Source organism: Bufo bufo, chromosome 5 (assembly GCF_905171765.1).
Source record: "Bufo bufo chromosome 5, aBufBuf1.1, whole genome shotgun sequence".
NCBI classification, from domain to species: domain Eukaryota; kingdom Metazoa; phylum Chordata; class Amphibia; order Anura; family Bufonidae; genus Bufo; species Bufo bufo.
Genome location: NC_053393.1, coordinates 161085020 through 161223197, shown reverse-complemented (window position 1 = coordinate 161223197; position 138178 = coordinate 161085020). Strand labels below are relative to the sequence as shown.

Below are 138178 nucleotides of genomic sequence, written 5' to 3'. Positions count from 1 at the left end.
ATGTGTGAAACTAGCCTTAGTAGACTACAATATTCCCTATGTTTAATGGATGCCATATTGGCCTAAGGGTGACGGATGGCGCTGGCATCTCGTACAAGCCTCTATTAGGCTACATTTACACGACAGTGAAAAACGGACATCCCATGTCCGTTTTAAGAAGAATGGTAATCTACGGGTTATTCACGCGGCAGTTTTCTTTTTTACGGCCGGTGAATAAAAGAGAAAATGTTCTTTTTTTGTCGATATTCATGGGCCGATAACCCCCATACAATTGAAGGGGACTGTTTTTAACATCCGTTTTTCAGAAAGGCATCACGTTTCGGGCTATAACGTGTATGTGAGGAAGCTCCTGTCTGGTCACTGTCCGTATACGTGGAAAGTTATAACTAGGGATGAGCGAACTTGTGTTTCAAGTTTAGTGTTCGGGTTATCTAAGAATTCTGTTATGGATTCCTCTACCACGGACCATAACTTATGGTCCGTGGTAGCGGAATCCATAACGGAATCCTTAGATAACCCGAACCTTGTACGCCAAACTTGAAACACACCTTCGCTCATCCCTAGTTATAACTAAGCTTGGGTCGAGAGGGAACAGCGATACAGGAAAATGCACTGTGACACCACTTACCTCTATCTGAACGGATCACTACTATGCCAAAACAGTACACGTGTGCCACACTGCCAGCATCGTGACAACTTTTGGCCAGTTAGCTGGTGAGCCTGGGAGTGTGCGCCAAAGGCTGAGGATGCAGCCTAGCAGTGTGCGCTGCTAGTTGTTTCTGACTTCACGGAATCCCTGTACTGGCTCCGGTGCTCGGGATGAAGCAGGTAACGGACAACAAGCTGCTCACCAGTGCCGTGATCCAGGCCCTTTCCTGGGGGCAGGGGATGGTGGGGGTTAATGCCAGAGCTGGTCTGTAAGGGAAGCTACTGCAGGTGAGCTCTTTGTGTGCCAAGCATGTAAGATGGTGGTGGTGCGGTGCCCTCACTGATCTCCTGTCCTTCAAGGTGTGGCACGTTAGTGTGAGATGGGAAACAGCTCTCATTGTTTGAACACTGTTTGTGTGGATTCAATTAAATGTTCTGGACTGACATTCTGCTGTTTGGCCACAAGATGCTGCTGTTCCTTAACCCCCTAGGGACTTAGGACGTACCGGTACGCCATGTTTGCCGAGTCCTTAAGGACCCAGGACGTACCGGTACGTCCTAACTTTAAAACTGCATTTTTAGCGGGCATCCTGTCACAACGCGGGGGGAAGGTCATGTGACCCCCCTCATTGGCGATCGCCCCAAACCGCAGGTCAATTCAGACCTGTGGTTTGCGGTTTTACCTTATCCAGCGGGCGGCGGTGCCATCGGGTCCCCATGCGGCTGTAGGGGGGACCCGATGGCATGGAAGGCAGCGCGATGCCTTCCTGTGACGTGCCTGTGAGATCCAGCCCCCTGTATGGGCAATGGACACATTATGCCTATACAGTGGAATATGTTGAAGCCTTGTGAGGTATATGTTGGGAGTCCTCTAGATATGTATGTTTCACATAGGAAAAAAAGCATAAACAGAGTCTTTTCCAACACTCCAAAAACATACTGAGAGTGATGGCAATATCTGTACAGTGCTGTGCATGTGTCAGACCAGGGATGGTGAACCTTTCACAGACCGAGTGCCCAAACTGCAACCCAAAACCCACATTTATCGCAAAGTGCCAAAACGGTAATTTAACCTGAAAACTACAATCCAATCTTCCATGTAGCTATAATATCCTGCCTACATTCAGTGCGCTGCCTGTGTCGTCCATAGTGCGCCCTGCGCTGATGAATGGCAAGAAACGTCTAAGGCATATTGGTACACCATAGACTTTTTCCCGGAGGTGGGTGCCCACAGAGTGCCGTAGGTTCGCCATCACTGTGTTAAACTATGTTCACATGATGCTTTCTGCTTATATTAATCATACGCTGTAGGAAAGTTTACAGCACATATGCCAAAAGTATCCATAGGCTCCATTCACCTAATGCAGGCCACAATAATGTCCTCATAGCCTCCATCGGGCTGATATGCATTGCCATACTCCCGACATACAGTCCTGATCAAAAGTTTAAGACCACTTGAAAAATGGCAAAACATCATATTTAGCATGGCTGGATCTTAACAAGGTTCCAAGTAGAGCTTCAACATGCAACAAGAAGAAATGGGAGTGAGACAAAACATTTTTTGAGCATTCAATTTAATGAAAACAACGAATAAACTGAAACAGGCTGTTTTTCAGCTAATCAAAAGTTTAGGACCACACCTCCAAAAAAAAAACTAAACCCGCCCCAAAACAGAAATCCAACTTCCAAACATGAACTCAGTAATCAGTAGCTCCGCCGTTATTGTTTATCACTTCAAAAATTCCTTTCGGCATGCTTGATGCAAGCGTTTCCATGAGGTGAGTGGGAACATTTCTCCAAGTGGTGAAGACGGCCGCACGAAGGCCATCTACTGTCTGGAACTGTTGTCCATTTTTGTAAACTTCCCTTGCCATCCATCCCCAAAGGTTCTCAATTGGATTTAGATCAGGGGAACATGCAGGATGGGCCAAAAGAGTGTTATTGTCCTGGAAGAAGTCCCTTGTCCTGCGGGCATTGTGTACTGTAGCGTTGTCCTGTTGAAAAACCCAGTCGTTACCACACAGACGAGGGCCCTCAGTCATGAGGAATGGACATAGCCAGCGGCCGTTTGACGCCCCTACACTTCCTGAAGCTCCATTGTTCCACTGAAGGAAAAAGCACCCCAGACCATTATGGCGCCCCCTCCACTGTGGCGCGTATAAAACATCTCAGGTGGGATCTGCTTGTCATGCCAGTAACGTTGGAAACCATCAGGACCATCAAGGTTAATTTTTTTATCCCATGTTTGGTGCTCTCTTGCAAAGTCCAAACGAGCAGTTCTGTGGCATTCAAGGAGACGAGGTCTTTGAAGACGTTTTTTGTTTTTGAAGCCCTTCAGTCTCAGATGCCGTCTGATGGTTATGGGGCTGCAGTCAGCACCAGTAAGGGCCTTAATTTGGGTCGAGGATCGTCCAGTGTCTTGACGGACAGCCAATTGGATCCTCCGGCTCAGTGCTGATGAAATTTTTTTGGGTCTTCCACTTGACTTTTTTGTTCCATAACCCTCAGGATCATTTAAGAAATTCCAAATGGCTGTCTTACTGCGTCCCACCTGAGCAGCGATGGCGCGCTGTGAGAGACCCTGCTTATGCAGTTCAACAACCCGACCATGTTCAAAAAGGGATAGTTTTTTTGCCTTTGCCATCACAACGTGTGACTACCTGACAGAAAATGACGATGAATCCACACTTTGCACAGATTTGGCCTTTTAAAGGCATGTGGTCCTAAAATTTGGATCAGCTGAAAAACAGCCTGTTTCAGTTTAATCGTTATTTTCAATTAATTGAATGCTCAAAAAATGTTTTGTCTCACTCCCATTTCTTCTTGTTGCATGTTGAAGCTCTACTTGGAACCTTGTTAAGATCCAACAATGTAAAATATGATTTTTTGTCATTTTTCAAGTGGTCTTAAACTTTTGATCAGGACTGTATATAATACTCCAGCATGTACAGTATGTCTGGAAGGATCAGATGTGAACAGAGCCCTCTTCCTGACAAAGGCCACCTTCACACGAGCGTATTTGCAATCCGTATATGGCCTGGATTTTATGTACCAGAATCTGCTGCTAATGTTAATAAATAGGGCTTATAATTTCCGTCAGTATTTGAAATCCGCAGCATGTCCAAGTTTTGTGCGCATTTGGTTCCAAATATGCACATTATAATCTATGGGAGTGCATCAAAAATGCAGGGAGGAAAGAATAAGCATGTAAATCCTGATAATATCCTGAAGAAAAACTGATGGTATTTCAACCATCATCTGAGCTGACATATCATCTGAATCCAAGCTGATGGTATATCAACCAGATTCCAAGCGTATTCTGGAGTCAGATTTCAATATACTCGTGGGAACGCGGCCAAAAAGTCTTTAAAGGGATTGTGTCAGCTAGTTTTAACCTATAGAACTGTTTACATGTGCTGCTAGATCGCCACTAGCACATCCACAATATACATTTTCCTTAGCTGTAATTGCTTTTATTCAGTAAAATAAAACGATTTAATATATATGCAAATGAGGTTAGTAAGAAGCCCAAGGGGTTGTTACGAAGGTTTCCGGAGCCCAGCCATGCCCACTGTGAAGAAGCCCAGCTCCGCCCCGCATTCTCCGAATCTCCTCCTTGCTCCCCCGATGTCACACAGTTGAAGCGCTGCAATCTCGCCCATGCCAGCTAGTGCATGCGCAGTTCGTTCCCTGAGGCTAATGCCAACACAGAGAAGGAACACCATGCTGGCACTGACATGCAGCGTACTCGTGCATGCGCGAGATTACGGTGCTTCAACTCGGGGGAGCAAGAAGGCGATTCAGAGGATGCTGGGCGGAGCTGTGCTCCTTCACAGTGGGTGTGGCTGGGCTCCTGAAATGTTCGTAACAGCCCCTTCTGCTCCTTAGTAGCCTAATTTGCATATATATAAAATAGTTTTATAGAAAATGTATATTGTGGACGTGTTAGTGGCGATCTAGCAGCACATGTAAACAGCTCTATAGGTTAAAGGGGTTCTACAGGTATTTTAAACTAATGATCTATCCTCTGTATAGATCATCAGCATCTGATCGGCGGGGGTCCGACACCCGGGACCCCCGCCGATCAGCTGTTTGAGAAGGCAGCGGTGCTGGCAGCAGAGCCGCAGCCTTCTCGGTGTTTACTGCAGGCCCAGTGACGTCACAACTAGTATCACTGCCCTGGGCGGAGCTAAGCTCTCTTCACTTGAATGGAGCTTAGCCCCACCCAGGCCAGTGATACTAGTCGTGACGTCACTGGGCCTGCGGTAAACAGTGAGAAAGTCACGGTGCTACTGCCAGCACCGCTGCCTTCTCAAATTGCTGATCTGCGGGGGTCCCGGGTGTCGGGCCCCCGCCGATTAGATGCTGATGATCTATCTAGAGGATAGATCATCAGTTTAATCATCAGTTTTTTTCTTTTAGTCCGGGTCACAACGCAGCCTCCTCCTCCATGTAGAGCTGTTGTGGCACCGGCTTCCCCCAGCATCAGTCTCCCGCACCCTCCTTGTCTCCTCCTTGTCTGTGGCCTTTACTAAACGATGCGGTTCGTCACACACAGGGGTAATGTCAAACAGTTTGAGCATATGCCACCTAAGGTAGGAAGGACAACCGCTTTTATAACCTCAGCGAATAGCTCCTAGGGGTCATGCACACATACAATTGTTTCCAGGATCTATGTGGTCTTTCCGCAAATTGGGGAACATTTCCTATTGTCCATATTGTGGACAAGAAAAGTCCTTTCTATTGATGGAAAGAAGAGAAATGCAGAATGCTGTATTTTGCGGATCCGTTGTTTGCAGATTATGGACACTGCTGTGTGCGTGAAGCTTTACTCACCTATTATGACTCCATAGTTGCCATATTAAAAAGAAAAAGTCACTTGCTGTCCATATATTGAGCCCCAGCAAACAACAGCGGACTAAATGACTGGGGACAGGTAATGAAGCTCCTTTCCAACTTTCGCTGTAGCATGGACCCATAGTTTGAGATAGAGACCGGGGGGGAGGAAAACTCCAGTTGGCTGAAGGTAGTGCTTAGTGAGTCACGTTGCCTGCCAGTTTGGACACAGTAATCTAGTATTATTTTGGCAAAGTTATGTACCTGATTTTCTTTGAGCCTCTTCATGTTTAAGAAGGCTGTTATTACATGAAATGACCTGAAGAGGGAGACAAACACTTACGATAATACTTGTCCAACCAACATAGGATTGTAGTGTACATGTTGCCCATACATAAACGCAGGATTAAATGCGCTACATGCCTACTTTCTGTGGTTGATGGGATGCACAATTTTACAGTTCACTATAGTACAGAGTACAGGGGTATTTCCTTTTAATAATGTTATGGCATTTCACTAGGACATGCCATAATGTTATGATCATGGTGGTTGGATTTCTGGCATAAGGGTGCATTCACATGATCGTATGTATTTTTCAATCTACAAAACGTGGATAAGCAAAAAATACGGATGACACCCGTGTTGCATCTGTTTTTTTTTTTTTTGCAGATTGCATGCGGACCAAAAATACGGTTGTGTGCAGGGGCAGACTGGGAACCTAAAGTGGCCCTGGAAAAATTGTAAAAGTGGCCCTGTTTTGTAGTCGGGTTGATGTGGCACATTATACCACCCCAACAGAGCCAAATATCACAGTCCATCACAAAATACTGCCGCCAACAGCACAAAATACATCCCCAAATGCTTTCACTGGCCGGCTGTGAGGAGGGTATCGGCCCACCTGGAAATTTCCCTGTAAGGTCTATGGCCAATCCGCCCCTGGTTGTGTGAATGGAGAATGAAGTAACTGGGTTCCTTTCCTGCTCGCAGGTTCTTCTGGTCATTCATGCAAATGGAGCTGTACTGTAGTTCCCTGCACAATGGGTGGCATGTAGCAGTAATGCCTAACTAGAGGAGCAACCAGAGGATTGCTAGGGGTCCCAGCAGTAATACCACCACTGATCAGTAAGTGATAGCATATCCTAGAGCAGGGGTCTCCAAACTTTTCAACAGGAGGGCCACATTGAAGATTTTACAAGTATTCGGGGGCCGGAAAAAAAAATCAGTTATGTATTAAATTAAATGTATATATTTTACATGGATCGTTTTTGTAATCAGCATGATATGACTGAGAACAAAAGAGAAAAAACTTTAGCAAAACAACGCAAAGACACCCGTGTCCCTATCAGCGGTGTCCCCATCAGCACAAAAATGTCCCCATCAGCACAGCAATGTCCCCATCAGCACAGCAATGTCCCCATCAGCACAGCAATGTCATAGGAAAAAATGCGTATAGCAGCACAACGAAAAATTAAAGTCTTATCTTGTGGTGGTGCCAGCCGTGTTGGGAGCCAGTCAGAAGTTCCCCCTTGGATGCGTCATATAGAAGAAACCGCAGCACTCTCCTGTCTTCAATTCAGTGGAATTTATTTCACCAGCAAAAAAATGCGACGTTTCGACCGTAAAGGTCTTTCTTGAGATTGCTTGAGAAAGACCTTTACGGTCGAAACGTCGCATTTTTTTGCTGGTGAAATAAATTCCACTGAATTGAAGACAGGAGAGTGCTGCGGTTTCTTCTATATATAGCACAGCAATGTCCCCATCAGCACAGCAATGTCCCCATCAGCACAGCAATGTCCCCATCAGCACAGCAATGTCAGCATCAGCACAGCAATGTCCCCATCAGCACAGCAATGTCAGCATCAGCACAGCAATGTCAGCATCAGCACAGCAATGTCAGCATCAGCACAGCAATGTCCCCATCAGCCGTGTCACCATTAAGCACAGCAATGTCCCATCAATGATGTCCCCATCAGAACAGCAATGTCCCCATCAGCGGAGTCCCCATTAGCAGCTGATAGGGGCCACCACTGATGGGGACACTGCTGTTGGGGACGCGGCTGATGGGGACACCATTGATGGGGACACCCGTGTCCCTATCAGCGTTGTCCCCATCAGCACAGCAATGTCCCCATCAGCGGTGTCCCCATCAGCACAGCAATGTCCCCATCAGCGGTGTCCCCATCAGCACAGCAATGTCCCCATCAGAACAGCAATGTCAGCATCAGCACAGCAATGTCCCCATTAATGATGTCCCCATCAGAACAGCAATGTCCCCATCAGCGGAGTCCCCATTAGCAGCTGATGGGGACACCACTGATGGGGACACTGCCTTTGGGGACGCGGTTGATGGGGACACCCGTGTCCCTATCAGTGGTGTCCCCATCAGAACAGCAATGTCCCCATCAGAATGGGGACGCTGATGGGGACATTGCTGTACTGATGGGGACACCATTGATGGGGACACCTTTGTCCCCATCAGCAGTGTGCCAATCAGCGGTGTCCTCAGCAATGTCCCCATCAGCACAGCAATGTTCACATCAGCAGTTTCCACATTAGCAGCGTCCCCATCATTGCTGATGGGGACGCCGCTGTGCTGATGTGGAAACCGATGATGGGTCACCGCTGATGGGGATACCCATGTCCCCATCAGCGGTGTCCCCAGCAATGTCCCATCAGAACAGCAATGTCCCCATCAGCAGTGTCCACCGCAACATCCCCATCAGCACAGCAATGTCCCTGTCAGCGGTGTCCCCAGCAGCATGTGTCCCCATCACCGCTGATGGGGACACCTCTGATGGGGACATTGCTGTGCTGATGGGGACATCGATTATGGGGTTACCGCTGATGGGGACATTGCTATCCTGATGGGGACACCATTGATGTGGACACCCATGTCCCCATCAGCAGTGTGCCAAACAGCGGTGTCCCCAGCAATGTCCCCATCAGAACAGAATTGTCCCCATCAGCAGTGTGCCCATCATCGCTGATGGGGACACCTCTGATGGGGACATTGCTGTGCTGATGGGGACACCATTGATGGGGACACCCGTGTCCTCATCAACGGTGTCCCCATCAGAACAGCAATGTCCCCATCAGCACAGCAAAGTCCCCATCAGCAGTGTCCCCAGCAGCACAGCAATATCCCCATCAGTATGTGTCCTCAGCAGCTTGTGTCCCCATCAGCGCAGCACAGCAATGTCAGCGTTCCCCATTGTGTCCCCATCAGCGTTGTGCAACACTTGCCTCCGCTGTAGCCGGCTTCTGCTCCTCTTCTTTTTTTTTTCTTCTTGGACTCCTGAGTCCCGACTCCCGCCCGCTGCTACACACGTGGATTTGTTATTTCAAACAGCGGGCGGGAAGAGGGGAGGTGCCGCACCTGTGACGTCACTGGTTGCCGGGACATCGGCGGTCCCAGCAGCCAATCAAAAAGCACAGCGTGACAGCATGGGCGGTTGTGCGGCTTTCGTTCCTGCAACCTGTCATCTGCGGGCGGGCGCGGAATCGAACACACAACACAAGCGTGACAGCATGGGCGGTTGTGCGGATTTGGTTCCTGCAACCTGCCAGCTGCGGGCGGGCCGGATCGAACGCACAAGCGGGCCGGTTGTGGCCCGCGGGCCGGGGTTTGGAGACCCCTGTCCTAGAGAAATGGCATCTCTCATTGTGTGAAAAAGTCTTCATGGCACGACTACACGTAAGAACTTCAGGTTTTCCTCAGGGGTTTATCCCACAATGCACATTTATTAACTATCCACATGGTAGGTGATAAATGTCTGACCCCTGGGAGCCTCAAAACTGAGCCACCTGTTTCTCCTCGCTGCATGAATCCAGTAAGGAGTTCAATTGGGGGATGGCTGAGCGTGGTGCCGCTCCATTCACAGCCTATTAGACTGAAGGAGACAGCCAAGTACAGTGATCAACGCATAGACAATGAATGGCCCATGTTCGACTCCTGCACCATTTAAATTCCTCCATTATGTGAATACTAAACCAAGTATTTATAGTGCTTTTATGATCTAGTACTTTTGAACTGTTAAAAAAATGTTTATGGAGAAAAGTCATTTTTGTGTCACCTGGTTAAAAGAGCCTTTTTTTTAAACTCATGTAGGCATCCGAGGCAGGGGCATAGCTAAAAGCTTGTGGGCCCTGGTGTTAGAGTTCAGCTTGGCCCCCCTACCCTCAGTGCTTTGTGACCAGGGGCAGGGAAGCACATTGCCTTCGTGCTGAGGCAAAAATTGAAACGGCACCCCCCCATGCCATTTTCTTGACCTAACCCCTTCCCTCCAGCCAGAGTTGTAACTTGACCAGCATGAACTTTCTATAATACCAGTGGCACAAGGATCTTTAGGTCCCCTCAGGCTTCTCCGCCCGGTAGCGACTGCTACCTCTGCACCCGCTATAGCTACGCCCCTGATCCGAGGGCTTGTTTTTTTTTGTTACAGGTTTAGTCAGGTCACTCCTCACTGTAGCTAAAGACCTGGCCATTGTCAGTTACAGTGGACATAGGCCACAAACTAGTACCGAGCCATGGACCATCTGGTACTGGTCCGCAGGGAGAACTGTTGTTGAGCGGCGGGGACAGGAACTATTGATTCCTGTGCCCCGCTGTTTAGCCTCATAGGCTGAAGACTACTATCTACTGGGACCTAAACGGAGGATGATTACAAAGTAGGTGCATAAAAGGAGGCCTTAATGCTAAATACATACAGTTTTTCCACCTGCAAAGAATGGAGAGGTCTGTAATTTTTATCATAGGTACACTTCAACTGTGAGATACAGAATCTAAAAATAAAATCCATCTAATTAATTTGCATTTTATTGCATGAAATAAGTATTTGATCACCTACCAACCAGCAAGAATTCTGGCTCTCACAGACCTGTTAGTTTTTCTTTTAGAAGCCCTCCTACTCTGCTCTGTACTCATTATCTGTATTAATTGCACCTGTTTAAAATTGTTACCTGTATAAAAGACACCTATTCACACACTCAATCAATCACACTTCAACCTCTCCACCATGGCCAAGACCAAAGAGCTGTCTAAGGACACCAGGGACAAAAAGGCTGGGATGGGCTATAGGACAATAGGCAAGCATCTTGGTGAGAAGGCAACAACTGTTGGCACAATTATTAGAAAATGGAAGAAACAAAGATGACTGTCAATCTTCCTCGGTCTGGGGCTCCATGCAAGATCTCGCCTCGTGGGGTAAGGATGATTCTGAGAAAGGTCAGGAATCAGCCCAAAACTACATGGGAGTACCTGGTCATTGACCTCAAGAGAACTGGGACCACAGTCTCAAAGATTACCCTTAGTAACACACTACGCCGTCATGGATTAAAATCCTGCAGGGCATGCAATGTCCCCCTGCTCACACCAGCACATGTCCAGGCCCGTTTGAAGTTTGTCAGAATTCCTATGTTGACCAGGTATACTTATTCCTTAAAATATATCTTTTACTAGATATGCCATAAAATGATTCAAGAGTTAAAAAACACCAAAAGACAGTGAGCAGATCGACTGAACCTCTACCAACACATCCAACTTAGTTTTATACCATCTAATTGCCTGAGGATAGAAGAAAGGTAAAATACAGTCCTACCGCCTCCAGACGTGTAGATTGCAGATGGATGTACGGTGTGTACTAGAGAGGTATCCTTCAATGCAGTGGCCAAGGATATTGATAGGCAGCACATATAATAGGCAGCAATTACTAGTGACCCTGATCAAAGGTTCCCTGACAGTGATACCAAGGAGGGGGACTAGTCCATTAACTGCCTAGCAGACACAGAGCACCCGCCCCGACAGGGGCGACCCCATATGAAACCTGTCCCTAGTTAGGGGCCTATTCCCTATGCTTGCCCTCACTAGATCCCTACATGCCACGTTTCGTCCTCATCACAGGACTCATCAGGGGAATATAATAATGAAGTTCAATAATGAAGTAACACATCAGCTCCTAATTCATAGGCGGCACAGTCCGACAGTGGTCCCGCTGTGTTCAGATGCAGAGAAGTGTTCTGTTTTTCTATTGTATCAAATACTTATTTCATGCAATAAAATGCAAATTATTTATTAAAAATCATACAATGTGATTTTCTGGATTTTATTTTTAGATTCTGTCCTCTCACAGTGGAAGTGTACCTATGATAAAAATTACAGACCTCTCCATTCTTTGTAGGTGGGAAAACTTGCAAAATCGCCAGTGTATCAAATTCTTATTTTCCCCACTGTAGCATACTAGACTGCAAAATCTCTTGTTTCAAATTTGTCTGCGTCCTTAGGAAGCATTTACAGTAGGATATAATGGTGAAGCATGGAGCAATCAGTTCCCTGCTTTACCATTCCCCTCCTGTCTGTAGCTCAGCACAAGCAGACGTGATGTGTTGAGATAAAGAGTATAGAGCAGATCTGAATGGCTCCACTTTGTTCTTCAGGGGAACATGTACAGGTTGGTTACTATTAAAAGCGGTAATACTTTAATAGGTGTAACCCTGTGGCATTGGGCAATCCAAGTGCAATAAAAATGTGTTTTTGGTGGGCCATCTAAGGGTCCATAAGTGTTCTGGCAATGTGCATTCCGCACATCGCCGGCACTATAATAGAAAATGTCTAATCTTGTCCGCAATTGCGGACAAGAATAGGACATGTTCTATTTTTTTGCGGAAACGGAAACACGGATGCGGAAGTGCGGATCCGCAAATGCGGATGCGCACAGCACATTCCGGCCCCATTGAAAATAAATGGGTCTGCACCCGTTCCGCAAAATTGCGGAACGGATGCAGACCCATTTTGCGTACGTGTGAATGGACCCTAAGGTGGTATAACCCAGTAAGAGGTGGCATAACTGTGTGGGGGCCATCTATGCAGGCATAACCCAGTGAGGGTGGGCTATCTAGGTGGGCGAACATCAAATAAGATGACAACTTTTTTTTTTAAGGTATGCTTCACATTTCGAAGAAAAGAAACAGGCATGCGTGCTATTACTTAGATTTTCCTGTCAGACAAGGGAATGACGCAAGTAAGTCATAAGCTGATGTAAAAGTTGTAATTTATATGGTTGAATTCGCACAATAACAAATCAAGTTCTTTTGTGTCAAAAGTCGCAAAACAGGCACGAAAATTTGCATTTAATACATGCCGTTCTCCTAATGATAATTAAGGCGAGATGAAGCACCACTTTTGATTGTTGGTGTAATGTTTTTTGGGAAGCTAGTAATAAAATTATTGACAAATCTCCCTCATTGTGTCTTCATTTATTTCCTCTGTTGGTCCTTACATTTAAAAAGATTGTCCCACAATGAACATATGAAATATCTGATCACTGGGACCTCCATCGATAACTAGAACTAGAGTCCCAAACCTCAAACTGCATTGAGGAGGAGTTTGAATGAAGCAGTAGTAGAACATGTGCCCTGCCATGCAATGTCTATACGTTGACAAAGCCAATCACTGCACTCAGCTCTATCCTTCAGTCTAATAGGTTGTAAATGGCATGGCGCCTTCACCCCATTGAACTTGACGGATTTGTGCAGTGAGGAAAAAAAAAGGGGGGGGGGTGTTCAATACACCCATTCCCCGTGTTTTAGGGGATCCCTGCGATTAGACATTTGGATAGGTGATCAATGTCCATTTTGGTTCCCTATAAGATGTTACAATACTGTGTGTGTTTGTAGATGTTTTCTGGTTCGGTGATGGCTCAATGGCTTCATTTATAATCTCTGTTCTATTTGATAATGTGATATTTAATGTGATATATTTTATTGGTGTATTTGTATTGCAATTTTGATCTAGAAGGAATTTCTGATGCTTATTAACACAAGAATATTTGCATAGTTTGATTACCCTACAAATACCTTACACTGCCATTTGAATTCCTTTGTTAAGTTTTGCGACCATGCTACATAAATTAATGGGCTGCTGAGTTGGTCCTTATGCATGCAGTACATTAATTTACGTGATGAACTTGGTGGCAATGGTTGCTTCTGCAGGCAGCGTCATTTGCAGGATCGGGCTGTCACACTGACCGTTCAGTTCCGTATTGTGACAGGATACAGAAAAAATCAGTCACAGAAAACGCCTCATATTCCACATTGCCAGGGAACCCCATTATGTCAGTGATAACATCAAAGGGATTCCCTCTGCAGAGGGGACTTGGAGGCATACAGAGAAGATGTGATCTGTCTTTACTGCATGTATAGTACTATAGATCACTAGTAACAGTAATCTATGGCTTGTTACCATTAAGTGTTCGCTGCTAACCTTTAGCTCCATAGTAAAAATAATTATAATAATATTAAATAATCATGAATAAATGCAGTAAAGTGTAAAAATTAAATGCAATAAATATATTAAAGTAAATAAATCAGAAAAAAATAAAAAACAAAAAATGCATAAAAGCACCTCAAAGAGTGCATGACTCAAACCCACACACAAAGTCAGACATTTTGTGTGGCACAAACAGGTTTTGCATGGGCTTCAGATGCCCAGGCATTAAAGGGAACCTGTCATATTTAATATGGTGTGTGAGCAGAAGTAATCATGTTATAGAGCAGGAGGAGCTGAGCTGATTAATATATACTGTAATAGGAAAACATTCAGCATTATTTTATTAATTAAAATTCCTGCTCATTCTGGGCTTTGAAGTCCAGTGACTGACAACCTTCCCTCTATGACTGTGTATAAGATAGAACCGCCTCCTGCACTTCAAAGTCCAGAATGAGCAGGAATTTTAATTAATAAAATACAAGTCTTACTGAATCTTTTCCCATAAAACTATATATCCATTTGCTCAACTCCTCTTGCTCTATAACATGGTTCTTGTAGCTTAAATAGCATTTCCATGGTGATAGGTTTCCTTTAACATGTTCCTGTTTGGAAGAATATATTACGTCAAAGGTACACTGCGTGCAGAATTATTAGGCAAATGAGTATTTTGACCACATCATCCTCTTTATGCATGTTGTCTTACTCCAAGCTGTATAGGCTCGAAAGCCTACTACCAATTAAGCATATTAGGTGATGTGCATCTCTGTAATGAGAAGGGGTGTGGTCTAATGACATCAACACCCTATATCAGGTGTGCATAATTATTAGCCAACTTCCTTTCCTTTGGCAAAATGGGTCAAAAGAAGGACTTGACAGGCTCAGAAAAGTCAAAAATAGTGAGATATCTTGCAGAGGGATGCAGCACTCTTAAAATTGCAAAGCTTCTGAAGCGTGATCATCGAACAATCAAGCGTTTCATTCAAAATAGTCAACAGGGTCGCAAGAAGCGTGTGGAAAAACCAAGGCGCAAAATAACTGCCCATGAACTGAGAAAAGTCAAGCGTGCAGCTGGCAAGATGCCACTTGCCACCAGTTTGGCCATATTTCAGAGCTGCAACATCACTGGAGTGCCCAAAAGCACAAGGTGTGCAATACTCAGAGACATGGCCAAGGTAAGAAAGGCTGAAAGACGACCATTACTGAACAAGACACACAAGCTGAAACGTCAAGACTGGGCAAAGAAATATCTCAAGACTGATTTTTCTAAGGTTTTATGGACTGATGAAATGAGAGTGAGTCTTGATGGGCCAGATGGATGGGCCCGTGGCTGGATTGGTAAAGGGCAGACAGAGAGCTACAGTCCGACTCAGACGCCAGCAAGGTGGAGGTGGAGTACTGGTTTGGGCTGGTATCATCAAAGATGAGCTTGTGGGGCCTTTTCGGGTTGAGGATGGAGTCAAGCTCAACTCCCAGTCCTACTGCCAGTTTCTGGAAGACACCTTCTTCAAGCAGTGGTACAGGAAGAAGTCTGCATCCTTCAAGAAAAACATGATTTTCATGCAGGACAATGCTCCATCACACGCGTCCAAGTACTCCACAGCGTGGCTGGCAAGAAAGGGTATAAAAGAAGAAAATCTAATGACATGGCCTCCTTGTTCACCTGATCTGAACCCCATTGAGAACCTGTGGTCCATCATCAAATGTGAGATTTACAAGGAGGGAAAACAGTACACCTCTCTGAACAGTGTCTGGGAGGCTGTGGTTGCTGCTGCACGCAATGTTGATGGTGAACAGATCAAAACACTTCCAGAATCCATGGATGGCAGGCTTTTGAGTGTCCTTGCAAAGAAAGGTGGCTATATTGGTCACTGATTTGTTTTTGTTTTGTTTTTAAATGTCAGAAATGTATATTTGTGAATGTTGAGATGTTATATTGGTTTCACTGGTAAAAATAAATAATTGAAATGGGTATATATTTGTTTTTTGTTAAGTTGCCTAATAATTATGCACAGTAATAGTCACCTGCACACACAGATATCCCCCTAAAATAGCTAAAACTAAAAACAAACTAAAAACTACTTCCAAAAATATTCAGCTTTGATATTAATGAGTTTTTTGGGTTCATTGAGAACATGGTTATTGTTCAATAATAAAATTAATCCTCAAAAATACAACTTGCCTAATAATTCTGCACTCCCTGTATAATAATTGCCAAAGGCCACTAAGTTTTGCTTATTCTACCATGGCCGTACCTGCTTTTGCACCCGTAATGAAAAATGAATGTACAGGATGATTATTATCTATGTCCAGAGGCTGTGTCTGAAGCTAAGGGAGAGTGATACATGTAAAGTTAAAATGTTTTTTGTTTTTGACACTATAGTGATATCATATTTGACATAATGTACACATTATTGACATAGCTATGCATAGGAGAATTACGGATTAATTTTTGGGCTACATTTTGTTTATTAGACAAATTAGTTTAAAGGTGTTGTCCAGGAATATATCCATACATCTGCTCCATGCCACTCTGGTCTTCCGTGCTGGCTCCCACATCTCCATCTTCCAGTCTGGGGTTTGTTCTCTTACTCCCCAGCATGTGCATGGTCACCTAATCCTCTTCAGTCAACCATTGGCTTCAGCGATGATGTCTCCACAAGAGACACATTTATAGTATGTCAGTTAAAGGGAACTACTGTTTTCCCGGCGCCTCCCCAACAGCACTCAACAGGAGGGTGTCCCCGCCCCCTGGACAGGAAACAACACGGAAGCTGAAGTTTAAAAGGCCTCCTCTCCTTACTTAAGTCAGTGTTGTTTCCTGTCCCCGGGTCGCACGGAAGCTCCTCCTGTTGTGTTCCAGGAACTTTTCGTTGGTGCACGGTCTGGTCTCTTCCCCAGAGTCTAGGAGGGCCGTGCACAGGATAGGGGGCCTCGGGGACGCGGTGCCTCCCTTCTCCATACTCCAGCTTAAGTCCTTCATTGCAAGGCAGCCCTGGGCTCCAGTCTCTTGCTCCCTGAAGCCAGAGCAAGCAGTAATCTTAGTAGGCGTTCTGTGGGCGGAGACTCCCCGTGTCCAGATCGGGGAGAATCTCCTTATTGGCTAAAATGGCAGCGCTTGCATGATGAGGTCTTCACAGCGTTACGTGCGGACGTGCGCCGTGACGTCACGCCAAATGCTGGCATTTGAAAGAGCCGGGAATGCTGGCGTTTCCTGCGGTGTGTCCGGCTCTGGTGATGTCGGCTCCTATCGATTTGGATGCTGCCCGCAAGCCAATGGATCCAGCCTCAGTCGCCCTTAGACCGGTAAGCCTCCTCTCTGTATCTAGTTTATACACTTTTCACCCTGGGTGCCTGGTGCTGGGGGAATCTCTTATATTAAACCTAGTTCCATTTAATCCCTTCTTGTGATTACTCTTAGGGCAGAGAAACCTCCATTGCCAAGGCACCAGGGGCTGAATCAAGCCGCAAAAAATTAGCTATTTGCCGGAAATCCTTTGTCCCTAAGGGCAAGAAATCATTATGCACAAAGTGTACGGAAAAGATTGTGTCCGAAGAATCCCCCTCTATTCTGGATTCTATACGCAATATTATTAAAGAAAAAGTGAATGCAGTAGTGGAATCCAGGCTGCCGCCTTCATCTCCTCAGCCCTCTACTTCCCATAGATCTCTTGGCTCCCTGTATATGGGCTGGAGTTAGATGAAGGAGAGATTACCTCCAGTAACAATTCTGACTCCTCAGAAGATGAGTCGGGCAGACCATTATTTCTCCCAGAAGACACCCAGGGTCTCTTGAAAACTATAAGAGCCACTATGAACCTGGAAGATACCAAAGAAAGTGTATCCTTACAAGACCAGATGTTCCAGGGTCTGGGGGAGAGGAAAAGGCGGGTATTTCCAATCCATAATATAAAATCATTTATATCCAGAGAGTGGAAGGATCCTGAAAAACGTACGCCTATTTCTGGTTCTTTTAAAAGAAAATACCCGTTTGCAGAGTCTAATTCCGGCCTTTGGGACAAGACCCCAAAAATGGATGCACCAGTGGCTCGGATTTCAAAGAAGTCATCACTCCCGTTTGAAGACATGGGTCTACTCCGGGAACCGATGGATAAGAAATGAGAGAGCCTGCTGAAAAGAGCCTGGGAGACGAACACAGCCATGTTCAGGCCTAGTATTTCAGCTACTTGCACCGCAAGGTCCTTATCTGTGTGGTTATCTCAACTAGAAGGTCATTTGGCGGCAGGTACTCCCAGAGAAGAGATCCTGGCATCCCTGTCAGTACTTAAACAAGCTTCAAATTTTTTAGCGGATGCCTCAGCAGACTTGGTAAAGCTTTCTGCAAGATCTGCAGCTATATCGAATGCCACCCGCAGAGCTGTGTGGCTTCGATCCTGGTCAGGGGATACAGGTTCGAAGAACCGCCTTTGCTCGATCCCTTGCGAGGGGGATAGACTTTTGGCCTAGTCTTGGACGACATATAGAAAAAGCGTCCAATAAGAAAAAAGATTTCCCATCGGAGCCAAAATATTTTCACCAGAGACAGTCCTTTCGTTTCCAAAACAAATCCAAGGGGAACAGAAAAGGAGAGAATCCTCAGGAAGATGACAGGCTTTGAAAGGTAGAGGCAAAGGTTTCCTTTTCAATCCAGATAAGTAATCAAAATCCGGTCAGGTGGGGGCAAGACTAAAAAATTTCGCTCCAAGCTGGGGAAAAATAGGATCCTCTCCTTGGATACTTGCCACCATTCAAGAAGGATTCAAGCTAGAATTCGATTCTTACCCACCACATCATTTTGTTGTAAACAATCCATTACCCAGGAAGGAAGAACAACTGTGTCTGGAATCCGAAATAATGAGCCTGATCCAAAAAGAAGACCTGCTTCCTGTTCCGAAGCACCAACATCAACAGGGATTTTATTCCCCAGTATTTTTGGTCCAGAAACCAGGAGGCTCTTTTAGACTAATCATAAACCTAAAAAATCTAAACAGATCCTTGACCTACAAGAGGTTAAAAATGGAATCAGATCGACAGAAAATCTTCTGCCTCAGTTTTGTTACATGCTAACTATGGACTTGCAAGATGCCTACTATCATGTGCCCATATCCAGAGACCATCAGAAATTCCTCAGAATTGCAGTCTTTTTAAGAGGCCACCTCAGTCACTTCCAATTTCAGGCTCTCCCCTTTGGCTTAGCATCGGCCTCAAGAATTTTTACAAAAATTATCGCAGATGTAACAGCTCATTTACATCTACAGGGTATCCTTAAAGTCCCATACCTGGATGATTTTTTGATTGCAGCAGACTCAGAAGACCGTCTCATCTCCCATCTAAGCATTGTTCAATCTACCTTCTCAGAACTAGGATGGGTAATAAATTTCAGAAAATCCGATTTTGCTAGTTCTCAGCGAAAGGTCTTTTTAGGAGTCCTCCTCGACTCCCGCTCATTAATGTCCTTTCTCCCCGAAGAAAAGCAGATAACCCTGTATCAAAAAGTATGTCGTTTCTGCGAGTTAAGAACCACGACCATCAGGAATGTCATGACCATATTGGGATCGCTAACAGCAACAATTCCCGCAGTCAGGTGGGCACAAAGCCACACCAGAATTCTACAGGCTTTTCTTCTGGATTCCTGGGACGGCAACAAAAAAATCGTTGTTCCACCTCAAGTGAAGTACTCTCTGGCCTGGTGGAAGGTAAAGAAGAATCTACAATTGGGAGTCTTTTGGTGTCAGGAAGATCAGCTCGTGGTTACTACAGACGCCAGCAGTCGAGGCTGGGGAGGTCATACCAAAGACTTGGTGGTTTAAGGTATCTGGGACCAATCCATGTCAAACACCTCTTCAAATTTAAGAGAGCTCAAGGCGGTTCACAAGGTCCTTCTAGCACTTCAAGCAAAAAGGCCTCTGGGTCACATAAGGGTCCTCTCGGACAATACTACCTCAGTGACCTACCTAAACAGACAGGGTGGTACTCGAAACAAAGCCCTGGCATCAGTGGCAAAAGGAATATTTCTGTGGGCAGAAAACCACCTGCTGTCTCTTACGACGGTTCACCTGAAAGGGAGCAACAATTTAATAGCAGACTTCCTCAGCAGACAAACTCTGAAGGCGGGCGAGTGGTCTTTAAAAACCAAGGTATTTCATCAAACATCAAATTACGGAGAAATGGAGCATGCCTATCATGGATCTGTTTGCAAACAAAGCCAACCGAAAAGTGGCACGGTTTTGTTCCCTATCTCCTCAGGATCATCCGAATATCTTAGACGCCCTGTCTTGCCCTTGGCCTCAGGGACTCTTGTACGCATTTGCCCCCTTCAGCCTGATTCCTAGGACCTTGATGAAGGTGGCAGAAGAGAAAGCACAAATAATTATGATTGCTCCCTACTGGCCCAGAAGGGCCTGGTTTCCGCTGCTTCTAAATCTGTCGTCCGGAATATCCTGGACTCTTTCTGTGAGTCCAGGTCTCTTACATCAGGGTCCGATCCCTCATCCAGAGGTCTCTCATCTGAGATTGAAAGCCTGGAAATTGAGCAGCTAAGTCTGAAGAAGAAAGGACTCTCTGACGCTGTAATATCCACCTTACTGAAAAGCAGGAAGAAAATAACCTCCAGAATATACCTCAGGGCTTGGAAGGCTTTTTTGCTATTTGTTGGATATGAAGTTCACCAGGAAGCCTTAGAGAATATCCCCAAAATTCTAGATTTTCTACAGACTGGCCTGGAAAAAGGTCTCAAGCCTTCCACCCTTAAGGTCCAGATTACGGCTCTAGGGGTCTTCTTGGATACTAAACTGTCAGAACACCCCTTAATCAAATGTTTTATTAAAGGGGCAGTCAGAGACTCCCCTACCATCCGTACTTCTGTCCCTCCCTGGGACTTAAATTTAGTCCTCTCGGTCTTGATGAATCCTCCTTTTGGGTCCATTGAGGAAATCTCTCTGAAACTTCAAACTCTGAAGACCACTTTCCTTCTCGCCATCACTACAGCCAGAAGAATTGGAGAAATCCAGGCTTTCTCCTGCCGTTCTCTTTATCTCCAGATTTTTGATGTTCGCATCATACTGAAGCACTGCCCGTCATTTCTCCCGAAGGTGGTATCTAGTTTCCACTGTAACCTACAAATTGCCTTACCATCGCTTTGCCCCAATCCTTCATCAGATCAAGAGGAGAAGTTTCATAACTTAGATGTAAGGCGGTGCGTACTGGCCTATCTAAAATATTCGGAGAAGTTCAGGATTTCAGACCATCTCCTTGTCCAGTTCCAGGGGCCTAATAAAGGTAAAGCAGCCAGTAAAGCTTCAATCGCCAGATGGATCAGAGACACTATCACTTTATGTTATACTCAGCGGAATCAAGATCCCAGCAGGCCTTAAAGCCCACTCAACAAGAGCCGTGTCAGCTTCCTGGGCTGAATCTGCCTCCGTCTCTATTGAACAGATCTGTTTAGCAGCAGCATGGGCAAATCCGATGACTTTTTTCAAACATTATAGATTAGACGTGGACCATAACTGGGACCTCTCTTTTGGACGCAGAATCCATTCTGCAGTAGTAGTCCCCCTAGTTTATTTCTCTGTAAATCCTCCTGTTGAGTGCTGTTGGGGAGGCACTGGGAAAAGGGTTAATTACTCTTACCGGTAATTGGATTTTCCAATAGCCTCCCCAACGGCACTGGGATTTCCCTCCCTTATACAAAACTTTCTCTGAAGTTTCAGTCTCTTTGTTTTTTCGTATATGAATTAATATATTAATTTTTGTTTGGCATCTCTACCGTGTACTTTGTTATTTACTGACTTAGGTAAGGAGAGGAGGCCTTTTAAACTTCAGCTTCCGTGTTGTTTCCTGTCCAGGGGGCGGAGACACCCTCCTGTTGAGTGCCGTTGGGGAGGCTATTGGAAAATCCAATTACCGGTAAGAGTAATTAACCCTTTTCAGTGACCAGAGGTTAAAATTATGCAGTCTGTAGGAAAATATGAAGTTGTCAACACATTTTGTTTTGTTTACTTTTTTTGCCTTTTTTAATTTTTAACCAGGGGGTTATAGGGGGGGGGGGGGGTAGCATTTTTGGGGATATCAATTGTAACAATAACAGTTCCAAAAAGGCTACCTATGCAACTTTTGAGCATGTTTCATGATGTTCGAAGGTTTATTTGAAGAGGTTATCCACTTTTTTGTAGAATAGGTCGTCAATATCCCCGTCGATCAGCTGTTTGAAGAGAACGCAGCTCTTGTACGAGTGCTGTGTTCTCTTCTCTGTTTACCTGCTCTTCGTCGGCATTACAGCTGCGAGCAGGTTTAATTAGAACTAAGCCGTCCCCATTCAATTCAATGGGATGGCTCCAGATTTAAGTTAATAGGATGGAGCTGTCTCATTAAAGTGAATGGGGACAGTGAAGTAGTATTTACATAGGTAAACAGTGAAGAGAAGGCAGCACTCGTACATGCTCTACGTTCTCTTCAAACAGCTGATCGTGGGGGTGCCAGGTGTCGGCCCCCCACAATCTGATATTAATGACATATTGTGAGGAAAGGTCATCAATATAAAAAGCAGGCAACCCCATTAAGGCATGTGGTACAAAGTCCACATCAGAACTACATCCTAATGCCATTTTCATACTGTGTACTTTTGCACAGTATGCAAAATGGCAGTATGCATTTTTAAAGAAAAGATATCCTCAGATTTAATACAGATGAAAAACTGCATTAAAACTGTATGGTGTGAGTAGACCTGACCTTAAAGTGAATGTCCTTTTAACATTGTGTCATTCTTACGCTAATTCAGGGGCGGATTGGTCATAGACCTTATAGGGAAACTTCCCGGTGGGCCGATGGCTAGGGGGCCGTCTGAGCCCTCTTCACGGCTAGCCAGTGGAAGTTTTTGGGGACAAATTTTGTGCTGCTGGCTAGAGATGGCCTTGCGGTTCGCCCTGCGGTTGTTTCGCGGCGAACTTTGCGTGTTCGCGATTCGCCGAACATGCGAACATATGAAGAAATTTGCGCCCGCCATATTCTTTTACATTATGAAGAACTTTGACACATGACACATCCATCAGGTCGTACAGGACAGCCAATTGAGACATTTCAGCACATGGACACACCCTCTACCTTATAAATAAACCTGATCTTGCCGCCATTTTACATTCAGTGTTTTGCCAATGTAGGGAGTGGTTGCTGTGTGGAGCAGGGACAGGCTGTTAGGGACACCAAACGCTAGCTAGTAGGGCCACAAAAGTCTTTTTAAGGACTGGTATAGGTGTGCTATCGATATGTGTGATACACAGAGGGGTTCGATATACTTATAATATACTTTTATAATGAGTCAAAAATACATAGATCTATATAGATCACCTGGAAGTCAGGGGCCTAGGGGCCATTTTTATATAGAGTAAGGTTCCGGACGGGGTCGCTCTTATCAGGGCGGGTGGTCTGTGGTTAGGCTATCAGGGCCAGAATAGCACCCCCTTGTGGGGCAATATCAGGGACAGTTCTTTGCTCACCCTGTCCTTCAATACCACATCATCATCTAGCCCAGGGATAGATGGTTTTTGCTTTCCCTCCGGGATTCATGGATGTGCACTGGAACCCCCCAGATTGTGGTAGGACATATGGTTGCTGATTTGGTGCCGCCGAGCACCTGATTTAGTGCAGCCGAGCACTTGTTATTGCCTACCACATCTATGCTTTTTTCTTAAAGGGGTTCTGCACTTTGTTTTAACTGATGATCTATCTTCTGGATAGATCATTAGCATGTGATCGGCGGGGGTCCGACACCCGGGACCCCCACCGATCAGCTGTGGGACTATTTGTGCACTTCTAGTAATTATTTCTTGGCTGCAAATATGAGCTGAAGGTTTTTCAGGTTCGCTTGCCATTAAAATGAATGGGACCCGCCGCGAACTTGCGGTTCGCGAACATTTGATCGCGTTCGCGAACCGTCCCGGCAGATATTTGTCCATCACTACTGCTAGCAGTATTTTGTGATGGACTGTGGTATTTGGCTCTGTTGGGGTGGTATAATGTGCCACAATATGACATTGCTGGCCCAGCCTTCCATCAGTTTGGACCCGACTACAAAACAGAGCCACTTTTAGTATTTTTTCCAGGGCCACTTTAAGTTCCCAGTCCGCCCATGCGCTCATTTCACACGAGCATGTTCAGTCTGGGAAACATGCTCCATGAGATTACCAGACCATGCATTTCTCCTCTACCTCAAACTCACAGCATTATATTGACTTGTGATGCTGCGAGTTCCTGCCTGACATAATGCAGTGAGTACAGAACTGAAGATCCGCGGTCAAGAAGGAGCTCACAGCAGTTTTCGGTCTGGAAAATACAGCCATCACACGGAGCATGTTTCCAGGACTGAACACACCTGCGTGATATTAGTGATATTAGCCTTAGGGATCAAGCACATGTGCACTCATGTACACATGTGCTGGCCGGGCCTGTTCTGCGGACCGCATATTGCAGTCTGCAATGCACGGGCACCGGCCATAGGGCCGTCTTATGCAGACGCAGGACGCATTCACTTGAATGGGGTCCGCATCTGACGGTCCACACTGCAAAAAAGTAGTGCATGCACTACTTTTTTATGGTGCGGAGGCACGGAGAGAAACCCCACGGAAGCACTTCGTAGTGCCTAGAACAGCTGATCGGGACGGGTCGCGTTGGGTGTCGGACTCACACCAATCTGATATTAATGATCTATCCTGAGAATAGGTCATATATATCTGTAGCCAAGACAACCCCTTTAATTAAAAACAGTGGGAATACAGAGATAGCTGTCAGATAGAAATGCCCACTTGACAAAAAACAGAATCAGCAGGATATAAAATTATAAATTACAAGTTTTACTGAATCTTTTTACACAAAACTATATATCAATCTCCTCAGCTCCTCCTGCTATATAACATGCATCTGATTGCATATAAAACATGCCAGATTAGCTTTATGTACTGCATTGACATAAATGATTAAAGGTGCTCTGCAGTCAATACATTTTGATGACCTACTGTCAGGATAGCTCGACAATATCTGATCGGTGGTGATTGGTGGAGGTCTGACTCCCAGCACTCTCGCTGATCAGCTGTTTGAAGAGGAGACGGTGCTCCTACGATCACTACATCCTCTTCAGGATTACACTGTGCGTTGTCTTGCTTGCAGTGGCTGCGCAGTGTAATTACAAGTGTTTGCTCCATTCAAGTGAATTGAACAAGTACTTGTAATTACACTGTGCCACTAAGACTTCCGAAACGATGTGCAGTGTAATTGTGAAGAGGAAGTAGCGCTCGTACGAGCACCACCTCCTCTTCAAACAGCTGATCGCCAGGGGTGCTGGTGGGCCCCACCGATCAGATATTGATGAACTATCCTGAGGGTAGATCATCAATATGCACTTGGCTGTACATCCCCTTTAAATTAAATTGGACAATTGCCTGTGTTACACAATTTACTAATTCCAATCACTTAGAGTTCTTTCGACGCATCTGTAATTATTTCGGCATAATTGAATTTCTCATACAGTAACCAAGTTCTGTTGTTGCTTTCAAAAGTTGTTTTTATGATGTTCTAATGATTTAGCCACAATATATTGTATAAACTGAGGACTATCAACTTCAATATTGGCTGGGACCATGATAATAAAATTGTTGGATGAGAATATTCTTGCTTCCACAACTGTATCTGTGTTTGGGTTGAGCAACACCTAAAAAAAGAGAAGAAAAGAGCACGTCTGAGTATCAACAGGTTCTCTAGCAACCAATAACAGAGCAAAGATCTGCAAGATGGAGGCCAACAAGGAGAGGCTAACGGTATAATATTTTAAGCATAGGCTTCTTTGAGAGATACATGAAGGGGAGGGATTTTCCGCAGCAGATGTTTTTTTATGATTCTGGAGTCACAGTCTCAGCAACTTGCAAGTTGTGCTGCGGCTCCATTCAGCTCAATGGTTGAACTACTACACAGAGATCTTTGTGAAGGGTGGCACTGGCAAGATCGCCATGTAGTCCCAGCTTAACACATATTGTGCGTGAAATTTGAAAATGCTGCTACTATAAAACGCAGCAGATTTTCCAAATGCCGTTACGCTGGAGAAAGTATGCAGCCTTGCACCACATGTGGCTATACCCTTAGACTAAATGGACCCTTTACTGGTAGTTTCTGAGTTTATTTTGAGGAGTCCGTTTATTGTTCATTGCTATCCTAAACAGGATAGATGGGCAATATGGGCATTTCTTTCTTTATATTCTTCCCATGCAGGCCCTCAGGATAGGTTCACGACATGATGAATTTAAGTGAGTATTGCCATCTTCAACATTTATGGTATACCCACATAACCCATTGAAGAAGAGGTAGCAGCAGGGAGCGGTTATAAAGAAAAATATAAAATTTATAAATTTAACAATTCAGGCAATGAATGGAATTATAGAGATTTCAGAGATTTCAGAAATCTCTATAATTCCATTCATTGCCTGAATTGTTAAATTTATAAGTGACAGCCCTTGTCTATCGATATTGAATAAACATACTTTTGACAGAATTTATATATGCCAAGTATTATTTTAACTATATACCAGGATCTTGTATAATAAGATCAAGGATTGGAATATTAATATATACATGAGTACCTATTTAGGCATATTCAGCCATCACCCTTAAACTATCTTTATAGAAAGGATATTTCAGATGGTTACAACATTAATGTTTTTAGTCTGTTAGAATGATTATAATTTACTAATAACTATTTTCATTTATCTTATAATGGTTTTTATGAAATGTATGTTCTTATGGGGATATAATTACTCAAATGATCCAACAGAAGGGAAGCTCGCAATGGAATAGACCCATATCCCAAATAACGCAGCTATACGAAAAAAACGCAACTCTATCGCATGAAAAACGCAATAGAAAGTTGGGCCTTTATAATCCAGTGACCGGATTTTAGGGCAGACTGAATGGAGTATAAAAGGTGGAGGGAGGATGGGATACGCTTGACCACTGAGGAAGGGGTGTAGAACGCCCCGAAACGCGTCTGGTGTAAAGGAGAAGCGCCCATCAAACAAACAAGACCTCCACTGACATCTTCGTTTTATGATTGCATGGCCATGCAAAAGCAACTTTAAGTCAAGTTATCGGAATATCCGAACCTGCCTAAAGAAGTACCCGCCTCTGACAAGGTTCAACACCTGACCGCGTAATCCCGGGATACTGTGACGCTGCTAGTCCGAGGTGTGCGACGCGAGACGCTTGATTGTCTTCCTGCACCGCTCGCCCCTCGTGTTACAAGACCGTGAACGTCCTAACAGGAGTCAGGTAGGAACTTGAACATTATTACAGCTAACAACTTAGCATTTAGTGACCAACAGTCACCGACAAATGTGGATATAAGGATGAAACTATTTGTCCCGGAGAACTGACTCTTGATGCGGCTGCGGTAGTAAAACAGAGGCTGCAATTGATTATCTCATTCTATATATATATATCAATTACCATCTACCGCCGAGTACTTATAATAGTCACTGGTGGAACAGCCAATCGTGACCTGCATAAGAAACAGAGAATCGATTTTCAAATTTTACCTTGTATACTGAGGCATTTCCACATAAAGCCTGGTGGACTGAGACACTATTGACTCACTAATACGAACTTCCTATTTTAAGACAGGGAGCAAGTTCCCTAAAGAGATATTTGCAGCTACATCAGTGATTCTTGGTCTACACACTGTGGGGAGCAGAGCGTCCCATATTACGCTATATTAATTGAATTTACTCCTCGGGATCATTTGAATAGTTTTACAATGTTAGGTGATTTTTGTATATATATTGTATGTATTTTATGCGTATTATTTTATTTTATTTGTAACCTTCTAATAAATTTTTTTGGTGCCAATGTTGTGAGTGCTCACTCACTTTCTATCCAATTCCATATTACGCTACTTTGGGGTGGGGCACCCCTGCCGTGAGTTAGTAGCACCCTACATGGTTATAAAGAAATACCTATTGTATAATACCGAATTGCTTCCTTAGATGATATCATGTCTACAGGCCATTCTTAGTTAGTCGAGCATTGCTATCTGTTAATATATATTTTGCATGCATTACCTTTTCTATACTGAAGATAGTGTTGGTGCCAGAGCTTGTGTTAGTGTGTTCTGTGACCCATCCAAACTGGTCTTTCATTTGACTCACTAAGTTAAGCGTTTCATCAGTGTGCTGCTGCACAAGCTGTACAACATCTTCATACTGCTGTCTGGATACGTTTACCAGCCTGAAGGCCGCTTCAGAATTCCAACGTAGCTCTACCACATCAGGACAGTCTTGTAGATATCCAAGAAAGTGCATGTAAGGTAAGAGGAAGGATTTGTTACCAGCTGCATTTCTAAATCTTCCAGTGCAATGCTTTTTTATGCTGCAAATTATGATAAAATAAATGCCTGTGCCATATCTAGGCGAGGCGTTTCCAAAAGTTCAGTTGTTTCCAGTGGAAATGTAGCCAAAAGTGCGTGAAATGATGCTAAAGGATCTATTAATCACCATCATCAGTAGTGGTGTCAGCTCCCAGACCCTTACAGAAGAGAAGGGTGACATATAGAAAGAATTCTACCACAATACCGTGCCAATGGATTATGTCCAGTGATTGAACAATCCTTGTAGACATCAATCACTGAGCTTCTTTTAAGTGGTGAATTGTTCTTTCAGTTTCCAGCATGGTTTCGTAATGCAGCTCCCTAGCTTTTGAGCTCCAATTCCTCCTTGTACACATATTTGGCAAAATAATTGCATTGAAAACATGAATAAATGACTATACCTTTAATCACAGATTCATAGCATAGCTGACATCTCTTCTGAAAGAGCAGGCATTCTGAGGCATTTTGAAGCTGGTTGCACAATGTTATGGTTGGCATGGATCTGGGGTGGACTGGAGACTCTGTGACACATGTTTATAGTATTTAGAGAACAATTTAAAGTCACTATTTAAAACTCACACAATTTCTTTGCAAAAATGAATTGTTAGCTTCCTGATCTGAATTGTCTCAGTGATAATTGTATGTCCATGGATGCAGTGTTTAGAGTGGTTTCAGACACCAGCTGTAACTTTGCAAGATATATTCTATACATTATATATAATTTAGGTTCTTGTGTTGTAACATCTATTTTTTTTCTAGGTTTTATTATCAAGAAGAGGTCATATTCGAAAATCAGAACTCATAACAATATGACAGAATGGGCAAATCATTGGCTTCATATTAGAAGTGGTTTTCTTTCTTTTTTCAACATTTGATGGAAATAATATGTTGTCATGCAATTTAATTAAATAAGAAACCTACCTTGAGACTGGATGTATGGATCTTTGAGATCACCATTGAACTTTTTGTACATCATGACAAAAACATCAGTCACAATTTCAAAAACAGACTGTCCAAATTCATATAAGCTTTTAAGCATATGTGAAAAATCCCAATTCTCAAAATAATGTGAGACAATTACAGGATCCCTGTCAGGCATCATAGTCGAGGTGCTGATGTCTAACTGAACCAAACTGGAGAGAAAATAATTCTGAAACGATTCATTATGAAAGTTTTTAAAAAAGGCAATGCTTTGATTAAAGAGGGCACTGACGTCAGACATCAGCTGGCTGAACAAGTTCTCTTTCTGGCTGAGCTGGGCAGCAATGTAATGTTCACTTTTATATTTTTCTTCAATGTTTCCAGAAATGAGACTCATTGGTGGTGACTCTTTAAAAAATTGTTGATCCTGTTTTAAGTAAAAATATGATTAGAAATGAAGAAAGCAAGAAGCACTTTTCTTATTTTACAGAATTTTAAATTACATAATTTGAAATTTGGTAATTTCACTGGGTTGATGGAGGAAAGTGGTGTTACTTTTTTTCCTTCTCTGCCTCCCCCCCCCCCCCCCCCCCCAGCACCACTGATAATCCGTGCTATTGTGGGCTTTTGGGCGGTATCATATGACCAAGTTGTCAGTTTTCTACTTTAAACTGACAACACTCCTTGCATGTACACTATTTGTTTTTTACCCCCGCTCCACTTCACATCACTGCCAGTCTGTCCCCTTCTCCCTCTGGCAGCTGTAAGTTCCTCAGTCACGCTCCTTCCCCTTCTGGCAGATATAAATATAGGGGGTCATTTATTAAGACTGGCGTTTTAGACACCGGCCTTAATAACCCCTATAGTTGGTGGTGGATCCGCCGAAGTTATGTAGAGACGCAGGTCTCTACATAATTTAGGCGCATCCAGCGCCAGTATAAATGTAAGCCAGCAAGGAAGTTGGCTTGCATTAAGAACATTTTCTACACCTAAAATAGGCGCAGAAAATGATGAGATGGGCCTGCCAGCCTGTCCCTCTCCCCTCCACGCCCACCTGGCATAAGCCGGGAAAAGTCGCAGATTGTGGCACAGATAACCTGTGCGCCACAATCTACGCCAGAAGTACGCCTAATATAGGCATATTTATGGATAATAAATTACTCCATGGCAGCAATGAATATAGTTCCCAGCTAGTTCCTTAGTCAGTCTCCTTCACCCTCTGGCAGCTGTAAATATTGTTCCACGTTTCCTAGTTAGTCTTCTCTGGTAGCTGTAATTATACTCTCCAGTAAATTCCCCATAAGATAATAATTGTACTGTCTGCAGCAGTGAAGTGAAATAGTATTTGCTAGTCCCCAATCCCATATTGGCACAGATAAAATCCCACATTTATTTCACATTTGAAATATATCCAAACAAGGCAATCACCAGAAGCAGTCTTCTCAGTATATTGCTGTGCTACTGCACAGGCTCTGACCTGTCCATAACAAGCAGAAAAGAAAGTAATTTGTATTAGCCGCTGTTCAGTCAAAAGAAGAATAGGAAGATCAAGCAGTGGGGAGAGTGATTGACCATGTGTGTCCACCAACACTCAACTCAGTAGGTGGATGTAAACATTAATATTCACTTTGAACTCCAGGTGGTGCTAACTTATGTAAATAAATGTATTAAGTCTTCAGTCAATCATTTCTAATGCATATAAATGGCAAATTCTTTTTTTTATTTTTATTTTATTAACAGAAAAGAAATAACATTATTATTGTACATTCCTGTTACATATTATCATACAAACAGATACACTGAGTCTTTTGTCTAGTTACTTCAATCACCCACTGCGCCTTTGTGGACACTTATCTCTGTGACTGCTTTTGCAGTGCAAAATACATTATACATTAGGGGACCCCATCCACCGACTAGACCATGGATCCTCGAGCTGCTGATAAAGCTTGCCGCAGTCTCGAGGTGGAGTACATCGTGTGTGACTCTCACCATAGGCCCCAGGCCTTGTCAATTTTTTTAGGTTTATTGCAGTGTTTAAACACCAGCACTTTATATGGTAGAATTTGGTATATATGTAATTTCCACATGGACAAGTTCGGTGTATTGGGGTTGTTCCATCTCAAAGCAATACATTTACGAGCTATAAATAACGACTCCCTCAGAAATGTTGTCATATAGTGATCCCAATTATCCTCTTCCAGTATTCCCAGCAGGCAGACTTCGGGGGTACATGCCACCCAAGGCGGTAGCAGATTAGAGAGAAAAGCTGTCACCTCCCCCCAAAATGTAGCAATCGGACTGCATCTCCACATCATGTGCCAGAAGTCTGCCTCCAGTTACCCACATTGTGGACATGCCGTGGATGACGCTCTACCCATTCTATGTAGTCTAGTTGGTGTGAGATATGTTTGATGGATAAAGTATAGTTGAATTACTTTATTATTGACTGCTGGTGAGACATGTAAGTGCGATTCTAATAAATCTGATATATATTCCTCTGTAAGTGTGGGTATCAGTCTTTTCCATTTATCTATGACCATGAGGGGATTGGCTCTAACCTTTTCTTGTATTAGATATGAGTAGATTATCGAAACTAGTCCTCTAGGTCCCTGGGTTTTAACAATTCCTATGAGTGGGTACTTTGATACCATGGTATTGACGTTTGGTAATTTACTCTGTAAAGCTGATCTAAGTTCTAAGTACGAAAAAAAAATGGGTACGGGGAATGTTGTATGTACTTCTGAGATAGCGCCTCAAACGTCATTAACACTCTCTGGTCATATATATATCTCCAAGGGTTTTGACCTTTGCCGATTGCCATCGGTCTGCCCCCATAACTACCTGCATTTGTGGCAACGATTGATTAGCCCACAAGGGTATTTCAACAATTTAGCTTCCCTACAGACTTTCTGTGCCAATTTATGCAGCGGCAGTAGTAGTTTCTGGAATTTCGGGGGCAGTTCCAGGATGGACCATAGTGTGTAGCAATTCAGGTAGTCTTTTAAAAAATACCCGAGATGGGTAGGTCTCCAGATGTATACCAGGTATTGATAAGCTTCAACTGGCCTGCCAGGTAATAAATATAATAATCTTGTAGAGCCATACCTCCCTCCATTTTGGGGCGTTTTAGCTTATCCAGGCTTAGTTTGGTGCGAGATCTGCCCAATAAAAATGTTCTAGAGCAAGAGTCTATTTCTCTAAATACCGATTTGGGTACAGCTTTGGGGAGAAGAATCATTTTGATTAAGTGAATGCATCCTGCTACTGAAATGGGCAATGTCTTCCAGTTTTGGATCTTGCTCTTAATATGCTCAGTTAAGGGATGAATATTAAGTGACAGGGCTTGAGAGTATTTTTTGGGGATATGTACTCCCAGATACTTGAATGTATCCACCACTTTTAGTCGTTCTATATGAGAGGGACCTGTCCAATCTGCCCTGCCCAATGGCATGTATACTAATTTCTCCCAATTGATTCTCAGTCCCGAGAACTCCCCAAACTCGTCTATCAGGGCCACTGCATTGCCAAGAGATGTGTCTGGCAATGATAACTACAAAATCATATCATCTGCATATAATCCTAAATGAACTTCTCTCTCACCCAGGGTTACTCCAGTTATATTGTTACTGCCTCTTATCCTAATTGCCAAAGTCTCGACCGCCAGGGCAAACAGGAGCAGCGACAGGGGGCAGCCCTGTCTCGTTCCTCTGTAAAGAGGGAAGCTTTCTGATAATTCCCCATTTATCAATTGCCTGCTCACCGGGTTACTATATAGAATAGTAATCCATCTAAGGAACTGTGGACCAAACCCAAATCCTATCAAGCAGTTAATCAAATAGGCCCACTCTATAGAATCAAATGCCTTGGCTGCGTCTAGTGAAGCCAAAGCCCAATCCTTATTCAGAGAGTATCCCACCTGTGTAACTACCCGGAACCCGTCTGATGTTCTCAGTAGTGGACTTCCCTGGCATAAAGCCCGTCTGGTCTTGATGGACCAAAGACAGAATTACCCGATTTAAGCGGGTGGCCAATACTCTGGTCAGGATTTTGTAGTCTACATTCAGCAATGCTATTAGGCTATAGGAGCCACACTCTAGAGGATTTTTGAGTAGGAGTATAATAGTGGCTTCCATAAATGAATCCGGCAGGTGGCCCAGTTCCATGGCTGAGTGGAGGGTAGTTAACAACTGAGGGGCTAGTACTTCTGCATATTTGGCATATACTTCCTTTGGGAGCCCATCTGGGCCAGGGGATTTCCCATTATTTAAGTCTGTTATGGCTTGCTGTATAAAACGGATGTATATTCATTCTATACATTACTGAGGGGGTGCCACATATCTGGGTACCCAGCACCGGTGAGTGGTCTGATATCCCCCTAGGCAAGTAAAATATAGAGCGAAAGTTCAACATCGCAGTCTCATTACCTAGCATATAATCAATTCTGATTAGAGAGTTGTGACCGCCACTATGACAGGAGTATGTCCTAGCTCTGGGGTATTTAGCCCTCTATAAATCTAGCCATCTAAATTCAGTTAAGAACCTGTTGAGTGGTGAGGGACTTGTCGGATCCGCCATATCCAAAAGCGATCTAGAGAGGAGTCCAACATCATTTTTAGATCTCCCATACAAAGTACCCTGGCACGTGGGTAAGTAGCCGCAAAAGGATTATAAATGCCTAATAATACATATTGTACATTGTCAATAAGAGAGTGGACAAAGACATATCTGCCTTCTGAATCAGTGACTAGTTCTTTCACCTCCCAACGTAGTTGTTTGTGAATTAATAGGGACACCCCTCGTGAAGAGGAAGTGTGGTAAGAGTGTGCTGCCCATTGAACCCAAGGTTTCTGTAAAACCTGAGATGTGTTAAATGTAAGATGTTTCTCTTGGAGACATAGGATCTGTGGGCTTCAGCTTCTGACAAATGCAAGTACCATGAATCTCTTTTGCGGTGTGCCTAGTCCCCTGACATTCCATGATAAGATTTTTAGCTCAGCCATAACCTTCTAGGTACACGTGTATCACCAGGAGTGGGACATGTATTAATATGCAACAGTGCTACATACATAACAGTAATTAACCAAAGAAAACTTAATTGTTATAAAACCGGAAAACAATCTAAATCCCTGACGTTATGTTTCTGCAAGTGTAGTGTTAGGTCTGGGGTGATCTCTTACTCCAGACTATAGGCTAGTAAAACCGGGATGCCTCTGCCTACGATGATGATTGGCAGAAGCGTGCGTGCGGCATCTACAGCATTAGTGTATCCTTTTGGGTAGTTGTATATACTGTAGGTATCGAGGCCCTATATCTTTAGCTAATGTACAGTCCTGGCCAAAAGTTTTGAGAATTACATAAATATTGGAAATTGGAAAAGTTGCTGCTTAAGTTTTTATAATAGCAATTTGCATATACTCCAGAATGTTATGAAGAGTGATCAGATGAATTGCATAGTCCTTCTTTGCCATTAAAATTAACTTAATCCCAAAAAAAACTTTCCACTGCATTTCATTGCTGTCATTAAAGGACCTGCTGAAATCATTTCAGTAATCGTCTTGTTAACTCAGGTGAGAATGTTGACGAGCACAAGGCTGGAGATCATTATGTCAGGCTGATTGGGTTAAAATGGCAGACTTGACATGTTAAAAGGAGGGTGATGCTTGAAATCATTGTTCTTCCATTGTTAACCATGGTGACCTGCAAAGAAACGCGTGCAGCCATCATTGCGTTGCATAAAAATGGCTTCACAGGCAAGGATATTGTGACTACTAAGATTGCACCTCAATCAACAATTTATAGGATCATCAAGAACTTCAAGGAAAGAGGTTCAATTCTTATTAAGAAGGCTTCAGGGCGTCCAAGAAAGTCCAGCAAGCGCCAGGATCGTCTCCTACAGAGGATTCAGCTGCGGGATCGGAGTGCCACCAGTGCAGAGCTTGCTCAGGAATGGCAGCAGGCAGGTGTGAGCGCATCTGCACGCACAGTGAGGCGAAGACTTTTGGAAGATGGCCTGGTGTCAAGAAGGGCAGCAAAGAAGCCACTTCTCTCAGAAAAAAAACATCAGGGACAGATTGATCTTCTGCAGAAAGTATGGTGAATGGACTGCTGAGGACTGGGGCAAAGTCATATTCTCCGATGAAGCCTCTTTCCGATTGTTTGGGGCATCTGGAAAAAGGCTTGTCCGGAAAAGAAAAGGTGAGTGCTACCATCAGTCCTGTGTCATGCCAACAGTAAACCATCCTGAGACCATTCATGTGTGGGGTTGCTGCTCATCCAAGGGAGTGGGCTCACTCACAATTTTGCCCAAAAACACAGCCATGAATAAAGAATGGTACCAAAACACCCTCCAACAGCAACTTCTTCCAACAATCCAACAACAGTTTAGTGAAGAACAATGCATTTTCCAGCACGATGGAGCACCGTGCCATAAGGCAAAAGTGATAACTAAGTGGCTCGGGGACCAAAACGTTGACATTTTGGGTCCATGGCCTGGAAACTCCCCAGATCTTAATCCCATTGAGAACTTGTGGTCAATCCTGAAGAGGCGGGTGGACAAACAAAAACCCACTAATTCTGACAAACTCCAAGAAGTGATTATGAAAGAATGGGTTGCTATCAGTCAGGAATTGGCCCAGAAGTTGATTGAGAGCATGCCCAGTCGAATTGCAGAGGTGCTGAAAAAGAAGGGCCAACACTGCAAATACTGACTCTTTGCATAAATGTCATGTAATTGTCGATAAAAGCCTTTGAAACGTATGAAGTGCGTGTAATTATATTTCACTACATCACAGAAACAACTGAAACAAAGATCTAAAAGCAGTTTAGCAGCAAACTTTGTGAAAACTAATATTTGTGTCATTCTCAAAACTTTTGGCCACGACTGTACACTAAATGTGATCAAATACTGCAATAAAATATATCCGAACATGTTACATAGACCAAACCAGTTTGTTGACGTCTTCTGGTGACCAGTCCCTAGGTATACCGAGATTCTCAGCATCTTGGGGATCTTCGCCTTGAGGCCAGCCATTCAGAGACTTGTCCAGGAGATGTAAAGAAGACAGCTCTGTCGCGGTCCACCACTCTGAGTTTTGCAGGATAGCCCATGGAATATGGGATGTTGGCTTCTCTCCGGTGCCTCTTGACATCCATAAAGGTGGCACGTTGTTTCTGCAGTTCCATGGAAAAATCTGGAAAGATGGACACCCTGGCATTGTCATATTTAATTTCTTGCCGTCTTCTGGCTAAGGCTAGTATCCTGTCTCTATCTTTGCAGTTGAGAAACCTTGCAAGCATGGGCCTGGGTGGGGCCCCTGGTGGAGGAGGTTTCGCTGGTACTCTGTGGGCCCTTTCTAGTAACATAGTACATAAGGCCAAAAAAAGACATCTGTCCATCCAGTTCGGCCTGTTATCCTGCAAGTTGATCCAGAGGAAGGCAAAAAAAAAAAATAAAACCTGTGAGGTAGAAGCCAATTTTCCCCACTTTAGGGGAATAAAAAATTCCTTCCCGACTCCAATCAGGCAATCAGACTAACTCCCTGGATCAACGACCCCTCTCTAGTAGCTATAGCCTGTAATATTATTACGCTCCAGAAATACATCCAGGCCCCTCTTGAATTCCTTTATTGTACTCACCATCACCACCTCCTCAGGCAGAGAGTTCCATAGTCTCACTGCTCTTACCGTAAAGAATCCTTTTCTATGTTTGTGTACAAACCTTCTTTCCTCCAGACGCAGAGGATGTCCCCTCGTCACAGTCACAGTCCTGGGGATAAATAGATGATGGGATAGATCTCTGTACTGACCCCTGATATATTTATACATATTAATTAAGTCTCCCCTCAGTCGTCTTTTATCTAAAGTGAATAACCCTAATTTTTATAATCTTTCAGGGTACTGTAGTTGCCCCATTCCAGTTATTACTTTAGTTGCCCTCCTCTGGACCCTCTCCAGCTCTGCTATGTCTGCCTTGTTTACAGGAGCCCAGAACTGTGCACAGTACTCCATGTGTGGTCTGACTAGCGATTTGTAAAGTGGTAGGACTATGTTCTTATCACGGGCATCTATGCCCCTTTTGATGAAACCCATTATCTTATTGGCCTTGGCAGCAGCTGCCTGACACTGTTTTTTGCAGCTTAGTTTGCTCTTTATTAAAATTCCTAGATCCTTTTCCATGTCAGTGTTACCGAGTGTTTCACCATTTAGTATGTACGGGTGACTTGCATTATTCCTTCCCATGTCCATAACTTTACATTTGTCAGTGTTAAACCTCATCTGCCACTTGAGGAAAATCTTCTCTGTGTATAAAGTTCGTTTTTTGAATCTTCAACTAGTAGGATCACATGCCACCTCACGGTCCAACATTAGTGTGCAAACCTGTAGATGATGAGAAAACGCACTATGGTGTAGCAGGTTCCAAGCATCTAACGCTCCATGTGAACAGGTTATACTCACAGGATTCCTGATAAGTGAAGGCGTGTAGAAATCTCGATGGTATCAAGGTAGAACTCTGCTAAAAGAGAGGACTATAGCGTAGTATGTCACAACACTTAGTCTGCCTGCAAACAGATTATACTCACAGGGCTTCACTTGTCAGGTGCGTATATAAAATCTTTTATAGACAGCTCAGATCCCGGATTACAGCCAACATCGATGTCCAAAAACTCTCAGGGAAAAGGTCGCAAGAGAAGTATGTGCGCACCAAAGGTCAGATAAAAACAATTTAATATTGGCAAAAAGTACAACTATAAAACATATAAAAATCTGGAGTATTGCCCGACCCGGGTTTCGCGATGATGCTTCGTCTGGGGCTTGATTGGTAATTGCATACCACTGTGTTTTAAATAGACAGGGAACCTCCCCTGGATCACATCATAGGCTCTTCCAAAAATACAAGTTAAAACAAATCATACACACAGAGTAAAACTAATACAATAAAAAGGACTGGAACCGAACCGGACAGCTAACGGCGAATATGTTAAAATAAGCAAGTATTAATGTCACATTCAATATTAAGCCCTTGTGGTTGAATGGTGCCCATACGAAACATCCACTCAACCTCTTTTTTGTTTATTATGGCAATAAAATCCCCCCCTCGAATAGGGGTATGTACTAGTTCTAAACCAGTAAAAAGGAGACCCTTCGGATTTTTGTCATGGTGAATCTTAAAATGTAACGAAACACTATGGGTCTCAAGACCTTTTTTAATATTACGAATGTGTTCCTGCACCCGAGTCTTAAGGCTCCGTGTAGTCCTGCCCACATATTGGAGGCCACAAGGGCACTCCAAAAGATAAATCACTCCAACATTATTGCAGGAAAATTGCCCCTTGATTTTGAATGTGGTCTCTTTTGTTTTTTTAGATATAATTTGATCTACACACTTTTCTCGTTGTTTCGGGATACGGTTTTTGCAGGGTAGGCAAAAACCGCACCATGTGAACCTGCCCTTAATAGTACTGGTGCGTTTTTTGTTGGTAGCAAGACTAGCACTACGGACCAATTTGTTGGAGAGATTGTCTGCTCTTTTGAATACTACAGGAGGCCTGACCGGTAAATCTTTACTAAGTACAGGGTCATTCTGAAGAATATGCCAATTTTTTTGGATCATATTTTTAATACAGCCTATTTTACTATTATACTGGGTCAGAAAAGTATACCTGAAATCTTTTTTTGTTGCCTTTTTATCATCATTGATCTGGGGCTTATTCTCAAAACGTTTCCGTTCAATTTCATCTTTACAATGGTCTAAAAAACCTTTTTCATAGCCCTTTTCCAAAAATCTATGTTTGACCATCTGCCCCTGTTCTCTGTAATCATCTAGTTTGGTACAATTTTTTGAAATACGTTGGAATTGGCTTTTGGGTATGTTTTTAAGCCAAGATGGATGATGGCAACTATTGAGTTCAATATATGTATTGACATCTACTGCTTTAAAAAAAGTCTTGGTTTTGAGTCTATCATCCTCTACAAAAATGACCAAATCAAGAAAATCTACAGAGATAGCACTAATATGATGAGTAAATTTAAGGTTAAAACTATTGACATTAATAGCCGCTAGAAAGCTATCTAGACCCTCCCTCTCACCTAACCAGATGAGAAGGCAGTCGTCTATGTACCTTCGCCATACAAAAAGCTGCCCCTTTCCTAAATCTTTTTTAAGGATCTGATCAATATTTTCCCTCTCCCACATCGTCATAAAAAGATTGGCGAGGCTTGGGGCGAACTTCGCCCCCATCGCCACACCAGAATGCTGAAGATAAAAAGTGTCTTTATATAAAAAATAGTTGTGGGTGAGGCAAAAATCTACACATTCCATAATAAAATTATTTTGATCTGCTCCCATTTCTGGATCATTATTGAGGGCTTCTCTAACCCCTTTCATCCCCAAAAGGTGGGGAATGCAGGTGTATAGAGACGATACATCAACCGTGGCTAACCACAGGGATCCATGCACTTCACCAATTTCTTCAATGAGGTCAATCACACTAGAGGAGTTTTTTAAGTAAGAGGGGGCCACAGTCACATATTTCTGTAAAAAGGAATCGATGTATTCGGAGACTCTACTGTTCAGGGAATCAATCCCCGACACAATAGGTCTCCCTGGTGGATTAACGGGATCCTTGTGGATCTTTGGTAAGAAATATATAACCGGGGTGACTGGGCACTTCAAAAAGAGGTAATCATATTCTTTTTTATCTAACACCTCCTTCTCCAAACCTCTTTTTAAAATACTCTCCAGCTGCCCTTTGAACAAAATAAGTGGGTTGTTTTTCAAAACCAAATAGGTATCTCTGTCCGAAAGCAGTCTATCCATTTCCCTAGAATATTGTTCCACATCCATAATAACAACTCCCCCCCCCTTATCAGCCGGTTTAATCACTATCCTGTCATTTTTTTCCAACTGCTTCAGTGCCTCCTTCTCCCCCCTAGAGAGATTCTGCTTTTTTGGTTTATAATCCATCTTTTCTAGTTCATTTAGGAGGCTCCTTTTAAAGGCGTCAATGCACTCATTATTTTTGTTTTTGGGGCAAAATTTGGATCTATTGCGAAGGTCCGTATGTAAGACCCCCTTAGTATTCACAATATTGACAGGTGGGGATGGTGTGTTATTCATATAATATTTTGCTATATTAAGTTTTCTAATATACCTATGGATGTCGAGGAATAGGCTGAATTTGTTGATACCATTGCTAGGTGCATATTTCAATCCTTTTTGTAGGACCAATTTTTCTTCTTTGGACAGTAGATACCCACTCAAGTTAAAAATACCTATTTGTTCCCCTTGCTTTTCTTCCCCCCCGGGATTGGGTTTCCGTCCCCCACCTCTATGACCTCGGTGTAACTTCTTTTTTGGGGCGTTCTTATTGTCTCTTTGAATGTTTGGGGGGGTCCCTCTGTACCCCCCGCATACCCTGATGGGGAAAATTTTGGCTCAGATCGCTCACAGATGTGTCCGTTATGGCCAAAACTCTATCTTGATCGGTTCCTGTCCTTGTCTGTTCAATAGTCGTCTGCTGCACACTTTTATCTTCCCTAATAGATTTAAGAGGAATGACAGAGTCTGTTTTGATAATGTTTCCTCCACTATTCTTCTTAATGTTTAAAGGACTCCTACAATTGTTCAACCTTAATTGATCCCTAGTGGGATATGTAGGGACATACTCAGATCTCGATGAATGGTGTTGTTCTGTATTATAATATGGACGTTGTCTATATCTTTTATTATTATAATTATTAAAATTATTGCCCTGATTATAATATGGTATAAAATTCTCTCTACGTCCATTGGGTATATAATGTTGGTTGTCCCTATAACCATAAGGAATATAATGTTGATCAGGATATTCCTCAAAGCTTCTTCTATCATTGTAGAAGAAGCTTTGAGGAATATCCTGATCAACATTATATTCCTTATGGTTATAGGGACAACCAACATTATATACCCAATGGACGTAGAGAGAATTTTATACCATATTATAATCAGGGCAATAATTTTAATAATTATAATAATAAAAGATATAGACAACGTCCATATTATAATACAGAACAACACCATTCATCGAGATCTGAGTATGTCCCTACATATCCCACTAGGGATCAATTAAGGTTGAACAATTGTAGGAGTCCTTTAAACATTAAGAAGAATAGTGGAGGAAACATTATCAAAACAGACTCTGCCATTCCTCTTAAATCTATTAGGGAAGATAAAAGTGTGCAGCAGACGACTATTGAACAGACAAGGACAGGAACCGATCAAGATAGAGTTTTGGCCATAACGGACACATCTGTGAGCGATCTGAGCCAAAATTTTCCCCATCAGGGTATGCGGGGGGTACAGAGGGACCCCCCCAAACATTCAAAGAGACAATAAGAACGCCCCAAAAAAGAAGTTACACCGAGGTCATAGAGATGGGGGACGGAAACCCAATCCCGGGGGGGAAGAAAAGCAAGGGGAACAAATAGGTATTTTTAACTTGAGTGGGTATCTACTGTCCAAAGAAGAAAAATTGGTCCTACAAAAAGGATTGAAATATGCACCTAGCAATGGTATCAACAAATTCAGCCTATTCCTCGACATCCATAGGTATATTAGAAAACTTAATATAGCAAAATATTATATGAATAACACACCATCCCCACCTGTCAATATTGTGAATACTAAGGGGGTCTTACATACGGACCTTCGCAATAGATCCAAATTTTGCCCCAAAAACAAAAATAATGAGTGCATTGACGCCTTTAAAAGGAGCCTCCTAAATGAACTAGAAAAGATGGATTATAAACCAAAAAAGCAGAATCTCTCTAGGGGGGAGAAGGAGGCACTGAAGCAGTTGGAAAAAAATGACAGGATAGTGATTAAACCGGCTGATAAGGGGGGGGGAGTTGTTATTATGGATGTGGAACAATATTCTAGGGAAATGGATAGACTGCTTTCGGACAGAGATACCTATTTGGTTTTGAAAAACAACCCACTTATTTTGTTCAAAGGGCAGCTGGAGAGTATTTTAAAAAGAGGTTTGGAGAAGGAGGTGTTAGATAAAAAAGAATATGATTACCTCTTTTTGAAGTGCCCAGTCACCCCGGTTATATATTTCTTACCAAAGATCCACAAGGATCCCGTTAATCCACCAGGGAGACCTATTGTGTCGGGGATTGATTCCCTGAACAGTAGAGTCTCCGAATACATCGATTCCTTTTTACAGAAATATGTGACTGTGGCCCCCTCTTACTTAAAAAACTCCTCTAGTGTGATTGACCTCATTGAAGAAATTGGTGAAGTGCATGGATCCCTGTGGTTAGCCACGGTTGATGTATCGTCTCTATACACCTGCATTCCCCACCTTTTGGGGATGAAAGGGGTTAGAGAAGCCCTCAATAATGATCCAGAAATGGGAGCAGATCAAAATAATTTTATTATGGAATGTGTAGATTTTTGCCTCACCCACAACTATTTTTTATATAAAGACACTTTTTATCTTCAGCATTCTGGTGTGGCGATGGGGGCGAAGTTCGCCCCAAGCCTCGCCAATCTTTTTATGACGATGTGGGAGAGGGAAAATATTGATCAGATCCTTAAAAAAGATTTAGGAAAGGGGCAGCTTTTTGTATGGCGAAGGTACATAGACGACTGCCTTCTCATCTGGTTAGGTGAGAGGGAGGGTCTAGATAGCTTTCTAGCGGCTATTAATGTCAATAGTTTTAACCTTAAATTTACTCATCATATTAGTGCTATCTCTGTAGATTTTCTTGATTTGGTCATTTTTGTAGAGGATGATAGACTCAAAACCAAGACTTTTTTTAAAGCAGTAGATGTCAATACATATATTGAACTCAATAGTTGCCATCATCCATCTTGGCTTAAAAACATACCCAAAAGCCAATTCCAACGTATTTCAAAAAATTGTACCAAACTAGATGATTACAGAGAACAGGGGCAGATGGTCAAACATAGATTTTTGGAAAAGGGCTATGAAAAAGGTTTTTTAGACCATTGTAAAGATGAAATTGAACAGAAACGTTTTGAGAATAAGCCCCAGATCAATGATGATAAAAAGGCAACAAAAAAAGATTTCAGGTATACTTTTCTGACCCAGTATAATAGTAAAATAGGCTGTATTAAAAATATGATCCAAAAAAATTGGCATATTCTTCAGAATGACCCTGTACTTAGTAAAGATTTACCGGTCAGGCCTCCTGTAGTATTCAAAAGAGCAGACAATCTCTCCAACAAATTGGTCCGTAGTGCTAGTCTTGCTACCAACAAAAAACGCACCAGTACTATTAAGGGCAGGTTCACATGGTGCGGTTTTTGCCTACCCTGCAAAAACCGTATCCCGAAACAACGAGAAAAGTGTGTAGATCAAATTATATCTAAAAAAACAAAAGAGACCACATTCAAAATCAAGGGGCAATTTTCCTGCAATAATGTTGGAGTGATTTATCTTTTGGAGTGCCCTTGTGGCCTCCAATATGTGGGCAGGACTACACGGAGCCTTAAGACTCGGGTGCAGGAACACATTCGTAATATTAAAAAAAGTCTTGAGACCCATAGTGTTTCGTTACATTTTAAGATTCACCATGACAAAAATCCGAAGGGTCTCCTTTTTACTGGTTTAGAACTAGTACATACCCCTATTCGAGGGGGGGATTTTATTGCCATAATAAACAAAAAAGAGGTTGAGTGGATGTTTCGTATGGGCACCATTCAACCACAAGGGCTTAATATTGAATGTGACATTAATACTTGCTTATTTTAACATATTCGCCGTTAGCTGTCCGGTTCGGTTCCAGTCCTTTTTATTGTATTAGTTTTACTCTGTGTGTATGATTTGTTTTAACTTGTATTTTTGGAAGAGCCTATGATGTGATCCAGGGGAGGTTCCCTGTCTATTTAAAACACAGTGGTATGCAATTACCAATCAAGCCCCAGACGAAGCATCATCGCGAAACCCGGGTCGGGCAATACTCCAGATTTTTATATGTTTTATAGTTGTACTTTTTGCCAATATTAAATTGTTTTTATCTGACCTTTGGTGCGCACATACTTCTCTTGCGACCTTTTCCCTGAGAGTTTTTGGACATCGATGTTGGCTGTAATCCGGGATCTGAGCTGTCTATAAAAGATTTTATATACGCACCTGACAAGTGAAGCCCTGTGAGTATAATCTGTTTGCAGGCAGACTAAGTGTTGTGACATACTACGCTATAGTCCTCTCTTTTAGCAGAGTTCTACCTTGATACCATCGAGATTTCTACACGCCTTCACTTATCAGGAATCCTGTGAGTATAACCTGTTCACATGGAGCGTTAGATGCTTGGAACCTGCTACACCATAGTGCATTTTCTCATCATCTACAGGTTTGCACACTAATGTTGGACCGTGAGGTGGCATGTGATCCTACTAGTTGAAGATTCAAAAAACGAACTTTATACACAGAGAAGATTTTCCTCTTGCAGCGCAGTCTTTTTCTATACATTTTCGTCAAGTAATAGACTTTTCCCACATTGTCTTTGGATTTGCATCGCTAGAGGAGACTAGTATATTTTTCAGAGACTCTATCTTTTTATTGTCTCATCTGCCACTTATCTGCCCAAGCCTCCAATCTATCCAGATCCATCTGTAGCAGTATACTGTCCTCTTCAGTGTTAATTACTTTACACAGTTTAGTGTCATCTGCGAAAATTTATACTTTACTATGCAAGCCTTCTACGAGATCATTAATAAATATATTGAAGAGAATAGGGCCCAATACTGACCCCTGTGGTACCCCACTAGTGACAGTGACCCAATCTGAGTATGTATCGTTAATAACCACCCTCTGTTTTCTATCATTGAGCCAGTTACTTGCCCACATACAGACGTTTTCTCCCAGTCCGAGCATTCTCATTTTATATACTAACCTTTTATGTGGTACAGTGTCAAATGCTTTGGAGAAGTCCAGATATACGACATCCATTGACTCGCCGCTGTCAAGTCTAGAACTTACCTCCTCATATTCTACTGCATATGCTGAAGAGAATTCCGCATCCGGAAAAAGTTATTTTATGCATTTTTCTATAGACTCATCTGGTGCACGACCTTCCGCTCTTTCAGGGAGACCAATGATTCTTATATTGTTTCTGCGGGGCCTATTTTCTAGATCATCAGCTTTCTGTTTCCAGAGCTCCACTTTGGTGTTAAGGTCAGATATTGATCTTGGAACAGTAGCTGTGGCATCTTCAATGTGTGAAATTCGCTCCTCTGTATGTTGGACTCCTTTCTGCTAGTTATGCAGATCTTGGCGTAACAGTCCCAGGTCAATCTTGACTTCATCTAGTTTCCCTGTAAGGGATGTCTTACATGCTGTAATGGCTTCCAGGACTTAAGCGTATACTTGTTTAAGCGTGGGCTCCTCATTGTCTTCCTCAGAGGAGGTTATAGGGGTCAGTAATTCTGATGCTGTGCTTGCCCTGGTATGCACATTTAGCTGCGGTAATGGTGACCGTGCACCTTCATCTGGTTGTCTAGCAAATTCACTCAATTTTTCTGCTGTGTTTTTTTGTTTCCCCATTGTTATTTCAGGTTAGCAGCCAGTATGCACTAGTGGAGGCCAATTCTGGTAATCTAGGAGACTACCTAATAATATACCCAGACCACTGGGTTGCAAATAACAGCACAAAACGTCTATATGGAGGAAATCCTGAACTTGCCAGCAGACTTACTGTATAAAATACCAGTGTATTTTATACAGTAAGTCTGCTGGCAAGTTCAGGATTTCCTCCATATAGACGTTTTGTGCTGTTATTTACAACCCAGTGGTCTGGGTATATTATTAGGTAGTCTATAGTCTCCACTTTGGTCTTATAATGTCAGAGATATTGTGTTTATACTATATAAAACAGGGGGTACTGTGCCCTTGTATTGAAGAAGGAGCCTGCGTCTATCTAATCTCCTTCCCCCTTCCCCCAGCGCTGTGGGGATGTTGCTAAGATGGCCGCCTGGCGGGAAACCGACAGAGGCGCGCGCGCGTGGTTGGTTCCCGCTCCTCCGCCTCAGGGATCGTGCCTGCCACTTCCCGATCTCTTCCCTTTACTCCTCACCAGGTCTGATGTGTCGGAGTGCGCGGCAGGTCTTCTGTCCCGATCACTAGCGCAGATCTTAGGTTCAGGTCTAGTGCGCCCAGGTGCTCCGCAGGTCCTCCGACTCAGCCTCCGGCGTGGTTCACAAACCTTGGCTCCGTGCGGTCCGCCGGGTAAGTCTGTGTAGCGCTGGGTCCCATTTATTGCAGGGCTCAATCAGGGGTCAATGTAGCTGTAAATGGCTGTGAGTTGTCAACGATTTGTCCGGGTCTGCAGTGCCTGCCACGGAGCTCCTTCTACATGCGTCCAGCCATTTTTCATTATCTCTACAGGAAATATCATATTTAGACCTCATGCACACGACCGTTGTTGTGTTCCGTGTCTGTTGTTCCGTTTTCCGTGATTTTCTGCGGATAATGCACCGTTTGTCATCCGCGTCCGTGATCCATGTTTCCAGTCCGTCAAAAAAATATGACCTGTCCTATTTTTTTCACGGACAACGCTTCGCGGACCCATTCAAGTCAATAGGTCCATGAAAAAACACGGAGGCACACAAGATTGTCATCCGCGTCCGTGATCCGTGTCAGTTTTTTTCCTATCATTTGCAAGGCAAACTTGACTTACATTTTTTTTTCACTTTTCATGTCTGGTGATCCTCCAAAAATCAAGAAAGACACACGGAAACGGATCACGGAACAACGGAACCCCGTTTTGCGGACCGTGAAAAAATACTGTCGTGTGCATGAGGCCTTAAACGGAGTCTGTCAGCAGGAAATTCACTGATAAACCAGGCGTATTGCCTTATAGGATTAGCTCAGCTGAATGTAATGATACCTTTCACTTAATGATCCATTGCTTCATTCTGGAGAAAAAGTATCTTTAATCCATATGCAAATGAGCAGTTATGTGCACAGAGGGTGGGCACAGGCCACTCTGTGCACCCGTACTCCTCTTGCGTCCTTTGACTTTCTTGTGCTTCATGATTGACAAGACCAGGTTCATGCATAGTCATTTTTACGTGGCCCTGTCAATCGAGAAGAAAAGGGAGAGGCTGGCAGCGGACCCAGAAACGCCAGTGTTAAAGTAGCCTAACAGTGAATTTCCTGATGACAAAATCCCTTTAATTGTACTAATGAAGATACGAGTGATGCAGATTATACACTGAACAAAAATATAAAAGCAGCAGTTTCGGTTTTGCTCCCATTTTGCATGAGCTGAACTCAAAGATCTGAAACATTTTCTACATACACAAAAGACCCATTACTCTCAAATATTGTTCACAAATCTGTCTAAATCTGTGTTAGTGAGCACTTCTCCTTTGCCGAGATAGTACATCCCACCTCGCAGGTGTGGTATATCAAGGTGCTGATTAGACAGCATGAATATTGCACAGGTGTGCCTTAGACTGCCCACAATAAAAGACCACTCTGAAATGTGCATAGTTTTGCCTTACTGGGGGGGGTCAGAAAACCAGTCAGTATCTGGTGTGGCCACCAGGCCACCATTTGCCTCACGCAGCGCAACACATCTCCGTCGCATAGAGTTGATCAGGTTGTTGATTGTGGCCTGTGGAATGTTGGTCCACTCCTCTTCAATAGCTGTGCGAAGTTGCAGAATATTGGCAGCAACTGGAACACGCTGTAGTATACGCCGATCCAGAGCATCCCAAACATGCTCAATGAGTGACATGTCCGGTGAGTATGCTGGCCATGCAAGAACTGGGATGTTTTCAGCTTCCAGGAATTGTGTACAGATCCTTGCAATATAGGGCCGTGCATTATTATGCTGCAACATGAGGTGATGTTCGTAGATAAATGGCACAACAATGGGCCTCAGGATCTCGTCACGGTATCTCTGTGCATTTAAAATGCCATCAATAAAATGCACCTGTGTTCATTGTCCATAACATATGCCTGCCCATACAATAACCCCACCGCCACCATGGGCTACTCGATCCACAACATTGACGTCAGCAAACACAACGCCTCTCCAGCGTGCCAGACGCCTTCGAATGTGAGGATTTGCCCACTCAAGTTGGTTACGACGACTAACTGCAGTCAGGTCCAGACCCCGATGAGGATGACGAGCATGCAGATGAGCTTCCCTGAGACGGTTTCTGACAGTTTGTGCAGAGATTCTTTCGTTATGCAAACCGATAGTTGCTGCAGCTGTCCGGGTGGCTGGTCTCAGACGGTTATGGAGGAGAACATGCTGGATGTGGAGGTCCTGGGCTGGTGTGGTTACACGTGGTCTGCGGTTGTGAGGCTGGTTGGATGTACTGCCAAATTCTCTGAAACTCCTTTGGAGACAGCTTACGGTAGAGAAATGAACATTAATTGCACGGGCAACAGCTCTGGTAGACATTCCTGCAGTCACCATGCCAATTGCACGCTCCAGCAAATGTTGGGACATCTGTGGCATTGTGCTGTGTGCTCTGTGCACATTTCAGAGTGACCTTTTATTGTGGGCAGTCTAAGGCACACCTGTGCAATATTCCTGCTGTCTAATCAGCACCTTGATATGCCACACCTGTGAGGTGGGATGGATTATCTTGGTAAAGGAGAAGTGCTCACTAACACAGATTTAGACAGATTTGTTAACAATATTTGTGTATGTAGAGAATGTTGCAGATCTTTGAGTTCAGCTCATGCAAAATGGGAGCAAAACCATAAGTGTTGCGTTTATATTTTTGTTCAGTGTATATTGGTCTTACCTTAACAAAGTTCTTCAAATCCTGCTGGGAACAGCTGTTTGTGTAGAATTGAATGCAAGACCATTCAAGGCAAGCTTCACATCCCTCCCACTGAGTTTTTAGTGATTGTTTGCATTGTGTTTCTGCTTCATCCATCTTTTGATTAATGTCCTCAAAGAGCCTCACAGCCTCCTGTTAATAACACATTGTATTATTAGTGATTCAGCTTTACTATTGATGGACACAGAGATGGCTCATCATACTTTTCTACTGAAATGTAACAACTGCAAGGCACTCATATTAGGTACAATTTCCTTTCAATGACCAAAAGGAAAAACAGGCTTAGACTATATTCACACCATATTCTGTGGTCAGGGATATACAGATCTCATAGAACCCTATTGTCAAACAAACTGGGATTTTTTTGGGGCCCATTAGAGGAAATTATCTCAAGGCCTAGCCCCTATATCATCAATAAAATTTTAAAGGGTTTGAATCAAACAAATAGACCCTAGTAGCAATTGATAATCTCCAAAGGAAACCTAATATTTTTTTCTCCTGTATCTTTCAGGCTTATTATGGTATCAGGGCCTTAGCCCACCGGAGGATCCTTTGGTACTTTGTTGGACCAGTCTGACCCTAAGCAAAACTTAGTATGGGCCACCCAGCCCCACCCAGTTATGCAGGAGGCGGAAAACTTCAAGCATCTAGGGAGGTCACTCAGACACACAGGTATTTCTCAAAAAATTTGACAGGGTTCTATTGCCTGTAAATCTCTCTTCTCAAGGAGATCTGTTTCTGGCTTAGATTTTGTGGATTCGGGGGTTCCAGCCGGCTTTGTTAATTTTTAATTTGTGATTGCATTGGGTCTCAAATTACTTGGGCTACCTGAACCGATTCTGGTATCTGGGGTGGATACTACTTCTTTTGGCCAGAGGATTTTTTTTGAGTATAAGATTCCAGATTTGGTAATGAAGGTTGGTTCCATTCATTCTGAGAGGTGTGCCTTATATGTCAGTGGCCCCTAGTAAGAGGGGGGTAATGTAAAAAACGTACCTGTCTGGGCTCCAGAGGAGCGATCCTCAGCCTCTGCAAGGAGGTGATCCTATCAATGATTGACAGCCTTCACTCTGTGACTGTGCATACAGAGATATCTGTCAATCAATGATAGGACCACCTCCTTGACTTCAAAGCCCAGAATGAGCAGGAATTTATATGAATTAAATACAATGTAGGCCTCATATACACAAACGTTGTTTTGGCCGCATCCGAGCCGCAGTTTTTGCGGCTTGGATGCGGACCCATTCACTTCAATGGGGCCGCAAACGATGCAGACAGCACTCCGTGTGCTGTCCGCATCCGTTGCTCCGTTCCGTGGTCCGCAAAAAAAAAATAACCTGTCCTATTCTTGTCTGTTTTGCGGAAAAGAATAGGCAGTTATATTAATGGCTGTCCGTGCCGTTCTGCAAATTGCGGAACGCACACGGACGCCATCCGTGTTTTGCGGATCCACAATTTGCGGACCGCAAAACACACAACGGTCGTGTGCATGAGGCCTGCTCAGCTCCTCCTGCTCTATAACATGCTACCTTGTAGCTCGCATTGAATTTTAATAGTGACGGGTTCCCTTTAATCCCTTTCCAACCACCAACAGTAAATTTACATCAGCGTACATCAGAATTTAAAAATGGCGCCTACTTGAACGGGCACCGTGGCCGCCAGATTCTAAACAGCAGACACCTGGCACTAATCCCTGCGTCTACCAGTCTCAGTAATGCCAGTTGCCAACCTTAAACTCTGCAGATGCCGTGGTCAGATGTGATCTGGCTGCCCTAAAGACCAGAAGCACGAGCTTCTGGGTGTGCTCCCCCGGCTCCCCCCAGTGGGGACCGGGAGAGTCGGAGCGTGTATGCGGCAGCCACTGTCCTCCTGTGTGACAGGAGGCTGCTGCATATTAGTTTCTCTGGAGCCCCTGCCTGTGCCAGAGCTCCCTAGGAACATAGCAAATTTCTCATTTACTCCAATGCTAATGCATTGGAGTGAATGAGAGATGCAATGCAAAATAATAAATACGTTAAATAAGCATATAATAATTCAAATCACTCCCCTTTCCCCAAAATGTAAATTAAAATATGTAAACAATTTAAAAAAATTACGCATCATGGGCATCACCCCGTGCGAAAACACCCATTAAAATCTAAAAATATTTTTCCCATACGACAAGCGGCGAAACGGAACAAACAAGTCAAAATAACCGATTTGCTGTTTTTGGTCGCTTCACCTGCTCCAAAAAATTTTTGCAAAAATTAGCAAAAAATCATACACACCCCAAAATATAGCTTCGTGCACATACTTACAAAAAAGGTTAGAGGAGTCAGAATATGGCTATAAAAAGAACGCAAGAAAAACTATACATATGTATTGCCGTAATCGGACTGACCTGGAGAATAAACATTACAGGTTAGTGTTTAGAAAGTGCATCTTGTCCCGCAAAAAACAAGCCCTCATACGGCTATGTGAATGAAAAAATAAAAAACTTATGGCTTTGGGAGGGCTGGGAGTAAAAAACAAAAACTCAAAAATGGAAAATTTCCTGGTTATTAAAGGGTTAATGTCTGGACTGAGCTCACATAATTCAGTGACATCATAATAATTTTCAATTGCTTACATATTGTTTCATATGCGCTGTCGTAATATTCAATTAAAAATTCACTCTCTTTCTGACCATAATCATCATCAGCTGCTTACATACTGTAAGGATATGTTCACCCCAACTTTGTGGTTTCAGTTATAAGAGAAAACCACGAAAGTAGTGCCGAATCCACTGTATAACTAACTGTATAGCAGCTGAAAGACTCCCACTGACTTCCATTGGGTCCTAGCCAAAAATATCTCCAAAACGCTTAGCATTCTGTCTATCTAAAAACATCTAAAAAACACAAACATGGGTACTTACAGAACTTGAGCGCATGCAGCATGTAATGTTTATTACATTATGTCGTTCTTTAGATTTTCCCTGTCCAAGGCTAGGCCTGCACGGCAGCTGTTTTAGAGCAGTGATTTGGCCAAGTCTCAGGCAAATTCAAGTGCGACTTAGGACTCATGCACAAGACCGTATGTATTTTTCGGTCTGCAAAAAACGGATACGCAAAAATTACTGATAACATCAGTGTGCATTCCGTATTTTGCAGAACGGAACAGCTGGCCCTTCATAGAACAGTACTATCCTTGTCCGTAATGCGGACAATAATAGGACATGTTCTATTTTTTTGCGGAATGGAAATACGGACATACGGAAATGGAATGCACACAGAGTAACTTCCGTTTTTTTTGCGGACCCATTGAAGTGAATGGTTCCGCATACGGTCCGCAAAAAAAACTGAACGGTCACGGAAAGAAAATACGTTCATGTGCATGAGCCCTTATATTGAAGTCAATGTAGTGAATGACGCGCACGACATGTAAGACGAAATCCAGCATGTCGATGTCGCATGTTGCATGACACATTGCGACACCATAGACCTGAATTACATGCAATGTCGCCATGTAGCCCTAGCCTATATATACACTCACCTAAAGAATTATTAGGAACACTTGTTCTATTTCTCATTAATGCAATTATCTAGTCAACCAATCACATGGCAGTTGCTTCAATGCATTTAGGGGTGTGGTCCTGGTCAAGACAATCTCCTGAACTCCAAACTGAATGTCAGAATGGGAAAGAAAGGTGATTTAAGCAATTTTGAGCGTGGCATGGTTGTTGGTGCCAGACGGGCCGGTCTGAGTATTTCACAATCTGCTCAGTTACTGGGATTTCCACGCACAACCATTTCTAGGGTTTACAAAGAATGGTGTGAAAAGGGAAAAACATCCAGTATGCGGCAGTCCTGTGGGCAAAAATGCCTTGTGGATGCTAGAGGTCAGAGGAGAATGGGCCGACTGATTCAAGCTGATAGAAGAGCAACGTTGACTGAAATAACCACTCGTTACAACCGAGGTATGCAGCAAAGCATTTGTGAAGCCACAACACGCACAACCTTGAGGCGGATGGGCTACAACAGCAGAAGACCCCACCGGGTACCACTCATCTCTACTACAAATAGGAAAAAGAGGCTACAATTTGCACGAGCTCACCAAAATTGGACTGTTGAAGACTGGAAAAATGTTGCCTGGTCTGATGAGTCTCGATTTCTGTTGAGACATTCAAATGGTAGAGTCCAAATTTGGCGTAAACAGAATGAGACCATGTATCCATCCTCTGATGGCTACTTCCAGCAGGATAATGCAACATGTCACAAAGCTCGAATCATTTCAAATTGGTTTCTTGAACATGACAATGAGTTCACTGTACTAAAATGGCCCCCACAGTCACCAGATCTCAACCCAATAGAGCATCTTTGGGATGTGGTGGAACGGGAGCTTCGTGCCCTGGATGTGCATCCCTCAAATCTCCATCAACTGCAAGATGCTATCCTATCAATATGGGCCAACATTTCTAAAGAATGCTATCAGCACCTTGTTGAATCAATGCCACGTAGAATTAATGCAGTTCTGAAGGCAAAAGGGGGTCCAACACCGTATTAGTATGGTGTTTCCTAATAATTCTTTAGGTGAGTGTATATGCACATACACAGTGTGTTCTATAAGTCTTCAGACCCTTTCACTTTATTACATTTTGTTATGTTGCGTCCTTGAAAAAAAGTTTTCAATCTGCGCTCAACACCCCATAATGGGGTATGGGTTAATGGGGTAACCACAAATAAAATGGTATTACTACAGGTGCATGCACTTCACCTGTGCCTATATTAGTTACGTGGACAAACTTGAAGTAAATCCTTTATATGGCGTGTCTCCTGCTCATTAGTCCACCACTGAATGCCAGCATAATCTGGCACTAAATGACCTAATCCACCCATGTTTTGTCTTTATTTTGAAGTAAATTGTGACTTTTCTGCCATATTACTTGTAAGGCCCCTTTCACACGAGGGAGTTTTCTGCGTGGGTGCAAAGCCTGACGTGAACGCATAGCACCCGCACTGAATCCTGACCCATCCATTTCAATGGGTCTGTGTACATGAGCGTTTTTTTTCCACGCATCAGTTCGGCGTTCCGTGAAAAACACAACGTGTTCTATATTCTGCGTTTTTCACGCAGCCCTGGCCCCATAGAAGTGAATGGGGCTTCAGTGAAAAACACATTGCATCCGGAAGCAAGTGCGGATGCAATGCGTTTTTCCCTGATGATTGCTAAGAGATGTTGTTTGTAAACCTTCCGTTTTTTTATCGCGCGTATGAAAAACGCATCAAAACACATTGCACCCGCGCGGAAAAAACTGAACAACTGAACGCAATCGCAGACAAAACTGACTGAACCTGCTGCAAAATGGTGCGAGTTTCACTGAACGCATCCGGACCTAATCCTTTTACGCTCATGTGAAAGAGGCCTAAGACACATTTATCAATAGACTGCGACAGACCAAAGTTATTTTGCTCCTGCTGAAATCCAGCTGTTTATGAGCCTTCCTTTGGTTTTTGGCCTTATGATAAATAGGGATTATCTCAAAAAAGTGTCTCAACTGCTCCCCTCTCCTGATCTGCCGTAACTGTGGCAGGTAAAAATATGTCAGAATGGGATCGTTTGCCTGTGTTAAATTTAAGTGCTGTGTGCTGCTTTCATAAATTTGGCTTATAGACTGTTACCTTTATACAAATTTGAAATTGCCCCTTGTTGATAAATCAGGACGATAGTATCCAGAGAAAAGTCCCATTCTAGGACACCATGACTGCTATCAGCTGCTTATGTGAACTTGATGACATAATAACCAGGGAAATTTCAATGACCACATTGCGGAGGAGTTTAAATGAAGCAGTGACTGATCATCCACCCTGTTGCTCCATGTCCATATGGACTGATGGAAACAGCCGACCACTATACTCCGTTGTTTTCATCAACCGCCATTGACCTCCACTCCATTAACGCCAGTCCCCTTTTTATTTATATACTTCCTCCAATATTGTATTCCTCCAGATTGTACTGTATATTGCACTTTCTTTAAAGTGTCTTAAGTTTGTTCCACACTTGCGTGAAACACATCTAGTAGGCTGCTCCGACCTGTTGGATCCTTCCCTGCTGGGTGCAGCCGTGCTTGCCAGCATTCAGTCCGGCCCCATTCACTATAATGGGGGCCGTGGAGATCCTGCCGCAACCCGGCAAATATGCCGAGGAGTGGCCAGAAGAAAATTTCTGCGTGCAGCAGTATATTTGCTGGGTTGTGACTGGATCTCCACCAACCCTCATTATAACGAATGGGGCCGGACGGAATGCCGGCAAGGACGTATCCGACAGGCTGTTCTCTGCCCGGAACAGCCTACCGGATGCAAGATTCACGCAAGTGTGAAACAAGCCTTTAGGCTATGTTCACATCAGTGAGATTGTTCCCATTTTTCTTTTCCATTCTAGGAGCATAAAACCCCCCCAGAAGTGCTGGATTATCATATGATGGAAAGAAACTTTACCTGATGGATGCCATTGACTATAATGTGTGTGGGGGTGGGGGGGGGGGGGGGCACCTGGTTTCCTTGAGGCAGCTCGGCATTTTACCAGACAAAATAGCGCATAATGCAGCACTGCTTTTCTAACGGAATCTGCGACAGAGTCTCCTCATCTCCTCCATCCCAGATATGAACATAACCCTAGTTGACATCTTGTCTTTGCTATTACAAGCTATCAGTATGAAATATGAGCTAATAATGGTGATATACACTGCACATATTTCTCATTCCAGATTGCACATGTAAATAGAGTAGATGTGCAGGGGGTCAGCCATCCCTGTGGTGAGCAGCTGTACGGGAAGCATAAAAAGTGAAGAGGATATTTAGGACGATGAAGTTAATTTAATGTTTTTATTTCAAACTACATCCCAGTGGGAATGTTCTCCTACAATGGATGTTTACTCTAATCGTCTACACTGGAAGTGTAATCAAACTGTGATAGTTTAAAGCAGTCGACTTTGTTACCTATTAAAAGACAATCTCTTCCAAGAAAGCCACGAGCCGCCTGGTGAAAGAGCACTCCAGATCGTAATGTCAGCTAGTGAATAAGCATTCCATTTCCTTTGACATTTACACACAAATAAGTTAATATCTAGCCAGGAACATCGCTGAGCAGGTACTGAATGGGACATCTCAGCAGAATAACAGTTGTTTTCTTCATTTAGCCACTGATAAGCAGATCTCCTACTGTAAATGTGTAATTATATCCAATCCTGCTGTTCATACTCATTATGATCTGAACAATGTAATAACTGAACCGTTGAAATGATTTTATAAATATTAAATTTATATCTCTTTTACGCTATTTGCTTACTAAAAGGGGTTTTCCGAGACTTTTTAACTGATGACGTATCCTCTGGATAGGACATCAGTATCTGATCAGTTGAGGTCCAACACCCAGGACCCCCAGCCATCAGCTGTTTGAGAAGGCACTGATGCTCTTGTAAGTGCCACGGCCTGCTCGCAGCTTTCCTAAGGCCAGTGACATCACATTCATCGGTCCTATGGCCTAGGCACTGGTCAGCCCCATTGAAGTGTATTGGGCTGAGGAGCGATACCTAGCATAGCTGCTATACAATGTACTGTGCTTGGTAATGTGCGAGAGGGCAGCTGCACTTACAGAAGCACCGGGTCCTTCTCAAACAGCTGAATTCCTGTGTGTCGGACCCCCACAGATCAGATACTGATGACAAATCCAGAGGATAGGTCATCGGTTAAAAAGTCTCAGAAAACCCCTTTAAAGGGTTTTTCCAGTTTTCATCAATATTTTTTACAATCATCTTTTATGAAGGTTGCTGTCATTTTGAGATGTATTTCTTTTACCTTTATTGCTCCTATCTTCCCCTCTGGGCTGTGGTCACATGACCATATCCATACAGCTCTTTTTTATTTCCTGTGATGTTATTTCCTTGAGTATGTCAAAGTAGCAACAGGGGCGGTGATAAGGGAGTGTCAACTAGCTGTATTGACAGGGCTATAAACTCTCTGGGCATTATTAGGGGCGGTGCTGGAGCTGTGGCAGAGAAAGGAGAAGTGCGTCATGGGTTTGGTTGAATACATATAAAGGAGGTGTTACATACAGGATGTAAAGAAACCAGAATTATTTGTTTACATGGTGAAGATGAGTCAGGGGAGTCCAAATTGAAAAAGAAAAAGCATGTTCCTGAGGTAAGCATCTACATAAACATAGTATCATGGCTGTGTCTCGGTCCCGGTGTAGTTTGTCGTGACACATCTGCCGTGCATGCAGTTGCCATGGGCAACAGGTTGTTTCTGCATGTGTGTGCACTGCTCCTGTTTCCTGGCCTAGTCTCTATTCCCGCTTCCCATCGGTGTTCGGTGTGGAGTTCCTTCACACCGCACTGTGACAGTATGTCAAACTAAGGCCTCTACCCAGTTTGGTGGTTATTGGGTTCAGGTGTGGGTCTGGTGTGGTCTCATGGCTCTACTTATCCTGTTGCTGTGAGAATGAGGTGAGTTGTACTCCAGCCTTGGTGTGTGCTGGAGTTATGCTCCTGTGCTGGAGATTCCTTCTGTCCAGAGTGAGGGCCACCTCGTTTGATATCAATGTCTCTCCAATTTCTTCCCTTTGTTTCTATGTCCTTTACCCATCATCACCTGTTGTTTTGTTTGGTGTGGTTTATGTTCAGGGTGTGTTAGGTGAGAGGGCTCCTGGGTTCCCCGGAGAGGGAACTATGAGTCAGTGAGCAGCTCTGCCTGGTACCGCCATGCATCCTGTCCGCATGGGGGTCCAGGTAGTTATTGGTGTTGGTGTTCCACCCTGTTGCTCCGGCAGGTAAGTGCTTGTTGTTTCGGTGTGTTGTATCACTGGGTTCTTACCTGCCGACGAATTGTTTTTCACTGTCTTCCCCTTTCCTTGCAGCTAGGCCAGTGGGAGACTTCTGGTTCATCCTTCTGGTGGAGGAACCGGTCATCTCTGGTCCTGACTCTATTCCAGGGATCTTTAGGGTTAGTAGGGCCCGAGGTTTCTGTGTATCAGCCCTCCTACGATCTGGGTTTGCTCATACGGTTAGTACTCAGGGCGAGGTTTAGGGATGCATTAAGAGGTTCCCTGCTTCCATTCCCTGGTGTCCTGGCCTAGTCTCTATTCCCGCTTCCCATCAGTGTTCGGTGTGGAGGAACTCCACACCGCACCGTGACACATATCTGTAAGCCCCTTAGGACTACCAATATGACTTTTTTACAGCAGTCACTAAGGGGCCTAAAAGATTGCCTAATAAGGTCCCCTTTTGGAACTAGTGAATAGTTAAAAAAAAAAAAATTGTTTTCCATTGAAAAAAGCTTTTCAATGGAAAAATTACTAAAATAAAATCCCCTCCACATATTTGATATCGCCACATCCGTAATGATTTGTACTACACAATTATAATGTCATTTATCCAGTATGGTGAACTCCATTAAAATAAATGCCACAATTGACTTTTTTTTCCGCTTATTTGCCACCAAAAAAACTAAATAAAAGGCGATCAAAAATGTTATTTACCCAAAATTGATACCAATGAAAAGTACAAATCGTCCCACAGTGAAGTAGAATTAAAAATAAAAAAGTTATGGGTTTTGGATGCAAAAATTGTTTCTTTTTTTTATTTCTTTTTCTAAAAAACTTTCTTATGGTGCATAAGTAGTAAAACATAAACAAAATGTATTTGGTATCATTGTAATCGTACTGACCCAGAGAATAAATTTAGAATTTCATTTATGCCAAAAAGTGAACACCACAAAATTTATAATGTAAAAACTCAATGGCGGCATTTCTGTTTTTCCCATTCCCCCAGGAAGAGTTAATAAAAGTTAATCAGTCTGTGTGTACCCCCACAATGCCATTAAAACTACAACTTGTCCCTAAAAACAAGCCCTCATATGGCTATATCAATGGAAAAATATACAAGTTACAGCTATTGGAAGGCAACATAATAAAAAAAAATAAAAAATCAAGGCCAAAAACAGGTTGGTCACTAGGGGGTTAAAAACCATAGTAGTCCCGGAAAACCCCTTTTATGATCAGTGCTGTTTTAACACATTGATGTACCCAGTGAAAAGGTTTCATGAGTGCTCCACCCTCCATCTCAATCTGGACCAGTGTACATAATTTTACCTAAAATAAATACAGAATGGAATAGCATGGTAGGACTACACTATCCCATGTAATGGTTTACCCCTAAATACGGTAAATACAGACCCAGAACAGAAGCCTTAAAGGAGTTGTCGCATTTCAGCAATTGGCATTTACAGTATAATGTAGACAAATAGGTATTTATCATTTAGAGAAAGTTAATACAAGCCACTTACTAATGTATTGTCCATATTGCCTCCTTTGCTGGCTAGATAAATTTTTCCATCACATTATACATTGCTCATTTCCATATTTTGACTTCTATAGTCGAGGGCTCCACAAAGATGAGGGTCCAATTCCAAAATGTATGGATAGATATTTGTCCATCAGCTGATGTGCGGGTCCACTGAGGAAGGGGCCAGGAAAAGACCCCGAAACGCGTCTGGTTGTTCTAAGACCCGCACATCAGCTGATGGACACATATCTATCCATACATTTTGGAATTGGACCCTCATCTTTGTGGAGCCCTCGACTATAGAAGTTCGATTTTTACCTGACATAGAAGGAACGTCTCGATTCAAATATTCGGTCCTGATAATTGTGAGATTCCACCTGAATACTCTCCACGGTTGGAGACAGTTCGGAAGGTAACTGGAGATCGCGAATATAAGGGACCGCAGAATCACTCGAGCCATTCCAGCTGACAATCTGCAACCAGGTACCGCCATATTCGACGTTGCCAGCCACGTGGGATGCCACTGTGTGAGCAAGTCGTACGGCAATTGAACTATACCATATTAGGAGGTGTAATCACAGTATCTAAGTCAGCGAATATATGCCGAACTTTCTATAATATCGAACTGAGACCAATACATGTGACTTTGTTTAGATAGTCATCCGAATATTCACTGGGCACTTTAACCACCTCAGCCCCCAGTGCTTAAACACCCTGAAAGACCAGGCCACTTTTTACACTTCTGACCTACACTACTTTCACCGTTTATTGCTCGGTCATGCAACTTACCACCCAAATGAATTTTACCTCCTTTTCTTCTCACTAATAGAGCTTTCATTTGGTGGTATTTCATTGCTGCTGACATTTTTACTTTTTTTGTTATTAATCGAAATTTAACGATTTTTTTGCAAAAAAATGACATTTTTCACTTTCAGTAGTAAAATTTTGCAAAAAAAACGACATCCATATAGAAATTTTGCTCTAAATTTATAGTTCTACATGTCTTTGATAAAAAAAAAATGTTTGGGTAAAAAAAAAATGGTTTGGGTAAAAGTTATAGCGTTTACAAACTATGGTACAAAAATGTGAATTTCCGCTTTTTGAAGCAGCTCTGACTTTCTGAGCACCTGTCATGTTTCCTGAGGTTCTACAATGCCCAGACAGTACAAACACCCCACAAATGACCCCATTTCTGAAAGTACACACCCTAAGGTATTCGCTGATGGGCATAGTGAGTTCATAGAACTTTTTATTTTTTGTCACAAGTTAGCGGAAAATTATGATTTTTTTTTTTTTTTTTTTTTTCTTACAAAGTCTCATATTCCACTAACTTGTGACAAAAAATAAAAAGTTTTATGAACTCACTATGCCCATCAGCGAATACCTTGGGGTCTCTTCTTTCCAAAATGGGGTCACTTGTGGGGTAGTTATACTGCCCTGGCATTCTAGGGGCCCAAATGTGTGGTAAGGAGTTTGAAATCAAATTCTGTAAAAAATGACCTGTGAAATCCGAAAGGTGCTCTTTGGAATATGGGCCCCTTTGCCCACCTAGGCTGCAAAAAAGTGTCACACATCTGGTATCTCCGTACTCAGGAGAAGGTGGGGAATGTGTTTTGGGGTGTCATTTTATATATACCCATGCTGGGTGAGAGAAATATCTTGGCAAAAGACAACTTTTCCCATTTTTTTATACAAAGTTGTCATTTGACCAAGATATTTATCTCACCCAGCATGGGTATATGTAAAAAGACACCCCAAAACACATTCCTCAACTTCTCCTGAGTACGGGGATACCAGATGTGTGACACTTTTTTGCAGCCTAGGTGGGCAAAGGGGCCCATATTCCAAAGAGCACCTTTCGGATTTCACTCCTCATTTTTTCCTGAATTTGATTTCAAACTCCTTACCACACATTTGGGCCCCTAGAATACCAGGGCAGTATAACTACCCCACAAGTGACCCCATTTTGGAAAGAAGACACCCCAAGGTATTCCGTGAGGGGCATGGCGAGTTCCTAGAATTTTTTATTTTTTGTCACAAGTTAGTGGAAAATGATGATTTGTTTTTTAATTTTTTTTTTCATACAAAGTCTCATATTCCACAAACTTGTGACAAAAAATAAAAACTTCCATGAACTCACTATGCCCATCAGCGAATACCTTGGGGTCTCTTCTTTCCAAAATGGGGTCACTTGTGGGGTAGTTATACTGCCCTGGCATTCTAGGGGCCCAAATGTATGGTAAGTAGGTAAATGACCTGTGAAATCCGAAAGGTGCTCTTTGGAATGTGGGCCCCTTTGCCCACCTAGGCTGCAAAAAAGTGTCACACATCTGGTATCTCTGTATTCAGGAGAAGTTGAGGAATGTGTTTTGGGGTGTCTTTTTACATATACCCATGCTGGGTGAGATAAATATCTTGGTCAAATGCCAACTTTGTATAAAAAAAATGGGAAAAGTTGTCTTTTGCCAAGATATTTCTCTCACCCAGCATGGGTATATGTAAAATGACACCCCAAAACACATTCCCCAACTTCTCCCGATTACGGAGATACCAGATGTGTGACACTTTTTTGCAGCCTAGGTGGGCAAAGGGGCCCATATTCAAAAGAGCACCTTTCGGATTTCACAGGTCATTTTTTACAGAATTTGATTTCAAACTCCTTACCACACATTTGGGCCCCTAGAATGCCAGGGCAGTATAACTACCCCACAAGTGACCCCATTTTGGAAAGAAGAGACCCCAAGGTATTCGCTGATGGGCATAGTGAGTTCATGGAACTTTTTATTTTTTGTCACAAGTTAGTGGAATATGAGACTTTGTATGAAAAAAAAAATAAAAAAAAAAATAAGCATTTTCCACTAACTTGTGACAAAAAATAAAAAATTCTAGGAACTCGCCATGCCCCTCACGGAATACCTTGGGGTGTCTTCTTTCCAAAATGGGGTCACTTGTGGGGTAGTTATACTGCCCTGGCATTTTCCAGGGGCCCTAATGTGTGGTAAGTAGGTAAATGACCTGTGAAATCCTAAAGGTGCTCTTTGGAATATGGGCCCCTTTGCCCACCTAGGCTGCAAAAAAGTGTCACACATGTGGTATCGCCGTATTCAGGAGAAGTTGGGGAATGTGTTTTGGGGTGTCATTTTACATATACCCATGCTGGGTGAGAGAAATATCTTGGCAAAAGACAACTTTTCCCATTTTTTTATACAAAGTTGGCATTTGACCAAGATATTTCTCTCACCCAGCATGGGTATATGTAAAATGACACCCCAAAACACATTCCCCAACTTCTCCTGAGTACGGCGATACCAGATGTGTGACACTTTTTTGCAGCCTAGATGCGCAAAGGTGCCCAAATTCCTTTTAGGAGGGCATTTTTAGACATTTGGATACCAGACTTCTTCTCACGCTTTGGGGCCCCTAGAATGCCAGAGCAGTATAAATACCCCACATGTGACCCCATTTTGGAAAGAAGACACCCCAAGGTATTCAATGAGGGGCATGGCGAGTTCATAGAAATTTTTTTTTTTTGGCACAAGTTAGCGGAAATTGATATTTTTAATTTTTTTCTCACAAAGTCTCCCGTTCCGCTAACTTGGGACAAAAAATTCAATCTTTCATGGACTCAATATGCCCCTCACGGAATACCTGGGGGTGTCTTCTTTCCGAAATGGGGTCACATGTGGGGTATTTATACTGCCCTGGCATTCTAGGGGCCCTAAAGCGTGAGAAGAAGTCTGAAATATAAATGTCTAAAAAATTTTACGCATTTGGATTCCGTGAGGGGTATGGTGAGTTCATGTGAGATTTTATTTTTTGACACAAGTTAGTGGAATATGAGACTTTGTAAGAAAAAAAAAAAAAAATTCTGCTAACTTGGGCCAAAAAAATATCTGAATGGAGCCTTACAGAGGGGGGGATCAATGACAGGGGGGTGATCAATGACAGGGGGGGTGATCAATGACAGGGGGGTTGATCAATGACAGGGGGGTTGATCAATGACAGGGGGGTGATCAGGGAGTCTATATGGGGTGATCACCACAGTCATTGATCATGCCCCTGTAAGGCTTCATTCAGACGTCCGGATGCGTTTTGCGGATCCGATCCATCTATCAGTGCATCCGTAAAAATCATGCGGACATCTGAATGGAGCTTTACAGGGGGGTAATCAATGACAGGGGGGTGATCAGGGAGTCTATATGGGGTGATCACCACAGTCATTGATCATGCCCCTGTAAGGCTTCATTCAGACGTCCGGATGCGTTTTGCGGATCGGATCCATCTATCAGTGCATCCGTAAAAATCATGCGGACATCTGAATGGAGCTTTACAGGGGGGTGATCAATGACAGGGGGGTGATCAGGGAGTCTATATGGGGTGATCACCACAGTCATTGATCATGCCCCTGTAAGGCTTCATTCAGACGTCCGGATGCGTTTTGCGGATCGGATCCATCTATCAGTGCATCCGTAAAAATCATGCGGACATCTGAATGGAGCTTTACAGGGGGGTGATCAATGACAGGGGGGTGATCAGGGAGTCTATATGGGGTGATCACCACAGTCATTGATCATGCCCCTGTAAGGCTTCATTCAGACGTCCGGATGCGTTTTGCGGATCGGATCCATCTATCAGTGCATCCGTAAAAATCATGCGGACATCTGAATGGAGCTTTACAGGGGGGTGATCAGGGAGTCTATATGGGGTGATCACCACAGTCATTGATCATGCCCCTGTAAGGCTTCATTCAGACGTCCGGATGCGTTTTGAGGATCGGATCCATCTATCAGTGCATCCGTAAAAATCATGCGGACATCTGAATGGAGCTTTACAGGGGGGTGATCAGGGAGTCTATATGGGGTGATCACCACAGTCATTGATCATGCCCCTGTAAGGCTTCATTCAGACGTCCGGATGCGTTTTGCGGATCGGATCCATCTATCAGTGCATCCGTAAAAATCATGCGGACATCTGAATGGAGCTTTACAGGGGGGTGATCAGGGAGTCTATATGGGGTGATCACCACAGTCATTGATCATGCCCCTGTAAGGCTTCATTCAGACGTCCGGATGCGTTTTGAGGATCGGATCCATCTATCAGTGCATCCGTAAAAATCATGCGGACATCTGAATGGAGCTTTACAGGGGGGTGATCAGGGAGTCTATATGGGGTGATCACCACAGTCATTGATCATGCCCCTGTAAGGCTTCATTCAGACGTCCGGATGCGTTTTGAGGATCGGATCCATCTATCAGTGCATCCGTAAAAATCATGCGGACGTCTGAATGGAGCTTTACAGGGGGTTGATCAATGACAGGGGTGTAATCAATGACAGGGGGGGTGATCAGGGAGTCTATATGGGGTGATAACCACAGTCATTGATCACGCCCCTGTAAGGCTTCATTCAGACGTCCGGATGCGTTTTGCGGATCTGATCCATCTATCAGTGGATCCGTAAAAATCATGCGGACATCTGAATGGAGCTTTACAGGGGGGTAATCAATGACAGGGGGGTGATCAATGACAGGGGGGTGATCAGGGAGTCTATATGGGGTGATCAGGGGTGATCAGGGGCTAATAAGGGGTTAATAAGTGACGGGGGGGGGTGTAGTGTAGTGTAGTGGTGCTTGGTGGGACTTTACTGAGCTACCTGTGTCCTCTGGTGGTCGATCCAAACAAAGGGGACCACCAGAGGACCAGGTAGCAGGTATATTAGACGCTGTTATCAAAACAGCGTCTAATATACCTGTTAGGGGTTAAAAAAAACACATCTCCAGCCTGCCAGCGAACGATCGCCGCTGGCAGGCTGGAGATCAACTCTCTTACCTTCCGTTCCTGTGAGCGCGCGCGCCTGTGTGCGCGCGTTCACAGGAAATCTCGCCCATCGCGAGATGACGCATATATGCGTGACTCTGCGCAGGGCTGCCACCTCCGGAACGCGATCCTGCGTTAGGCGGTCCGGAGGTGGTTAATCGGCGAAAGTTTATCGAACTTTTCATTACTAATTTATCGATACTATATAATCGAATGGGTAATATTACATGCCATAGAAGATAAGAACATCATTCCTATCTAATATTGACGTTACATTATGTTATATATATTTGAATGATGATTTTATCACCTCAGCCACTATTCTAGATTTAATGTATTGGAGTTAATGATATATATTGATTTGATTTTACTATTATTGTTTTTTAATGATTATATATTTTAAGTTGTCATATCTGCATTTTGTGTAATAATAAATTATTCAATTGTTACCACTGCCCACATTTGTACGTTTCTCTGTGCGGTCCAGGTGGTGAGTGCTCAGCCTTTCTAGCTATTTGTATTCAATTATTCTCATGACTAGGTGAGTCTTTAAGCTTAGCAGCACCCAACCCACAGCTATAGACAGAGTGAGCCACCATATCTTTGTATTTATAAAAGGTGAATTGTGTTATGGATTTCGGTACCACGGACCATAACGCAATTCTATTACAGAATACATACCAAAATGACTTTAGAGGCATTCCGTTATTCATTCCGTCATAATAGAAGTCTGTGGGCTGCAAAACGGATCCGTCCCGTTTCCATTATGCAGGGGAGTCCTCTCCATCCGTGGTGGCCGTGCTTGCACAATATAGGAAAAAGCACTGGCCTTTCTGGTGGCCGGGACCACAGGAGTGCTCATAGTCCAGCACTTTTTTCTATAGTGTGTAAGCACAACCCGCACTAATGGATTGTAGGGTGGTCGTAACCATGGAAACGAAATGGAATAAAAGTGTTCAAACTGTTATATGTGCCCGAGACAGGTACCAATGAAATATTACAGCCTATTCAGCAGAAAAATAAAAGTTATAAAAAGTTTGATTTCCATACATTGAATGCCTTCAAAAATGCCATCAAATCCAAAGAAACAATCCCAAAAATGGCAGAATTGCAGACCAGACCCCAGAACACAGACTGTCGAATGAATACAGATGCCACATCAACCCCTCTGAATAAATATAGACCTAAACCACCTAAATAAATACAAACCCAGACCTAAACAAGTACAGACCCCCAAACCTCTTAAATATAGACTGTAATGGCAGAAGATGACAGACTTCACCTATAGCAGCCCCTTTTCCCATGTAATAACAGTGTGTCCTATTACTCAGTTGTCCCCACGACTTACATCCAGATGGTCTAATAAAGAAGAAATATGAAGCATGCATCACAACACTAGCAGACAACAAGAAAGCTAAGCTAAAGAAATAGGAACTCACCAACAGCTGACTGGTACAGGATGGTGAAGGTAATCAGATTATGGAACAAACAGATGGTAGGAAGCAGTGGCGTACATAGAGAAATAAGGGCCCCATAGCAAGCATCAAACAAGGCCCCCCCACACAGAACTGAAGGGTTTCCGCCTAAACCCCTTTCAATGACCTTTGGGCCATTTTTTCCACTGCCTCGTTTGCTAAAACTTGTTTCTTTAGAGCAGGGGTGGAGAACCTTTTTGCTGCCAAGGGCCATTTGGATATTTGTAACGTCATTCACGGGCCATACAAAATTCTCAACCTAAAAACTTGACTGCTATATTTGGTCAAACATATAAGTGACTTAGGGGTAAGTTACAGAAATTGCGCCTCATTAAAAAAAATCTAGAGCGTTGTATTTTTGGAGCACAAAATGGCGCCTGCACTATATATTACAATTAGTACAGGCGCCATTTTGACCACATATAGCTGTCTATGTAATATATTTAGTTCTGTATTTGGCATTAATGGCAGCCAAGCTAAACCCAAAGGGGTCCAGAGAGGAGTTCACCCAGCTTTCACTCTCCCTGCTACTGTCCCTGCCTCTTTCTTTGCAACTGTCCCTGCCTTTTTCCTTTTCTCAGCCTCAGATCTGCCCCCCACTTCCATCAGCCTCAAATCTGCCTCCAATCAGACCCCCCAGCCTACATCAGCCTCAAATAAGACCCTCATCAGCCTTAGATCAGACCCCCAGCCTCAGATCACACCACCATCAGACCTCCCAACCTCAGATTAGACCCACATAAGACCCTCCCTAGCCTCAGATCAGCCCCTATCAGACCCTCCAGCCTCAGAACTCCCAGCCTCAGATCAGGCCCACCAGCCTCATATCAAGCCCCCCAGCCTCAGATCAGACCCCTCCAGCCTCAGACCAGACCCCCAATAGGCCCCCTAGCCTCAGATCAGACCCCCAGCCTCAGATCAGAACCCCCAGCCTCAGATCAGAACCCCCTAGCCTCAGATCAGAACCCCCTAGCCTCAGATCAGAACCCCCTAGCCTCAGATCAGACCCCCCTAGCCTCAGATCAGACCCCACTAGCCACAGATCAGACCCCACTAGCCTCAGATCAGACCCCACTAGCCTCAGATCAGACCACCCTAGCCTCAGATCAGACCCCCCAGCCTCAGTTCAACCCCCCCATCCTCAGATCAGCCCCCCAATAGGCCCCCCAGCCTCAGATCATCCCCCAGCCTCAAATCAGACCCCACCCCCAGCCTCAGATCAGCCCCAATCAGACCACCCCAGCCTCATGTCAGACCCCCATCCTCAGATCAGACCCCCCAGCCTCATATCATACCTCCAATAGGCCCCCAGCCTCAGATCAGCCCCCCCAGCCTCAAATCAGACCCCAGCCTCAGATCAACCCCCCATCAGACCAGCCCCCATCAGACTCCAGCCTTAGATCAGCCCTCAGATGATCCCAACTGGGCCCCCTCTTGCCCTGGGCCCCATAGCAGTCCCATGGTCTGCCGCTATGGTAGTTACGCCCCTGGTAGGAAGGTAGTCAGATGATGAAACAAACGGATGTTGGGAATAATTGAGTAATACGGTGAAAAGATTGGGCAAGCAGACAATAAACTGACTCTAGCTTTCCCTGAATCTTTTGCTAAATGCTGACCCTAACACCAGACACAATTGACCTTCAATGTCCCTAAACATATCCCTAATTGAAACCCTGATCTGCAATACTGACCCCAATAAGAACAACAAGTGGACAACAGACCCACAGACTAGAATACTGAGCAGCCAAGCAGACCTGGAGACCAGCAGCCAGATAAGGAACAGATTTCAACAGGAAAACTGGAAACAACACAATAAACGTGAATTGAAACTGGAGCAAACCAGTGGAATGAAACACAAGAGAACAAGAGAGTGGAAGCCATAGAGGATTACTGAATGAAACACACATACTATATACTAGTATCAGCAACATCCTGCTAAAAAGCCAAAGAGAGCTAACCAATCATGCACGTCAGAGGCTCCCATCTGTGTTCATTTGACCTCACCGATGACTCTGTTATGAGGCAGTTGCACAGCAACTACACCAACAACAAATTAATGGGTAGAAGATGACGAAGCAGGAGGAGAACTTCCGCTATTCAAAACACAGATCCCAGACACTTAGCATAGCGGCTCACCCTTTTCATCTGTGTGGATCTTTGCAGCTCTGTTCTGTGGCTTGAGGACCTGCAGATCTTTCACCAGTAGCCCTTTGAGAATCCATTAACTATATGGTCCTCATCTATCAAGCTGGTGCAAAGGAAAACTGGCTTAGTTGCCCATAGCAACCAATCGCATTTCACCTTTCATTTTTCAGATTTTCATTTTCTGAAAAATGTAAGGTGGAATCTGATTGATTGCTATGGGCAACTAAGCCAGTTTTCTTTTGCACTAGTTTTGATAAATTTAGTCCTATGGATTCTTCTAGGAACCGTACCATAAAAAACAAAAACACAACCAAGGGTGTCAATAGCCTAGTATGTATACACACAGTGGTGCGGCTTCATACAAAAGAAAAGAGACTACCCAATATCCCGGTGTAACTGGACAAGCTTATACGTACAAGAAAAAACAGAGAACTAAAAGCTCCTAGACGTCCAATGGTGAAAAAATTTTGTACTTTATTGAAGACTCAGTCAGGGAATAATAAAATGCCATAAAAACAAGGGGAGTAGGGAGCACAGACGCCATCCCAGCTCTACAGTGTCAACATAGAAAATAACAAATCCATTAAACATTGATGTAGTTACATATGAGTCCACATATAAGGTATGGCTAAATTACTAAGATGATATGGGTAGTGTAATGATCGGCGTCACGCAGAGGGAGGGAAATGGGAAGGCCCTGTCCAAGGGAGAGGGAAAGGTGGTGACCCCTGACTCACCTTGCGGCTGGCACCTGACTGCCCTGACGTCCCTAGACGGGTTCCTCACCCGTACGCCGATCACGTGCCTAAACCCTGGCTTTCCCTAAGATGAGCCCTATGTAGTGAATGGGGCGGTGGGATCACTAGTCCGCACCACTGACACTAAGAGGAAAACACCAAGGAGAGGACAGACAATACAGACAAACATATAATCCCAGGTGGGCGACAACAGCAGACCACCAAGGCCCAACAGGGATCCGGAGGGTAACGTTCTGGAACAACAACCAGGGAACACAGCTACACAGCTCCAGTGGGTCAGTATAGAAGTCCAGGCAGGTAGCTCTATATCTGACAACCAGAGAAGTGGGAGAGGGGAATATAAGGAGGTTGGGAGTGCTGGACAAGAAACAGCTGAGGAAAAAGAGCTACGGATCCCTGAGTGAGCCAAAAAGGGTTGCAAGGCAAACCCAGAAAGCTACCATAAAGAAACAGCTCTATCTTTCTACATAGAGCGCGCAGCCACCCGCTGCGACTTTCTGACCCCGGGTATAACGGAGTCAGGCGTGGCTCTTGACACCCTCGTGACAGGTAGTGACCAGAGGGTAATCCACACACAAGCATAACCCGTGCAACAGGCGATGGTGTGACCAAACTGGACCTGTGTCCCTCCTATGTAACACTAAGCCAGACCAAAAGATGCAAAGTAAATAAATAAATAAAGGGACTCACTAAGGGTGGATGCGACCTGGTTGTCTGGGATGGCGTTACCCCGACGCGTGTTTCGGCGTACCTTCGTCAGGGGGTAATGCCATCACTGTGGGAGTAGCTATTTAACAGCCCCTAGGCCAATCATATCCGCATGTTAATTCTGACCAGCTGAGCACACACTGGCGCACAGTGCGCGGCGGTCAGGGCTCCGTGATCCCGCCCATGGGCGTCAGGCCGTGACGCGGCAGACCACATGACCAAGTCACATGATGCGCCGAGCCGGCATAGAGACGCCCAGGGGTAGGACACAGGGCGCGGACCAACTGTCTATGGACCAACTGTCTAGGAACCGTACCAACTGTCTATGCTTCCTGGTTTTACTAGTAAATCTAGCCTGAGGCAGGAAAGAGGGTTGCTGGGGCGGTTTTCAACACAGTTGACAATGGCACCTCTGCTAGGGGGCAGAGAAGATCACTGTTCAGACAAAGCCTTCCATGGCCAAATAAGGCTGGAAGTCTACCCAAGGACAATCAGCTGGGAAAGCTCGGACTTTGTTGGAAGAGATGCAACAGGAGTCAATTAAATCGATGATTGTTTATTTGGCAATTTTCTTGCTGAACCTCAGTGACTGATGGTGATGGGGTTTCTTCTGAATTCGCAACAAAAGGGAATAAAGTTGTCCTTTGAGGGTGAGAACGGTGCAGGCCGCACCTCTCCCCAAGGTACTGCTAGAAAGCGTAATAGGAAAATCAAAGGGGCAGTAACGTTTAAAACATGGTATTTATTGATATGACTAAAACATATATAGTCCCCTTACAAACAAAACAAAAACAGACAGACACAGTCGGGACCTGGGTACATGTGAGCCGCTAAGATGCGGGTCGCGGTACACAGAGTCCCTAGGGCGAGCCCTTTATTAAGGCTGTGTGGACCCCAAGGGTCAAGAGGAGCCACAATTGGTGCTGAGAAACACCCCAGCGTGGACGTCCTGAATCCCACTTGGAGAACAGGTAAATGCCCAATCAGGGTAAAAATAAGGGTAGATCTTACTGGTATTAAGTCAAACCATGCGTGTATCCAGCGGACACAGGAGACAACCGGAAATAAGTTATTTTCCCAGCACGTGGATAAGGTGTTCCTATGCGGGGGAGGGGTTCTTCATAGGTTAGGTCATACCTAATCAAGGTCCGCAGGGAAATGAGCTGTCCCTGTTGTACCCTGCTTGACCTACTATGACCCTAATACCCTAACACGGGATCCGTGCCCCGCAAGGGGTGGTCCCGTCCGGAACCTTACCCTGGTATAAGGTCCCTATGAGACCCTGCCAGGGTGATGAATAGGACACCTAATCTAGTGAAACTAGAATAAATGATGGCAGAACCGTAGATATAAAGGAGGTATGTTCATGTGTCCCTACGCGTTTCTTCAATAGAACATACACGGAAAAGAAATAGTACTACAAACAACCCCTAGAATCGTCAGGGGACGGGGGTAAGTACTAGTAGCTGCTGCCTAAACAACTTAGTGTCAGTGATGTGCTACTGAGCACGGGTGGAGAAGGGCAGACTGAAGTGCATCACTCAGAAGGCTTAGTCTATTTGCACTAAGAAAAACCTCATAACCACATAAGAAACTATGCTTATGTTAGGCAGTTGGGAGGGAGGTGCTGGCTACCTCTAACCACTTAGTGATAAGTAACATGGTTAATTTGTATCTAGAGTGCGTATGGCAGAGTCCAGGTACATCTGAAACACACAAAAAGAGGTACAAGACTCCCTATAAACTACTGTAAGGTAGTAGATATATCTGGTAGAAAAAACACAGGCAAGCACAATGACCCCCTAATGCCGATGTGTAGATGAACACTGTCCAGGCATATATATAGGGACTCAGACATCAACCAGTAATTCTACTTACAATCAGGCCTAGGTGCGTGTGGCGTCCATCTGGCCGGACCGGCATCAATCGGTTTGTGTGAGGCCGGGTGTATGGCGTCTGGCAGCGCTGTAATGTGCGCCGCTTCTGTTTTTAAATGGTAAGGGGGCGGGGGTCAGGCTGCGCATGCGTGCGCCGATCTCTGGTGGAGGGCGCAGTCTGATGACAGAACTAGTCGCAGTCAGATGACCGCATGATCACAGTCTGACGATGCGGCCAGCGGCGTGTATCACGTGGGCACGCGTCATCAGTCCGGAGTGCTGGAGCCGTCCTCCCACTATCGGCATCTGTCTGCCATCGCATCTCCTAATGCACAGGTCAGAGCCGATGGATGGGCAGGGCTGGCAGATGTTGGGTGGACAGACGTATCAACACTTCGAGAGGGCTGAGTGGGTGGAGCTGAGCACGTCAGTGTCACAGCCAGACAGCTGAGAAGCGCTCACAGGAGCTTCTCAGATCCTCCTCCTTGAATTTCTTTGTTTTGGTTTAGTTCCTCATCTCGTTAGTCTATCTCAGCTGTCATGCAGTTGGACTGATTGCTACCCTTTAAGTTCCTCCCCATAATGCAGTAGTGTGCGGCTGATACTACTTCCTGGAGTGTGTGTGCATGCTGTTCCCAGTTCCCAGTCCTCAGTCGTCAGTCCTCTGCAAGATAAGTGCTGTTTATGTATTTATGATTTTGTCTTTTCTGGATCCAGGTGACCCTGACTCCCTCCTTTGTCAGTGTAGGGAGCCGGTGGTCGTGTCCCTTCACTATTGTAGGGTCTTCAGGTAATAGATAGCCGAGGAACGTGGATATGCGGCCATCCACCTTTGGGGTGTTCGCATAGGCTGAGCAGTGAGGGAGAGCGGCAGGTCTATTGCAGGGGTCTCCCTTTGTTCCTTAGTTGTGGATCCAGAGAGACATTGTTTATATGGTATTGTCTTGTTTCCTGTACACCATCCGTGACATTATCAGCCGCCAAAACCGTCTCAAGCATGGATCCGGTTTCACTTTTGGCTGAACGCCTCCAGGGTCTTTCATTGGAGGTAGCTGATCTCCGTAGGATTTTTTCTCAGTTTCAAGTGACCGGTTCAGCTTGCGTTCATGGAGTTTGTGCTGAGCCCAAGATCTCGCTCCCGGATACGTTCTCTGGGGGTAGTGAGAATTTTGTGCGTTTTAAAGAGGCTTGCAATCTCCATTTTCGCCTTCTTCCCCATTCTTCTGGTGATGAAGAACGGAGGGTGGGGATCATTGTATCGCTGCTCAGGGGTAACGCTCAGTCTTGGGCCTTTTCGCTACCGGAGGGGGCACGGCCCCTCCGCTCAGTGGATGAATTCTTTTTAGCCCTGGGTCAGATATATGATGATCCGGATCGTATTGCTCTGGCTGAGTCTAGACTACGTCTGTTATGCCAGGGTAAACAATCCGCAGAGATATACTGCTCAGAATTTCGGAGATGGGCAGCTGATACTGGTTGGAATGATGCTGCACTCCGAAGTCAATTTTGCCATGGTCTTTCAGAGGAATTGAAAGATGCATTTTCCTTTCATGAGAGGCCTATCTCCTTGGACTCTGCTATGTCTCAGGCCGTTCGTATTGACAGGCGTCTTAGAGAGAGACGAGAGATCTCTCCTTCCTGTCCTACTCAGTCCCGGAACAGTGCAGCGGTCTCATTCTGTGCGCAGGAATCTCAGTCGCTGTCAGCCCCTTCTGAGCAGGAGCCCATGCAGCTGTGGTTGATTGCCTCTGACAATAGAAGATTCAGCCCGCATGGGAGGGTTTGTTTTTGTTGTGGAGGTATAAATCATTTGGCAAATGTTTGTCCCTCTAGGAGATTCAGGCAGTTTTCTGGGAGTAATAAAGAGACAAAAAGGAAAAAATCTTTTAAAAATGTTCCGTCTGTTACTATTGGCAGGATTGAGGCGGAAATTGAAGGTTTTCCGTTTGCTTGTAGTTCCCGTTTTGTCCTGCCTGCTAGGGTGGCGCTAGAGAGCAAGAGCATTTTTTGTGAGATTTTTGTGGATAGTGGAGCAGCTGTCAACCTCATTGATAATCAATTTGCAATAACTCATGGTTTCCAGGTATGCACTTTGGGAAAGGATATTCCTGTTTTTGCTATTGATTCAGCTCCACTTTCTCAGAAATCATTAAAGGGCATAGTTCGCAATATCCGTTTAATTGTGAGTGATGCTCATGTTGAGGATGTGTCATGTTTCGTCCTTAGCGGTTTGCCTACTCCTCTAGTGTTGGGGCTACCCTGGCTCACTAAACATAACCCCACCATTGATTGGCAAGCGAGGCAAATAAATGGTTGGAGTAACTTTTGCAGAGAGAATTGCCTCATAACATCTGTTTCTGAGGTTTCTACTAAGACTGTACCACCTTTCCTCTCTGAATTTTTGGATGTCTTCTCTGAGAGTGGAGTTCAGGGTTTACCTCCGCACAGGGAGTATGATTGCCCTATTAATCTCATCCCAGGCGCCAAGCTGCCTAAATCTCGTTTATACAATCTCTCCCAACCTGAGAGGGTCGCTATGCGGGCTTATATCTCTGAGAGTCTGAGAAAAGGACAAATACGACCCTCGAAGTCACCTGTTGCCTCTGGTTTTTTCTTTGTTAAGAAAAAAGATAGTTCTTTAAGACCTTGTCTGGATTTCAGGGAGCTGAACAGTATCACTATTCGTGATCCTTATGCGCTTCCTCTGATCCCGGACCTGTTTAACCAGGTTGTTGGGGCTAAAGTCTTTTCCAAATTAGACCTAAGAGGGGCATACAACCTGGTTAGGGTCAGAGAAGGAGACGAATGGAAGACGGCTTTCAATACCCCTGAGGGCCATTTTGAGAATTTGGTTATGCCTTTTGGTTTGATGAATGCCCCAGCCGTTTTTCAGCATTTCGTCAACAGCATTTTTTATCATTTAATGGGAAAATTTGTATTAGTGTATTTGGATGACATTTTGATTTTTTCTCCTGATTTCAAGACTCATAAGGATCACTTACGTCAGGTCTTGCTCATCCTGCGGGAGAATAAATTATACGCGAAACTGGAAAAATGTGTGTTTGCGGTTCCAGAAATCTAATTTCTGGGGTTTCTTGTCTCTGCTTCTGGTTTTCGCATGGACCCCGAAAAGATCCGCGCTGTGCTTGAGTGGGAGCTTCCTGAGAATCAGAAGGCGCTGATGCGTTTTTTGGGCTTTGCCAATTATTACAGGAAATTTATTTTGAATTATTCCTCTGTTGATAAACCACTCACTGATATGACCAGAAAGGGGGTAGATTTTTCTTCCTGGTCGGTAGAGGCGCGTAAGGCCTTTTCTAATATCAAGGAGAGTTTTGCTTCCGCTCCCATCCTAGTACAACCTGATATTTTGTTACCCTTCATAGTTGAGGTTGATGCTTCTGAGGTAGGGGTGGGTGCGGTCTTGTCTCAGGGTTCCTCTCCTGCCAAATGGCAACCGTGTGCCTTTTTCTCAAAGAAACTCTCCTCCGCAGAGAGAAATTATGATGTGGGAGATAGGGAATTGTTGGCCATCAAGTTGGCTTTTGAGGAATGGCGCCATTGGCTAGAGGGAGCCAGACACCCTATTACCGTGTTTACTGACCATAAAAATCTGGCCTACTTGGAGTCAGCCAAGCGTCTGAACCCGAGACAGGCCAGATGGTCTTTGTTCTTTTCAAGGTTTAATTTTGTTGTTACGTTCCGCCCTGGGGTTAAGAATGTGAAGGCAGATGCCCTGTCACGTTGTTTTCCGGGAGGTGGGAATTTTGAAGACCCGGGTCCCATTTTGGCTGAAGGTGTGGTGGTCTCTGCTCTTTTTCCTGAATTGGAGGCAGAGGTGCAGGCAGCCCAGTCAGAAGCTCCTGATCTTTGTCCTCCTGGGAGGTTGTTTGTGCCTCTCGCTTTGAGACACAAGATTTTTAAAGAACACCACGACACGGTCCTTGCTGGGCACCCGGGGGCAAGAGCCACACTGGATCTCATCGCTCGGAGATTCTGGTGGCCTGCGCTTCGTAAGTCGGTTGAGGGTTTTGTGGCAGCTTGCGAGACTTGCGCTCGTGCCAAGGTCCCTCATTCACGGCCATCAGGTCCTCTCCTTCCTTTGCCCATTCCTTCCTGTCCTTGGACACATCTGTCCATGGACTTCATAACGGACTTGCCTCGTTCCTCGGGGAAGTCTGTGATTCTGGTGGTGGTGGACCGTTTTAGCAAAATGGTGCATTTTATCCCTTTTCCTGGTTTGCCCAATGCTAAGACGCTGGCGCAGGCATTTATTGACCACATTGTCAAATTGCATGGAATTCCTTCAGACATAGTCTCTGATAGGGGCACGCAGTTTGTTTCCAGATTCTGGAAGGCTTTCTGTTCTCGCTTGGGGGTTCGGTTGTCATTCTCTTCTCCTTTCCATCCGCAGTCGAATGGCCAGACAGAGCGCGTCAATCAGAATCTGGAGACATATCTGCGCTGTTTTGTGGCGGAGAATCAGGAGGATTGGTGTTCTTTTTTGTCCCTTGCTGAGTTTGCTTTAAATAACCGTCGTCAGGAGTCCTCTGATAAGTCACCATTTTTTGGTGCATATGGGTTCCATCCGCAGTTTGGGACTTTCTCGGGAGAGGGCTCTTCTGGTTTGCCTGATGAGGACAGATTCTCCTCGTCTTTGTCATCTATTTGGCAAAAGATTCAGGATAATCTAAAGAGCATGAGTGAGAGATATAAGCGTGTGGCGGATAAGAGACGTGTGCCTGGTCCGGACCTGAATGTTGGTGATCTGGTGTGGTTGTCTACCAAGAATATCAAATTGAAGGTTCCCTCCTGGAAGTTGGGTCCTAGGTTTATTGGGCCTTACAAGATCCTGTCTGTCATCAATCCTGTTGCCTACCGTCTTGATCTTCCTCAGACTTGGAAGATCCATAATGTTTTTCATAAGTCCTTATTGAAACCTTATGTTCAACCTATTGTACCCTCGCCTTTGCCTCCTCCTCCGATTATGGTTGATGGAAATCTTGAATTTCAGGTCTCTAGGATTGTGGATTCTCGTCTTGTCCGCGGTTCCCTCCAGTACCTCGTTCATTGGGAGGGTTATGGTCCTGAGGAGAGGATGTGGGTCCCAGTGACGGACATTAAGGCCTCTCGTCTCATCAGGGCTTTCCATAGGTCCCATCCTGAGAAGGTGGGCTCTGAGTGTCCGGAGTCCACTCCTAGAGGGAGGAGTACTGTCACAGCCAGACAGCTGAGAAGCGCTCACAGGAGCTTCTCAGATCCTCCTCCTTGAATTTCTTTGTTTTGGTTTAGTTTCTCATCTCGTTAGTCTATCTCAGCTGTCATGCAGTTGGACTGATTGCTACCCTTTAAGTTCCTCCCCATAATGCAGTAGTGTGCGGCTGATACTACTTCCTGGAGTGTGTGTGCATGCTGTTCCCAGTTCCCAGTCCTCAGTCGTCAGTCCTCTGCAAGATAAGTGCTGTTTATGTATTTATGATTTTGTCTTTTCTGGATCCAGGTGACCCTGGACCCGGTGGTCGTGTCCCTTCACTATTGTAGGGTCTTCAGGTAATAGATAGCCGAGGAACGTGGATATGCGGCCACCCACCTTTGGGGTGTTCGCATAGGCTGAGCAGTGAGGGAGAGCGGCAGGTCTATTGCAGGGGTCTCCCTTTGTTCCTTAGTTGTGGATCCAGAGAGACATTGTTTATATGGTATTGTCTTGTTTCCTGTACACCATCCGTGACAGTCAGTTATGCTCAGCTTCAGCAAGCCACTCGCATATAATTAATCCGTGGGGGGTCATGGTCCCAGACCCTCCACTCCGGACAACAAAGTGAATATTTAACGGCAGGGGTAACCACAGTAGCTAAGAATAGAGCCCCTTTTATAAACAGTATGAAAGCAAGCTAGTATGCAAGACTGCATGATGTGATCAATGCATACTCGGTCAGACACAGTTAAGTTATGACAACACAGTCCCACTCCCCAACCCACGCCCCCCAAAGAGGGAAGAGGGTGTCCACAGATGGTCCTGTCAGAGGAAGCACCCAAACTGAGCCCTAGGGGGTTAGTGGTTTTTAATTTAAAAATCCACCAGCACTCACGTTGGAGTATGCGCTTTCTTCTGAATTCACTGCCGAGGGCACTTACAAAGCTTCTCCGGTCTATCACACAACACACCTGAGGAATTGTAAGATGACTAAACCCCAATTAGTAAGGTAAGACCAATAGATTACCCATCATAAAGCCAAACTGTATGGGCATAAAAAGGTGCTGAACCAGTCACACCATATCCACATACTGATAACCCAAGTTCTAAAAACAAATAGTTAAATATAGCCACTTTCTAATGTGTAAAACTTAGGGTGGTTTTAACCTCCTCTAACAGACTATGCTAAAAGGGATTGTAGCTACCTTCCATAATTACCCCTTTGCTTCTTCACAATATATACACTGACATTTATGACAACTTCAATACATTTTCCAGTGTAACTGCAGGATACTTAGGTCATGTTCTTTACCTGGTTTTCTTCTTTAGTTTTCTTGAGAGATTTCAAAATACTTTCATGTTTCTCCTCATTTCTTTCCATGATCTTCTTCATTTGTTTTACACCCATCAAGGCTTTCTTTATCTCTTGTTCCACATATTCTTCTCCAAGTTTGGAAAGTGCTACACATGAAGAATAATTTACAGGGGTATTGTGTTTTCAGAAAATAATTCATTCTGCTAAGTATCATGACATCTTATACAATTTTGCAATATACTGTACTTTTTGTATTGATTCCTAAAGGATTTTAAGCCATAGGAGCCTTCATTGTTTACTTTGAGAGGATAAAAAACTGTCCTTGTTATCTAGTCCTGTGATACTCACACAGGTATATGGTTTGATACAATATAGAGCTCTATGCTGGCCAAAATGGTAGTATCCATTGGGGTAAAGCTTTTATTTGGAGAAGCTAAAAGCACACGTTTGAGCCATAACTCCCAACTTTTTGGACGATTAAAGAGTGACACTTATGGTACATTGTGTGAAAGATCAATTTTCCTATACATAGATCTATATACCGTACTTTAATAGTTTTCTGAATATAGAAATTACTAAAATTTCAACTGCATCAAATAATGGAAAAATATACAAAATAGGCTCAAATATACAGAGAGGAACCAGAGAAACACTTTATGGGTCAATATTATTAATGTAATAATGCAAATCTATTCCTCAGATGAAAAAGAGGGACATTTAAGGCGCAAAGAGGGACTGAGGGACTTGGGTTAAAAACAGGGACTATCCCTCCAAAAGAGGGACACTTTGGAGGTCTGGTTTGAGCACAGATTACACCTTCTTTTACTGTACTCAGTATGGTTATTTATTTATCTAGGTATTCATTTTATTACATGGAGCATATTTGAATTTCAGAGGATATAACATGCTTTAGACCAGGCATCCTCAAACAATGCCCCTCCAGCTGTTGTAAAACTACAACTCCCACAATGCCCTGCTGTAGGCTAATACCTGTAGGCTGTTCGGCATGCTGGGAGTTGTAGTTTTGCAACAGCTGGAGTGCCGCAGTTTGAGGATGCCTGCTTTAGACATTTATGTGAAGACACTCGCCATCATCTGCTCCCCCTTTTACTCTGTAGCGGTGAGCATGAAATTATAATATGAACAAATACTGATGGCTATGGATTTAGAACAGTACTATTACCTTTAATTTTCTTGCTGAGAGAAATATCCTCTAAATCAGTTGATGTTGGTGCACTTTGCTGGTATTTTAAACACAATAGATATATCATCAATGCAAGTAAGTATTTCATATTGGCCTCTGGAAAACAGACAAAATGATGATGCCCTTTACTTGTTGGTCTACATTACAGACATTCTGCATGCTTCTTTGCTTACTATAAAGTACCGTATGTATTACACATGCTACAGTCAGGTCCTTAACAAGTGGGAGGCACATATGCAAACTGTTGTAATTCCTACACCGTTCACCTGATTTGGATGTAAATACCCTCAAATTAAAGCTGACAGTCTGCAGTTAAAGCACAATCCATTGTGGTGTTGTATAGAGTCAAAAATTTTAGAATTGTGTCAATGTCCCAATATTTATGGACCTTACTGTATATATTGTCAGCCATATATTAAACGGACATTCAGTTCTACAAATTATTATTTTGCAACGTAGCAGTCTAAATATCTCATGTTTAAAGTTACAGTCTTAGTTAATACAACCATTCTCTCTCATTTAGAAATTTAAATATAGACTAATACTTGGGCTCAGTACAAGTAATACTATGGGCAAATGTACTAATTCTTCATGTTAACCATTGAGCAGTCTATCAGTATGTCTTACTGCATACCTCCAGTGAAAACCAAGCTCATGTACAAAGCTCCATTTTTGTATTTGTGCTGCAGACCTCCTCATTCAGAAACAGTAAATTATTATTGTCTGCCATGTTACAGGCTTTTAATGTCTAAAGTCTGTCTGTTTCCAAGGATGAGGCATGTTGAATTTCAATTGTCAATGTTTTTGCCTTGAGGGGAGATAAGCCACCACCAAAGATGTCTGGAAGAGGCTTATTCCCCTTTCCTAATTGCCAGTATACGCACAGTCTAAATGAATTGCTGTCAGTCAAGCAATTATAGAAGGTTTAGGGCGCCTTAAAGGGGTTGTCAAGTTTTTTTTATGCTGTTCTGTCTCGGTGGGTCCTTGCCTGTCTTCACTGCACCTCTGGTTCCTGTCGCCTGTCAACTTCTGCACAGATGGGGTCATATTCTCCACTGCAGCCAATGACTGACCTCAGCTGTTCTTAAACAGCTACTGCAGCCAGTGATTGACCTCAGTTGATCTTAAGCAGCTTGCGACCCAGCAGTGACATGCCGCTTGGGGATACAACACTGCTGAGGCCAGTTATTGGCTGCAACAGTGCGTGTGACTCTGACCATACGGAAGTTTAGAAGCTGAAGCCAGAAGTGCAGTAGAGACAACTGGAGAGCAGGTATGTATAGATCCCTTCACAGTTACTGCTGGGTGGAGGAAGGGGTTATTACCGGTAAAAGAAATCCTGGACAGCCTGGATGCAGCCAGGTGCATATCCTCAGAAGTCTCTCAGCAGATCACAGGAGGTGCACTGTAAGGCCTCATGCACACGACCGTTGTGTGTTTTGGGGTCCACAAATTGCGGATCCGCAAAACACGGATGGCTTCCGTGTGCGTTCCGCAATTTGCAGAACGGCACGGACAGCCATTGATATAACTGCCTATTCTTGTCCACGAAACGGACAAGAATAGGACAGGTTATATATTTTTTGCGGGGCCACAGAATGGAGAAACGGATGCGGATAGTACACGGAGTGCTGTCCGCATATTTTGCGGCCCCATTGAAGTGAATGGGTCCGCATCCGAGCCGCAAAAACTGTGGCTCGGATGCAGACCAAAACAACGGTCGTGTGCATGAAGCCTATCAGTGTAGTGTGTTATTTTCTTCAAGGTCGTGCAGGTCTGTCAATTTATACTCCATAGTTACAGAACTACATCAGGTTATAACTGTATATTTCACGTCTGCATTAAAAGTATTAATGTTTTTGTAAAACATTGCACACAATACAACATAAAAAACCTGTCAACTTTTAAACTCACATTTATTAATCAGTCTACAACAGTTTGTGATGCAAACTGAGCCCCCAAATTTGCAGAAATTCTGAATTCTAGACACACCCTTTTAGCAGGTGTAATTTATAGAAACTTGACTTCCAATGTGTGAAAGTATTAATTGGGAGGGAGGCTGCATTATTTGGTGGAGGAAACATATTCTGTCATCATTTTGAAATCTGCCATAATGAATTCAGCTCAGGTTTTTCCAATATGAAGGGGTTCATGTGATCTATCAATCTTGGGGGCAATGTACTCAAAAACACATGCCAGATCTAAAAAAGTGGGTGTGGTGTGGGTGGAGAAGGGGACAGGCCGGCAGACCCGCCTCATTTACCATTTTCTACATCTATTTCAGGCGTAGAAAGTGGTCTAAATGTAAGACAGCTTGGAAGCTGTCTTACATTTAGACCTGGCGGAGGATCTGTCGAAGTTATGGAGAGTCCGGCGCCTCTTCATAATTTCAGCGGAACCACCGCCAGGTTAGGGGTTAATAAATGTGCCCCAATGTGTTTGGAAATGGTCATGGTTTGGTGTGGTATTTGGGGGACTTGTATCATAGAGCTTTCTTCTCATTGATGGATCACTGTCAATGAAAAAAGTGTGAAGTACCTCCAGATGTTATAGGATACAATATTCCCATCTGTGCTTAATGACAACAGTGAGTTCCCACATTACTTTCAACAGGATGGCACACCTCTGCACTTTACTGTGGCTCTTCACAGATGGCTGGATGTGCAATCCCCTAAGTATGGATTGGACATAGAGGTCCAATAAAATGGCCCCCAAAGTCACTGGGGTTACCACTAGAGATGAGCGAATTTCTCAAAAATTCGAGTCGGTCAGTTCGCCGAATTTTCCAAAAAGATTCAATTCGATCCAAATTTATTTGTGGCGAATCGTGTTAAAAAATAGCTATTTCCTGGCTGCAGAGAGCCTGTATAGTGGTGTAGAACATTGTGCCTTGCAGTAACACGCATAAGGAGTCTGCTGTGGTAGTGAAACAATACTGTGATTCAGTATGAGACGCACATGACAGGCGTCGCTCTTAGAATCACTGCACACTTCTCTTATTTGGGCAGTTATGGTGCCAAAACTGACCAAATAACTCAAGTGTGAACTCAGCCTTACAAGTCGATGTTAGCGTCAAAAAGAAGCGCACTCCTTTTACACCCTTGTTCAGCTGATTCCTCATAGATGTCTGCAGAACCTGTTCTAATAAATGCTTATACAAGACATAGTGTTGAGGTGGCAGCATTATGAGGAGACCACAGAGTGGTAAAGTGGCAGCTGCATGAGACCACAGAGTGGTGAAATGGCAACAGCATGAGAAGACCACAGAGTGGTGAAGTGGCAGCAGCATGAGGAGACCATAGAGTGGCCCAGTGACATAGTGGAGTTGTGGCAGCAGCATGAAGAGACCACAAAGTGTAGAGGTGGCAGCAGCATGAGGAGATCACAGAGTGGCCCAGTGACATAGTGGTGAGGTGGCAGCAGCATGAGGAGACCACAGAGTGGCGAAGTGGCAGCAGCATGAGGAGACCACAGAGTGGTGATGTGGCAGCAGCATGAGAAGACCACAGAGTGGCCCAGAGACATAGTGTTGAGGTGGCAGCAACATGAGGAGACCACAGAGTGGTGAAGTGGCAGCAGCATGAGGAGACCATAGAGTGGCCCAGTGACATAGTGGAGATGTGGCAGCAGCATGAAGAGACCACAGAGTGGTGAAGTGGCAGCAGCATGAGGAGATCAAAGAGTGGCACAGTGACATAGTGGTGAGGTGGCAGCAGCATGAGGAGACCACAGAGTGGTGAAGTGGCAGCAGTATGAGGAGACCACAGAGTGGCCCAGTGACATAGTGGTGAGGTGGCATCAGCATGGAGAGACCACAGAGTGGCCTAGTGACATAGTGTTAATGTGGCAGCAGCATGAGGAGACCACAGAGTGGCCCAGAGACATAGTGTTGAGGTGGCAGCAGCATGAGGAGACCACAGAGTGGTGAGGTGGCAGCAAATGAGGAGACCACAGAGTGGCCCAGGGACAGAGTGGGTAGGTGGGGGGGCAATACCAGTATCATCTGAAGATTGTGGCTGACAGAAGGAGCACCTGGCAGCAGGTGTGGCATCAGGCGGGTGGCAGCATCCGAATAGTAGCTTGAGCAGGTAGCCAGAACAAACAGGTCTCTTTTGTCAAAGTGTTGGTGTGGCACCATGGATGATCTAGTCTGATGCATCAGGCATTGGTGTTTGAAACTCCTGGCTGATCCACACCTGATTTTCAAAAAGGTCAGTTTCTCTAGGCGAGTTCTCCTCGGGGTAACTCTGGCGCTCGCCACACTAAACACCCGCTCTAAACATACCACACTACTGGCCGGGCAGGAAAGCTTGTCCAGGGCAAACTCGGCCAGTTGCAGACACAAATCAAGTTTGGCTGCCCAGTAGTCCAGGGGATCTTCGATGTGGGATGGCAGGATGCATTCCAAGTATGCCACAACCTGCTGGTTCAGGTTCTGCCCTATGTCTACCTGCTGCTGCTGGTGAGTACTTTCTTCAGTAGGCGGGTGAAAAAAACTGCTCATCAGCGATTCTAGACTTAAGTTGCTGCTGATGGAGCTGGTACTGGTCCTGCCCCCCCCCCCCCAGCAGCCATGGCAGTGGAACGTGAGTGCAGAGGGCCCCCCCTGGTCAGACCTGCATGAGGATGGGAGATGGCGCACATAGGAAGCAGCCGACTGACTACAGTACATAGGATGTCTCGATAGTAGTTCAGTTTGTCCTTCCTCTCAGCGGGTGTGAAAAAGCCCCCCATTTGTACCTCGAGTTGCTTCGCACATCTGTTTTACCGGCTATTCGTGTGCTTTATGCAGACAAGCAATTTTACTTCCAGGAAGATGTCACACCACTCCACTATCACCAAGACATGAGAGCCTAGCACAATGATATTCTGCCAGGACTTTGGATAAGGCGAAGAGGTGGAATTCCCACCTCATTCCCCTGACTTGACAACCAAACAACCTCTTCCTGTGGGGAACTTTAAAGGATGTGGTATACTGTAGAAAACCAGTTCCACTGGCCGCACTACTGGAAGAAATTGAAATGGAGTGCAGAGCAATCCTTGTAGACACGGTAAGTAAAGTTGCAATATTTTGCTAAAATCTGAAAATTAGAAGTGTCTGAATGTCCGAAGTGGATTTGTTAAAAAAATTGTTGGTAATGCCGAAGTTGTGCGAGACTTCGTTAAATGCCTTCGATTTTCCTATCTGATTATTTAAAAACATTTAAAAATAGGAATCTGAAGTTGGCTTTGGTACTGGCTGGTACCTCTGTACTGGAGCCAACTTCGGATTTCTATTTTTAAATGTTTTTAAATACTCAGATAGGAATACCGTAGTCATTCAACCAAGTCTCGCGCAACTTCGGCCGAGATGAAGTTTGCCTACACGGAGCCCATACATTTTAATGCTCTACGGAAACAGCATTACCAACAAAGTTTTTAATGAATCAACTTCAGATCTATGGTCCAAAGCACGATTCGCTCAAGCCTACTTAAAGCTAGTTCTGCCAGGAATACAGATATTCTAAATTTCCTACTGGGATTATCTCTACAGCAAGTAGTTGAGGAGCCAACCCAGAAGGAGGCCATTTTAGGTTTAGTATTCTCAAATGGGAATTTGTAATCTGATATTACTGTAGGGGAAAGCTTGGGATCTAGTGATCACCAGTCAGTGGGGTTTACTATAAGTACAGTGACTGATTTACACCACACAAAAACAAAAGTTTTAGATTTTAGAAAAACTGACTTTTCTAAAATTAGATTAGTGGTATACGAGTCCCTATCAGATTGGAACATTTTCAATGGAGTCCAGGAGAAATGGGACTACTTAAAAGTGGCACTATTGAAGGCAACAGATAATTGCATTAGGCTTGTCAGTAAAAGCAAAAAAAGGAAGAGACCACTGTGGTACTCAACAGAAGTGGCCAAAATTATTAAAAACAAAAAGATAGCATTTAGTAATTATAAAAATAAAAAAAAAGATGAGGATGACAGCCAAATTTATAAGATTAGGCAGAGAGAGGCCAAACAAGTTATAAGAGCTTCTAAAGCACAGGCAGAAGAGAAATTAGCTCAGTCAGTGAAAAAAGGCGATAAGACATTCTTCAGATACATAAATGAAAAAAGGAAACTAAAACAAGGAATTAACAAATTAAAAACAAAAGAAGGAAGGTATATGGAAGAAGATAAAGAACTAGCTGACTGCCTCAATGAATACTTCTGTTCAGTTTTTACAAAGGAAAATGAAGGAAAAGGACCTGAGTTAGGAAGGAAGACTAATGAATATTTTGATGCATGTGTCTTTACAGAGGAAGAGGTTCTAAGTCAGCTGTCTAAAATTAATACAAATAAATCACAGGGGCCTGATGGGATACACCCAAAGCTATTAAAAGAGCTTAGCGGTGAACTAGCAAAACCATTAACAGATTTATTTAACCAATCACTGGTAACAGGAGTCGTCCCAGAAGATTGGAAATGAGCAAATGTGCCCATTCACAAGAAAGGTAGTAGAGAGGAATCGGGCAACCATAGGCCAGTAAGCCTGACATCAATAGTGGGGAAATTAATGGAAACCATACTTAAGGAGAGGATTGTGGAACATCTAAAATCCAATAGATTGAAAGATGAAAAACAGCATGGGTTTACTTCAGGGAGATCATGTCAAACTAATTTTATAGATTTTTTTGATTGGGTGACTAAAATAATAGATGGCGGAGGTGCAGTAGACATCGCTTATCTAGACTTTAGTAAGGCTTTTGATACTGCCCCACATAGAAGGCTTAGCAAAAAATTGCAGTCTTTGTGCTTGGACTCCCATATTGTTGATTGGATTAGGCAGTGGCTGAGGGACAGACAACAGAGGGTTGTAGTCAATGGAGTATATTCAGACCATGGTCTTGTTACCAGTGGGGTACCTCAGGGATCTGTTCTGGGACCCATATTGTTTAATATCTTTATCAGCGAAATTGCAGAAGGCCTCGATGGTAAGGTGTGACTTTTTGCTGATGACACAAAGATTTGTAACATGGTTGATGTTCCTGGAGGAATACACCAAATGTAAAAGGATTTAGGAAAACTAGAGGAATGGTCAAAAATCTGGCAACTAAAATGTAATGTTGATAAGTGCAAGATAATGCACCTGGGGCGTAAAAACCCAAGAGCAGAATATAAAATCAGTGATACAGTCCTAACCTCAGTATCTGAGGAAAGGGATTTAGGGGTCATTATTTCAGAAGACTTAAAGGTAGGCAGACAATGTCATAGAGCAGCAGGAAATGCTAGCAGAATGCTTGGGTGTATAGGGAGAGGCATTACCAGTAGAAAGAGGGAGGTGCTCATGCCGCTCTACAGAGCACTAGTGAGACCTCATTTGGAGTATTGTGCTCAGTACTGGAGACCATATCTCCAGAAGGATATTGATACTTTGGAGAGAGTTCAGAAAAAAGCTACTAAACTAGTACATGGATTGCAGGATAAAACTTACCAGGAAAGATTAAAGGACCTTAACATGTATAGCTTGGAAGAAAGATGAGACAGAGAGGATATGATAGAAACTTTTAAATACATAAAGGGAATCAACAAGATAAAAGAGGAGAGAATATTTAAAAGAAGAAAAACTGCTACAATAGGTCATAGTTTTAAATTAGAGGGGCAAAGGTTTAAAAGTAATATCAGGAAGTATTACTTTACTGAGAGAGTAGTGGATGCATGGAATAGCCTTCCTGCAGAAGTGGTAGCTGCAAATACAGTGAAGGAGTTTAAGCATGCATGGGATAGGCATAAGGCCATCCTTCATATAAGATAGGGCCAGGGGCTATCCATAGTACTCAGTATATTGGGCAAACTAGATGGGCCAAATGGTTCTTATCTGCCGAAACATTCTATGTTTCTATCTTTTATTGTCTATATAAATCTAGTAAGCTTTTAGGGCTCTTTCACACAAGCAAGTTTTCTGACCGGATGTGATGTATGTGAACGCATAGCATCTGAACTGTATCCTGACCAATTCATTTCAAAGGGTCTGTGTACATGCGTTTTTCACGCATCATCTTTGCGTTCAGGAAAAATCACAGCCTGTTCTATATTGTGCGTTTTTTACAAATCTCTCGTCCCATAGAAATGAATGGTGCTTGTGTGAAAAATGGAAGGCATCCGGATACAATATGTTTTTCACTTATGGTTGCAAGGGGATGTAGATTATTACTCTATCTTTACTTTAACCCTTTCCCGACCAGCGCCGTAATACTACAGCTCTGGCCGGGTCTTTAAAGATGGCGCCCGCTCCTGAGCGGAGCGGGTGCCATAGCCGCAGGTGGCTTGCTGTTTCTTATAGCAGACACCCGCAGCTAATGTCCACAACCGGCAGTAATGCCGATCGCGGACATTTAACCCCTCAGATGCCATGGTCAATCCTGACTACAACTTCTGCAGCAGCCCCTGTCTTTGTGAATGACAGGAGGCTGCTGCATAGTATTTCCTATGGAGCCCTTATAGGGCTCCATAGGAAACTAGCAATTTTTTTCATAGACTCTAATGCTAGTGCATTGGGGTCTATGAGAATAGCAATCTAATGATTGCTTGTTATAGTTCCCTATGGAAACTATAAAAAAGTAAAAAAAAATCAAATAAATTCAAACCACCCCCCTTTTACCAAAATACAAATAAAAGAACAAAAAAAATTAAAAAAATACACATCATGGGTGTCGCGATGTGCGAAAACACCCATAGTATGAAAATATATTCCCCATACGGCAAACAGCAAAACGGAAAAAAAACTTCAATATGGCCGATTCGCCCTTTTTGGTTGCTTCATTTTCTACAAAAATCTGATCAAAAAGTCATACACACCCCAGAATGGTATCAATGAAAAGGTAAGATCGCCCTGCAAAAAATGAGCCCCCACACAGCTCGGTACACATAAATACAAAAATTTTATAGGGGTCAAAATATGGCGATGAAAAAATAAAACTGATTTTTTTTTACCACTTTTTTAATTATTTTATCACTAGCAAAATGGAAGAAGAACTATACATGTAAGCTATCACCGGATTTGTACTGACCTGTAGAATAAAAGTAACTGCTCAGTTTTATCGTACATCGAACGTTGTAAATAAAAAAACCGTAAAATTGTGGTGGAATTGCTTTTTTTTTGCAATTTCACCCCATTTGGAATTTTTTTACACTTACCACTACAACATATGCAATTTTAAATGGTGGCGTTGGAAAGTACAACTTGTCCTGCAAAAGAACAAGCCCTCATATGTCTATGTGAACACACAAATAAAAAAGGTATGGCTCTGGGAAGGCAGGGAGCGCAAAACAAAAACGCAAAAACAAAAAAGAATCCGGGGAAGAAAGGGCTATGTCCGGGAAAAACGCATGCAATCTAGATAAGATTCAGACGGAACAAAAAACACACCTAATGCAATCAAAGACAAAACTGGGCAGCACGGTGGGTCAGTGATTAGTCCTGGGGTCCAAGGTTTGAATCTGACCAAGGACAATATTTACATGGAGTTTGTTTGCGTGGGTTTCCTCTTAGTACTCTGGGAATTTCGACTGGGGGCCTAGTTGGCAACAGGGTGAAGCTGTCTGTAAAGTGCCATGGAATATGTCAGCACCATATAAGTGAGCAACATAAATACCGTAAATACATTGAAATCGCCGGCAAAACCTTCAGTTTTTTTGAAAAAGGTCTTATACAGATATTTGTCATGTATATTTCATTACAAACAGTAATAATTTCAGTAATGTGAAAAAACACTCCTGTTGGTCCTGTTATAGGCTATGGCTGTATATCACATTTACACACATTGGGAGCATTTCTTGTGTTATGTGTTAACATGCACCACAAAGCAGGTATGAACAGAGTCTAACATAAACTGTTCAGTAATAAACTAAGAAGAAACATAATTCATAAAACTACAAATAAGTCACTTCCTGATTCCTCTATTGTGAGTTGTATTAAAATATTATTTTATGTATTAAGTAGAGAGAGTTTACATATGAGTCAGAACACAGAAATAATAACATGTAACAGCGTACAATACAATCACTGTCAATAAAAGCGCATACTGCAGTTATTCTAAAGAAAAATCAGTCCTATAGACATAAGATATAAAACCTTTTGTTCTTTAGCAATGGTGCAGATGTCCTCTTCACTGATCTTCAGTGCCTAATGTCTTGCAGAACAATTTATGTGATGACTTGGCTGTTAATCCAATTAACATAATCTCAAATGGACATCCATTCTGCCCTAGACTTTTAATCCCTCAGTTTATTTTAAAGAGAAAAGACTGTATACTGTATAAGCAGCATGTGTTTCCTCTAAACTGAACGCGGCACAGATTTATCCTACTGTTAACGAACATTTTGTTCTCAACTATCACCACCACCATTGTGAATTCACACAAACAAAAAATCCACAGTAGCTGAATGTGACATGTACTGTATTTTCCGCTTTATAATACACATTTTTTGGCCATGCATCATATAAAGCGAAAAGAACAATATTACATGGTCGGCACATCGCAGGCTGTGCTGCATAGGTATAGCGGCCTGCAATGTACCAGTGACGGGCGCTATCAGGGCAGTACTGACGGTACTGCACCTCAAGTGCCTGGTCAGAAGCTCTATCTCGGTGGAGTGGGGGCCTGGAGGCTGGTAACGGATGCTGCACTGGTGGCGGGGCCAGGTGCAGTCACTGAACTTTATTAAGTTGGGCAGCCATCACATGTAAAGTGTATTCAGTTCAGCCCTATGTAACGAGGGGCCGGAGACGCGTGCTTCCTTCGCAGCTCCGCCGGCGCCCTGCGCAAGGAGAGGGTCAAGAACGCAGCCTGCGTTCTCATCTCCATGGCAGCAGGCGAGCAGCACAGGAGCTGAGCGCCGATAATGATGATCGGTGCTCAGCTGTGTTGGGCTATATACTGTGAGTCACATGACGCTGGCCACGTCATGTGACTCACCAGCCAAGGCTATTTAAACAGGCAGCCTGCTGGCCACAGGTTGCCTGTGATTGGTCTTATTTCATTCACCAGCATATTGTCTGTTAGTGTTTGTTGTTTTTTTACCTCGGCTCTGTATTTTGACCTCGATCTTGCTACCTCCTGCTCTTGAAATGACCTCTTGGCATTGACCAGTGGCATACACACAATCCATGGGGCCCCGGTGCAAAACTGATCCATGGGGCACCCTCCCCGTCGCCCCCAACAAAGAAGCAGCAGATTCCGTGCGGCTAATCCGCTGTGTGAATGAGTGCCAAGCCCCATTCTGAACAGCAGAGACACGGAGCATGACATGATTGACCGTGATCCTTTTAGTACAAAATCACGGTGACATCTGTATCTCACTGTGATTTTGTAGTAAAAAGATCACAGAGAGGCACGGAGCATTATCAATCATGTTAATGCTCCGTGTCTCTGCTGTCCGGAATGGGGCTTGGCACTCTTTCACGCAGCGGATAACCCGCACAAGATCCGCTCGTGTTAAAGAGCCCTAAGCCCAATGCATGGCTACACTCACCCAGTCCTAATAAAATCTGGTCCTACCTCATCCAGGGTGTCACTGGCGTCGGCGTGATGTCCACTTGATCCAGAACAAGGTCCCTGTGGTGAGAAAAAAAGAATAATCACATAAGGAAGGGAAGGTGACTGCCCCTGTAAATTCACCAGCAGGGGGCGCTGTGCTGGCCTGTAAAACTGAGCCATGCCAATGTATAGCAGGGTAATCTAGTGCTAACATACAGTACTAATGCCCACATTGTGGCCCCTCAAAGTTGTTATGCCCACCTTTGTTCCTGTCACAGTAGTTATGCCCAGATATGTGCCCCCTCATAGTAGTTATGCCAAATATGTGTCCCCTTACAGTAGTTATGCCCAGATATGTGCCTCCCTCACAGTAGTAATGCCCAGTTATGTGCCCCCTCAAAGTACTAATGCCAAATATGTGCCCCCTCACAGTAGTAATGCCCAGATTATGCGTCCCCTCACAGTAGTAATGCCAGATTATGTGTCCCCTCACAGTAGTAATGCCAGATTATGTGCCCCTCACAGTAGTAATGCCAGATTATATGCCCCTCACAGTAGATATGCCAGATTATGTGCCCTTTCACAGTATTTATGCCCAGTTACATGCCCCTCTCAAAGTAGATATGCCCAGATATGTGCCCCCTCAGAGTGGTTATGCCAGATTATGTGTCCCCTCACAGTAGTAATGCCAGATTATGTGTCCCCTCATAGTAGTAATGCCAGATTATGTGCCCCTCACTGTAGATATGCCAGATTATGTGCCCTTTCACAGTATTTATGCCCAGTTACATGCCCCTCTCAAAGTAAATATGCCTAGATATGTGCCCCCTCAGAGTGGTTATGCCAGATTATGTGTCCCCTCACAGTAGTAATGCCAGATTATGTGTCCCCTCATAGTAGTAATGCCAGATTATGTGCCCCCTCACAGTGGTAATGCCAGATTATGTGCCCCCTCAGTGTGGTTATGCCAGATTATGTGCCCCTCACATTAGATATGCCCACATATGTGCCCCTCACAGTGGTTATGCCAGATCACGTGCCCCCTCACAGTAGTTATGCCTTCATATGTGCTCCCTCATAGTTATGCCTTCATATGTGCCCCCCTCACAGTAGTTATGCTTGATTAGGTGCCCCTCAGTAGAGATGCCAACTTTTGTGCCCCCTTACTCTAGTTGTGCCCATCAAACCCCCCCCCCTGCCCCCCGTCTGCAGCATTAGAAGAAAAAAAAACATGCTTACCTTCTTCCCTGATGACAGGAGGCAGATTCTCGGGCTTTCAGCTCTCCTCCCATAGCCAGCAGCGCGATGTGGGGCCAGCAGGGGGAGCTCCTGAGCTCTTAAAATCAGTGAAGCAGGGAGCAGAGAGGTTTCCCTGCTTCACTATGGAAACAGAACTGCCTGGCCGTGTGAGTGCTCCCCCCCCCCCCCCTCTTCCTTGACCCTCCGCCCCTCCCCTCCCATATTATACATGTAATGGAGGCATGGAGCACTCTGATGGGGCCCAAAATTGCCACTGTACTTCATGCCGGGCCCCATCAGAGCGCTCCATTACATGTGAGTACAGTGGGGCCCCTGCCAGCGGCCTGGGGGGGGCGGGGCGGTCCACAGGCGGCCGAGCCCCCTGGAGTGCCAGGCCCCTGTATGTACGCCACTGGCTTTGACCCAGGTGTGAGTTTGACTTGATCTTGCTTTTCCCTTTTGTATTGTTGTTCCTCCTGGCTCCTGACCTCGGCTCGTATTGACTTTGATATTTGATTAACCCCCTTGTTTGTTGTTTTCTCCTTTATTGTATTCTTACCTTTAAAGCCCTGCACGTACTCAAATTAGGGACCGCCGTCAAGTTGTACACTGTCGCCTAGGGCGGACCTTGCAAGTAGGCAGGGACAGAGGTGAGGGTGGAGCTCAGGGCGGCACACACTCCTCTCGTACATGACAGAATCACAGGCCTTACCTTCATTATGGACCTGATGCGAGTGCTTACTGATCAGGTCCTTAACCTTGCTCAAATGGTGCAGGAGTTGGCGGAAAGGTTACAGCAGCAGGAATCGGTTCAGATCCCACCTGTAGCTACCTCCTCCTTGCAGAATATCGAGCCCCATGTTAAGCTGCCGGATCGTTTTTCAGGGGATCATAGATCTTTTCTTGCATTTAGGAAAAGCTGTAAATTGTACTTTCGTTTACGCCCTCATTCTTCAGGGTCTGAACAAGAAAGAGTAGGGATTATTATCTCTTTGATGCAAGGCGACCCACAAGAATGGGCATACTCCCTCCCCACGGACTCCCCTTGTCTAGCTTGAGTGGAATCGTTCTTTCAGGCCTTAGGTTTACTTTATGATGAACCTGATAGGGCGACTGTGGCAGGATCTCAGTTGAAGTCTCTTATTCAGGGGGACAGACCAGTAGAGGAATACTGTACCTAATTCCACAAGTGGTGTGTTCCCTCTGGCTGGAATGAGCTAGAACTTAAAGGGGTTGTCCGAGTTATATTTATTGATGACCTATCCTCAGGATAGGTCATCAATATCAGATCGGCGGGGTCCGACACCCGGCACCCCCGCCGATCAGCTGTTTGAAGAGAAGGCGCGCGCCGTGCCAGCGGTGCCTCCTCCTCACTGTTTACCTTATCGCCGTTGCATCTGAAATGAATGGGACGGTTAGGTGTAATTACACCTGCTCACCGCTGCAGATGCAACGGCGAGAAGGTAAACAGTAAAGAGGTGGCAGCGCTGGCATGGCGTGCGCCTCCTCTGCAAACAGCTGATCGGCGGGGGTGTCGGGTGTCGGACTCCCACCAATCTGATATTGATGACCTATCCTAAAGGATAGGTCATCAATAAATATAACTCGGACAACCCCTTTAAGTCTCAGTTTAGATCAGGGCTCTCTGAAAGTCTCAAAGATATGTTGGTCAGCTATCCCTGTTCTGACACCTTAGAGCAGACTATGCCCCTAGCCGTTAGACTGGACCAACACATCAGAGAAAGGCAGCGGGAACATCTGTTCTTTCCACAGGTGGTGGGCAATCCAGACTCCTTACCTATGGGAGTCAAGGTGGAAAATCATCTTGAAGAACCCATGCAACTTGGGATGACCAGAAGAGATCAACAACGCCAAAGGGGTACATGCTTCTACTGTGGAGACTCTGACCACTGGGTACGACTATGCCCCAAGGTCCCTTCCTCCGGGGGATCATCCAAATCGGACATCTCGAAGGATAAGGTACTCCCAGAGGTGGTAAAAAAGAAATTACTAGTACCGGTGGTTATTTCTTTGGCTTCTTGTAAGGGTCAAGGGGAGGACGTTAATGATTCAGGCTCCACCTTTAATTTTCTTGATCATAATTTTGCTCTCTCTATTGGGGCACCCATTTTGTCTCTCCCTAACCCAATCTACATTGTTGCTATTGATTCTACTCCTTTGGTGGGCGGGGCGGTCAAATTTTGTACTCCTGAGGTGACCTTGACTGTGGGGACTTGTCATAATGAAATTTGTTCTTTTTTGATATTAGAGAATTTACCCGTGGAGGTGGTTTTGGGCATGCCTTGGCTCCAGATTCATAACCCTGTCATTAATTGGTCGAAGGGTGAAATAGAGAAATGGAGACCTAAATATAATTCATATTGTCTACCGGTTATTCAGGCTGGAATCACTAGTGGGTCAAAAACTCTTCCCCCATACTTTTATGACTTCGCTGATATTTTTTCCAAATCTGACGCTGAGAACCCCATAGATCATATCATTGTACCATCAATCTCATTGCAGGATCAATATACCCGAAGGGTCGTATTTATAACTTGTCCGGTCCTGAACGAGCCTCTATGAGGGAATATCTGAAGGAAAGTTTAATAAAAGGTCATATTAGACCCTCGGTATCATCTATGGGGGCAGGGTTCTTTTTTGTGGAAAAAAAAAGATGGGGGTCTGAGACCCTGTATTGATTATAGAGAATTGAACAAAATTACTATTAAAAATCAGTACTCTTTGTCGTTGATTCCATACCTGTTCAATCAGGTACTTGGGGCCCGTTGGTTCACGAAACTCGATTTAAGGGGGGCTTATAAGGCTACTTTCACACTGGCATTTTGTGCGGATGGACTACATCCGTTCAGAATGGATCCGTTTGTATTATCTTTAACATAGCCAAGACGGATCGGTCTTTAACACTAAGTCAATGGGGGATGGATCAGTTTTCTATTGTGTCATAGAAAACGGATCCGTCCCCATTGACTTACATTGTGTGTCAGGATGGATCAGTTTCATCAGACGGACACCAAAACGCTGTAAGAAGCGTTTTGGTGTCCGTCTGCAAAGCGGAATGGAGACTGAACTGATGCATTCTGAGCAGATCCTTTTCCATTCAGAATGCATTAGAATGCAAACTGACCACTTGTGAGAGCCCTGAACGGATCTCACAAACGGAAAGCCAAAACGCGAGTGTGAAGTAGACTAATCTAATGTAATGTTTCTAAATTTTGTTAATGATATTTTCAGGCAATTTATAAAAAAATGTATGATTGTATATTTGGACGATATCCAGATTTTTTCACTGAATTGGGATTCCCATGTCACTCACACCAGACAGGTTCTGGAGGCCCTTAGAAAAAAACAATTATTTGCCAAAGAGGATAAATGTATATTTGGGGTACAAGAAATTTTGTTTTTGGGATATATCCTTACTCAATCTCAATGTTTTAAGATGGATCTGGGGAAGGTGCAAGCCATTCAGGAATGGGTGAGACCCTCTTCCCTTAAAGCGTTGCAACGTTTTTTGGGGTTTTCCAATTATTATCAAAAATTTATCAACAAAATTTCGGTGGTCGCTAAACCTCTTACCGACCTTACCAGGAAAGGGGCGGATCTAGTGAATTGGCCATCTGAAGCCATAAAAGCCTTCGAAACGCTCAAGAAGTGTTTTGTTAATGCCCCAATCCTGGTTCAGTCGGATCAAGAAAAGGCTTTTGTAGTTGAGGTCGATGCATCTGAAGATGGAGTAGGAGCGGTTCTCTCTCAGGGGTCATCAAATCTCACGAATCTGAGACCTTGTGCATTCTTCTCTTGTAAGTTCTCTCCCACTGAGAGAAATTACAACATTGGGAACCGAGAGTTACTCGCTATTAAATGGGCCTTTGAGGAATGGTGTTACTGTGTTACAGTTCTTACTGATCACAAAAATGTATTGTATTTAGAATCTGCTAAATGTTTGAATCCCAGACAAGCAAGATGGGCATTGTTCTTTACACGTTTTAACTTTTGTATTACTTTCAGGCCAAGAAGTATAAAATGTTAAAGCCGATGCCTTGTCCTGAAGTTTTTGCGCTTTTCAACCTCCGGATACTCCTCCGGAACCAATATTGCCAGCAGGTATCATTGTGGCTTCGGTGTCCTCTGATCAAACTACTGAAAAAGAGGCAGGACAACACCTAGCTCCGGTACAATCCTCTACAGATAAATTGTTTGTTCCAGGTCATTTACGCCACCCACTGTTGGGTGAGGGCCATAATTCTGTGTTAATCCGGGTATTAATTCCACCAAGGAGCTGTTCTCCAGGTCCTACTGGTGGCCCACATTATCTAGAGATGTCCACTCTTATGTGTCTTCATGTGAAGTGTGTGCCAGAGCCAAAACTCCCAAATTCCGTCCGACGGGTGAGTTACTACCACTGTCACGGGGTTCCGAAGGTGCACTCGGTCCCCCATTGCCTGCAGAACTGTTGCTTAGCTTTTGGAATGAGGTTCTGTGTTTGACCTCATTCCCAGGGCGGCTTTACTAGCTGGGTGGCTCCCTGCTCCTAGTCTGCCTTGAGCGCCGAGCTGATCACTCGGTGCTCGACTGGTTGGTCTGTCGGTCATGTGATGCTGGCCACGTCACATGACCCTCACTCCCCACTATAAATACAGGCAGCCTGCTGGCTACAGGTTGCCTGTTAATTTCTAGGTTCCTGGTTATTTGTTGGACTACTTAATATTTACCTGATCCTGTTCCCTGACGATCCTCTGCCTGCTCCTCCTGTACTGCGCATACATCCTGGTATTGTGACCTCGGCTCCCACCTGACTACTCTCTTAGGACTCCTCTTGTACTTCGCTACTCTCCTGGTATTTGACCCCGGCTTCTCCTGACCATTCTTTGCTTAATCCGTTGTACTGCGTAGCTCTCTTGGTTCTGACCCGGTCCGTTCATGTTCCGTATTTTGTCTTGTCTGTCTTCCCTGCACATATCCTAAGTTAGGGATTGCCGTCCAGTTGTCCCCTGTCATCAGGACTCGTGAGGCAAGTAGGCAGGGCCAGGGGTGAGGATGGAGCGCAGTGGTCACTACCCTTCCCCCTGTGTGTGTGTGGACGTGACCGTTACAGATTAACAGGCCCAATAACCACTGTATCATGAATCCTCTTACTACCCTGACTGACCATGTCTCTAATTTGACACAGAGGGTGCAGGAGCTAGGAGAGAAACTCCGTTCTTGTGAGTTAGGGCAAGGTTCTTCCACTCCTCTGTCCTCTAGTCCATATTTTGAACCCCAGATCAAGCTCCCAGAACCCTTTTCTGGAGACCGGAAGAGGTTTCTCTCCTTTAAGGAGAATTGCAAACTCTACTTCTGTTTGCGCCTCGTATCCTCCGGTCCCGAGAGCCAACGCGTGGGGATTATCATTTCTCTACTACAGGGTGATCCCCAGGACTGGGCATTTTCGTTACCTCCTGGGGCCAGTTGTCTAACTTCTGTGGAGGGGTTTTTTCAGGCCCTGGGTACCCTCTATGACGAACCAGACAGGGCCCTGGTAGCCGAGAGAGCTCTTAGGGCACTGGTTCAGGGCCATCTCCCTGCGGAGGAGTATTGCACCCAATTCAGACGGTGGTGTGTCCCCTCAGGATGGAATGAACCAGCCCTGAAGAGTCAGTTTAAGTCTGGTCTATCTGATAATTTAAAAGATCTATTGGTCAATTACCAAATTCCTGAGACCTTAGAGGAGATGATGACCCTAGTTGTCCGACTTGACAGACGAGTTAGAGAGAGACGACAAGAACGACAGTTCTGTTCTCAGATGGTGGTCCAGCCAGAGGCCTTTTCCAGGGACAACACTGAGGTCTCCACCGAGGAACCCATGCAGGTTGGCATGACCCGGGGTAATCTTCCTCGCAGACGCGGAGAGTGCTTCTACTGTGGAGATCCTGGCCATTGGATCAAAAAGTGTCCTAAGAGGGACCTCTCTGACAAGTCTTCTAAAGCAAGACAACCTAAAGACCAGGTACACCCTGATTTTTCTAAAGGTAAGCTTTTGGTACCCATAACAATTTCTCTGGGGGTTAATAAGTGGCCGGGTAAGGCCTTTATTGACTCCGGTTCAGCGGCCAGCTTTATTGACTTTGAGTTTGCTTGTAAATTGGATATTCCAATGTTTGCTTTACCTACACCTATCCATGTCATGGCTATTGATGCTACTCCCCTGATTGGTGGTACGGTGAGGTCATGTACCTCTGAAATTTCTCTGTCCGTGGGTGTGTGCCACTCTGAGAGATGTTCTCTTCTAGTCCTGGAGAACCTACCGGTTGAGGTGGTACTAGGGTTGCCTTGGCTCTGTTTACATAACCCCACAATTGATTGGTCCAAAGGAGAGTTGGTGAAATGGGGACCTAAGTGTGACTCATGCTTGTCCGTGGTCCAGGCTGGGGTTTCAGTAAGGTCTAATACATTACCCTCTGTTATTAAGGAATATTCTGATGTGTTCTCGTCCCTTACTCCAGAGGTTCTACCCCCCCATAGACCTTATGATTGCGCCATAGAGCTAATTGAGGGTGCCGAATTTCCTAAAGGTTGAATTTATAATCTTTCAGGGCCAGAACGCAAGGCTATGGAAGATTATATTAAGGAGAGCCTTGCTAAAGGGCATATTAGACCTTCAGTCTCTCCTATGGGAGCAGGGTTTTTCTTTGTTAAAAAGAAGGATGGTGGTCTTAGGCCTTGTATTGATTACCGGAGATTAAATAAAATCACTGTCCAAAATAGATACTCTCTCCCATTGATTCCGGATTTATTTAACCAGGTTTTGGGGGCAACCTGGTTTTCCAAGATTGACCTGAAAGGGGCATACAATCTAATCCGAATCAAGGAGGGAGACGAATGGAAGACAGCGTTCAATACTCCGATAGGACACTTTGAATATCAGGTGATGCCTTTTGGACTCAGCAATGCCCCAGCTGTGTTCCAAAACTTAATGAACGATATTCTTAGGGAGTTCTTAGGTAAATTTATTATTGTCTATCTTGACGACATTTTGATATTCTCTCCTGATTTTGAATCTCATGTGTCCCATTTCAAACAAGTATTAGAGGTGTTGAGGGAGAACCAGCTATCCGCTAAGCAAGAGAAATGTGTCTTTGGTGTACAGGAGATACTGTTTCTAGGGCATGTTTTGACTCCTTTACGCCTTTAAGATGGATCCTGGTAAGGTTTTAGCAATTAAGGAATGGGTAAGGCCTTCATCCTTAAAGGCTTTACAACGGTTTTTGGGTTTCGCTAATTACTACCGTAAATTTATCATGAATTTTTCTGTAATTGCTAAGCCATTGACCGACCTTACTAAGAAAGGGGCGGATTTGGAGAATTGGTCTACCAAGGCCATTTCTTCATTTGAAACATTAAAAAAGGCATTTAGTAGCGCTCCCATTCTGATCCAGCCTGATCAGGAGAGACCCTTTATTGTGGAGGTGGATGCGTCCGAGGACGGCGCAGGAGCAGTCTTTCACAAGGTCCTGCTAGCCTCACTAACCTGAGACCGTGTGCCTTCTTCTCTAGGAAATTCTTTCCCACGGAGAGAAACTACGACATAGGGAATAGGGAGCTGTTGGGCATTTGAGGAGTGGAGACATTTTTTGGAGGGGGCAAGGCATCGAGTAACTGTTGTCACTGACCATAAAAACCTAATGTTTCTCGAGTCCGCTAAGAGGTTGAATCCCCGACAAGCCCGATGGGCTCTGTTTTTTACCCGTTTTGATTTCTCCATTACGTTCAGGCCGGGAAGTAAAAATGTGAAGGCAGACGCATTATCTCGGAGCTTCCATGCTTTTCAACCCACTGAGACGCCGCCTGAATCCATCCTACCAGCAAACATCTTCTTAGCGGCTCTAACCCAGGATATCTCGGCTCGCATTAAGGCTGAACAACATCTGACACCGGCATCCACCCCAACAGATAAGTTGTTTGTTCCCGTACAATTTCGTCTCCAGCTGTTGGGTGAGTGTCACGATTCTGCCTTTTGTGGACATCCGGGTATTGAGGGCACTAAGGATCTGGTTTCTAGATCTTATTGGTGGCCCACTCTGACCAGGGATGTCAAGTCCTACGTGTCAGCCTGTGAGGTTTGTGCCAGGTCTAAGACACCTAGGACTCGCCCTGCTGGTAACCTACGACCCCTACCCATTCCCAGTAGACCCTGGTCCCATATCTCGATGGACTTTATAACTGACCTACCGCTGGCGGAGGGTAAGACTGTGGTTTGGGTAGTGGTCGATAGGTTTAGCAAGATGGTTTATTTCATTCCCCTGTCTAAACTTCCGAATGCTAAAACCCTGGCGTCTATTTTTGTGAGAGAGATTGTTCGTTTACATGGCATCCCGGAAAATATTGTTTCGGACAGGGGTGTGCAGTTTGTGTCCAAATTCTGGAGGGCCTTCTGTCAAAGATGTAAAATTTTGTTGTCTTTTTCTTCCGCCTACCATCCTGAGAGTAATGGGCAGACTGAACGCCTTAATCAGTCTGTGGAACAATTCCTGAGGTTGTATGTTGCTGATGACCAGCAATTATGGGTCAAATTCCTTCCGTTGGCTGAATTTGCTCTGAATAACCGTGTCAATTCTTCTGCTGGGGTCTCCCCTTTCTTTTGTAACCATGGTTTTCATCCCCGTTTTCATTCTGGGTCGTCCGTCTCCTCCTCTAACCCTGAAGCTGATAAACTCTCCTCCGAACTGTGCACAGTTTGGGCCCGGGTTCAATTGAACCTAGAAAAGGCTCAAAGTTCTCAAAAACTCAAGGCCGATAGGAGACGTTCAAGGGGGGTGAACTTTCAGGTTGGGGATAAAGTATGGTTGTCCTCCAAGAATCTATCTCTCAAGGTAGCTTCTAGAAAATTTGCTCCTCGTTTTATTGGTCCATATAAGATCACGGAGGTGATTAACCCGGTATCATTTAGGTTGGAGCTGCCCGAGTCATTCCACATTCATAATGTGTTCCATAAATCTCTACTTAAAAAATATTTTGAACTGGTAGTACCATCGAAAGCCTCGCCTCCGCCGGTTCTTGTTAATGATGCTGTCGAGTATGTCGTGTCTAAAATAGTGGATGTCAGGAAGGTGCGTAACTCCTTGCAGTATCTGATTCACTGGAAGGGGTATGGACCTGAAGAGACATCTTGGGTACCTGCCAGGGAGGTTCATGCTCCTAGACTGGTTCGGAAATTTCATTTAGAACACCCTGAAAAGCCATCGCCTGAAGTCTTGGGTCCGGTGGCCCCTCGTAAAAGGGGGGGTACTGTCACGGGGTTCCGAAGGTGCACTCGGTCCCCCATTGCCCGCAGAACTGTTGCTTAGCTTTTGGAATGAGGTTCTGTGTTTGACCTCATTCCCAGGGCGGCTTTACTAGCTGGGTGGCTCCCTGCTCCTAGTCTGCCTTGAGCGCCGAGCTGATCACTCGGTGCTCGACTGGTTGGTCTGTCGGTCATGTGATGCTGGCCACGTCACATGACCCTCACTCCCCACTATAAATACAGGCAGCCTGCTGGCTACAGGTTGCCTGTTAATTTCTAGGTTCCTGGCTATTTGTTGGACTACTGAATATTTACCTGATCCTGTTCCCTGACGATCCTCTGCCTGCTCCTCCTGTACTGCGCATACATCCTGGTATTGTGACCTCGGCTCCCACCTGACTACTCTCTTAGGACTCCTCTTGTACTTCGCTACTCTCCTGGTATTTGACCCCGGCTTCTTCTGACCATTCTTTGCTTAATCCGTTGTACTGCGTAGCTCTCTTGGTTCTGCCCCGGTCCGTTCATGTTCCGTATTTTGTCTTGTCTGTCTTCCCTGCACATATCCTAAGTTAGGGATTGCCGTCCAGTTGTCCCCTGTCATCAGGACTCGTGAGGCAAGTAGGCAGGGCCAGGGGTGAGGGTGGAGCGCAGTGGTCACTACCCTTCCCCCTGTGTGTGTGTGGACGTGACCGTTACAACCACTTCCCATCCCTAGTAGACCTTGGTCTCATATTTCCATGGATTTTATCACCGACTTGCCGGTGTTACGGCCACGGTTTTGGCCGTGACTCCTTGGTAGCCGCATACTGTTGCCCGCGGTTTTGTGTTGTAGTTTCAACCGCAGCTTGAGGCATAATGTAGTTGGCCTCGGGTGCGGTTGCCGCGGACAACAGCTATGTGTGCGGTTTCCTAGGAGTTGTGTGTATGTATGCACTTTTGTATGTCGGTGTGCACTCTCTGTTTTGTGTGGTGTACACTTACATCTTCTCCTCACTGTGGTTGCCTGTGGCAACGTTTGGTTGCATGGTGTACATGTGGTGGCAGTGTCCCGGCCTTCGGGCTGACTCCCAGGACATGGTTGCCACCCATGTCGTTGCCTGCGGCAACAGCCACAGTGTGTTTCTGAGTTGGACACTTTCCCTTTTAATTTATGTTTCCCTTCCCTGGTGTTGGAAGGGTTAACCTCCTTCCTAGTGTGTGTGTGCACTGGGTGTGTCTGACTGTGGGTGTGGCTTCCTGGCCTATATAGCCTCGCTGTTAGCATGGCTCAGTGGGTTGTTTCAGCCATGCTTGCTGGAGCAGCCTCCTGTGTTATTATCTGCCTGTGAGAGCCACCCCTGTGGTCATAAAAGAAAATGTCACTTTATGTTTTATGTCATGTTGTGTGAGATGTCCATCTGATGTTCTGTTGGGTCCTTTCTTCGTTTGGTTTGTGCAGCTAATGGTTCTGGATTCTGTGTGTTCTCAGGGATCCAGTCAGCAAGGCTGTGGCAGGTTGGTTGAACTACTTAGTTCACCTGCCATTTCCGTTAGTCTGTTTTGGTTCCCCTTTTTCCCAACAGCTTGGCCAGTGAGACTCCTGCTCCTCCGTGCCTAGGAGGAGTAGGTAGCCTTACCCTGACTCCTAGCCCTGCGGAGGAGGGTGAGTTAGGGATCCGAGGTTCCTGCGCATGGGTCCTCCTACCTTTAAGGTCGGCCCATGCAGGTAGGAGTTAGGGTCAGGGTAGGGACGCTGTTAGGAGGTGACCTGCTCCCTATCCTGTTCTCCTGGCCGAGTAGGCCAACAGCACCTGGCATCACACGGCTGAGGATTTCCCCCATCCTCAGCCGTGACAGCCGGTCTCTGAGGGTAAGTCGGTGGTATGGGTAGTGGTTGGTAGGTTTAGTTAGATGGTGCATTTTGTTCCACTGGCAAAGCTGCCCAATGCTAAGACTCTGTATTCTCTGTTTATAGATCATGTGGTACGTTTACACAGGATTTCAGAAAATGTGGTCTCGAATTCAGTTCGTCTCTAGGTTTTGGAGGGCTTTTTGTCTTAAGTGTGATATTTCTTTGTCTTTTTCTTCAGCCTTTCACCCTGAAACAAACAGTCAAACGGAACGTTTGAATCAGTCTTTGGAGCAGTTTTTGAGGTGTTATATTTCTGATCAAGGAAAAATATTTATAGGGTAGTTGTAGAATCAAAACCACTATCACTGAAAACAACTACCTAAAACGAAACTTTTATTAAAGATCATTAAATACGGATCCCTTACAGGGGACAAATGAACACATGGACAAACACAGAATAGAGCTGTTCTGGACCAGGCAGACGGCAATTGCTAGTGGATAGAGAAATGGGGCAACACATATGGATTCCTAATGTCTGTCCCTAGATATCCCTCAGATTATCCTCAGCCCAGAGATGCACCTGGATGGTAGGAGCACTCTGTCCGCGTGCCTTGACTACCTGTCCTTATAACGCCCTTGCTAAAGGTAAAATACCCAATACGTAATCTACCAAAGAAAATTTACCTGGATCTCAGTATACACTAAGTATGATACACACTAAATGGATAATTATCGAGAACAGTATGGATATACAGTCCCGATCAAAGCATGATATTACGTTACGCGTCCCGACGCGTTTCCCCTTCTCATCTAGAAGGTTCGTCAGGGGACACAAGTATCAAAGAGTCTAATGTCATAACATGTGTGTCACAGATACACCACAAATGCCGAGACAGAGACCAAACAAATTGTAAATAAAACAAAACAAAACTGGAGCACCCACAAGCCAGCACTTATCTATGAGAGTAAACACAAAATACGTGTAGCTACTATGTTTAGATAAACCGTACTGAATACCAGTGTAATATTTATCTGGTGATGAACTTCAGTTTCAACTCACAGACCGATGGTGCATGGCTTGAGGTGCTCCAGGGGGCAGAAAAAGATGTGGCTCCAATTAGTCCATTCACACACACTCACTTTTAAACCCCAGAGGGAGGCGATCCTATAAAGCTAGCTCCATATCTTGGTGCCGATCTCTGTATTGTATATATCTTTTTTCATGGTAAAGACAGTGTGGTGTCCATGTACACTCATAGAAATGTACCCCAATGTTGCCCCAGTACTCTCTAACCCCACAATTACTTGTGTCTTAGAGCGGAGATGTGGGCTACTGAGTTGGCACTAAGAGGGTTAATATACGGTCCGCCCAAGGCCCCAGACCAATACCTTGAGTGGGTGGGGCGAAATGTGGGATCTTTCTATGATGGAACGCAAGCACTCCATGTCACTTCCTGTACGTGCGCTCCTGGGCTGCTTGAATGGAACGGATGTCTTTACTCGCCGGCGTCATGCACACCGATGAGCGTGCGCTTCAGTATAATGGAGCGCACGGCCATCATTGAACCTCCCTGGAACTCACGGCCATCTTGACACGCCCCCTGAGTTCCGGTAGGCGTGTGCTTCGGCACAGTGATGAAGCGCTCGCACGTCAGCACTGAATCTCCTTGGAACACACGGCCACTGTGACACGCCCCCTGAGTTCCGGTATGAGCGCACCTAGACATAATGATGAAACGCATGTATACCTCCTGGGACTCGTATGGAACGCACGGCCATTTTGACACGCCCCCTGTAACTCGGGCAGGCATGCGTTCCAATCGCATGATCTGTGTGGAGTTTCTCATAATTACACAGGCAGCACCCTACTATCTTATTACACACTGGGACTTCTTTTAGCCCGTGATCCATTTTTGTAGGAGTTATAAAAATCAAATCCAAACATTACCTGAGCCCCATAACACGCCCAATGGCCTGGTCACATGATGATGTGTTTAGCCCAGGATTGGCTAATGACAATATAGGACCGCCTCCCTCTGGGGTTTAAAAGCGAGTGTGTGTGAATGGACTAATTGGAGCCACATCTTTTTCTGCCCCCCTGGAGCACCTCAAGCCATGCACCATCGGTCTGTGAGTTGAAACTGAAGTTCATCACCAGATAAGTATTACACTGGTATTCAGTACGGTTTCTCTAAACATAGTAGCTACACGTATTTTGTGTTTACTCTCATAGATAAGTGCTGGCTTGTGGGTTCTCCAGTTTTGTTTTGTTTTGTTTTATTTATGATTTTGTTTGGTCTCTGTCTCTGCATTTGTGGTGTATCTGTGACACACATGTTATGACATTAGACTCTTTGATACTTGTCTCCCCTGACGAACCTTCTAGATGAGAAGGGGAAACGCGTCGGGTCGAGTAACGTAATATCATGCTTTGATCAGGACTGTATATCCATACTGTTCTCGATAATTATCCATTTAGTGTGTATCATACTTAGTGTATACTGAGATCCAGGTAAATTTTCTTTAGTAGATTATGTATTGGGTATTTTACCTTTAGCAAGGGCGTTATAAGGACAGGTAGTCAAGGCACGCGGACAGAGTGCTCCTACCATCCAGGTGCATCTCTGGGCTGAGGATAATCTAGGGACAGACATTAGGAATCCATATGTGTTGCCCCATTTCTCTATCCACTAGCAATTGCCGTCTGCCTGGTCCAGAACAGCTCTATTCTGTGTTTGTCCATGTGTTCATTGGTCCCCTGTAAGGGATCCGTATTTAATGATCTTTAATAAAAGTTACGTTTTAGGTAGTTGTTTTCAGTGATAGCGTTATATTTCTGACAACCAACAGTTGTGGGTGAGACAATTACCCTTGGCCGAGTTCGCCATTAACAACCAGGTAAACTCATCCACTGGGGTGTCTCCTTTTTCTGTAACCTTGGTTTCCATCCATGATTCAATTCTTTTTCACCATCTTCCTCGCAAATTCCAGAGGCGGATAGGTTGGCTAGAGAACTGTGCACAGTCTGGGCCCAGGTTCAGTCGAACCTGAAAAAAGCTCTGGTAGTTCAAAAGATCAAGGCTAATGAAAAGCGCTCTCGTGGGGTGGATTTTAGGGTCGGTGAGAAGGTATGGTTATCCACCAAAAATCTGTCTCTAAGGGCTGTTTCACACGAGCGAGTCCATTGCGGGAATCACACTCCGTGTGTGAGTGTGATCCTCCGCTCTGGATTGCAGGAGCGCAAGGCATTATCATGATTTATAATGCTATGTGTCTCTGCATGGCCTTTTTTCCACAGAATCATAGTGACATAAAGCTGTCAGTATGATTCTGTAGAAATAAGGTCAAGCAGAGGCACATAGCATTATAAATCATGATAATGCCGTGCGCTCCTGCAATCCAGAGCGGAGGATCACACTAACACACGGAGCGTGATTCCCGCAATGGACTCGCTCGTGTGAAACAGCCTTAAAAGTACCTTCAAATAAGTTTGCACCGCAATTTATTGGGCCTTATGAGATTGTGAGCATTATTAATCCTGTATCTTTTAAACTAAGACTGCCTGACTCCTTTTGCATCCATAATGTGTTTCACAAATCTTTACTAAAAAAATATGTATCTCCTTCACAAGAATCTCTGCCACCAGTGGAGGTTGCCGGGCATCTCGAATTTGAGATCTCTATGATTATCGATGTAACAAAGGTCCGGAATTCTTTCCAGTATTTAGTCAATTGGAAGGGTTTGGGTCCTGAAGAGAGGTCTTGGGTACCGGTGAGTAAGATGCATGCTGCCAGATTGGTAAATAAATTCCATCTTGCCCATCCAGAGAATCCCACTCCAGTGACTATGGGTCCGGTGGCCCCTCGTGGAAGGCGGGGGTACTGTAAACAAGGGGCCGGGGACGCATGCTTCCTTTGCAATGCCGTCAGTGCCCTGCACAAGGAGAGGGTCAAGAACGCAGCCTGCGTCCTCGTCTCCATGGCAGCAGAGGAGCTGAGCGCCGATAATGATGATCAGTGCTCAGCTGTGTGGAGCTGTGTACTGTGAGTCACATGACGCTGACCACGTCATGTGACTCACTAGCCAGGGGTATTTAAACAGGCAGCTTGCTGGCCACAGGTTGCCTGTGATTGGTCTTATTTCATTCACCAGCATATCGTCTGTTAGTGTTTGTTGTGCTTTGACCTCGGCTCCGTATTTTGACCTCGCTCTTGCTACCTCCTGCATTTGACGTGACCTCTTGGCTTTGACCCCGGCGTGAGTTTGACTTGATCTTGCTTTTCCCTTTTGTATTGTTGTTCCTCCTGGCTCCTGACCTTGGCTCGTATTGACTTTGATATTTGATTAACCCCTCAGTGCCTGCCTCTCCCTTTGTTTGTTGTTTTCTCCTTTATTGTATTCTTACCTTTAAGGCCCTGCACGTACTCAGATTAGGGACCACCGTCAAGTTGTACACCGTCGCCTAAAGCGGACCTTGCAAGTAGGCAGGGACAGAGGTGAAGGTGAAGCTCAGGGCGGCACACACTCCTCCCGTACGTGACACCCTAGCAGTGCTGCTTTGCTAAACTACCGGTAATCTGTAAGCAGTACTCACTATGATAGCAGCGGCAGGACGGCAGTCCGCATCAGTCAATCAGTCAGTCACGCTCTGGCGCCGCCCACTTCATTAATGGAGGTGGACAGAGTTGGAGTGTGACTGACTGAGTGACTGACGTGCGTTGCCGGCCTGCCCGCTGCTTTCATAGTGAGTACTGCTTATAGATTACCGGAAGTTTAGCAAAGCAGCACTGCTAGGGGCTGAACTGAATATACTTTACATGTGATGGCTGCTCTGATCGGGGCCCAGTGTAATGGGGTCAGATCCCCCCGTAACAGAGTGTCATCCACAGATCCCCCATAACAGTGTTCTCCACAAATCCCCCATAACAGTGTCCTCCTCAGATTTCCCAATAACAGTGCGTCATCCACAGATCCTCCATAACAGTGTGTCATCCACATATTCCCCATAACAGGGTGTCATCCACAGATCCCCCATAACAGGGTGTCATCCACAGATCCCCCATAACAGTACACCATCCACAGATCCCCATTAGTTCAAAAGCACACCATTTGGTTAAAAATATCTTATCAGTTGCTTCTTATAAAGCGAAAAATACAGTAAGTGATTGGGCTTTATGAAAACAAAAGTCACTCACAGTGCCTAGTAAACTGTGAAACTGGAAGGGCTTGATTTTGGCATCGTTATCACAGAATCTCTTGCAACCATTAACATCTTCAAAGTGGTTTCTATTTTTTTTTAAACTGATAGCCTATCATTAGGCCATCAATATCTAATCCAACACCGTGCACCGTCCACCGATTAGTTGTTCTACAGTAGTTCTGGCACTTGAAGTAGGGTCCATCCACTCTGCTTCCATTGAAGTGAATGTACATACTCTCAACTATAAGCAATACTACGGGGAAAATGTACCAACAGCTTTGCAGCAGTTTTTTTTTTTTACAATTTTATGTGTTTTATTTGGGGAAATTAAGCATTTTTCTTATTATGAAAAACACTTTTTTTTTTTTTTTGTCCCACTATGGGACTTCAATTTCTGGGGTCTGACCCCCCCTGCAATGTATTACAATACATCATGTATTGTAATACATTGCATGTCAGCTTGTATGCTGACAGCCTGCTTGTGAGACCCAGCCTAAGGGCTGGATCTCATAGGCTTCCGTAGAAGGCAAGCCCCGATGCCTATGGAATGCATGGGGCTTGCCTTCTCTGCCATCGAGTCCCCGCCACTGCAGCGCAGGGACCTAATGGAGATGCGGAGGGCACACGTACCCTCCGCAAACCTCTGCAAGGGGTTAATACGTCGATGCTGATGTACGCTACAGGGGCCTGGCTGTCAGTGACTGCCGGGTCGGTGCCACTGATCGTGCGGGCGCAACTCCTGCACCCTCCTGATCAGCCCGCCGTACATGTACGGCGCTGGTCCTTAAGTGGCGTCTACCTGCGCCGTACATGTACGCCACAGGTCCTCTACGGGTTAAGGCCTCATGCACACGACCGTTGTGTATTTTGCGGTCCGCAAATTGCGGATCTGCAAAACATGGATGGCGTCCATGTGCGTTCCGCAATTTGCGGAACGGCGCGGACAGCCATTAATATAACTGCCAATTCTTGTCCGCAAAACAGACAAGAATAGGGCAGGTTATATATTTATTTTTTTGCGGACCACGGAACGGAGCAACGGATGCGGAAAGCCCACGGAGTGCTGTCTGCATCTTGTGCGGCCCCATTGATGTGAATGGGTCCGCATCCGAGCTGCAAATACTGCACTCAGATGGGGACCAAAACAACGATCGTGTGCATGAGGCCTAACGAGATGTTTTTTATTTGCACGTAAATGTTTATATTTGTATGTGTGCAAGTACATTCCTTGCACAGGGGCCGTCTGCTCTCTGTGTCCGCCCCTGCTCATACATATCTAATACATAACGGAAGGAATCCCTGTGTTTAGCTTCCTAGCTAGTAGCTGCACTCTACAATCTGGTTGTGATCTGACTTGGGAGGGAAATTATTTATGTGGATAACAACAATTGTAAATTATAGGGTACAGCGCTTTAGATGTTGTTCTGGGTTCTTTTCTGACCTCCTGGATAAGTCGTCGATGTGCTCTTGGAGTCATTTTGGTAGGCCTGCCACTCCTGGGGAGGTTCACCACTGTTCCATGTTTTCTCCATTTGTGGATAATAGCTCTCACTGTGGTTCACTGGAGTCCCAAAGCCTTAGAAATGGTTTTGTAACCTCAAAAGTGGGAGAAAAATGGCAGAGCATCTTATATAACAAATACATTATGGGAGTCCTCATTAGTATACAGGAGGTGCGGAGGGCCACTGTATTGCATAAAAATGACCCTATAGCAAAGGTGAAATGTTGCATCCCTATGAGTGAATAATGACACTTTTTTAATTTTACTTGCTGGAATGCTGGTATTTTAATGGGTTTGCTTGTCTATGAGATACCTGGATTACGGTAACCTGTGGCTGATACCCTTCTGCATTTTTTGCCAACTGTTTAGGTATTGTGCTGCTACCTTGCGGCAATTCTTTCTATCTATCTCATCTCTATCATCTATCCACAATGGTATGTATAGTATTTTGTATTCTTTACATTCTCAGTAATATTGACTGATATTTCAATTAAATTAGTTCTCCGCTTGTATATACAAACCTTAGCTTTAACTTATTTTCAATGGCTTTGTTTCAAACCTGCATGACCCCAAAACCCCAAGAGCTGTCCAGTTCAATAGAATTCCACTGACTCCAGTGCACATGGTTGAGCAGCTCATATTTATTATTATTATAGCCTGAAGCATTTTCTAGAGGAAGATGTCCTTTGTTGTTTCTCTCTCTAAGGTTTATTCCTCACAAGAACTTTATTTTCTCCTTTGTCTTTAAACAAAAACAAATCAAAGAATCTGACCCAGGTGTGAAAACAAAAACATATGGCAGACGTCCAGTTCTTGTTGTTTTTGGAGGTCTGTTAAGTGGATCAGAGAGAAGACACTGCATTGTCATGATTCCATGAGTTCCAGGACAAGATTTTCATTTGCATAGCATTCTAAAGGTAGGTAGATAGATAGATAGATAGATAGATAGATAGATAGATAGATAGATAGATAGATAGATAGATAGATAGGGAAAAAGAAGAAAGAAAAACTGTATTTGTCTTTGGAAATTGCCCATTAACTCCTATTTTTTTTAGCTTTCATTATTTGATGATTAACTGCTATAAAGCAGGCAATGCAGGGCTGCTGTGTATGCCTCCCATATGGCAGTCCTTTAGCGAATAAAAAAAAAAGTAAAAGAAAAAAAAATTAAGTGTTGTGTCTTAAATTAATAAGAAACACATTATTTCTCTTCCATGGACTAACATTTGATTAATGAGACTAAAATGAAGTACATGAGACATCCCTTTGAAGCTTATCTAGGGGAAATATGCAATCCTGAGAAGGTAACCATCCTATTAAAACAGAGTTACTATGCTAAAAAAAGCTTGTATCAAAATGAAGGAGAAATAATTACTTTATTTCCATAAAATTTTCTCTTTTAATGTTGATGTGTAAATAAAAGAATGAAACCCACATAACCAATCTAGCTTACTGCCATTATTGGTTTCTTTTGGTCGAAGAATTAAAGGGAAAGTGTCATGTAATTTTTTTATGCCAGTTTAAACCGGGTGTCTTTTTTTTGTAACCTGTTTTCATTTTCTGATTGTAGATTTTCTTATTCTGTTTCTTGAACACGATTATGGGCTCTGCAATCTTGCCTGAGCTGTTGTAACCAGCATTTAGAGATATGCTTTACAACAGCTACCATGGGTGGAGAGGGAAGTGCCAGGTGTGTGTATATGTATGTGTATATATATATATATATATATATATTGTAGGAAGGTGCAAGGGTCCGTCATTGATGGAAGGTATGTGTCAACGAGGTTCCTGGCCTTGGTGAGGTAAGAGCCGGTAGTTTCAAGTGTCAGCGGCAGATAGTGCTGACTGACACTGTTTGCTGTTTAGTATGGCTGCAAAGCCGATCCGGGCCGGCTCTTATTGGGAGTAGCCAAAGTGCTGGGTGGGTGGCTTCTCCCCACGCTCCAGGCGGGGTCTTGGTTTGGGATATAAAAGCACAGGCAGCACTGTCAGGTGGTGTGGATTATCCTCCATTTGACAGGGAAGCTGTGGAGTCTCTGTGTTTGGAAATCTAAGGATGTGTGCCGTGCTAAAGGGCTGAGAGCCGCATTGCTGGGAAGCAGGCCCCTAAAACCTGTTGTGGACTGCTGCTGACAAAACCTCTGACAAGGTGAATGTTTTTCCAGTTGCGGGCACATCAAAAGACAGAGGATCAAAGAGATCCTCTGGCTTTTGCTAATCACCTCCGACAGGGCCACGTACCTCCGGCGCTGTAATTACAGCGACAGAGGTGCGCAGTCACTTCAAAGGCAGGAGGATCAAAGCAATCCTCTGCCTTGAAGTGCTGGTATGCGTGGACTGGTGCGGTGATGTCATATCACCGCACCAGCCCACGTGCACCTTTCTGCAGGCGTGCTCACACGCCTGCAGCGCGGGCTGCTCCGGAGCGAGCGCTGCCTGATTTAAATAGTCCGGCACCAGAGCGCTCATCAGTTGAGTCCAGCAGCCTCCGCTGAGAAGCAGGCCAAGTGAGAATTATCCCCTGAGAAACGAGCCAAGTGAGAATCAACCCCATGACGACGAGCAAGAACGAGCATTAACCCCTGGAAACGAGCGTTTGGCTAAGTGACCCTTTCCCTACCCCCCTAGACCAACGAGCATTAACCCCTGCATTATCTACCCATAATCTCTGCAATTTACCCCTAATACCTGCAATATTATTAACCCCTGCATTAACTCCCCTGCAGTGCCTACCCCTAATCCCTGCATTATATATAATTTACCCCTACCTTGCCTTACCCCTGCATTACCCTATACCACCAACGCATTAACCTTCCTTATATCCCATTAACCCCTGCAATACCCGGTCCCTGCATTTACCCTTGCAGTGCCCTTACATTTAACCCCTGCATTGCCTCCAAAACCCCTATACCCCTGTATCCCACAGCTAACCCTTCTTACCCTGTAGGGACAGTTTATAGCTAGGAGGGATGGTGCTGCTGCGGTCACGTGTGTGCTGTTATGTGTGTATGTTTGAGTTCGATTTTGGGTGGAATTATACTTGGTATTTTATAATGTTAGTGTAATTAGGTTTATTATAGTGCTGTTAGTGTATTACCGTGTATATATATATATATATATATATATATATATATATATTTATATAAACATTGATACAAATATATATAGATATAGCAGAAATAATTCACTGTAAACGTGTTATTGCTTTAATTAATACTTTATTATTCAAATACAGCTTATAGTCTTATAGTCTAGTTTTCAAAATGGGGTCACTTTTAGGGGATTATATTATTCTGACACTTATAAGCAGAGCGAATCAAAGCTGACGAAGTGGAATTCGATCCGAATTTCAGAAAAAAATTTGATTTGCAACGAATGCGAATTTCCTCGCGCTTCTTGCTAACGAATCGCAATTTTCCTAAAATGGCAACTACACGTGTGAGGACTGAGGTCTATAAATACGGCAGCCATTTTAGATTCTGCCATTTTCCAGCGTTCAGAGTGCAGGGACAGACATGTAAAGGCGCTATAGACAGCAATTTGAAAAACCTCTATGTTTAAAAAAAAACCTGAAAAAAGGATTTCTAAGTGCAGGGAAAGGATAGGGAGGAATCATTTCACAGCATCTTAGTGCAGGGAGAGACGTCAAAAGGCGCTAGGGACATTGATAGGAAATTGATTTACAAGTGCAGGGAGCAGTGGCGTAGAAATCGCCATAGCAGCCATAGCAATGGCTATGGGGCCCTACGCCACTGGGGGCCCGTGATGCCGGCTGAGGATTAAAAAAAAATAATTCATAACCGCAGCTGTCAGCGCTGCGGTTATATGCGGTAAAATCTCCATGATGTCTTCATGATAAATCTGCAGCGTGGGGGCCCCGTGTGGCTTCTACACATTTTCAAAATAATCGTTCAGCGGAGCGAATAGATGCCGAATGACCGGGACGCTCCCTGACCTTCCCAGGAGCTGCTGTCGGGAGCAGCGGTCCGTATAGTGCGGGGGGAATCCGAAGACCCTTTCCATCTCTGTGCTCCGTTATATGTGGTAAAATCTTTATTGAAGTATTTTGGTGGAAAAATACATTTTATTCAGCGTTAAGCACTGCACTTATATGCGTTAAAATCTTTTGTGACTTATTTTGGTGGAAAAAAAATTGTATTCAGTGTTCAGCGCTGCAGTTATATGTGGTAAAATCTTTTGTGAATTATTTCGGTGGAAAAATCAATTTCCACCTCCTCCATTAACTTCCTCCTCTCTTCATTCTTATCCTCAACACACACACTGACTTGACACCCACCCCAGCTATATATATAATTGGTGCCAGCACCACCTAGGCGCGAATAAAGGTAAATGACACTGCCAGCCTGTTAAAGGGAATTACAGCATGATACCACAATATATTTGTAAGGAAAAGAGAAGTGTAGCAGCTCTCACCTGCCCTTCCTTTGGTTGTGAGCACGGATGGCCCGTGTCAGGTGCGGGCAACAAATACAAAAAGAAGTTGAGAGAAATCCAGCTCCACTTGGATAAAGGAATGTGCGTTTATTCAGCTTGCGGTTAAAAACTCATCCATGAAATACAAAAATTAGCAGTCTTGACAATATATTTGATATGAAATTTAGCAACAGTTTAAGGTGCCCACGTATAGCACATAGTGGGAGACTGCATCAAGATGAATCAGGTGTGGATCAGCCAGGATTTCCACACACCAATGCCTGATGCATGAGATTAGATCATCCATGGTGCCACACCAACAATTTGACAAAAGAGACCGATTTCTTCTGGATACCTGCCTCAGCTACTATTCTGATGCTGTTACCTGCCTGATGCCACACATCTGATGCCAAGTGCTTCTTCTTTCACCCACCATCTTCAGCGGGTACTGGTATTGCCACCAACCTCCACAGTATGTCACCTTGTTACTCTGTGGCCTCCTGATGCTGCCGCCACCTCCAGACTCTGTCATTGGGCCACTCTGTGGTCTCCTCATGCTTCTTTCACCTCACCACTATGTCATAGGTCCACTCTGTGGACTTCTCATGCTGTTCCCACCCTCCCCCCTTCATGACTGGTCCACTATTTTGGCTTCCGGCCTGTCTGACATCATCATTTATTTGACACTTCTTCTGATCTGTCAGAAGGAAGGAAAAATGAGACGCACAATGGATCCTGTCTTTGTAGCAGCTTTAAGGCCTGTATGTATCACGGTCGGCGTGACTATCACATACGTGACACAGAGGGAGGGAACAAGGAAAGCCCTGCCCAAGTGAGAGGGAAGGTGGTGACCCCTGACTCACCTAGCGGCTGGCACCTGGCTGCCCTGACGTCCCTAGACGGGTTCCTCACCCGTACGCCAATCACGTGCCTAAAGCCCTGGCTTTCCCTAAGCTGAGCCCTAGATAGTGAACAGGGCGGTGGGAACACTAGTCCGCACCACTAGCTCTAAAGGAAAACACCAAGGGAAGGACAGACAATACAAACTCAACATATAATCCCAGATGGGCGACAACAAGAAGCCCAACAGGGATCCGGAGGGTAGCACTCTGGAACGACAACCAGGATTCACAACTCCAGTGGGTCAGTATAGATGTCCAGGCAGGAAGCTCTATAACTGGCAACTAGAGAAGAGTGAGGGGAGAATATAAGGAGGTTGGGAGTGGCAGACAAGAAACAGCTGAGGAGGAGAAGCTACGGATCCCTGATTGAGACAAAAAGGATAGCAAGACAAACACAGAAAACAATCACTAAGAAACAACGTGATCTTTAGATATAGAGCGCGCAGCCACCCGCTGCGACCTCCTGACCCCGGGTATAACGGAGTCAGACGTGGCTACTGATACCCTCGTGACAGTACCCCCCCTTTCACGAGGGGCCTCCGGACACTCAGGACCAGGTCTATCCGGATGAGAGGCATGGAAAGCCTGAATTAACCTGTTGGCGTTTACCTCTGACGCTGGAACCCACATTCTTTCCTCGGGACCGTAACCCCTCCAATGCACCAGATACTGAAGAGAGCGGCGGACCCGACGAGAATCAACAATTCTGGCTATTTGAAACTCCAGATTACCATCCACAATAACAGGAGGAGGTGGCAGCGGTGATGGTTCTAGAGGTGGAACATACTTCTTGAGTAACGATTTATGGAAGACGTTATGGATCTTAAAAGTCTGAGGTAGCTCCAGGCGAAAAGCCACAGGGTTAATGACGGCTACTATTTTATAAGGACCAATGAACCTAGGGCCCAGTTTCCAAGAGGGAACCTTGAACTTAATATTCCTAGTAGACAACCACACATAGTCATTCACCCCTAGGTCCGGACCTGGCGACCGTTTCTTATCGGCCATGCATTTATATTTACCACTCATCTTTTTCAAGTTAACTTGCACCTTCTGCCATACCGAAGAAAGAGATGAAGAAAACCTTTCCTCTTCGGGAACCCCAGAAGACCCCCCCTCTTTGAAAGTACAAAATTGGGGATGAAAACCGTATGCACCAAGGAATGGTGACTTGCCAGTGGACTCCTGATAATGATTATTTATGGCAAACTCAGCTAACGGTAAATATGATGACCACAACTCTTGGTTTTCAGACACAAAACACCTTAAATATGTTTCTAGGTTTTGGTTGGTACGCTCAGTCTGTCCATTCGACTGAGGATGGAAAGCTGAGGAAAAGGACAAGTGTACCCCCAAACGGGAACAAAAAGCTTTCCAAAACTTAGAAATAAACTGGGTTCCCCGATCCGAAACCACATCGGAAGGGACCCCGTTAAGCTTCACGATTTCACTGATAAACACCTGAGCAAGAGTTTTAGCATTAGGAAGTGCGGGTAGCGCAATAAAGTGTACCATTTTGCTAAACCTGTCTACTACTACCAAAATAACTGTTTTACCCGCAGACAACGGTAAGTCAGTGATGAAATCCATTGACAGATGTGTCCATGGCCTATTGGGGATAAAAAGAGGCAATAAAGACCCTGCTGGACGTGTATGAGAGACTTTCGCGCGTGCACAAGTAGAGCAAGTAGACACGAAATCCATTACATCCTGACGCAACCTTGGCCACCAAAAACGACGAGATAATAGCTCCAAGGTTGCTTTACTACCCGGGTGCCCAGCAAGTGCCGAATTATGATGTTCTTTTAATAATTCAAGACGCAGGTTTAACGGTACAAACAATTTCTCTGAGGGGCAAGAGGCCGGGGCGTCCCCCTGGGCCTCTAACACCTTTCCCTCTAGAACAGAGTGTACAGCAGAGACAACCACTCCTCTTTGTAAAATAGGTACCGGATCACTAGCATTACCCCCTCCAGGGAAACTACGAGATAACGCGTCTGCCTTGGTATTTTTTGCCCCAGGACGATAGGTGATTACAAAGTTAAATCTGGTAAAGAATAGCGACCACCTAGCTTGTCTAGGGGTGAGACGCTTAGCCGATTCTATGTACAGAAGGTTTTTGTGATCCGTAATCACCGTGACGGGGTGGATTGCTCCCTCTAAGAAGTGACGCCACTCTTCAAGCGCCAGCTTAATCGCCAACAGTTCCCTATTTCCAACATCATAGTTCTTCTCTGCAGAAGATAATTTTTGGAAAAAGGAACCGCAAGGGCGCCATTTGCCAGGAGACGGACCCTGAGACAATACAGCCCCCACTCCCACCTCTGACGCATCTACCTCAACAATAAAAGGCTGGGAGACATCAGGTTGAATTAGAACAGGTGCCGAGGTAAACCTCTCTTTTAGAGAGGAAAATGCATTTTTAGCGGCGTCAGACCATTTAGAAAAATCAGTCCCCTTCCTAGTCATGTCGGTAAGGGGTTTAACGATCACTGAATAATTTTTAATGAACTTTCTATAGAAATTTGCGAAACCCAAAAACCGTTGTAGGGCTTTAAGGTTCTCAGGAAGATCCCAATCTAAAATTGCCTGGACCTTCCCAGGATCCATACGGAAACCTGAAGCAGATAATAGATATCCCAGGAACTGTATTTCCTGAACCACGAAGACACATTTTTCAATTTTCGCATATAATTTATTCGTCCGTAGGACCTGCAGTACTTGCCTGACATGCACCTCATGTGTTTTCAGATCAGCCGAATAAATTAAGATATCATCTAGGTATATGACTACAAACCTGCCGATGAGATGACTAAAAATATCATTAACGAAATGTTGGAAGACAGCGGGGGCATTGGTCAGACCGAAAGGCATAACTAGATTTTCATAATGCCCCTCAGGGGTGTTAAAAGCTGTCTTCCACTCATCCCCTTCCCTGATACGAATCAGATTGTAGGCCCCCCTAAGATCAAGTTTGGAGAACCACCTAGCACCCGCAATCTGATTAAAAAGGTCAGGAATGAGAGGAAGAGGGTATGGGTCTCGGATGGTTATCTGGTTTAGCTCACGGAAATCTAGGCAAGGACGCAGGCCCCCATCTTTCTTTTTAACAAAGAAAAACCCTGCAGCCACGGGTGAAGAAGAGGGTCTGATGTGTCCCTTAGCCAGACTCTCGGAGATATAATCTTTCATGGCTTGTCTCTCGGGACCCGAAAGATTATACAACCTGGACTTGGGTAATTTTGCACCGGGAATCAGGTTAACCGGGCAATCATAAGGACGATGAGGTGGTAGCTTCTGACAACCCTTTTCAGAAAAAACGTCCTCAAAGTCCGAAATAAATGTAGGAAGGGAAGCTATGGAGGCGATTAAGCAATTGTTATTTAAGCAATTCTCTCTGCAATGCTCACTCCACTCTAATATCTCCCTGGCCTGCCAATCCACCACTGGATTGTGCGCTACCAACCAGGGAAGACCCAATACCACAGGAGAGGGAAGGCCCTCCAGAACGTAACATGAAAGACACTCATTATGGTGGTCCCCTACCCGAAGGTGTAAATTATGAACAACGTGGGTGAGGTTTCTCTGAGACAGAGGAGCCGAATCTATAGCGAATACGGGAATAGGTCTCTGCAGCGTACAGAGAGACAAACCCATAGTGCGGGCAAAATGGGCATCTATCAAATTTACCCCTGCTCCACTGTCTAGAAAAAAAGAAATAGACTCCGTCTTAACACCAAAAACAATAACCGCTGGTAACACAAATTGAGATGTTCGTATGGAGGAAACGTATACCCCCCGGCTGACATCCTCCGCACAGCCTGGGGTTAGTAGTTTTCCGACGGTCTTTTGTTTTTGAGAAAGGAGGGACAGACATTAATGAAATGACCCTTCCCCCCACAGAAAAAACAAGCCCCCCCCCCCCTACGGCGAACCTCAGGAGGACGGACCTGACGAGAAGTTCCGCCTAGCTGCATAGGCTCATCTAAGCCAGTACAGACTAATTGTTGCTTGGGAGAGGTAACCAATTGCTCAGGAATTTTTGATCTCTCCCTAAGACGCCTATCTATTCTGATAGAGAGGGACATAACAGCATCAAAGGAAAGGGGGGTCTCATACAGCGCCAGTGCATCCTTAACCCTTTCAGATAACCCAGAGCAGAACTGACTCCTGAGAGCCGGGTCGTTCCACTGAGTATCCGTAGCCCACCTACGGAACTCTGAGCAATATTCCTCTGCTGACCGATCTCCCTGTAGGAGTCTCCGTAACTTCGACTCAGCCAGGGCGACTCGGTCAGGGTCATCATATATGAGACCCAAAGCCCCAAAAAATCCCTCCACTGACCGGAGAGCCTGGGAACCAGGGGGTAACGAGAACGCCCAGGATTGTGGGTCCCCCTGAAGCAGGGAAATGACAATCCCAACCTGCTGTTCTTCATTACCTGAGGAGTAAGGGCGCAACTTAAAGTATAATTTGCAGGCCTCACGGAACGTTGCAAATTTGTCCCTTCCCCCAGAAAATCTGTCAGGAAGAACAACCTTAGGTTCTGTAACAACCAGGTTACCCATAGCAACCGCTGGGGGTGCGGTCTGCTGCATTTGCTGCTGTTGTTGGAGGACAGACGCCTTCAATCCTGCCACCTCCAAAGTCAGGCCTTGAAGCTGTTTTGCCAAGGCAGCAATAGGATCCATATTGGATTCTAAGTAGAGAAAAAAAAAAAAAAATATTATTTTTTATTTTTTTTTCCTCAAAAACTAATGGCCAGTTATAATATCACGGTCGGCGTGACTATCACATACGTGACACAGAGGGAGGGAACAAGGAAAGCCCTGCCCAAGTGAGAGGGAAGGTGGTGACCCCTGACTCACCTAGCGGCTGGCACCTGGCTGCCCTGACGTCCCTAGACGGGTTCCTCACCCGTACGCCGATCACGTGCCTAAAGCCCTGGCTTTCCCTAAGCTGAGCCCTAGATAGTGAACAGGGCGGTGGGAACACTAGTCCGCACCACTAGCTCTAAAGGAAAACACCAAGGGAAGGACAGACAATACAAACTCAACATATAATCCCAGATGGGCGACAACAGGAGACAACAAGAAGCCCAACAGGGATCCGGAGGGTAGCACTCTGGAACGACAACCAGGATTCACAACTCCAGTGGGTCAGTATAGATGTCCAGGCAGGAAGCTCTATAACTGGCAACTAGAGAAGAGTGAGGGGAGAATATAAGGAGGTTGGGAGTGGCAGACAAGAAACAGCTGAGGAGGAGAAGCTACGGATCCCTGATTGAGACAAAAAGGATAGCAAGGCAAACACAGAAAACAATCACTAAGAAACAACGTGATCTTTAGATATAGAGCGCGCAGCCACCCGCTGCGACCTCCTGACCCCGGGTATAACGGAGTCAGACGTGGCTCTTGATACCCTCGTGACAGTATGGTCCCATCAGAATTGGCTTATGATTTGGTAGCCAAAAGAATGAGTGGGTAGAAAACACAGAAGACATGCAAATATTCCATTCACGTGTCATCTCTGTTTTAGATCCACTCCGGTGTTTTTTTTTGCCTTTAGCAATACTGATGGATTATTGAGCAAATGCTGAGTGAAGGCTTATGCTCCACAGACAGGATCCTTTTTTTTCTGGGCAATTTTTCGGATCAGAAAATGGGGAAAATTAATCAGTGAAGTCAACACAAACTTACTGCTGACACCCTCTTCACTCTGTCGGGGGGCACTACTTGTATAAGCGTTTAATATAAGAGGTTCTGTAGACATCTACTGTATGTGGAATCAGCTGATGATGGTGTAAAAGGAGTGCGCTTCTTCTTGGCGCTAACATCGACCTGTAAGGCTAAGTTCATACTTGAGTTATTTGGTCAGTTTTGGCCCCGTGACTGCCCAAATAAGTGAAGTGTGCAGTGATTCTAAGAGTGACGCCTGTCATCTGCATGTCATATGGACTCCCTATGCGTGTTCCTGCAAGGCACAGTGTTCTACACCACTATACAGGATCTCTGCAGCCAGGAAATAGCAGTTTTATAACGCGATTCGCTGCAAATAAATTCGGATCTAAGCAAATTTTTCCAAAAAATTTGGCAAACCGGCCGAATCTAATTTTGAAAAAAACGCTTATTTCTACTTATAAGCTTCTATAAACTTGGCTTGTTGCAGGAAAAAATATGTACTTACATTTTTTTTAAATTTATGTTAAAATGGTAAGGCTACTTTCACACTCGCGTTTGGTGCGGATCCGTCTTGTATCTGCACAGACAGATCCGCACCAATAATGCAAACTCTTGTATCCATTAATAACGGATCAGTTTGCATTATTCATTCAAAAAAAGTCTAAGTCAAAACGGATCCGTCCTGACTTACATTGAAAGTCAATGGGAAACGGATCCGTTTTCAATTGCACCATATTGTGTCAGTGAAAACGGATCCGTCCCCATTGACTTACATTGTAAGTCTAGACGGGTCCGTTAGGCTCCACATAGTCAGATGGTCACCAAAACGCTGCAAGCTGCGTTTTAGTGACCGCCTAAACAACGCAACGGAGACCAAACGCAGCCAAATTGATGTATTCTGAACGGATCCTTATCCATTCAGAATGCATTGGGGCTGAACTGATCTGTTTTGGGCCGCTTGTGAGAGCCTTGAAATGGATCTCACAAGCGGACCCAGAAACGCCAGTGTGAAAGTAGCCTAAGTCTCCTAAATAAATTTAAAAAAGTAAAAGTTTTTTGTAAGTTCAGCCAAAATAAAGATGTGGAAACATATTTCTAATAAAAATATTGAATAGTATTTATGTATGTATGTGAAATATTGCAGTTGAAAGTAGGAAAATATGGCAAATTTTTAAAATTTTCATAGATTTTTACGTTTTTTTATAAAGTTACGCATATTTTATTGGTAAAATTTTACCACCTAAGGCTACTTTCACACTCGCGCTTCACAGATCGGTTTAAAATGGATCCGTCTCAGAAATGGCAAAACGGAAGCAAACTGACCACTTTTTTAACGGATCAATCCAAACGGATCCATCTGTATAGCAGATCCGTTCGTTCCGTTTGCTTCCATTTTAGCAGATCCGTTTTTAAGGAGGAGGTGTGTCTCAAAGTGTCCACCCATTTTTACAGTGCATTTATGCAGGGAAACCTCCATTCAGGCTCATTATGTTTTGGAAGCATGTTGTCTGCACACTTACGTCTGCGATTGAGGTTTCTAATCCTGAAAGCGAGATGGAGAAGACGTGACCAGGAAAGAAGAAGATGACGGTATTGGATCCACCCGATAACTTCCAAACGGATGACCAGAGACGGTTTCTCTGTCCTGTATTTGGAGCTTCGTGCGAATCCTGAATTTCTTTTCAATTATATGCGCATGACTGTTGAGAATTATGACCAGCTGCTGAAGCGACTTTCATCAGGCATTGAAACACAGGATACCCGCTACAGAAGGGCAATTTCTCCTGCAGAGCGGCTAATGGTGACATAAGGTGAGCATTGTCTTTTTTGTATAGCTGTATATATATTATTTATGTTTTTTTAATTATATTTTCTTTCTTTTTTTCTTAGGTTTCTTGCTACAGGAGAAAGTCTGACATCGCTGCATTACCAATATTGCATAGGAAGTTCGACGATCTCCGGTATAGTCCTCGATACTTGTCGTGCCTTGTGGGAGGTATTGCACGAGGATTACATCCCACATCCAACTACAGAACAGTGGCTTCAAATAGCAGAGAAGTTCCTGGCAACCTTCCAATTCCCTAATTGTGTTGGAGCTGTGGATGGCAAACATATACGGATTGCTAAACCTTCCCGAAGTGGATCTGAATTTTTTAACTACAAAAAATATTTCTCAATTATCTTGATGGCCATTGTGGATGCTGATTATCGGTTTGTCGCGGTTGACATTGGAGCTTTTGGGCGGACAAATGACTCGATGGCTTTTAAAAACTCAGCTATGGGACGCCTCCTGTTTTCAAAGGAATTTGTATTACCACCTCCGAGACCTTTGCCAGGTACTGATGGACCTCCAATGCCATTTGTGGTAGTAGGGGACGAGGCGTTCTAAATGTACGAGAACCTAATCAAGCCGTACTCTAGCCGTGACTTGAACACTACAAAGCGCGTTTAACTACAGACTGACATGAGCTAGACGACTGGTGGAGTGCGCCTTTGACATTTTATTTGCCAAATGGCGTATTCTCACCAAAGCTATTAATCTCTAAGTGGAAACTATAGATGATATAGTCAAGGCTTGTGTCGTTCTTCATAACTATCTTGTATCAGAGGAACCACTGCGCCTGGACCCGCAAGATGTTGATTGCACACTCACCAGGCTGCAAAATTTGTCATATCGGTCAACCGTTGCCATCGCCAGAATGAGGGACAGTTTTGCAGATTACTTTGTTTCAGAAGCGGGCAGAGTGAGTTGGCAGGATAATGTTGTTTAATTTCTTTAACTGTTTTCTCTTTTATTAAAAAAAATGTTTTTTCTTTAAACACGTTATGTCTTCTTTTTTTAATCAGCCTCAAGAATGGTTCTCCTACCCTGGTGATATATTTGATTTTACTACATCTAGTGGCATCACCAGCACTATTGGGCCGGCTGTAGCCCTGCCATAGCCTGTAAAACTGCTAGGTCATCGCTAAAGCCTGTCCATTAGAGACTGTGATGTAAACACAGAATCCTCTGCTTAGCAGTGTGTTATTGTCTGCCCTTTTTCTGCCCGATCCTGCGCAGGACAAGGGAGAGCATTGGAGATTGAATTGCTTAATTCTGTACTAGTGTTGATCGTGAATATTCTAATCGCAAATTTTTATCGGGAATATTGGCACTTCGAGAATTCGTGAATATCTAGAATATACTGCTATATCTTCGTAATCGCGAATATTCTAGATTTTTTTTTCATCAGTTCCCATGATCCCTCACTGCTTCTTGCTTGTGGGCCAATGAGAAGGCTGCAATATCTTTGACTTTAGGAGTAGTGTTGATCGCAAATTTTCATATCGTGAATGTTTATTGCGAATTTTCCGATTGCCGATTTTCGCAATCAAGAAAATAATGACTGGAGATCACGAATTCTCAAATTCGTGAATATATCACAAATATTCGCCCAAATATTCGCAAAGTATTGCGAATTTGAATATTGCCCCTGCCGCTCATCACTGTTCTGTACATCCGTGGGGTTGGCTGGGTGCAGGTCCAGCTTCAGCTCTAAACCCAGACAACACCTTTAACAGCATCATGTCCCTTTCCTGTTCCTTGTGGTAATGACGCTAGTTTATGTGACAGCTTCATCTGTACTAAAGAGCTACATTTTAAATTTGGCTCTCTAGTAAATGAATTGTTGATGAGGCTGATTCACATGTACCGTGACTACCACAAGGGTTCATGTGAATTTGCACAAGATTGACTGATAAACAAGCATTTGCTTGTTCATGTACCAATCAGCCGGAATATGATCAATAAGGAGCTATAATAAAGCCCGTTATTGATCGTGCAACATCAAAGATTCAGCCACCTTTGGCACTACAGGCATTGTGAAAATAAAACTCCTAGAAACCAATTTTTTTTTCTACAGGCATTATAAAAAACATAACGTTTTGTGTTGCTGGGAGTTCTAGTTTCCCAACAGCTGGAGTGGCCAAAGTTAAGGATAGCCTGTACCAGGAAGTAAAAAACACACACACACTTAAGTAAATTAAAGGTATTTATTAAATAAAAATTATCAAAACATTTTTTTAATGAAAAATAAATATTAACTAAATAAAGCAATAAATTATAAATTTGCAAAAGTTTAGGGGAGGTGGACCGTTGCGGGGTGGACACTCTTGGTCCGGGAGCGCTAGCCCCCTGTCTTCGGTGGCGGGATAAAAACGAAGGGCCGCAGGAAAAGATGCAGGTGGGATTTGAGGGGTGTGGAGAGAGGAGGGGTCGGAACTGGAATGTTCCCGAGCATGTGTAGAAGAAGGAGTTTGAAAAGAAGTGGGAGCGGTATAGTGAGGAAGAGAAGGCGTAGAAGAAAAAGAAGGAAGATTGAACACATGCTCGGGGGGGGGAGGGGGGAGTGACCGATGGTGGGAATGGGATGGTTATCAGAAAGGGGATGGGTGAAAGGAGTTGGATGGGGGGTAGGTGTGGGACGGGGGGCGGTGCAAAATTTCCCACGACCCGTTCTCCACCAAATTTTTTAAATCATGCACCTACTCGGGCGTCATTTGGTCCATCATGGGGATTATGGTTTGCATGTAATGTTGGTGAGGGCTGAGTTGACACGCCGCCTCCACCCCTCCAGGCGACGTGCCAAGTCATCTAACCTTCGCCTCATTTCATCGACAAAACCTTCTAGAGCATCGGAAACTATCTCTACAAGGTTCCCATAATCCTCCTGACAACTCCTACTGGATCTCCTACTATTCAACTCAGCTCTCACATTTTCTCTCCAATTTGAGAGCGTATGTTAAAAAGAGGTACCCGGTAGGGGACCAGGATTATCCTGAACAGGGGCATGATGGACAGAAGGGCTGGGGGTGGCGGCCGGTTCCGGGTCCGCTTCAAGAGCTGGGTCAGGCGCCCGAGTGCTGCTGGCAGTTCTGTAGAGAAAAAAAAAAAGTTAATTGCTGCATCCAGGTTCTATGCTATGCCTACCTCTTACTGTGGGGGGCTGTCAGAAACAGAGGGGCCCAAACGCTCCTCTGTCTCAGACAGCCCCTTGCAGTCAGAGGGAGACAACAGTTGTTCCTCCGACCGTAGGGGGCTGCCAGAAACAGAGGGGCCAAACGTTCTACTGTCTCAGGCAGCCCCTTGCAGTCAGAGGGAGACAACAGTTGTCCCTCCGATCATAGGGGGCTGCCAGAAACAGAGGGGCCAAACACTCCTCTGTCTCAGACAGCCCCTTGCAGTCAGAGGGAGACAACAGTTGTCCTTCCGACCGTAGGGGGCTGCCAGAAACAGAGAGGCATAACGATCCTCTGTCTCGGACAGCCCCTTGCACTCAGAGGGAGAGGAAAGCAAAAGCATATATTATTATTTATTTTCTGGAAAAAAAACAACAAAAAAAATACCTTCTAAGCGCCAGCGTCCGTTGTAGGAACCGCAATGCCGCATGTAACGGATCACCTTCCGTTAATGGACGCTTCTTATCTTGCGCCGAGGACCACAAGCACCGCACTGGACACCACAACCACCGCAGACTCCACAACCACCGTAGCTTAACTGGAGCCGCGCCGTCTTCCTTCCACCCTGAATGAACCTCCAGCATTCAGGACCGTGTGGGAAAGATCTCTCCTCCAGGAGCGGGTATCAGGGACAAGAAGAAAGAGATTAAAGCTCCAGGGAATATGCAGAGCATAGCAATCCCCAGCGTGATACAGCAATTTTCCTTCCAATAACGAGACGAGGCTCCGTTTTGAAGGGTTAGAAAAACATGAACACTTTATTGAGGGCTACCCACCCGTATTTATGCAGGTCCCCATCTGGTGTACACGCCCCTAGGGGACCAGAAGGAAGACTGTGACACAGGACAGATACGTAGCACTCAGGATACACAGACACAACACATCCCCACAATGCATCATGGTTTCCTCCTCTTTGCCCTGGAGACACCCGAAGAGCAATTCAATTATCTCTCAGGACAAAGGGAAATCACCAATACACATGTGGGAACAACAGGACAGGAATCACCACCCAAACACACAATGTCACACCCTCCCAGCAAACAGACATTTAACCTATTCCCAGATAGCTCAAGTCTGAGGGCATATCATTAGGGGAATGCCGCTCAGAGTACACAAATACAATAAAATTAGCTATCTGGGTGCCATTTTTTAATCCATACGGATGGGTCTGTCACAAATTCCAACCGCGTTCGGTCCTATTAACAGTCCAGACATGCGGCATACTTCTGTTACACTGTTCTTGAAGGGTAATATGTCCCAGGGCCATAGTCGTAGGGCAGGAGGCTAGCCATAAGTTTTCTACAATGCCCAGTGGCAAATGGCAGTTTGTCACACATCTCCCCTTTGGGGGGAAGACTAACCAGGCACCTGACCTTCTGTCGGTCAGTGCCTCCGTTAGTCGATCCACCCACCCACAGTAACCAAATGCCCGAGTAGCCCACCCACAACAAACAGGTACAAGGGTGCCCCACCCACAAGAAACAGTTACTGCACCTGGGTATTTTGCTGTGGGGACTTGAGGGAGGGCAGAGGCCGACTGCACTCTGCCCAGCTGCCAGCTCTTCTGCTGGGGTGCTGAGACCATAGTCCGGCTCAGTAGCCAGAGGAACATGGGAGTCAGTAGGGGTTAACATCGCCTCTGTTAACCCTGAGGCCACGTTAGGAGTTAACTGGGGAGGGGAATTTGTACTTACCCCCTCCTCCTGTTGTCCTGGTGAGGGTAGTGGGGGATCTGGACAGGCTGTCCAGCATCCCGGTAGGTCAGGCGCAGAGACCACGGTCCCATCTGCGCCGTCTTGTGATTGGTGTCTCCCCTTGTTATGGTAAGCTGCCGCTGGGGAGAGAGGGTGCTGCGCTTCTCTCCCTGAAACACAGGCTGCCGCTGGGGAGGAAGGACGACATCTTCAGCTCCCTGGGGTTCACACTGCCGCTGGGGGGAAGGAGGGCACCTTCAGCTCCCTGTAACACACACTGCCGCTGGGGAGGAAGGACGACACCTTCAGCTCCCTGAGGTTCACACTGCCGCTGGGGGGGAAGGACGGCACCTTCGGCCCCCTGGGGTACACACTGCCGCTGGGGAGGAAGGAGGGCACCTTCAGCTCCCTGTAGCACACACTGCCGCTGGGGAGGAAGGACGACACCTTCAGCTCCCTGGGGTTCACACTGCCGCTGGGGGGGAAGGACGACACCTTCGGCCCCCTGGGGTACACACTGCCGCTGGGGAGGAAGGAGGGCACCTTCAGCTCCCTGTAACACACACTGCCGCTGGGGAGGAAGGACGACACCTTCAGCTCCCTGGGGTTCACACTGCCGCTGGGGGGGAAGAACGACACCTTCGGCCCCCTGGGGTACACACTGCCGCTGGGGGGGAAGGACGACACCTTCGGCCCCCTGTAACTCACGCTTTTGCTGGGGCGCAGGGACGGAATACTTCGCTATCTCTGCCCGATATTCTGCTTCCTTCTGCAGATACTCCGCCAGTTCTCTCCTCACTTTCGGTACAAGTTCCTCTGTTAGGTGGGGCCCGTAGATAGCCAACCGCCTCTTCAGTATAGCGTCAAACCGTACGTGACTATACCAATATTCCAGTTTTGCTTGGTGTTCCCAGGATGCTGCTCCTCGCACTAGGGAAGCCATCCCACCGCTTGCCACCAATGTAACAGATCCCCTTCAGTTAATGGACGCTTCCTAGCTTGGGCCGAGGACCACAAGCACCGCAGACTCCACAACCGCCGTAGCTTATCTGGAGCCGCGCCGTCTTCCTTCCACCCTGAATGAACCTTCAGCATTCAGGACCGTGTGGGAAAGATCTCTCCTCCAGGAGAGGGTATCAGGGACAAGAAGAAAGAGGTTAAAGCTCCAGGGAATATGCAGAGCATAGCAATCCCCAGCGTGATACAGCAATTCCCTCCAATAACGAGACGAGGCTCCGTTTTGCAGGGTTAGAAAAACATGAACACTTTATTGAGGGCTACCCGCCCGTATTTATGCAGGTCCCCATCTGGTGTACACGCCCCTAGGGGACCAGAAGGAAGACTGTGACACAGGACAGATACGTAGCACTCAGGATACACAGACACAACACATCCCCACAATGCATCATGGTTTCCTCCTCTCTGCCCTGGAGACACCTGAAGAGCAATTCAATTATCTCTCAGGACAAAGGGAAATCACCAATACACATGTGGGAACAACAGGACAGGAATCACCACCTAAACACACAATGTCACACCCTCCCAGCAAACACAGACATTTAACCTATTCCCAGATAGCTCAAGTCTGAGGGCATATCATTAGGGGAATGCCGCTCAGAGTACACAAATACAATAAAATTAGCTATCTGGGTGCCATTTTTTAATCCATACGGATGGGTCTGTCACAAATTCCAACCGCGTTCGGTCCTATTAACAGTCCAGACATGCGGCATAGTTCTGTTACACTGTTCTTGAAGGGTAATATGTCCCGGGGCCATAGTCGTAGGGCAGGAGGCTAGCCATAAGTTTTCTACAATGCCCAGTGGCAAATGGCAGTTTGTCACACCGCACTATACATATATGGCGGCCTTGAGGTTGCTCCGGATCCACTCGGGGCCTGAACTTCCATGTTGTAATCTCTCTTGAAGCGGTCTCAGATTGACCGCCACCGAGTGATAACCTTGTCAACTGTGATATTTTTTTAAAAATTATATTAAAATATTAGCATGGTGTTCACCATGTTGGATAAGGAGTTGTCTATGTGAGGGACAACGAACTCCATATCTTCCCCGGTGGAGATTCTGGAACCCTGGAAGAAAAAGGAAAAGAAAAATGAGAGAAAGTACAAAAAATAAATGCTAACTAAAACTATGTAATCAATACTTACATGTCCCCGACCACCACAGGATCTCCCACGGACTCTGGAGGACACTGGGGGATTCTGCCTGGCGGCTCCAGTTTAAGGTTCCTAAAACCATTTTAAAATAATGTTAAAACGTAATTATATATTTTTTAAAACAGAATATATAGAACTATACTTACTTGCTGCCGGTCCTGGTCTGTGCTTTGTCCACCTCCCCTTGGTGACGCCGAGGTCTGAGGTGAGCCAGCTATAGGTGAGGTTGCTGCAGCGGGTGAGCTGGTTAATGATGAAGACTAGAACAAAGACAAATACTGATTAAGGCCGAATGCACACGGCCGTGTTCCGCGGCTGAGAGCGATCCGTGGTATGCTGGGCTGGATTCCTATTCAGAGCAGGAGCGCATGGCGTCATTGGTTGCTCTGACGCCGGGCGCTTCATGTCGCCGCTGCACTACAGTAATACACTATACGAGTGTATTACTGTAGTGCAGCGGCGACATGACGTGCACGGCTTCATAGCAACCATTGACGCCCTGTGCGCTCCTGCTCTGAACAGGAATCCAGCCCGGCATTCCACGGACCGCTCTCGGCTGCGGAACACGGACGTTTTTTTCCAATCAGAGCTGAACACAGAGCAATATCTATAGCAGACAAGGAAAGGCTAGATAAGCTTTGACCATCAGCTATTGTGAATAGTGGATTAATTGTTATCCTTTACAGATGTGTTGTCTATCATTGTAATCCTGCCTGTGATGATGAGATGATGTTTGTAACCTGGGTGCTGAGTACCAGGGTACCAACAAGCCACTTTGCCTTGACCAGGATATTTAGAAACAAGTATAGGGCACAAAAATGAACCTTTACCTTGAATGAAATTAAGCCTAGCTATGAGTCTGGGACTTATCTCCAGTGGCATCGGGTAGATTCGCAGTGCACCAATAAAGAGGTACACCCCTTCTCACTGCGACTGTCCTATATAACATAAACCTGTGCAGTTAGGCGAGGTGTACCATCCCTAGCTTCATTGGTGCAATGCCCATTGCCCCTCGAGATGAGTCCTGGACTCCTCTCACAGTAAGTTACATCGTCATTTACTTAACTTTGCGGTGCCAGATAGGCTTGATATGCTGGTAGTTTAATGGATAGGTTCCCTCTGAAAAGCATGTAATTGGCAAATATGCTTAATTTTGCATGATTTATAAAATAAAAATAACATAATGGTGGGGGGCAATCTCTAGCTCCCTGTCAAAGTTTTTTTCTAGAAAGAGGTTGTGTTTTAAAGATTTTGTTCCAAGTTGTAAAAAATAATCTGTCCGTTTTTTTCCCTTTATTTGCCATAGTCTCTGTCAGGGTCAGCCTTAGATGTGTGCCACCTGTACATTCCTCCCCACATCTGAAGGGGTGCCAGAGGATCCTCCAGTGGGTCCTCCATCCTGTTATGAAGCTTCCCTGTCTGCTCTAGCAGGGCTAGAAGCTGAAGTAGAAGCCCCTCCAACCCATCATGGCATTCTGCAGACAGAAAGAACAGAACACCTGGATAGTGAAGGCAGGCAGGCAGAGCACATGGACAGCTTGGTAAAACTTCCTGCAAAAAGCTTCTGGTCAGGACTCAGTCCAAAAGAACAGAAGGGGAAGCCGAGGCTGCAGATACTGAGGTGCTCTGGCAGGGCTGCCTTACTGACAGACTTCATCTGCCTGCAGAAACGGTAAGTGTACAGTCGTGGCCAAAAGTTTTGAGAATGACACAAATATTAGTTTTCACAAAGTTTGCTGCTAAACTGCTTTTAGATCTTTGTTTCAGTTGTTTCTGTGATGTAGTGAAATATAATTACACGCACTTCATACGTTTCAAAGGCTTTTATCGACAATTACATGACATTTATGCAAAGAGTCAGTATTTGCAGTGTTGGCCCTTCTTTTTCAGGACCTCTGCAATTCGACTGGGCATGCTCTCAATCAACTTCTGGGCCAATTCCTGACTGATAGCAACCCATTCTTTCATAATCACTTCTTGGAGTTTGTCAGAATTAGTGGGTTTTTGTTTGTCCACCCGCCTCTTGCGGATTGACCACAAGTTCTCAATGGGATTAAGATCTGGGGAGTTTCCAGGCCATGGACCCAAAATGTCAACATTTTGGTCCCCAAGCCACTTAGTTATCACTTTTGCCTTATGGCACGGTGCTCCATCGTGCTGGAAAATGCATTGTTCTTCACCAAACTGTTGTTGGATTGTTGGAAGAAGTTGCTGTTAGAGGGTGTTTTGGTACCATTCTTTATTCATGGCTGTGTTTTTGGGCACAATTGAATGGTCTCAGGATGCTTTACTGTTGGCATGACACAGGACTGATGGTAGCGCTCACCTTTTCTTCTCCGGACAAGCCTTTTTCCAGATGCCCCAAACAATCGGAAAGAGGCTTCATCGGAGAATATGACTTTGCCCCAGTCCTCAGCAGTCCATTCACCATAATTTCTGCAGAAGATCAATCTGTCCCTGGTGTTTTTTTTGGAGAGAAGTGGCTTCTTTGCTGCCCTACTTGACACCAGGCCATCTTCCAAAAGTCTTCGCCTCACTGTGCGTGCAGATGCGCTCACACCTGCCTGCTGCCATTCCTGAGCAAGCTCTGCACTGGTGGCACTCCGATCCCGCAGCTGAATCCTCTTTAGGAGACGATCCTGGCGCTTGCTGGACTTTCTTGGACGCCCTGAAGCCTTCTTAACAATAATTGAACCACTTTCCTTGAAGTTCTTGATGATCCTATAAATTGTTGATTGAGGTGCAATCTTAGTAGCCACAATATCCTTGCCTGTGAAGCCATTTTTTTGCAACGCAATGATGGCTGCACGCGTTTCTTTGCAGGTCACCATGGTTAACAATGGAAGAACAATTATTTCAAGCATGACCCTCCTTTTAACATGTCAAGTCTGCCATTTTAACCCAATCAACCTGACATAATGATCTCCAGCCTTGTGCTCGTCAACATTCTCACCTGAGTTAACAAGACGATTACTGACATGATCTCAGCAGGTCCTTTAATGACAGCAATGAAATGCAGTGGAGAGTTTTTTTTGGGATTAAGTTCATTTTCATGGCAAAGAAGGACTATGCAATCCATCTGATCACTCTTCAGACCATTCTGGAGTATATGCAAATTCATAGATCCCCCATCCTATAACAGTGCCATCCACAGACCCCCCCTTAACAGTGCCATCCACAGACCCCCCCCACCCCATAACAGTGCCATCCAAAGACCCCCCCCCACCCCATAACAGTGCCATCCACAGACCCCCCCTTAACAGTGCCATCCACAGACCCCCCCACCCCATAACAGTGCCATCCACAGACCCCCCCCACCCCATAACAGTGTCATCCACAGACCCCCCCCCACCCCTTAACAGTGTCATCCACAGACCCCCCCCCCACCCCTTAAAAGTGTCATCCACAGACCCCCATTGCCGCTCCAGTACAGTTATAAAATGTGTAATTCAATTAATAATGATTCATGCTGCCCCCTCTGTAGTATAACATTCAATATATCCTACTCACAGGGCTACTGTTATATCGTAATGCAGGCCGGCCGGGCAGACGAGCGGCAGCGTGACTGACTGACGTCACGTGCCTGCCCGGCCTACTTTATGAATAAAGCAGGCGGCGCAGGCACGTGACGTCAGTCAGTCACTCTGCCGCTCGTCTGCTCGGCCGGCCTGCATTACGATATGACAGTAGCCCTGTGAGTAGGATATATTGAATGTTATACTACAGAGGGGGCAGCATGAATCATTATTAATTGAATTACACATTTTATAACTGTACTGGAGCGGCGGGGCCGGAGCACAGTGAACGCACCGGCCCCCAGCTCCTCCTCCCAGTCCCTCCCCGCTGATACATCGCAGCCTGCGATGCTGGAGCATGGCAGGCTGCGATGTCAAAAGGTGGCGGAATGCCGTTCCGGTGCGTTCTGCCAGAAAAAAAGCCCTGACCTCAGCTAACAGCCTTAATAACATCCCCAATAAGACCTCAGATAACACCTCAGCTCAGAGCCCAATATGAATGACCCTCAATCAGACCTCAGATAAGAGCCCCATGCCTCATAGCAGCCCCAGTAGCCTTATAGCAACCCTCAGTAGCCTTATAGCAGCCCCTAGTAGCCTTATAGCAGCCCCCAGTAGCCTCATAGCAGCCCCCAGAGCCTCTTTAACCAGCCCCCGTGTCTCTCCATCAGCCCCCAGTGCCTCTCACCAGCTCCCAGTCCCTCTCACCAGCCCCCAATGCCTCTCACCAGCCCCCAGTGCCTCTCCATCGGCCCCCAGTGCCTCTCCATCGGCCCCAGTGCCTCTCCATTAGCCCCCAGTGCCTCTCACCAGCCCCCAGTACCCTCTTCATTAGGCCCCTAGTATTGTATTAAAATCATTGGTGGGCAGTGCGCTCCCCCCCTCCCCTGTATTAAAATCATTGGTGGGCAGTGCGCCCCCCCTCCCCTGTATTAAAATCATTGGTGGGCAGTGCGCCCCCCCCCCCCATTGGTGGCAGCGGCAGTTCCAATCGGAGTCCAAGCAGTGTAATGCTGGGGCTCCGATCGGTTACCATGGTAGCCAGGACGCTTATGCTTATAGCAATGCGCCGCACAGATCTGTGACGAGTTACAAGAAGGAGGAGCGCCCGGCGGCCACAGCGCATTTAAGTATGCTGCAGAGTAACTGGCCATGGCAGCCAGGACTTCAGTAGCATCCTGGTTGCCATGGTAACCGATCGGAGTCCCAGCATTACACTGCTGGGACTCCGATCGGACCTGCCGCTGCCACCAATGAAGTGGGGGCCCCTATCGCACCGCCACTCGCATTTTTTTTTTTAATCCTCAGCCGGCAGCCCGGGCCCCATAGCCATTGCTATGGCTGCTATGGCGATCCCTACGCCACTGGTGGGGAGGTGTGGGACAACAGCAGGGGCAGTAACAGCACAAGATAGTGGCAGTAGGAGAAGATGGCAGCAGAGGTGTGGCATCAGGTAGGTGGCAGCATCAGAATAGTGGCTTAGGCAGGTGGCCAGATGTAACAGGCCATTTTTCATAATGTTTTGGTGTGGCACTCAGAATGATCTAGTCTACTGCATCAGGCACTGGCGTGTGGAAATCCTGGCTGATCCACGTCTGATCCATCTTTACAAAGGTTAGTCTCTGAACATTTTGTGTTGAAAGGCGCGTTCTCTTTAGGGTAACTATGGCCCCCGCAGCACTAAACACCCTTTCTGATGTCACACTACTGGCCGGTCAGGAAAGCTTGTCCAGAGCAAACTCGCCCAGTTGCAGCCACAAATCAATTGGCTTTCCAGTGCTTGGGGTGGCAAGGTGCAGTCTAGGTATGCCACCACCTGCTGGTTCAGGTTCTGCTCCATGTCTTGCTGCTGCTGGTGGGTGTTTTCTTCAGTAGGCGGGTGAAGAAAAATGATCATTAAAGACTCCAGACTTAAAGGGGTTGTCCTGTCTTTAAAATGTATAAAATATATCGAAATATGAACAAATATGTGAAAATGTGAAAAATCTACTGTACTTTAATATAATGTAAAGCACCATATTAAACGTATTTTGGAATTTTTCATGTCCAGTACTGACTCCCTTTTAGGCCCCTTTCACACGGGCGAGAATTCCGTGCAGGTGCAATGCATGAGGTGAACACATTTCACCAGCACTGAATCCGGACCCATTCACTTCAATGGGGCTGTTCAGATGAGCGGTGATTTTCACGCATCACTTGTGCGCAACGCATGCGCAACGCATGCGCGTGATAAAAAACTGACTGTGGTACCCAGAGCCGAATCTTCATTCAGCAGGACCTGCGCTGACGTCAAAGGTCCTTTGGCAGGTCCTGAAAGAATAAGAAAGAAGATTAGTTAATTTTTATTTATTTTTTAACCCCTAAAGCCACATTTTAGTAAGCATTCTGTATTAAGAATGCTATTATTTTCCTTTATAACCATGTTATAAGGGAAAATAATACAGTAAATTGACTTTTATAAATTTACATACATCATCTCCTAGCAACCATGCGTTAAAATCGCACTGCATCCGTACTTGCTTGATTTTTATGCAGACCCATTAATTTCTATGGGGCCTGCGTTGCGTGAAAACGCAGAATATAGAGCATGCTGCGATTTTCACGCAACGCACAAATGATGCGTGAAAATCACTGCTCATCTGAACAGCCCCATTGAAGTGAGTGGGTCCGGATTCAGTGCGGGTGCAATGCGTTCACCTCACGCATTTCACCCCCACGGAATTCTCGCCCGTGTGAAAGGGGCTTTATAGATGCGTAAATTATGGGAATGGGTAATTTACACATTTATATTTTAGTTTTTTTGCAGCCATGTGAACACCTATTGGTACAGGAGGGAGGAGTTATCAGTGATACCACTGTGTGTATAAGTATACATAAGAGATAGCTGTCAGTGACTGGTAACTAGAGTTGAGCGAACACCTGGATGTTCGGGTTCGAGAAGTTCGGCCGAACTTCCCGGAAGTGTTCGGGTTCGGGATCCGAACCCGAACCGAACTTCGTCCCGAACCCGAACCCCATTGAAGTCAATGGGGACCCGAACTTTTGGGCACTAAAAAGGCTGTAAAACAGCCCAGGAAAGAGCTAGAGGGCTGCAAAAGGCAGCAACATGTAGGTAAATCCCCTGCAAACAAATGTGGATAGGGAAATGAATTAAAATAAAAATAAAAAAAATAAAAATGACCCAATATCAATTGGACAGAGGTCCCATAGCAGAGAATCTGGCTTCACGTCAGCAGAGAATCAGTCTCTTCATGCCATAGCAAAGAATCTGGCTTCATGTCAGCACAGAATCAGTCTCTTCATGCCATAGCAGAGAATCTGGATTCATGTCAGCACAGAATCTGTCTTCATGTCATAGCAGAGAATCAGGCTTCACGTCACCCACCACTGGAACAGGCCACTGTCACACATTTAGGCCCCGGCACCCAGACAGAGGAGAGCGGTCCCGTAACAGAGAATCTGGCCTTATGTCAGCGCAGAATCAGTCTTCATGTCATAGCAGAGAATCAGGCTTCACGTCACCCACCACTGGAACAGGCCACTGTCACACATTTAGGCCCCGGCACCCAGACAGAGGAGAGCGGTCCCGTAACAGAGAATCTGGCCTTATGTCAGCGCAGAATCAGTCTTCATGTCATAGCAGAGAATCAGGCTTCACGTCACCCACCACTGGAACAGGCCACTGTCACATATTTATGCCCAGGCACCCAGGCAGAGGAGAGAGGTCGCGTAACAGAGAATCTGGCTTCATGTCAGCACAGAATAAGTCTTCATGTCATAGCAGAGAATCAGGCTTCACGTCACCCACCACTGGAACAGGCCACTGTCACACATTTAGGCCCCGGCACCCAGACAGAGGAGAGGTTCATTCAACTTTGGGTTGCCCCGCAATATAATGGTAAAATGAAATTAAAAATAGTATTGAATGAGGAAGTGCCCTGGAGTAGAATAATATATTGTTAAGGGGAGGTAGTTAATATCTAATCTGCACAAGGGATGGACAGGTCCTGTGGGATCCATGCCTGGTTCATTTTTATGAACGTCAGCTTGTCCACATTGGCTGTAGACAGGCGGCTGCGTTTGTCTGTAATGACGCCCCCTGCCGTGCTGAATACACGTTCAGACAAAACGCTGGCCGCCGGGCAGGCCAGCACCTCCAAGGCATAAAAGGCTAGCTCTGGCCACGTGGACAATTTGGAGACCCAGAAGTTGAATGGGGCCGAACCATCAGTCAGTACGTGGAGGGGTGTGCACAGGTACTGTTCCACCATGTTAGTGAAATGTTGCCTCCTGCTAACACATTCCGTATCAGGTGGTGGTGCAGTTAGCTGTGGCGTGGTGACAAAACTTTTCCACATCTCTGCCATGCTAACCCTGCCCTCAGAGGAGCTGGCCGTGACACAGCTGCGTTGGCGACCTCTTGCTCCTCCTCTGCCTTCGCCTTGGGCTTCCACTGGTTCCCCTGTGACATTTGGGAATGCTCTCAGTAGCGCGTCTACCAACGTGCGCTTGTACTCGCGCATCTTCCTATCACGCTCCAGTGTAGGAAGTAAG

General features: G+C 44.9%; 1 protein-coding gene across 1 annotated transcript; it reads right to left on the bottom strand.

Annotated features, from left to right (window-relative positions):
• Positions 1-24603: 24603 nt before the first annotated feature.
• CLUL1 (clusterin like 1) lies at positions 24604-130575 on the bottom strand. Its single transcript, XM_040433904.1, has 10 exons — positions 130557-130575; positions 130256-130369; positions 130101-130181; positions 129951-130022; positions 78463-78611; positions 48841-49011; positions 29067-29493; positions 28547-28666; positions 27841-28055; positions 24604-25445 (listed from the first exon to the last, which is right to left on the bottom strand). Exons 1-10 carry the CDS (start codon positions 130573-130575, stop codon positions 25287-25289), a joined length of 1527 nt encoding a protein of 508 aa, XP_040289838.1. The 3' UTR covers positions 24604-25286.
• Between the last annotated feature and the right edge of the window lie 7603 nt (positions 130576-138178).

What these genes read in the sequence shown, in the direction of transcription:
- CLUL1 (XM_040433904.1), bottom strand. An exon ending in ACAACTCCTTATCCAACATG is followed by an intron (nt 78,612 to 129,950) that starts GTGAACACCATG and finishes CTTCATGTGTAG; the next exon opens with CACTTTCCAAACTTGGAGAA. An exon ending in CTATGAATCTGTGATTAAAG is followed by an intron (nt 28,056 to 28,546) that starts GTATAGTCATTT and finishes GATATCTACAAG; the next exon opens with ACTGTCCTGATGTGGTAGAG.